Source organism: Sorex fumeus, unplaced genomic scaffold (genome assembly GCF_029834395.1).
Source record: "Sorex fumeus unplaced genomic scaffold, SorFum_2.1 ptg000128l, whole genome shotgun sequence".
Lineage (NCBI taxonomy): Eukaryota > Metazoa > Chordata > Mammalia > Eulipotyphla > Soricidae > Sorex > Sorex fumeus.
Window position 1 is genome coordinate 23,793,062 of NW_026606185.1, and position 121,896 is coordinate 23,914,957.

Below are 121,896 nucleotides of genomic sequence, written 5' to 3' on the forward strand. Positions count from 1 at the left end.
GATTCGTGCCTTCTTGTCTCGGTCAGACCAATGATGTTGTACTTGGTCATTCACGCTTGTACCATCAGGTCCTCGATGGATGCATCTGATGCTAGCATACATGCATTGAAAGTACAGACGATCATTTTTGTCTTCCTTCATTGTGGCAGCCTAGTTCGGCCCTGAGATTTTGTCGGCCTCTCCTTTCTCATCCTTCTCAGTGCTGCCATGTCGGTGAAGCCTTCAGGGTCAGGTGAATGAGACCAGTTGTAGTTACTGGTTTTGGCATATCGAATACACAACGGATAGCTTGCCAGGCTCTTCCGTGCGGGCGGAATACTCTCGGTAGCTTGCCAGTCTTTCCGAGAGGGATAGAGGCTTTTGGGGCGACCTCTAATCACCCTTGTAGGTGTTACCATATTTGAACCCTATCAAATATGGTACGACAATTCTGGAAGATGGGTATTTAGTGTCTTATGATGTGTCACGAGGCCGCGAAGTGGTCACGCGGGTCCGGAAAGCGTCCTGGAGTGTGGCGACGGCTGGGTATTGGAGGTAGTGTCCATTACAATTAATTGATCACAGCCCCATGGTATATTCAATATGCCAAAAACCAGTAACAATGATCGGTCTCATTCTCCTGACCCTGAAAGAGCCTCGAATGTGGCACTTTCTAAAATCCCAGGGCAAGGATAAAGGAGACTTTACTGGTGCCCGCTCAAGGCAATCAATGAACAACAGGATGACAGTGATATAGTGATATCACTGTCACTGTCCTCCCGTTGTTCATCAATTTGCTTGAGCGGGCCCAGTAACGTCACCATTGGAGACTTTGTTGTTTCTGTGTTTGGCATATTGATTGAATACATCACGGGTAGCTTGCCAGGCTCTCCGAGAGGGGTGGAGGAATCGAACTCAGGTCGGCCATGTTGGCTGCGTGCAAGGCAAATGCCCTACTGCTGTGCTATCACTCCAGCCCAAAGTGGGATTGATTAATTGATTGATTTGGAAGCCATATCTAGTGGCCATACTTAGGGAATACTCCCAGCTCAGTACTAAGTGGACCTGAGAAATTAAACCCAGGGACTTCTCAAATGCAGACAAGTGCTCTACCACTAAGCCACATCCCCAGACCCAAAATCAGCATTTAAAAACGTCCTTGATCCATCACCCTCCAGAACTAATGGCTGCTTCTCCCGGAAGGTAGCGTAAAATGAGGCCCCCATAGCCATGCCACCAGACTTTGCACCAAACTGTTTTCACTTGGGGAGCCCCCACAGGGGAGTAGGTGAGAGCTCTCCCCACCCCAAGGGACCCAGCCCGGCAGCCGACCTCCACTACCCAACTGCAGCCATGCTCCAGACCACTTTCCACATGCTTGAGCCGAGCCTCACATATGAGTGAACATATTCCTGGACACATCATAAGACACTCCCTACTCATTCTCCATAATTACTACAACATATATGGATGGGATTCAGACAGTAGGCAACAAATCATAGAGGAAAAAATATATATGCATACACACTTATTTTCAGATATATATACCAAAGCTCACATCACCCAAACTTTAACAACATGTTAGTGATATCCTATATAATGTTTTAATGGCTCCTGCCAAAATAGCACAATCTTCACACTGTTTCCTATATGAACACTTTTTTGTAAGCATGTTCAGCAGATCTTCATAGCAGACAATACGAAGTGTATTCTTTTGGTTGTGTTTTGGGACAGAAATTGGGGTTTGGGATGGAAACAACCCGAATTTGGTGGTGGGAAGGTGTAATGGTGGTGGGATTGGTGTTTGAATATTAAATATAACCAAATATTGTTAACTAACTTATAAAATAAAATAATTAAAAATCCTCATTTTAGGACCTGTGCTTGCTGCTCTCCACCCCAGGAAAGGCTCACCTCTGACTGACATCACTGGGCCTACTCTGGAATGGGAGGCAGAGACCTTCCCTACTGGGTGGCCTTGGCAGCCTCCACAGCCCACCTGAACCATGCTGAGGGCCCATGCCACAGCTCCTGAAACACAAGGCTGCATAAGCGCAAGCAGCCCACAACTGTTCTACTCAACAAATCCCATGCTGCTCACAGTTGTTCTTCCTGTCATTCTGTGAGGATGGGCAGAGAGGACAGAGAGAGATCTCCAGTTAATCCCTTAGTATATTTCAGGGGGGTAACTATTAAGACTCATTCCTAGCACAAGAACATTAGAAAACCAATGGGAAACATGTAGAAGCCCACCAACATCAGTGAGCAGAAACACTATCACCGAAGACCTAACCAATGTCTTAGGGACACCATGATGAGAATGTTCAAAGAAACAACATCACAGGTAGTCAGCAAAGCACAAGAAAGTTTGATAGTTGGTGGGGCCAGTGAGATAGCACAGTGGGTAGGGCACTTGCTTCACAAGCAGCTAACCAGGTTCTATCCCTGGTAACCCATATGCTCCCACGAGTACTTCCAGGAATAATTCCTGAGTGCAGAGCCAAGAGTGAGCATTGACATGTGTGACATGTCCCCCCAAGATAAACAAACAAACAAAAACAGAGAATTGACATGAAAAAAACTACTACAGTCATAAATGACAGAAATGAAGAACAGGTAGGTGATATTTTAAAAAAAAAATCAAAAGTCTGAATAGCAGAATAGCAGAAGCTGAGCAAGGAGCTCCTAGTTGAGAAGGAGGAAACCACTAGCAGACAGCAGAAGGTATGAAATAGCCTGAAAACAAATGAACAGCATACCAGAGAACTATGAAATGAGTTCACAACTCCTCAAATAACCATGAGAGGAGCAACGTAAGAATCATAAGAGTCCATGAAGAACATGTAGGCAAAAGTGATGAAGAAGCATTAGTTAAAGAAGTTATCAATAATAACTTCCCAGAGTTGAGTATTACAGGCACTGAAATCCAAGAGGTCCCAAGGGTTCCAGTGAAAACAGATCCAACTAGGGAAACTCCAAGAAAACTCCTACTCAAAATGACAAAATCTAGGACATAATATTGAATGTAGCAAAATCAAAAAATGAACTTATATAGAAAGGAAAATCCATTTAAATATACAGCAGATCTATCAAATGAAACTACAAGTCAGAAGAATATGAAAGGATATGGTATAAAAACACAAGGAACTTAAGACCTCACTAAGAATACTCTGGTCAGCTAGATTATCATTCAGATTTGAAGGAACTATACAGAGCTTCAAGGAAAGGCAAGAGCTTAGGGTATTCATAGCCTTGATACAAGTCTTGCAAGAAGCATTAAAAAGAGCTCCTTCAAAGGACAGGAGAAACTTTGCAACATGTGGCATTGAGTATGGCACTCACTAATGGTGCATATGATTGTCCTCTGCTAGATTAAGAAAGATTAAAAACATATTGCAATTCATCATAACAAATTGACTTTTATTGATTTATTTTCTGAAAATTCTATTTGACATTTCTTTTTTTATTGGACCAGATGAAATACATGTATTATATACCTGCCAAGGGTGTAGGCTTGGGAGTGAGAGGAAATCTGGGGACATTAATGGTAGGATTGGTGCTGGAATGTTTTATGCCTGAAACGACTCTATTAAGAATAATTCTGTAAATTACAATGTCTCAGTAAACATTTTTGGGAAAAAAAATTCTCATTTCACTGCCAAACTCAGAGGAACAGAACAAGGAAATGGCAGAAGTAGAATTCAAGCCTAGACAATAGTACGCCAAACCTGTACTCTGACTCCCAAGTACTGTGGCCTCTGGTAGGTGTGCCCACACTTTACTTCGAACATTGAACATGGGTCCCTGTATTCCCATCCCTTCTTCCTTAGGAATGTATCGCATCCATCCCTTTTTATCCACAATTTGGTTGCTGTTTCTCATCTTTCCTGAGAACTTGCTCCACTAGTTATTCTTCCTTTATCCTTTATCCTCTTTATTGAAATGGTTCTATAGATACTGCTGGTGAATCTTCTTTGTGGGCTGGGCCTGTGGTTCTGCAGTACTAGAGTCCTTGTCTTTCATGTTTGGGACCCTGGATTCCATCCCCTCACTGCAAACAAAAACAAAAACAACAATGACTTATTCGCCAAACCCAGTGACTGCTTCTTGCTCTGATCTCCTTCCACTGCACAGGTTCTCATTTGAGATTTTTCACTTCAGACATTTGGAGATATGAGGAGGAATTGGGGGCTCCTGGAGGAACCTGGTCTCAGAGCCTGCTTATAAGGAAGGCCAGGAGCATATGTAACATCCTAACCCAGTACAGAAACTTCAAAGGGGAAAATCTGTAAATATGCATGCCTGAATATTCTTGAAAAATGCATGTATCTGTGTGTGGAGTGAAGGACAAGATGCTTCAGCCTTTACCAAGATACTCCTTGGTGCTGACCTCAGTAACTCTTTCCCGCATTTTTTTTAATGTAGGAGTACTGCTCTCTATTCAGCCACTGATTAGCTGATTGAATTGGGCATGAACCCCACCTTACTTTTTTTTTTTCATTTTTTTTATAATTTTATTTATTGAATCACCGTGAGAGCAGTTACAAAGCTTTCGGGTTTAAGTCTCGGTCACACAATGAAACATCCATACCTTCACCAGTGCCCATTCTCCACCCCCCAAAACCCCAGTATACCCCCATCCCACACCCTCTGCCTACCTGTGGGGCAGATGATCTCCATATTACAATCTCTACTTTGAATACATTCAATATTTTGACACCAGACCCACCATTATTATTTGGGATTTTACCCCAACACTCAGATCTGCTGAAAAGGCAACAGTAGACAATTTGTTTTCTATTGATGGTTATGAATAACATATGATGTCGCGTGGCTGCAGTAGCAGCCACGCAATTTGAAAATTCCAAAATTTTAACACTTAAATCTGGAGGGATTTCTGCCAAAACCTGCTGGGTTCTGAGACTTGTTCCTGAGTCTCTGGGATCATGGCCGTTAAGCAGCTTGATCAGGAGCCAGAAAGGCCATTCATGGGCGGCAACTCGGGATCTCGTTGGGACGGGGAGGAAAGGGCTGGCTCCACCCCCATCCCATGAGGCCCCGCATGTCTCATCACTGAGGGCCCAAACCTGACTGTCCAATGGCCTCTGGAGGATGGGGGCCACCGAGCCACCTAGAGGGAACAGGCAGAAGGACAGCACCCTTTCCCCCCTGTAATGCCCCAGCAACAGTAATCTACTTTGGGGTCCAGATATATTTCTGCCAAAAGCCACTGGGTTCCGAGATTTGTTTCTGAGTCTCTGGAATCATGGCTATTAAGCAGCTTGATCAGGAGCTAAAGAGGCCGCTCATGGGTGGCAACTCGGAGATTCGTTGGGATGGGGAGGAAAGGGGTGGCTCCACTTCCATCCCATGAGGCCCAGCTTGCGTCATCACTGCTGGCACCAAACCTAACTGTCCAATGGCCTCTGTAGGATGGCAGCCCCTGAGCCACCAAAGGAGAGCAGGTTGAGGGACAGCACCCTTTCCCCCCTGGGGTGGCCTGGTGACAGTAGCCTATTGCAGGGTCCGAACGCATTTCTGCCAAAAGCCACTGGGTTTCAAGATTTGTTTGAGTCTCTGGGATCATGGCCATTAAAGCTTGACCAGGAGTCAAAGAGGCCTTTCATTGGCAGCGACTCGGGGTCTTGTTGGGGTCGGGCGGGTGGGGGGGAAGGGGTGGCTCCACACCCATCCCGTGAGGTCCCGTGTGTCTCATCACTGTGGGCCCAAATCTGACTGTCCAATGGCCTCTGGTGGATGGCGGCCACTGAGCTGTCTAGGGGGAGCAGGCCAAGGCATGAAACCTGTTCCCACCTGGGGTAGCCCAGCTCCGGTAACCTACTGCAGGGACTGGACGCATTTCTGCCAAAAGCTATTGGGTTTCAAGATTTGTTTCTAAGTCTCTGGAATCAAGGATGTTAAGCAGTTCGATCAGGAACCTGAGAGGCCATGCCGCCAATTATATAGCTGAACCGGAGGTGTTTTGTGGGTGTGTCTCCCACATACCTAACTTTTGGCCGTTTACTTTCTTGGTAAACTTTGCCCCAAGTTTTTGGGGTCTGGTCAAAGGTACAGCAGCAATTTGGGGGTATCTGAAAGTCTGATGGTGCCATCAGATTGCTGATTCACTTGCCTCACAGGTACAGATTGACCTGCTGGTGCCATCATACCCCCTGTTTCCCGCATTTTAATTCTAAAATTCACACCCAGCTGGAGACTTAACCTGCTAGTGAAACATGTAGCCCACATGAGGGCATTCCACACTGGGCACGCACACAGTTTACAAGTGCCAGGATGGATTTGCTGGTGGAGGCAAGGCATGGGGTACTGACTGCTTGCTGAAATTCAAAGCACGTTCACCACAAGATAAGAACCACAGCTTTCCACCTTTATGCTCAGCATGAAGAATAAAGTCTTGTTGGGGACAATATTTACCCATGTCCATTTTCTTCCCAGTTGTCATGTCAAAAGGCTAGTGAACAGGCCAACCACATGTTGGTTCTCTGTCCAGCCTTTCTGGGTCTTTCAAAGCTCCTTGGGTTAGTTGACTGCACTGCCCAAGGTAGGAATCATTGCTCCTAATCAGCCAGACACAAAAGATAAACATGCACAATTCAAACTTTATATGATCCACTTAAAGTTCAAGTTCTTGGAGATGTGGAATAGAGCAGGTGGGGGTGGGGGTTGCATATCTAACCAGGGACCACACAGGCTCCATGCCATTGCTTTTCCTCCACCCCAACATCTCTTCCAGCCATTTTGCTTAGTAAGAACTAACTAAGTTCTTACTACAGTAAGAACCTCCACTACCCAGCCACCACCACACTCCAGGATGCTTTCTGGATAATCCAGCTGAGACTCACACATGAGTCACATGAGTCACATATGAGTCACCCACAAAATCAGGTAAGAGAAACTCTGTGACCTTGGGCTCCAGGCTCAACAGATCCGGGAACAGAGATCCTCTTCCTGCTCCCACCAATCTCCGGAGACAAAGGGATTAAAACCAGAAGCCCCAATCTGCCCTGCCCAAACTCCACCAACCTCTGGCAACCCAGGGATTACACACAGAAGACCCACCATATCAGTACCAGATAAATACCTAATCGGCAACCTCCACTATCTGCACTACTTCCACTAGGCAGCCGCTGCCAGCCCCAGGACGCTTTCCACTCTACAGCCACACGAAACATCACAAGACACTTAATACCCATCTTCCAAGATTACCGCACCATATTTGATAGGGCTCAAATATGGTTTGAACCATGGGAACACCTGCAAGGGCGGTTAGAGGCTGCACTAAAAGCCTCTATCCCTCTCGGAGAGCCTGGCAAGCTACTGAGAATATCCTGCCCACACGGCAGAGCCTGGCAAGCCATCTGTGGCATATTTGATATGCCAAAACCAGTAAATACAATGGGTCTCATTTCCCTGACCCTGAAAGAACCACAAATATGGCACCATTAAGAAGGATGAGGAAGGAGAGGTTGATAAAAATCTCAAGGCCGAGCTAGGCTGCCAAAATGAAGAAGGACAAAAATGACTGCCTGTACTTTCTGTACTTTCAATGCACAATGCTGGCATCCACCGAAGACCTCATGGTACAAGCACAAAAGATCAAGTACAATATCATTTGTCTGACTGAGATGAGAAGGCATCAATCACATCACGCCGTTTTCGACACTGGAGAAGAACTGTTCTTCGGAACATTCAACAAAAGAGGAGTCGGTGGTGTTGGTGTCCTTGTTAACACGAAGTTGGCCATAAGCTTTGATTCATTCAAATGCCTAACAACCCAAATTGGACAATTATACTTGAATAGATGTGGCGCACTGCCGGCAGTTTCTATCTTCATTGTCTACGCACTAACATCCAATTTTGGTCGGGAAAGAAAGATGGCGGCCGCACGGGAGCCTTGTGGACAGCAGGTTTGAGCCACGGGGGTGAGGGGGGGGGCGGCAGGGACCTCATGGGAAGGGGGACGTAATGGTCCGTCCTTCACGCCCGACCGAGGTCGCCAGCTGCCCCCCACGAGCGGTTCTCCGGCACGGCCACGGCCCCGGAGGCACAAGGACTTAGCACAGAGAGCCACCCGCTTGGAGCAGAAAAGCAAATGGACTATGTGTTAAACTGCGCCAGCATGCCTGCCCGGAGGGGAAAGGGTGTTGACCCACTCGCCTGCTCCTCTCTGGAAAGAAAGATGGCGGCCGCACGGGAGCCTTGTGGACAGCAGGTTTGAGCCGCGGGGGGGGGGGGGGGGGGGTGGCGGCAGGGACCTCATGGGAAGGGGGCGTAATGGGCTGTCCTTCACGCCCGACCGAGGTCGCCAGCTGCCCCCCACGAGCGGCTCTCTGGCATGGCCACGACTCCAGAGCACAGAAACCAATCTCTTAACTATCTAACTTTTAATAGAAATTCTTCCAGGGTTAATAAGTAAAATAGCAGAAATCCAAAACCACGCGGCCGCAATTGCGGCCGCGCGACATCATTTTATTCTTAAACAAAGTTGTAGAAAGCAAATCATTTCACAACGCTGTTCCAGCATGTCTGATTGGGGGGGGGGGTCGTAAACCCTAAACAATAATTGTGCATCTTCTATCGAAACAATGTATCTTGTCAAAGTAGATAGAGTATTAACTAGAACTCAACTGCCTCACAGGAATTGGGAGGGGTGGGAGGTGGGGTTCTATTGGGGTTCACGGTTAAAAATAAGTATTGGTAAAGGGAAATGTGTTTGATATTTACATGACTGAGACCTAAACCCGAAAGCTCTGTAACTTTTCCCACAGTGATTCAATAAAGAAATAAATTATATAAAAAACAACATCCAATTATGATGAAGGAGAAACTGAGAAGTTCTACATGGAGCTGGTGAAGTTCTATAAAGAAGACCACACCTTCTACAAGATCATTGTTGGTGATTTTAATGCCAAGATAGGACCGAGAAGATCAGCCGAAGAACTCCACATTGGGACCTATGGCCTAGAATGGAACGAACAGGGTGAGAGACTGAGTGCATCATGTCGACCAAGACCATCCATGGTAACAACTCACAGTTCCAGAAGGTCTAATCTAAACGTTGGACATGGAAGTCTCCTAGTGGAGAGTTCCACAATGAAATTGATGACATCATATTCAATCAATGGTTTTGCCTGACCAATGTCACTGTTGTCCCAAAACTACAAACGGGATTGGACCACCATCTCCTTCATGCAAAATTCTACATCATGGAGCAGGGAGAAAGGGCTGCAAAGTTTAAGAAGAGAACTTCCAGAATGACCACCAACTGGGAGCTCTTTGGTACTATTACGCCAACATGGGAGGATACTGTCGTTGACAACATTGATGAGGAATACGATCAACTGGTTTAGCACCTCCATGATTGTGCAAGGAACACCAAGAGACAGATAGCCATAAAAAGACGCCTGTCTTCGAAAACTCTTGAGCTCATTCACCAATGTGACTTGGCGCAAGGCTCAGGCAACCAAAGGAAACGTCCAAGCTAGCAAAGCAGTGCAGAGAAGCGATAAAGGAAGACCTCAAAGAGAGAAGAGCAGCAGTTCTCGCAGATGCTGCAGAAGCTGGGAAAAGCATTCGCAACACCCGCCTGTCCTTCGCCAACTACAAGACCAAGATGACTGCCCTCTGACGCCCTCATGGATCTCTCACATCTTCCAGAAGGGCAATGGAGAAGATTATCCATAACTACTACTTGGATCTCTTCGATAGCCACGTCCACCCGCCCATATACCAAATTCCACAGAATGGATATGTCGTTTCCAAAGTTCTCCTTTCCAAAATCCGACATGCCATTTTGTCGGTAAAGAAGCGAACAGTACCCGTCCCAGACAAGGTCAGACCAGAACACCTGAAGAACCTGTCATCAGTACTCATCAATACGCTGGCTCAGTTCTTCACACGCTACCTGTCAGAATGCAAGGTTCCATCCCAATGGAAAACCAGCAAGATTGTACTACTGTACAAGGAGACATCCACAACATTGGCAACTATCGCCCCATCTGCCTGTTGTCTATTGTCTACAAGCTGTTCACTCGAGTCATCCTGAGTAGGATTGGCAGAACACTAGATGAAGGACAACCAACAACACTAGATGAAGGAAAGCCGGGTTCCAAAAACGATTCAGCACCATCGACCATATCCACATGACAACCAAGCTCATTGAGGTTTCTTGGGAGTTCAAGATGCCGCTCTGTGTAACATTCATTGATTTTAAGAAGGCCTTTGATTCTGCTGAGATTGAAGCAGTCATCAAAACCCTAACCAAACAGGGCATTCAAACTCAATACATCAGGATCCTCCGTGAACTGTATTACGAATTCACTACCAGGATCTCACCATTCTACAAGGAAGTGATCATCCATGTCAAGTGAGGGGTTCTGCAGGGTGATACCATTTCACCAAAACTCTTCAATGTCACCCTTGAGAATGTCATGCAATGACTGGAATGAGAAGGAATGGGAGTGAAGATAGATGGTTGGCAACTACACTACCTCTGCTTCAATGATGACATCGTTCTAATAACACCAAACATTAGCCAAGCAGCACAAATGCTGCCTGACTTCAACCATGAGTGTGGAAAGGTCAGAGTACAGCTGAATCTCACGAAGACAATGTTTATGAGAAAAGGTCTCGTTCCTGATGCTCCATTCACTCGCAATGCAACGAACATCGCTGAATGCAACAGTTATGTGTACCTAGGTTGAGAAGTCAACATGACGAATGACCTAGCACCTGAGTTGTGCAGGAGGAAGAGAGAGGCTTGGAACACCTTCAAGAGCATCGAAGAAATAGCTAAGAGGACAAAGAACCTCCAGTTCTGGGCACATCTCTTTTAATCCACTGTTCTTCCTACATTAACATATGCCTCAGAGACCTGGGCCCTACGAAAAGAGAATGAGAACTCTATTCAGGTCTCCCAAAGAGGAATTGAAAGAGCTATGCTTGGAGTATCACACTTCACTCAAATGAGAAAAAGAACCCGGTGTTCCAACCTCTGTCGATGATCAAGAATCAGGATCAAATTGATAAGTAACAGGATGTCAAGTGATCAAGTGATCAAGCCCTTACTAGCCCTCAGGCTCATTTTAGGGCTGACTCTGACCTGTTCTCTCTCTTAGAATCTCCTTCATTCCCCAGCCACAGCTCGTACCCTCTCATTCATTCATTCCAGCCTGACTCCACTGCTGCTTCTCCTGATTTCAGACTTGAATTCACTTTTCTTACCATCTTTAGCAAGACTCCTGTTTCTGTCAGTCTCTCAAAGCCAACATTTCCAGACTCAAAAATGTCATGTTACCGTTTTTTTCTGTCAACTCTTTTTTTTGTTACTATATTTTACATTTCAGAAACTAATACCATCATTTATTACATGCATCAAATACTTAGGATGATGCCTAGTAGCTCTTTCTTTTTTAAATTTTATTTTTATAAAGTTGTTTGCAATGATTTATTACATTCAATATTCCAACAACAATTCCACCACCATTACACTTCCCATCATCATTATTTCCAGTTTTCCCAACCATCACTCAAGCCTGCTCAAATACAGACCCTAAGTAATTTATTTTGTATTGCTTGTTATGATTTATTTCCTAAAAATGATCAAAAAGATTTTTAGAAGGTGTGTGAAGATTGTTGAATATTACCCTAGAACTATTAAGTTCTTATAAAAGAAATTACTAACATTTTGTTACAGGTTTAAGCCTCATGTGTTAATATTTTCTTAATTGAGATTGATCACCTTCTACTTTTCATCCCATCCAATGGGGTGTGCTACACCTGGTATATCAGTAATGTAGCATATGAGATGTTAAGCTGCCACAAATGTAGCCATGCACCCCAGGAATTCTAAAATTTTGATGGAGTGATATAGCTGTATGGTGACTTTGGGGACTGGAAACCTCTCTGCAGCTTGCTGATCTCATTTGAGATTTATTTATGAGTCTCTGGATCATGGCTGTTAATGAGCTTATATGGTGCCAGAGACAGTTCATGGGCATGACTGACAGGCTCCCAGAAGAAAAGGGAAATGGGGGGAGGTCACCTGTCTCCGACTCCATGAGATCCTGAGATTTTAGTCACAAAACCTGCATATCTGAGTTTTTCAACAGATTCATTCCTGGATGAGGCTCATCTGAGCCTGAGTCTGGCCATGAGCATGGTGGCGACTGGGTTCTGAAGGTTTTCAGCTGCCAAAGCTCTATTTTGGTGAGAAGAGGTCTCCCCCGCTCCTCCTCTGAGGTGCCCTGATATGAGACTCAGCTTGGCATGGGGTCTGGAGGTACCTCTGCAAACAGGTGCCTAGTAGCTCTTATTATGAAGGTCAATAATACTCTTAGCAATAAAATTAATAGAGGGCCATAGAAATAGTACAGAAGGTAGAGCCCTTGACTTGCATGCAGTTGACCTGGGTTCGGTCCCCCCAATTTATAAGGAATGATCTCTGAGGGCCAGAGCAATAGTACAGAGGGTAGGGAGTTTGCCTTACATGAGGCCAGCCTGGGTTTGATCCACAACATCCCATATGGTTCCCGTGAGCAACACCAAGAGTGATTCCTGAGTGCAGGGCCAGAAATAACCCCTGAGCACTGCTGGATGTGACCCAAAATGTTCCCCCCAAAAAAGAATGTTCTCTGAGCAGAGTCAGGAATAAGCCTGAGCATAGCTAGCTATTCGTGGGTTTTTGTTGTTCCATATGAATTTCATCTGGAAATTCCATATGAATTTCATCTTCCATCCAGATCCTCCAATTTCCAGCAGGCGGGGGTCACACCCACCACCTGGCCCCCTGGCGCCGTGTAATCCCATCAGCGGCCAAGACTCAGAGACTATAAAATCCAGATCCCGGAACTGCGCGGCCGCATACGCGGCTGCGCTACATCTTGTCAGAACTTTTTTTTATGATATCTTATTATCTCATTCGTACTTCGGACAAACTTGCAGGCTATCGAATGTAGCCTGCCCACAGGGCAGAGTCTGACAAGCTCCCCGTGCGTACCAAATATGCCAAATACCAGTAACATTGATGGGTCTCATTCTCCTAAAGAGCCGTGAATATAATCTCAGGGCTAGGATGAAAGAGACGTTACTGGGGCCTGCTCGAGGCAATCGACGATTAACAGGATGATGAAATGAAAATGAAATGAAATGAATTTCAGGAGTGCTTGATCTATTTCTTTGAAGAATTTCATGGGTATCCTTATAGGGATCGCATTGAATCTGTATAATGCTTTCGGGAGTATTGCCATTTTTACGATGTTAATTCTTCCTATTCATGATCAGGGGATATGTTTCTATTTCCTAGTGTCCTCTTTTATTTCATGGAGTAGCATTTTGTAGTTTTCATTGTAGAGGTCCTTTACCTCTTTAGTTAGGCTGATTCCAGTGTATTTGATTTTGTGGGGTACAATTGTGAACAGGATAGCATAACTAGGTGGGGCCCAAAAAATAAAAAAAAATTTTTAAAAACTATTTCAATATAAAATAATGGTGCAACAGACACTGGCACACATCCAAAAGAACAAGATCAACTAGTGGATGCAGGGAGAAAGGGACTCTCATTCATTGTTGTGGGAATGTCAACTATCCAGCCTTTTTGGAGAACAATATGGTAAAGGTAAAGGTAAAGGCCCTCCCATTGATCGTCGATTTGCTCGAGTGGGCCCAGTAACGTCTCCATTGGAGACTTTGTTGTTACTGTGTTTGGCATATCGAATACTCTCGGTAGCTTGCCGGGCTCTCCGAGAGGGCCGGAGGAATCGAACTCAGGTTGGCCATGTTGGCCGCTTGTAAGGCGAACGCCCTACCGCTGTGCTATCGCTCCAGCGATATGAGCATTCCTCAAAAAAACTAGAAATTGAGCTTTCATCCTGGGGATGGAAGGATGGTTTAACATTCAGAAATCAATCAACTTAATCCATCATATCAACAAAATTAAAGATAAAAACCATATGATCATATCAATAGATGCAGAGAAAGCTTTTGACAAGATCCAGCACCGTTTATAATGAAAACTCTCACCAAAATGGGTTTTGAAGGAACTTTCCTCAAGATAGTCAAAGCCATCTACAAGAAACCCATGACAAGCATTATCCTCAATGGGGAAAAACTAAGGGCCTTTCCTCTAAGATCAGGGACAAGACTAGGATGCCCACTATCACCACTTCTGTTTAACATATTACTGGAAGTACTTGCAATAGCAATTAGGCAAGAAAAAGACATTAAAGGAAACCAGATAGGAAATGAAGAAACCAAGTTCTCACTATTCGCAGATGATATGATACTATATCTCAAGAATCCTAAATCCTTTACCAAAAAACTCCTAGAAACAATAGACTTGTACAGTAAAGTCGCAGGCTATAAAATCAATGCCCAAAAATCCATGGCCTTCTTATACGCAAATAATGAGAGAGAGGAAAGTGACATGAAAAAAATAATCCCAAGAGAAGTCTGTTTTCTCTTTTGAAAACACACTTCTCCCTTTCTCTCCACTCACAACTTTCTAAATAAGTTTTAATAAAAACTATGTTACTTCACCTAAATTAATTAATTAATTAATGGTAAACCTTTAGAAACATGAAAAATCTGTTAATGAGGTGTCTAATATTCTATATTATTTCCATAGTTTAGATAACTTTAAAAATATCAGTCTGGGAGAGGGGGAAATCCAATAGAAAAGGGGTCAAATTTTTGGCAAAGGATGGAAACTAGGTTACTGGTGGTGAGCCTATTATATACAGGTGTTGATTTATAATGTTGTATTGCCAGAAACCTATGTGATGTTATAAAACAATGCTACTTCCACTCAAAATAAATAAAGTAAGTTAATGTCTTTCTTACAATATCAAAGCAGAAAAAATGATTTATGACTATTAGCATGCTCCTATAGGCAAAAATTGTAATTGATGACCACAGAACACCATTGGATGCAATCAAGACAACTTGATTCAGAGGAAAAGTAACACTTACCCAGGAGGCCAAATAAATGATAGAAATAGCAAGGTATATCATATTTCTAGATGAGTAGGACACAGGAGATCATATGTTGAACAACTGTATGCCTTATTAGATATGCTATAGATTACAGAAGACTCTAGAAATATCTCACAAGCAAAAACAAATATTTTATTCTCAAAGATCAGCCCTTGAATAAGTAAAATGTGCCATAAACTATTACAATGTAGTATTACTTGACCTTTAAAAAGGAAAAACATTCTTTTTGTTTGTTTTGTGGTCATAACTGGCAAGGCTCAGTGATTACACCTGACTCTGCACTCAGGAATTTCTCCTAGAAGTGCTAAGGGACCACATGGGACGCCAGAGATTGAAACCAGGTTGGCTGTGTGCAAGTCTGCTGTACTATTGTTCTGGCCCCAGGAAACAAATTCTGATACATACTAAACATAGGTGAATGTTGAAGACATTATATTAAGTGAATTACACTGTTTGATTCTACTTATCTCTGGTAACTAATTTAGTCAGATTTATAATAAGATGATGGTTTCAGGAGGTTGGAGAAGGGAAAATTGAAAGTTATTATCTAATGAGTATGGAGTTTTATTTATTTATTTAGTTTTGCTTTTGGGGTCACACCTGGCTCTGCACTCAGGAATTACCCCTGGCGGGGCTCAGTGGACCATATGGGATTCTGGGAATAAAACCCAGGTCAGCCTCATGCAAGGCGAACGCCCTACCTACTGTGCTATAGCTCCAGCCCGAGTAGCACTGTAGCACTGTCCTCCCATTGTTCATTGATTTGCTCGATCAGGCACCAGTAACGTCTCACAACAAATTGTGAGACTTGTTACTATTTTTGGCATATCGAATACATCACGGGTAGCTTGCCAGGCTTTGCCGGGCAGGCGAGAGGGGTAGGAATCAAAGGCAGAGTAATCAAAACCGGGTCAACCAGGCTGGCCGCGTGCAAGGCAAACACCCTACCTGCTGTGCTATCACTCTAGCCCCTCAGCCTGATTTTGGAGTTTTAATTCAGGATAATAATTTTTAAAAGCTTTGGAAACCAAGCAGTGATAATTGTACAGCAATGTGAAGGTCCTTAATGCCACTGAACCATTCTCTTTAAAATACTTAAAAAGAGGGCTGGGACAATAACACAGTGGATAGGGAATTTGCCTTACATGTGGCCAACCCAGATTTGATCCCAAGCACCATATATGGCTTCCTGAACCTCACCAAGAATGATCCCTGAGCGCAGAGCCAGGAGCAAGTCCTGAGCACCTTTATATGTGCCCCCAAAATAAAAATAATAATAAAATAAAATGCTGAAAATGAGGCTGAAGTGATAGAACAGCAAGTAGAGTGCTTGTCTTGAAAGTGTCTGACCCGGGTTTGATCCCAGCATCACATATGATTCCCTAAATCCCCTACAGGAGTGATCCAGAAGTGCAGAGCCAAGTCTTGAGCACCAAGAGATGTGGCCCCAAAATTAAAACAATAAATAAAATAAAACATTTCAAATAGGGCCAAAGAGATAGTTAAGGCATTTTCCTTGTACACAATCAACCCTTGTTTGATCCTGGCACTGTAGATGGTCCCCAGCACAAAGCCAGGAATAGTCCCTAAATGTCACAGGGTGTGGCCCAACCCCTCATCCCTCTCCCCAAAAAAGTAAATAACAATTAAGTCATCATTTATTCCAAAGAATAGATACAGGAGGAGGAGAATAGCATCTCAAAGAAGAGGGAAATAAAGCACACTTCATTGTATACAAAAGCCAATCAGAACAGAAATCCCAATATACAACCTCTCCTACACTGCTGCTATTAGACAAATGGGATATTTAAGTTTGAGTTTAATATTGAAAATGAAAGATCATTCATATAAATTGCTCGCTGTTTCCTTTTCATTGAAAGTCCTATTGGAAATTTCAAATCGAATTATTTCCCAAGAGACTGGGGATGCAGCTCAGTGGTACATGGTAAAACACATACTTTGCATGCATGCAACTTGGTTGTATCCCCAGCACTACACCAAAAAATTCACACACACACACACACACACACACACACACACAGAGTAAGACTAGAATAGTCAATATGTTTGTCCCTCTTCTGTGGAGACTTCACCGCCCAGAGCATCCAGATGTTTCATGTCTCCCAGTATGTCTTGCCTCAGTGCCCAGAGGTGCCCAGTTCTGGCCACTAGAAAATAGCAGGGGGATGGATCACTTCCAGGCTGATGCATTAAAGGCCAGAGGACCACCGTCTCTCTAGTTTCCTGTCCTGAAGACTTTGCAAGCGAGAAGGTGATTGAGAACACAAGATGCAGGAAACCTGGATCTCCCAAGATATTGTAGACAATATCTTTTGTAGACAGTTCAGGGTTGCACTGAACCTTTTGTGAGAAATGAACTTTTTTGTGTGACTTTTGTTTGTTTTGTTTGTTTGGCAACACCCTGCAGTGCTCAGTATTTACTCCTGGCTCTGCACTCAGAAATTACTCCTAGCAGTGCTCTGAGACCATGTGGGATGCCAGGGATTAAGCCTGGGTAGGCCACTTGCAAGGCAAATGCCCTACCAATTGTACTGTCTCTCTGACCAAAATTAACATGTTTTTTTTAAGATGCTAAACTCTGGGCTTTTATGTATACCATAACAAAATTGTTCTTATATTGTCTAATATAGCAGATAGCCTAGAGATAGTAAAGAGAATCACTTCAGCTTTGGTGCCCATAAAAAAAGAGTTCTAACTTCTCTTTTGTTTTGATTTTGTGACCAAACCTAGGCTATCCTCAGGGCTCACGCCTGTTCTATACGCAGGGACTTTTCCTGGTTCTGTACTCAGTGATTATTCGTGGTAGTACTGGGGATCAAATCCTGGTTGGCCACATGTAAAACAAGGAACTTAGCACTGTGCTATCTCTCCAGCCCCATGTAAGCACTTTTGAAAACTCCAAAGTAGGACCTGAGAAATAAATCAATGGACTGAAGTGTATGCTTCGAATACAGGATGCCTGGGTTTAATCACATGAGGGAAAAAGGGACCCCTGAGCACAGAGCCAGGAGTAGCCACTGAGTACCATTATTGTGACATCCCCACCCCCTCAACAAAACAAAACAAAACAAAACAAAACAAAACAAAACAAAACTCCATAACCTCCATTAAATGCTGAGAAACACTAGAGGGCACAATTGTGTAGTGGAAAACTTGGACCTATTTTGTAAGTGAAACAAGATAAAGGAATCTTAACAAAATTTAAACAATGCAACAGGAAACACAATAGATAGTAAAATTATTAGATTTAGAAAAATTGCTTTCTTTGAAATGCACTTAGCTCCCTTTCACCATTTGACATCACTGAATTTAAAGAATTGACACATCTTTCTTGTTTTTTTTAATGAAAAACAATTTCTAAAACACTACATCATATGCATATGCAAATCTAAGTACCTCCATCAGAAGACTGCTGAGCATGTTCTCAGGGAAAGAGAAGACTTTATTTTCAGCCTATGTATTCTTTTGTTTCTTCAGATAACTCTATCTACCAGCAAAGAATCTTAAACCATGGAACCCATATATAGTCTAACCTGGTCACTTGAGAAAGCTGAAGTTTGTAAGAGCTCGTTATTATAAAAGGTGACCAGATGTTTCAGACATCAAGCTGTGACAGGAAGCTCCCCACCGGCAGCAAATGTCAGGCTGAGTTTGGAGCAGACTTCCCTTTCCTATTTCCTTTTTCCCCTCTGTCTAATTTTTTTTCTTCAAAGTCTATTCAAAAGCTGCTGCCAAACGGTCTTCCTCTGTTGCTGCTCTGATGACATCATTCCCTTCCCGCGCTCCCCCTTGTCTTCAGCCTTATTGTCAGCATCTGCCTTCATTTCCCCGCACTGCCTGTGTGTGCTTCCACGCCGCTCTCCCGTCATATCCTGCATCGCACCCACTGCTTTCAGGAGGATCGCTTTTGATGACAATGTGGAGGTGTTTTCATGTTCACTTCTCACACAGACAGTAATCTCCTTCCTCTATCCCAGACTTGCCCAGATCTCTTCCAAAACAACTACTCTTAGAGTTCCAGGGCTCAAGAACGTTTTAAACATCTTTTGCCTGCCTGACACTGTTCTGGGTATTGTAAGAGAGGAAAGAAAGAAGTGAAAGATCCCTTTTGTTCGTTTTTTGGGCCACACCTGGCAGTGCTCATGGCTTACTACTCATAGCTGGTACTAGAGATCAAACGCGGCTTAGCCACATGTGCTGCAAATGCCCTACTGTAAGTACCATAGCTTCAGCCTCCAAGTAGGGAACTTTTAGAAACCAACTACGACATACTCACCTTTAGAGGGGATGAAATAGGAGGGTAAGACAATGATATAAAAAACAATTACGACATCAAAGTGGCAGAGAGGGTAATTCTAATTATTTTATCATCTTAAAAAGTCATATCAGGGTTATGACTTCAATTTTAAAAAGTTAATTTGGTTAAGGAAATGAGTGTCACACCAAGTACAAAAACTGTTCTCTTTTACAACAATCTTGTTTTAGTCCTGTTTTAAAATATTTTTAAATGTGCTGAAGGGAAATATGCTACAGTTAGATAGAAAGGCACTTATGTTAAGTCCAAGACTGATTTTAGTATGAGAAAATGCTATTATATGACAGATTCAATAAGTTTGCAGAGAAAGTTACCCTAAATCATGCTCAAGAATAGTTCCAAGAGACTGACGAGAGAGAAAGCACAGCAGGTAAGGAACTAGCTGTGCATGTGACTGACCTAGCTTTGATCCCAGCACCCCATGTGATCCCCTAACTAGTGACAATAGTGATTCCTTAGCACAGTATTCCCTGAGTACTACCAGGTGAAGCCCCAAACAAACAAACAGAAAAATAAACCAAGGAAATAGCTCATGTATGTGATAGAGCACAAAGCTAGCATACTTAGGGCCCTGGGTTTGATCACCATCATCATAAGTCCCTGTCCTGAGCACTAGGCCAAACATTGAAATGTCAGGCCCATGCAACCAGGCAGTGACTGCTGCCCCTGCCATCACTGCTGGGGGTGACCCCTATAAAGTAAATGAGTAAATAGAAATAAAAACAGAACAATGAGGGGCTGGAGAGACAGTACAGAGGGTAGGGTATTTGCCTTGCATGTGGCTGGCTTGGGTTTGATCCCCAGTATCCCATATGGTTTCCCTGAGCACCACCACCAGGAGTGATTCCTCGATGCAGAGTAATGAGTAACCCCTGAGCACCCTGGGTATAGCCCCAGAACAAAACAAAAATGAATATGAAACATTTTGTGATTATATTCTTCTGGAATTGATATGCTATAAACAAGCTCCACTTTATTTTTGTCTGCTTGTTTTGTTTGGGGGCACACCCAGTTCTGTGTTCAGGGACCACACCTGGGAGTGCTTAGGGACCATATATGGTACCAGGATTGGACTCAAGCCAGATGCCTGCAACACAAGTGTCTTTCCTTCTATACTATCTCTATAGCTCCAAGGAAGTCCACTTTAGATTCCTATAATATAAAACTCTGGAAAAACATGTGTTAAATACTGCCTAATAATCACACTAAGTCACTGTCACTGTCCTCCGGTTCTTCATCGATTTGCTCAAGCGGGCCCAATAACATCTCCATTGTGAGACTCGTTGTTACTGTGTTTGGCATCATACTAAAAAAAAAATCCTTGTTAACTTATAGCCTTAATGAAAACTCTCCACATTGACTTGGAGAGTTTAATCAAGTAAGATTTGTTGTATTTGAAAGTATTTAAGGGCTGAAGATATCATTTGGTGGGTACGGAACTTGTCTTGCACATAGTTAACCCAAATTTCATTCCCAGTAGCACATATAGTTCCCTGGAGTATTGCCTAAGTACAGTCAGGAGTAAGCCCTGAACACTTCCCAGTGTCACCACACCTCCCCTCCAAAAAGGAAAGTATAATAAGTTAAAATGTGTAGCTCAGTTATTAATTTGATGCATAGTAGCTGTCATATTAGTCTGAACCTTTTATTCCTGTTTCTTCAACTGGAAAAATGGGGATGGTGACATCTACTTACCTACTCTTTAAGACAGTTGTAAAAATAAAACCTGATAATAAAGTACAGGCTTATTCCTCCCTCTTGGATGACAGTTGCTTTTTCTTGTCAGTGCCAGCCACATTCTGAAATGTCTTGGTGAATGTTGGAGTAAAGGGGTTTAGCTATGTGGAGCACCTGGTCAACAGAATGGCTTTTAACTCTGGCAAAGCAGATATCTTCAAGTATATTTGGGACTTTGAAACTTTACCTCTGCCATCTTTCCTTTCATCGGTTTGCTCAAGCAGGCACCAGTAACGTCTCCATTGTAAGACTTATTGTTACTGTTTTTGGCATATCAAATACACCATGAGGAGCTTGCCAGGCTCTGCCATGTGGGCGGGATACTATCAGTAGCTTGCTGGGCTCTCTGAGAGGGGCGGAGGAATCAAACCCAGGTCAGCCGTGTACAAGGCAAACACCCTACCCGCTGTGCTATAGATGATTCAATAAATTAAAAAAAATTTATTCCCAAATATTTTGTTTTCCATATTATTCAATGATAGGTATTACATATGAACTATTCTTCACTTTTGAAATATTGTAGTTTTAAGTTTCTAAAAGAATGATTTATTTTTTAATTAATTTATTGAGTCACTGTGAAAAATGTTACAAAGCTTTCAGGTTTAAGTCTCGGTCGAACAATGATCAAACACCCATCCCTTCACCAGTGCATATTTTCCACCACCAAGAACCCCAATATATTCCCCATCCCACCTTTCCCGATGCCTGTGAGGCAGATGATTTCCACTTAACTCTCTCTCTATTTTGATTACATTCATTATTTAGACAAAAGATACACCATTATTATTTGGAAATTCCCCCCAACAATCAGATCTGCTAAGAAGGCATTGTGAAATAATTTGTTTTCTATTCCTGGTTATGAATACTATATGATGTCTTCATATGATTTTGGATTTCTGATATTTTACTAATTAAGTCTGGAGGGATTTCTGCCAAAAGCCGCATAATTACAAGATTGGTTTGTGTGCCTCTGGGGCCATGGCCATGCCAGAGAGCCGCTCATAGGGGGCAACTCTCGGCCTTGGTGGGGTGGGAAGGACGTACTGGTTCCAACCCCCATCCCATGAGGCCACAGTTGCCCTGTCACCACCGGCTCATACTTGGCTGTCCAATAAGCTCTAAGGTGGCGGCCATCGTGCTGCGGGGGGGGGGGGGGGGGGGGGGGAGGCGGAAGAGACAGACACCCTTTCCCTCCCGGGGGGTGGGGGCGGCGGTCACGGCACCATAGTTCAGTGCATAGTCCATTCACATTTCTGCCGAAAACTGCTGGGCTCTGAATTAGGTCTGTGTGCCTCTTGGGCCATGGCTGTACCAGAGAGCCTGATTTATTTTTATGTATGTCTTTGTTTCATCCAGGACAGTAAGAATTTTTTGAGTAACAATAATGATTTGGGAGCCAACAATGTGATTCAGTGGTAGAGTACATACCTCTATGTATGAGGCCCTGTGTTTGATCTCTGGCACTGCAATAAAGCAAAACAAAACAAAATAAACTCAGGATTTCTACTGCTGAGTCACCAAGAGAAGTGGAAAAATCATTTGATTTCATTATTTTAATTTTTGTAAATTATACAATTGAGAAAACACTGTTAGTGAAAATTTTACTTTTGTTATGGCTTTTGTGCTGAGGATTAAACCTAGGGCCTTACACATGTGAAGCATGTGCTCTACCACTGACTTATGTCCTTGGACATGATAGAAATTTTACATAAAATAGTTTTGCTTTCTCAATTGGAAAAAAAGACTAAAAAAGTTACAAATAAAATAATTTTATAGTCATTATAAAATAAGGAATTAGCATCTCTTACTGAGATTAAATACTTTTAGCTCATAACAAATATCCAAAAGCACTCCCTTATGTAATGATTCTAATCTATAATGTTTCAAGTCTAATGTATGCAAGTCTAATGTTTGAAAAATGCTTGTCACATACAATTTTACTTAATTAACAATTATTTTTATTATTATAATTGTTATTTTTTGCCTAAACTCAGTAGTTCTCAGAGGTTACTCCTGGCTCTGTGATCTGAAATCACTTCTGGTTGGCTTGGGCGACCATATGAGATGCAAATGCCATACCCACTATGCTATCTCTCTGGCCCCCATATCCAATTTGAAGTTAAAATTTACTGATCACAAAGAACTGAGTCCTCTGAAGTGTTTTGAAAATTAAGGGGCTTTACTTGCAACCTGCAGTTCAAAGCTCTGGTACCACATATGATCTGTCAAGTACCACTGGGGGTCACCTCTAAGCATAGAACCAGGAATAGCCACTCAATGTCATGGTTGCAGCTCAAAACCCCAAATAAATGAAATAAATTAAATTTTAAAATGAGGCCCTTAAAAATAGTGCAGAACTGAGAAGACTTTCTAATTCATGGAGGTCATTGGTTATGAATAAGACTCAGGTTAAAACAGTAATGCTATTCATGTAATTGCACAAACAAATTATCATTGCTAATTTCATCTTGAAATTTTATGTTAGAATTGTATTCTATATATTTGGTTTAAAGTACATTACAAATATGATATTTCTTATACACAGAAGATTTCAATTTTGCAAAGATGTATATAAGATTGTTGTGAGATATTAAATAAGTTATGATAGTGTATGCATTAGTAATTTGTCTGATATTTAGTAATTGTGAAATACTTAAAAAGTAGCACTGCACTGTAGCACTGTCCTCCTGTTGTTCATTGATTTGCTCGAGCGGGCCCAGTAACGTCTCACAACAAATTGTGAGACTTGTCGTTACTGTTTTTGGCATATTGAATATAGGTAGCTTGCCAGGCTTTGCCGTTCAGGTGATACTCTTGCTTGCCGGGCTCTCTGAGAGGGGTGGAGAAATTAAACCTGGCTCGGCCGCATGCAAGGCAAATGCCCTACCCGCTGTGCTATCACTCCAGCCCACTTAAAAAGTAAGGTACCAGAAATCTTATATGTGGCTAATCACACTGTTTTTCACAGTAGTTCTACATTTTGGGGGGTCTAATTTAGGTATAATTTTATTTTATTTTTAATTAATTTATTTTTATTGAATCACCATGTAAGAGTTACAAAGTTGTTTATAAGTCATACAATATTTCAACACCTATCCTGTTACCTGTGTACATTTTCCATCACCAATGTCCACAGTTTCCCTCCCACTAGCGCCGCCCATCCACAACCTGCCTATGTGGCAAGCAATTTTCTTCTGTCTGTCTGTTTGTCTCTCTTTCCCTGGGCATTATGGTTTGCAATTCAAGTACTGAAAGGTTATCATCTAATCTACATTATTATTATCACTTAAAAAACCCACCTCAGTCAGAGGTTGTCATTCCTTTTTAAGTGCCATAATGAATTTACTAAATTTTATCTAAATCACCATGTGGCAGTAGTAGCAGGATTTAAACTTAACAATTCACAGTGGAACTTTATAAAGAAAATGTGAAAAATGTACATGTGCCTGTGAAAATGTAGGGAAAATTTTCAAGATTCAGGTTGAACCAAAGATGATACAGAAATAAAAATCCCTATGTATGGTTAGATAAAATTTAAATGTTGTTTAACAGTGAAATGTAGATCATATGGCCTTGAAAATATATCTTTTTCCAATAGTCACAGCAATGGAAATATATATATTTATATATTTATAAAAAATACATATATATGTTTTGCTTTTTTGGGTCACACCCAGTGATGCTCAGGGGTTACGTCTGGCTCTGCACTCAGTAATTTCTACTGGCAGTGCTTGGGGGACCATATGGGATGCTGGGATTAGAATTCAGGTTGGCTGTGTGCAAGGCAGATGCTCTACTCACTGTACTATTGCTCCAGCCCAAGGAAAATATAAAATATTTATTTACAATTGAGGGAGTGGAGTATTTTGGAGGAAGCAGTACTTTGAAGCTGTAGAAAGAGGAACACAACCAAAATAGACTCAAAGAATCTAATTCTTAATATCAGCCGAATTTAAACATCCTTAAAATTTTGACATTCTTAAATCCAATTGAAAACTAGATCTTTCAACATACACTGAGCTTTGGTTAAAAATCAAGGAGGGATAGGCATAACTTTGCAAGGTGTATTGAAGACTAATTTTAGTTAGTTAGTATATCTATCAAACCAAGTGCTGTTAGTGAACAAACACTCAATACATAATTCAGCATTTTATTGCCAAAAGATTAGAAGCTTCTTGAGAAACAAGAACCATATAAAAATAATTTTTTAATCAGGCCTTTGAAGAAAATCTTTAATGGGAAAGATAGAGACAACATGTAAAACATGTAATACAAATAAAAATCATTTTTATCAACTACAAAGTCTAAAGAAAGATGAGATATAAATATATCAAAGGCCAAGATGTCATTAAAAATTAACTTAGCCAGATATCAAATGTCTATGAAGAATAGTTGATAATTAAAGAATATAAGAATAGTGGCACTGTAGCACTGTCCTCTCATTCATCAATTTGCTCGAGCAGGCACCAATAACGTCTCCATAGTACTATTTTGTATTAATATTAGAAGCCTTATAGGAAATTTGTGGCATTTACCTTAAAATTAGAAAGAAAAAAAGAAAGGAGGAAACTCAAAACATGTAAATGCATGTTTTTTGTTTCTTTCTTTTTTTAAGTGTCTGAGCTCACAAGATAAATTTCTTATCACATAGCTAAAGGAAAAGTGTTTGTGAAAAGCCATCTCAAGTTTTATTTATTTTAGTCTCTGGATCTTGCTGGGATTACATGGCACCAGGGGCAGTTTGTGGGTGTGACTGCCAAGCTACTGGAAAATGGAGGATCTGGGTGGAGAAGGCCCAGTCCCAAACCAAGCAGGCTTGGAGATCTCAGTCCCAGGTCTTGCATACCTGAGTTCCTCTGCGGTGGTGGTGGTGATACAGCCGCATTCATGGCTGCACAACCTCATATAGTCTAGCCCACTGATGTACCTAAAGCAGCACACATGTGTTTGGTTTTAACATACTTGCTTGTGTTCTCTTATGTACATTTTCCGTCCCTTTTGGAAAGCTACCGAGAGTATCCTGCCTGCACCACAGAGCCTGGCAAGCTCCCCGTGGCATATTCGATATGTCAAAAACAGTAACAATAACAGGTCTCATTTCCTTGACACTGAAAGAGCTTCCAATACAGAACCATTGGAAAAGATGAGTAAGGTTAGGCTGCTAAAATCTCAGGGCTGGAATGAATGGAGATGTTACTCTGGTGCCTGCTTGAGCAAATGGATGAACAACAGGATGACAGTGATACAGTGATTGATTGATTTATTTATTTTTTAATGAATCACTGTGAGGTTGAGGTACAGTTACAGACTTACAAACTTTCGTGCTTACGTTTCAGTCATACATCGATCGAGTACCCATCCCTCCACCAATGCCCATTCTCCACCGCCAATGTTCCCAGTATCCCTCTCACCCACCCCCAACCGTCCAAGATAATTTTTGAATTTGTTGAATTAGTAGAAGACTGAGTGTATATATAGGCCAAACATACCATTATCATTAAAAGGAAAAGAGAAAGACAAAATTCAACATTTATTATTTTGATTGCACTGACTTCAGTCATTCATCTGAATTTTATTCCACATTTCTCATAAAGGTAAAGGTAAAGGCCCTCCCGTTGTTCGTCGATTTGCTCGAGCGGGCCCAGTAACGTCTCCATTGGAGACTTTGTTGTTACTGTGTCTGGCATATCGAATACTCTCGGTAGCTTGCCGGGCTCTCCGAGAGGGGCGGAGGAATCGAACTCGGGTCGGCCATGTTGGCTGCCTGCAAGGCCAACACCCTGCTGCTGTGCTCCTGGAGCGATAGCACAGCAGCAGGGTGTTGGCCTTGCAGGCAGCCAACATGGCCGACCCGAGTTCGATTCCTCCGCCCCTCTCGGAGAGCCCGGCAAGTTACCGAGAGGATCTCGCCCGCACAGCAGAGCCTGGCAAGCTCCCCGTGACGTATTCGATATGCCAGACACAGTAACAACAAAGTCTCCAATGGAGACGTTACTGGGCCCGCTCGAGCAAATCGATGATCAATGGGAGGGCCTTTACCACATTTCTCATGATCTTATTAATATTTGGTTTTCTTGAAAATTAATTGGTATAATTTTTTATTTTATTTTTGGCCATACCTGGAGGTGCTTAAGAGTTATTGCTGGCTCTGTGCTCAGTGATCACTCCTGGCAAGCTCAGGGACCATATGGGATACTGGGGATTAAACCTCGATCAGTTGCATGCAAACTGAGTGCCTTAACCACTGTACTATCACCCTGGCCTCTTATATACAGAATCTCAACAAGTCGAATTTATAGTAAGAGAATAGGATGGTGATTACCAGGAGTTGGAAAGTAGGGAAAAGAGTAAAGATTGATCAAAGAGTACAAACTTCTATCATGAGTAAATTCTAAGGGTATAGTATGCAGCATGGTGAGTAAAGTGAATAATATGTGAATTATATACTCAACAGTTGCTAAGCACATAGATAAAAACTGTTCTCATCACACACAGAATAATTGCAATTAGGTGAAGGATGTATTAATTAACCTTATTGTGACAAGCATTTCATTATATAAATAATCACCCAATTTGTATACCTTAAATGTATATGTTATTATATATAAACTATACTTCAATAAAAGTAGGGAGATAAAGATTATATAACTACGTAAGAGCATAGAGTTCTGGAGTCAGAGTTTTCTTTTTACCAAGATGTAATTTCTATGCCATAAAAGCTTTGAAAGCGTATAGTTTAGTAGTTTTTAGCATATAAACAAAGCAGCGCAAACATCATAGCCCCATAAGCCCCAAACCCACTAATGGTGGGACCATAATTAAATAATTTATTCAAGGTTAAAGTTCTTTCTACTTTCTGGGGTTGGAGTGATAGTACAGCGGGTAGGGCGTTTGCCTTGCATGCGGCCCGACCTGGGTTCGATTCCCAGCATCCCATAAGGACCCCGAGCATGGCAAGGAGTAATTCCTGAATGCATGAACCAGAAGTAACCCCTGTGCATCACTGGGAGTGACCCAAAAAGCAAAAACAAAAAACTAAAACAAAAACAAATAAAGTTCTTTCTATTTTCAAGTTGGCTGCGTGCAAGGCAAACACCCTACCCGCTGTGCTAGCTCCTCACATGGATTTTCAAACTGATTCTCTTAAAGAAAAGCTTAAAAGTAACAAAATTTACCAAAAACTGGCTAAGTCTTTGCATTATCCTGTGTTGCTAACCATCTCAGAATTTTATATATATTTTTAAAATTTTTGAAATGTTTATCAGACTCTTGATAATGCCAAGCTCTTAGAAACACTCTAAACAGGGACTGGACAAGAATAGACGACTGGTTAAAGAAACTTTGGTACGTCTACACAATGGAATACAATGCAGCTGTTAGCAAAGATGAAGTCATGGAATTTGCTTATAAGTGGATGGTCACGAAGAGTATCATGCTAAGTGAAATGAGTCAGAAAGAGAGGAACAGACATAGAAGGACTGCACTCATTTGTGGAATATAAAATAATAAGAGATTGACATCCGGACAACAACAGACACTGTATTGTTTCATAATTGGAAACCTGTCATGTGAGCTGGGGAAGAAGGCAGCTGGACTAGAAAAGGGATCACTAAGTCAATGATGGTTGGAGGAATTGTTCAGGATGCTAAATGTGTGCTGAAAGTAGATAAAGAACCAAAAGTGATAGCCTCTCGGTATCTATATTGAAAACCATAATGCCCAAAAGTAGAGAGAGAGAGAATGGGGGAAATTGTCTGTCATAGAGGTAGGGAGAGAGTCGGAAAGGGGGGATACTGGGGACATTGGTGATGAAAAATGTGCACTGGTGGAGGGACAGGTGTTTGATCATTGTATGACTGAAACTCAAACATGAAAGCTTTGTAACTGTATCTCATGGTGATTCAATCACTTAATAATCACTTAACTTCCCGTTAGTCCCGTTAGTCCTCGATTTGCTCAAGCAGGCACCAGTAACATCTCCATTTGTCCCTGTTGCGTGCTAGTGTAGCCCAATGGCATCTGTTCGCTCTGGGAACATGAAGAGCCTCAAACCGATCGTTCATGATCTTGATGAAGAAGTCTGACCATCTGGTAGGTGGGCGGCCATGTGGTCTTTTGACATCCCGTGGAATCCAGTCAGTAATAGCTCTAGTCCAGCGGTCGTCTTTAAATCTCATTACGTGACCAGCCCATCTGATTTTTGACACCTTGGCAAACGAGACAGCGTCCCTGATTCTTGATCGTGATGGATGTTGGAACTCCGGAATCTTTCTCTCATTTGAGTGAAACGTGATATTCCAAGCATAGCTCTTTTAATTCCTCTTTGGGAGACCCAAATAGCATTCTCATCCTGTTTACGTAGGGCTCAGGTCTCTGAGGCGTATGTTAATGCCGGAAGAACAGTGGAATCAAAGAGATGTGCCCGGAGCCAAGGTTCTTCGTCCTCTTAGCTATTTCTTCGATGTTCTTGAAGGCGTTCCAAGCCGCTCTCTTCCTCTTGCGCAGCTCAGGTGCCAGGTCATTTGTCATGTTGACTTCTCGATCTAGGTACACATAGCTGTTGCATTCGGAGATGGTCGTTCCATTGAAAGTGAATGGGACATCAGGAACGAGGCTGTTTCTCATGAACATTGTCTTCGTAAGATTCAGCTGTAGTTCTGCCTTTCCACACTCACAGTCAAAGTCGGCCAGCATTTGTGCCGCTTGGCTGATGTTTGGTGTTATTAAAACAATGTCATCAGCAAAACGGAGGTGGTGTAGTTGCTGACCATCTATCTTCACTCCCATTCCTTCCCATTCCAGTCATCGCATGATGTTCTTGAGGGTGGCACTGAAGAGTTTCGGTGAAATGGTATCACCCTGCCGAACCCCTCTCTTGACATCAATGATTACTTCTTTGTAGAATGGCGAGATCCTGGTAGTGAATCTGTAATACAGCTCACGGAGGATCTTGATGTATTGGGCTTGAATGCCCTGATTGGCTAGGGCTTCAATGACTGCTTCCATCTCAACAGAATCAAAGGCCTTCTTTAAATCAATGAACATTAAACAGAGCGGCATCTTGAACTCCCGAGAAACCTCAATGAGCTTGGTTATCGTGTGGATATGGTCCATTGTGCTGAATCCTTTGCGGAACCCGGCTTGCTCGCATGGTTGTCCTTCATCTAGTGTTCTGCCAATCCTATTTAGGATGACTCGAGTGAACAACTTGTAGATGACAGACAATAGGCAGATCGGGCGATAGTTGCCAATGTCATGGATGTCTCCCTTCTTGTACAGTAGTACAGTCCTGCTGGTTTTCCATTGGGACGGAACCTTGCATTCAGATAGGTGATTCAATAAAAAAATAAAATAATAAACAGGGGCTAGAGAGATAGTACCATGAAGTCTCTTGTTTGCACGTGGCAGACACAGGGTTTGATCCCCAGCACCCCATATGGTTACCCAAGCCCACCTGTAGTGATACCTGTGTAGAGCCAGAAGTAAGGCCTGAGCACCACCAGGTGTAGTTCCCTAAACCAAAAATAACAGAAAAACCCACTCTAACCAGATAAGAAAATGCTGTTGTTTGGCTATATAGCTTATTATTCCAAAGGAAATTATACTGACAATTTTTATTGCAAAGATATGAGATTTTAGAGTAAAGCTTTAACACATTATTGATTACAGAGACTTTTACAAAAAAAGAAATTTTTTTCAAGTTTTTTCAAATAAGATCCACAGCTAGACATTAGGTCTTTTTTTTTTTTAAAGTTTTATTTTGTTTTGTTTATTTTGCTTTTGGGGTCACACCCAGTGATGCACAGGGGTTACTCCTGGCTCATGCACTTGGGAATTATTCCTGGCGGTGCTCGGGGGACCATATGGGATGGTGGGAATAGACCCAGGTGGGCCACGTGCAAGACAAACACCCTACCCACTGTGCTAGCGCTCCAGCCCTGACATTAGATTTTTAAGAGTGTGTGCTGAATCTAAATATTTCCTAGAACAAGAAACTCAAATAATTTTTTTAAAGTACTACACCATAATTCAAATGTTCTAGTCTGTAGTTCTCAACAAATCTATTATTTGGTTTGTTTCTATTTTAACTTGTTGGGCTTAATTTTACATAAAATGAGCATGAATGCCAATTTTCTATTTTCTATGCCAAAATTATAAGGTCTCTTAACAACTTTAAGGTTACTCCTATTTGTACTATTTAAATAGCAACCTCCGTGTGAGTCACTGTATACACTTTCATTCTTTAGTCATTGTTGTTGATTCTTTTGTGAACATGATTTCAAGTATTCATGAGGACACAGACCCATACAAATTAATGACCACAGCATTGAGCTCAAATAATTGGATACATTTATAGATTGGTGCACTAATAGCAACTAAAGATGACAGTAAACTAAGTAGTCGTTAATTGTTTTAGCAAAACAACGTGTGTTAGGATTGGAGAGATAGTACAGCGGCAGGGCACTTGTACCCATTTGATCCCTGGCATCCCATATGGTCCCCCAAGCACCACCAGGAGTGATTTCTGAGTGCAAAGCCAGGAGTAAACCCTGAGCACCACTGGGTGTGGCCCCCAAAAGTAAAAGTGTGTTTAAACATTGTTCAATTGGTAACTTTTTTTATAATATTAAAATATAATCTAATATAATTAAAATTAAAATTTTAATACAATATATTTTATTCTGATAAAATTACAAAAGTAGAATGAAAGAAAAAAATTTAAATGGGGGGCATCAGGGCTATCCCTTTTAGTGCTTGGTGGGAAGCCAGATGATCAAATTCAAGGACTGATATATGCAAAGCAACATTCTTAGTGAAGCCACGTCTCTGAGGCAAAAAAATCAAAAATCCTTTAAGAAAAGAACATTTAAAAATATATGATAACTGTGACTAACTTATGCAAACTATTTTCAATGTAGACCAAACAGAGAATGTGTTCTATAATAATTTTTTAAGCATACTGGTATTCAATTGGACTTAAAGGATACCTGTTTAGAATAGAATTTGATAATAAGAGAAAATTCAAATGAATTTCAAAGCAGTTGCTTCAATAAAATTATTACTATCACATATAATGTCATCCCCCAAAGGTTTTTCAATATGAAAGATCGAAATCTAATACAGAACACAAGAAGATATGCCTTGCACACAGCTGACCCAGGTTCAGACCCTGGCATCCTAAATGGAATCTTTAGCTCTCTAAGAGTAACTCCTCTGAGTGCCCTGGAATAAGCCTGGAGCACTGTTGGGTGTGGTCCTAACACCAGAACAAACAAACAAAACAACATAAGACTGAGGAACTATTATTATTCCTCCTTGTCAGAATTTTACAAAAGTAATACCCCAAATCATCTTACTGAACTAATACAAGAGGAAAAAAGTCCCCATTTAAGATGCTCATTGTTTGGTGTCCTAGGCTACATCTTTCAAACTGGACCATCTCCTAATAACCAGATGCAGCCACTACACTGCTTGAAACAAATATCACTGATAGGCTTTCAATCCCCTTTTTATTGAAAAAGATCCCTACAAAATTTTTGAAAATATGGGGCTAGAGCAATAGTAAAGTGGGTAGGACATTTGCCTTGCACATGTTCTACCTGAGTTCAATCCCCGGCATCCCATATGGTCCCCTTGACCATCACCAGTAGTAATTTCTGAGCTCAGAGCCAGGAGTAACTCTAAGCACTGCTGAGTGTGGCAAAAACAAACAAACAAACAAACAAACAAAAAACAACAGAAAACACCAAATCAAACCCAAAACCCCAACAAAACAAAACTGAAATCAATTAGTGTTCACATTCCTTAAATTTCTACCTCCACTACCCAGCCATAGCGACACTCCAGGATGCTTTCCAGATGCTCAGACTGAGACTCACGCACAACTGAAGCCCCACAGAACAAGATAAGCAGAACTCTGAGACCTTGGACTCCAGGCTCAAAGGACCTGGGGACAGAGATCCTCTGCTTGCTCCCACCAACCACAGGTGGCGAGGGGATTAAAACCAGGAGCCCCACCCTACCGTGCCCTGTCTGATTCCACCAACCACCAGAGACCCAGGGATTGGATTGTGCACAGAAGACCCACCCTACCTCTACCTGTACCAGATAAATACCTCTCTGGCAGACCTCCACGACCTCCACTACCCAGCCATCACCAAGCTCCAGGATGCTTTCCGGACCGAGCGGCAAGACACTTAATACCCATCTTCCAGAATTGCTGTACCATATTTGATAGGGTTCAAATATGGTTTGAACCATGGGAACACATACAAGAGCAATTAGAAGCTGCCCCAAAAGCTTCTATCCCTCTCGGAGAGCCTGGCAAGCTACCGAGAGTATTCCACCCACACGGCAGAGCCTGGCAAACTATCCGTTGTGTATTCGATGCGCTAAAACCATTAATTCCAATGGATCTTATTCCCCTGACCCTGAAGGCGTCACCAATATGGCAGCATTGAGAAGGATGAGAAAGGAGATGTTGATTAAAAACTCAAGGCCAAACTAGACTGCCAAAACAAAGAAAGACAAAAATGATTGTCTGTACTTTCAATGCATGTATACTAGCATCAGATGCATCCATCGAGGACCTGATGAAACAAGCGTGAAAGATCAAGTACAACATCATTGGTCTGACCGAGACAAGAAAGCATCAATCACATCACGCCGTTTTCGACACAGGAGAACTGTTTCTTGGAACATGTGATAAAAGAGGTGTCGAAGGTGTCGGTGTCTTTGTCAACAGGAATTTGGCCATGAGCATTGATTCATTTGAATGCCTAACAACCTGAATTGGATGATTACACTTGAATAGATGATGCTCACTGCCAGCAGTTTATATCTTCGTTGTCTGTGCACCAACATCCAATAATGATGAAGGAGAAATTGAGAAGTTCTACATGGAGCTGGAGAAGTTCTATAAAGAAGGCCACACCTTCTACAAGACCATTGTCAAAGATTTTAATGCCAAGATAGGACCGAGAAGATTAGCCAAAGAACTCTACATCGGGACCATGGCCTAGAATGGAAAAACAGGGTGACAGATTGTCTCAGTTCATCATGTCAACCAAGACCATCCATGGTAACTCACAGTTCCAGAAGGCAGAATCTAAACATTGGACATGGAAGTCTCCCGGTGGAAGGTTCCACAACAAAATTGACCACATCATATTCAATCGACGGTTTTGTCTGACTGATGTTGCTGTTGTCCCAAAATTCCAAATGGGATTGGACCACTGTCTCCTTCATGCAAAATTCTACTTCACAGAGCAGGGAGAAAGGGCTGCAAAGTTTAAGAAGAGAACTCCCAGAAAGACCACCAACTGGGAGTTCTTTGGCACTAATACTACAACATGGGAAGATGCCATTGTTGACAACATTGACGAGGAATACAATCGACTAGTTCAGCACCTCCATAATTGTGCAAGGAATGCCAAGACAGAGATAACCACAAAAAAAAAAATCGCCTGTCTTCGAAAACTCTTGAGCTTATTCGCCAGTGTGGTTTGGGACATGCCTCAGGCAATCGCAAGCGAACATCCAAGCTCGCAAAGCAGTGCAGAGATGCGATCAAGGAAGACCTCAAAGAGAAAAGAGCAGAAGTGCTGGTAGATGCGGCAGAATCTGGGAAAAGCATTCGTAACACCTGCCTGTCCTTTGCCAACCACAAGACCAAGATGACTGCCCTCCAACGTCCTGATGGATCTATCACAGCTTCCAGAAGGGCAAAGGAAAAGATTATCCATGACTTCTACTCAGATCTCTTCAACAGCCACATCCACCTGCCCACATACCAAATTCCGCAGGATGGATATGTCGTTCCCCAATGTTCTCCCATCTGATATTTCATATGCCTTTTCATCAGTAAAGAAATGAACAGCACCCGGCCCAGACAAGGTCAGACTTGAACACCTGGAGAACCTGCTGTCAGTACTCATCAATACGCTGGCTCGGCTCTTCACACGCTACCTGTCTGAATGCAAGGTTTCATCCCAATGGAAAACCAGCAGGACTGTACTACTGTACAAGAAGGAAGACATCCACAACATTGGCAACTATCGCCCAATCTGCCTATTGTCTGTCATCTACAAGCTGTTCACTCCAGTCATCCTGAATAGGATTGGCAGAACACTAGATGAAGGACAACCATGTGAGCAAGCTGGGTTCCAAAAAGGATTCAGCATGATTGGCCATATCCACACGATAACCAAGCTCATTGAGGTTTCTCGGGAGTTCAAGATGATGCTCTGTCTAACGTTCATTGATTTAAAGAAGGCCTTTGATTCTGTTGAGATGGAAGCAGTCATTGAAGCCCTAGCCAGTCAGGGCATTCAAACTCAATACATCAGGATCCTCCATGAGCTGTATTACGGATTCACTACCAGGATCTCACCATTCTACAAAGAAGTGATCATCCATGTCAAGAAAGGGGTTCGGCAGGGTGATACCACTTCACCAAAACTCTTCAGTGCCACCCTTGAGAACATCATGAGATGACTGGAACGGGAAGGAATGGGAGTGAAATAGATGGTCGGCAACTACACTACCTCTGCTTTGCTGATGACATTGTTCTAATAATACCAAACATTAGCCAAGTGGCACAAATGCTGGCCGACTTCGACCATGAGTGTGGAAAGGTTGGACTACAGCTGAATCTCACAAAGGCAGTGTTGATAAGAAATAGCCTCATTCCTGACACTCCATTCGCTCTCAATGGAACGGCTATCTCTGAATGCAACAGTTATGTGTACCTAGGTCGAGAAGTCAACATGACAAATGGCCTGGCACCTGAGTTGTGCAGGAGGAAGAGAGTGGCTTGAAACGCCTTCAAGAGCGTCGAAGACATAGGTAAGAGGACCAAGAACCTCTGGCTCTGGGCACATCTCTTCGATTCCACTGTTCTTCCTGCATTAACATACGCCTCAGAGATCTGGGCCCTACGAAGACAGGATGAGAACACTATTAAGGTCTCCTAAAGAGGAATTGAAAGAGCTATGCTTGGAATATCAAGTTTCACTCAAATGAGAGAAAGAATCCAGAGTTCCAACCTCCGACAACAGTCAAGAATCAGCGACTCGGGACACTGTCTCATTTGCCAAGGCGATGAAAATCAGATGGGTTGGACATGTAAGGAGATTTGGAGACAACTGCTGGACTAGAGACATTATTGAGGATTCCACGGGACGTCAAAAGACCGCATGGCCGCCCACCTACCAGATGGTCAGACTTCTTCATCAAGACCCTGAATGATTGGTTGGCGGCTCTTTGTGTTCCTAGAGCGAACAGATGCCATTGGGCTACACTAGCACGCGATAGGGACAAATGGAGACACTACTGGTGCCTGCTCAAGCAAATCAATGATTAACGGGAAGTCAAATGATCAAGTGATCAAATTTCTATACAAAGAATATTTCATACCACTGACTTCTAATCTCCAAGTTAATAAAGTTAATACCGGATAAAACTACATAGGAATTGTCAGTAGATATCTACAAATGTTTTACAAATTAATGAATAATCTGACTTTCAAAAAACCAAGGGACCAACAAAAATTCAAAAATCTACCTAATATCAAGTTATTCTTTGTTTGTTTTTTTGTTTAGGGGTCACTCCCGGTGGTGCTCAGGGGCCACTCCTGGCAAGTTCATGGGACCAATAGGTACTGAGATAGAACTCAGGTTGGCCTCATGAAAGGCAAACACCTTATCCACTATACTATCTCTCCTGATCCAATCCTTAACAATTTATTTAGTTCAATTACTGAGTTATGGTTCTTATTGAAAGACTTCGATTACCAAGGCTTGATGGATTACAATGTAAACTCAATGAAACTAAACCCTAAAATTCCATTATACTGTAAACCAATAAATAGTCAATAAAATTTTTTAATTAAAAAAATAAAATATAATCATTGAGTTAACCTAGATAATATGCATTTGGCAAGATAATTATTTATGTAGTACATGTTTAATCCTTTATTAGACAGTTTTGTTTGAAGACCATGGTTTTAGGGGAAACAACCATGTCACTGGAAGACTGATTTGGTAAATGTCAATTACTATTCACTTGAAACTTAAATTTAATACATGATGGCTGTGTGTGTGTGTGTGGGGGGGGGGGGTGGTGGGGGTGGTGATTACTTGGCTGTGCTTGGGACCCTAGAGGCCACTCCTGGTAGTTCTCAACCTAGCTGTTTTGGGCCTTGACAGGCACTGGGCTAAGTGATGAAATGTTGCTTCATCTGGCAGTGCTGGGGGCCAATAGGGTCACCTCATAGGTACTCAGGAAACCTAAATTTAATTTATATTATAATTCCAGAGATCAAACTTGGGACCTTTCATGTGAAAGATATATTCATCACTGTTTATGCTGTCTTCCCAAACATATATGGTCTTCAGGACTAGGCAATCTCTTCTTAAATTTTGCAGGGCTAGGCAATCTCTTCTTAAATTTTATTACTTTCCAAAAGTACATTACCCCCATACCTATATGCCTGCAATAATACCAACCTCCAGAATAACCATAAGTCAATAAATCAGATAAAGCATCACACAAAGTGAGAACTGAAGACAAGATAGTTATAGTTACTGATCTTAAGCATCTGCATTATCAATATAATTATTTCATTTGCGTGACTTAAACATTTAGCGAAAGTATATATCTTAAATGATATTTGCTATCTGTTATCCTCTGAGAAAGAAGAAAAACTAAGCAGTCATTTCAAGTGATCATATATTCTCATGCGAGTCAAAGAGGTTTAAATGCACAAAATAATATTTGGTGAGATTTTAATGTGTTTAAACACAAATTAAAAAATATGTCACTAAAAATATAAAAAGTTGTGTCTCAAAATATTAAAACAGGTTTTCAAAGACATATATATTCTGAAAAAGTTTAAAAAGCCTCATTGACAATACTAACTACAGCACAACTAATAATAAAAAGCTCCTTCATATCAACCCTAAATTATCAATTTTTTCTTTTTGGGTCACACCCAGCAATGCACACGGGTCACTTCTGGCTCTGCTCTCAAGAATTACCCCTGTCGGTGCTCAGGGGACCATATGGGAAGCTGGGAATCAACCCGGGTTGGCCACATGCAAGGCAAATGCCTTACCCACTGTGCTTTCGCTCCAGCCCCTAAATTATTAATTATCTAAAGTCAGTAACTTAAAAGAATGTGCCTTTTTTATACCTTTCTTTTCTAAAACTTTGGTGTAGGTAAACATTCTAATATTAACTTTTTGCCTTAAAGCAAAGTTACGTTCTACTTTTTATAACCCATTTGTAAAGATTTCCAGGAAGTAGCATTCTGGTAGCAATTTTAATGTGTTTAAACTCAAAGCCAAGGACACTGACATATTATGACCACATATCAGCTTAATATATCAGAAAAGTAAAGACCAAGAATCTGGTAATAGCTACAGGAATTGCAAGTATAGATTTTTCTACAGAGGAAATTACAAGCTTATGGGGCAAAGATGAGGTATGTGTTCCAACATCTAAAACTAATTTCAGGTGGTAAAGGCTTGAATCATCACTGTACTGGGAAAAATATCCAAGAATACAGTTAGTGCTCTGGAAAAGAATGTGCTTTGCTGCTATCTAAAGCAATGCCTGTCCTGGGCAGGCAGAAGGCAGGGATAGTTCTGTTCTAGTTTTGGGGTCTTACATCTGTGTAAGGACAAATGCTTAATGTTGGGAGGCTGTATTCTCCATCCCTACTTCTCCCTGTCCATCTGCTTCATGTTCCTTCAGAAAACTTGCTCTCCCTCCATTTCCATTTGATCCCTTATCTACGCTGCACTTCTACTCTGCTGAGACAGCCCTCATATCTGAGTTTACCACCAGCAGTCCAGGTCAGTAGTATAGACTAGTAGTTCTTATAAGTAAAGAACAGGGAAACTCTCTACTTAGGCAGACAGATAATTTAATGGAAGAATTTCAGAAAATGGACAGTAAGAGAATTCTTCAGGGTCAGGCAGAAACCAAGAAATGTGGGACCAGACTGATAGTACAGCGTGAAGGGCATTTGCCTTGCACATGGCCAACCAGAGTTTGATTCCTGGTGTCCCATATGGTTCTCCAAACACCTCCAGGAGTAATTGCTCCGTGCAGAGCTAGGAGGAACCACTTAGCATCACTGGGTGGACACAAAAAAGCTAAAATAAATAAATAAATAAATAATAAACAAAAAGAAACCAAGAAATGTGAGGAGAAATGTGATGGACTACTTACGTTGTAGGCACACTCAGCCCTGGACATATTGACTGCTACCAGATTCCCTTACTCTTGGGCACTCAACTCATACAGTCACCAGGAATAATCTCTGAATCCCCTTCGTGTCATTCCCCCATATTAAATATTCCAAACTTGTGTCAGGGAGTGGAGATACATCACAGGGCTACACTACAGCTATTGGTAGAGTATGGGTCCTCAGAGGACCTTGGGATAGAGGAACTTGGTTTAACAGCCTCAAAGGTGTCCCCTACTCAATGGGCATGGAGCCCTCCAGCTTAGAAAATGTTGTCACAGAACAGAATGAGGAACTAAGTGGAGAGGATGAAATTTTGAAGGAATGGGCAAGACTTCCTACAAATATGTAGAGTGGGTACCAGGAGGAGCGGGAGCAGAACCTAGAGAATTTTAAAATATGACAGGACTGGAACTAAACTTTGAGAAAACCAAAAAGACCTGAAGTTAGACATGATTCCAACAGCAAAGACCAGAAATGAAAGAAAAGAAAAAGAAAAACAAGTCTGGAATTGAGGAGGCAGTACCAAGCACAGAGTAGAATTCTAAGATTATGTGAAAAACTGGGGAGAACAACAGTATAGCAGAAAGTTGGGCTAAATTTGCTGAAGTTCACAGAAGATTGCCATTAGTTACATTTATCTGTTGTACATGTGTCCTTAAATAGCCAGTTGAATTGGTTTTCTTAGACTTCTTAATGTAGGGTTTTGGAAAATTTGGCAAGAGTAAAAGAATTCTGAAGCCACAACCAAAAATTAATTCAAAATCAAACACCTAAGGAATCTAAGGTGTTCCTGGCAGTGTTTGCCCGTGTTGCGTTTCTTGGGTGGTAAGGGGCTATGAATGAAGAAAGTGGCTTCTGTTTTTCCACTCAAAACTCCTTAAGTCTGAGAAATGTTTACATGACTCTGGGCATGTGAAAGAGGTATACAAATCAAACTTTTCTATAAAATCCTAAGTTTATGTTAAATGTTTTGTGACCCTCACACTTATAGACCCCACTGGGTCACAACCGTATTAGAAGCTAGATCTTAGACCACTCGTGCACAGTTGAGGGGATGTAAACTGTAATACAGGATTCCAGTCCCAAAGGCAGGGAAAGATTCAAGGACATTCAGAAATTGAGCTATTTTACTGTATCTCTCCAGTCATTATGCTCAGCACAGTGGGCTTAATATTCCAGAACAAATAATATATTCTGATCTTTTATATCTTTGGTTGGAGGAGTTTGGATATTTTCTTCTAATAGAGCTGAGGAGTTGCGACCCAGTAGAAAAGGATAAGGCTAAAACGATGTACATAGGGGATGGAGCGATAGCACAGCAGGTAGGGCGTTTGTCTTGCATGTGGCCGACCCGGGTTTGATTCCCAGCATCCCATATGGTTCCCTGAGCACCGCCGGGAGTAACTCCTGAGTGCAGAGCCAGGAGTGACCCCTGTGCATTGCCGAGTGTGACCCCCAAAAAAGCAAAAACAAACAAACAAAAAAAAAAACGATGCACACAACTATAGGCTCTGAGCTGATCTGAAGAGATCCAGGCCTGCGGTAGTTAGCACCATTGGATGGGCAGCATTTTAAGGGAATTGGTGGTTAGCAGATGGTTGCGAAAAGGCAGAAACCAATGCCTGTAGTCCATGCAGGATTTCTAAATAACAGGAAGGCAAAATCATAAGTGTAACCTCAAAGACGGAAGCTGCAGCAGATTATGAACAGCAGGTAGGAGAGGTTATCCTAAACACATTAACATTTCCTGGCAAACCCATATGTTCCAGGGGGATAGTAAGTGCTCCATTGCAAAATTCCTAATCTCTCAAATATGTAATATTTGTAATCTCAAATACTTGTAAGCATTAATCAACTTAAATACACTTGACTTTTACAAAGGATCTAACATTTCATTCATTTTGCTTTTGCAGACTCTCCCAGAGTCTCCAAGATTTAAGTTCCTTATCACTCTTAGCACACATAATCAAGCCAGACTATCCAGTCTGGGTGCGACAAAGAAAATTAGCTACTTCCTTTGTCCATTTTTCAAATGAACAGATTTTCACTTAAAAGCAAATTCTATTGTACCAAGTTCAGTAAGAGATTAAGTAGATTCATTCTGTCTCTCTGTGTTTGTGTGTGTGTGTGTGTGTGGTGTAAACTTTAGATATTCCTGGAAGTGGATTGATAAATATCCCCCCAAAAGATAACAGGTAATTAGGGAACAAAAAGATTCAAATGAAGACCAAGAGAAGAAAGCTCAATAAATTAATTTAACCTAAACATGTAAGAGTTTTAACATCATCACCACCATTAAAACCCAAAAGAACCTCTCTGAAACCACTTCACCACTAAAGCTGGGGGTCTGGGCATTTATTATTAATTTTGAGGGTTTGTTTTCGGGCCACCCTCAACAGTACTCAGGGCTTACTCCAAGCAGGATTTAGGAGACCCTATCAGGTGCCCAAAATCAAACTGGGACAGTCCTGGGAAAGGGAAGCGTCTTATCTACTATACTATCTCTCGGGCCCCAGTTATTATTTTGTTGATTTTTTTAGGGCAGAGATTCAGCTCAGGGCCTCATACATGAAAGGTATGTGTTCTACCACTGAGCCATATATCTATCATCTTACTGTTTGAAGTTGAAAGCTTCAGACAACAAGATCTGTTTCATTTAGAAAACTGCTCAAGAAATCTATTTTCTAGTTTAAACAAAACCATTAAGTACAAGTTTACATGAAAACTGCCGCCCAAGGCTCTTCGTGGCAAACAAACTTTTAGTAGCTAAAACAAATCAAGAAAGCACTAAGTGAAAGTTTTGTGTGCCTTGTGTGCCTTTCTGTGAACTTGACCTCAGCCGCTACACCTTTCGTTCTTTCATCGAGCTGGGGGAGGGGGGGTAGAGGGGCTGGGGTCTGGGGTGGGGAGAAAGGGTCAAATGCTTACACGCATTTCCCAAGTTCCTAGAATACCAGGACACACTGACCCGTGTGACGGTGCTCTTTCGTGTTCGTCGAAAACGACTCAAAATTTCACAAACACACACACACACAAAAAAAAAACCCACAAAGGAAACCAACAATCCCTCAATCGCAGTTCTGATATCTACCGAAGAGGAAACCCTAAGAGGAAGCTACGCTTCAGCGGGCGCTTTCCAGTCTTCAGGAGTCTCAGTTACTCAGCCCGTTCCCACTGGGAAGCGTCCGCCCCTTCGCCTTGCGCCCCCCAATTCCTTGCGCTTCGCTCCCCTCTTCCTCCAGGCCCCCCAGGCAGAGCAGGGGGAGGTGTGCAGGTTGTGAAGAGCCGGCTTCGCAGCGCTCGCGGCCCCGCGGTCGGGACGTGTGCCTCAGTTTCCACAGCTGTCGAGCGGGAGCGGAGCCGCCGCGCCAGTTCCCGGGCGGGCCGTGGCCGGGCTGGCGTCCTCGGCGCCGTCCCGGGGAGCCGAACGAAACTCCCGCTGCCGGGAGACGGGCCAAGCGCACTCCCCTCGGCCGCTCGGGCCCGACCTGCAGTCAACAGGAAGCTCCGGGGGCTGGGACGGGAGCCCGGCCTCGGAAGGCGGCCAGACGGGAGCGCCGGGGCCGGCGGTGGCCGGGGCGCGAGGGAGCGGGCAGAGTCTCCACTCGCCACCACAAAGGGCGCGGGACGTGGAAGGGAGACGCCAAGGACCCCTCGGAAAACTCACCCCACGCCCCGGCCCGCCCTCCACACAGCCCCGAGCGCCCCCGACGCCCTCTCCCCCGCGCAGCCAACCCGGGGCGGCGGCTGAGGAGGGGGCGCCGCAGAGGCGCCTCCCCCGCCTCCACACGCCCCCTCGGCCCGCGCGGCCCCGCCGCCGCCATGTTGGTCGGAAGGAGTGACTCGGACTAGACGAGGCCCCTCGGCCAGGCCGGCCCCGAGCCCGCGGGCGCGCGCGCCGCTCCCGGAGGCGGGGGCGCGCGGGGGGCGGCGAGGCGGGGCGCGGGGGCGCGCGCGCAGGTAGCCGCAGCCCCCGGCGCGAGCAGAGGGGCGGAGCCGCGCGCGAGGGCGGCCGCGGGGTGGGGGAGCCCGGGAATTCCCTCCTCCCGGAGTGCGGCGTCCGGGCCCGGCCGTGCCGTCGTCGCTGCCGCCGGGCGCCCGGGCCGTGGAGGTGGAGGACGGAGAGGGCCCCGTGGGCCTCGCCTCCGGCCCGCTCCGCCACCCCCAGGGCCCGCGGCGGCGACTCCTGCGAGCGCGGCTGCGGGGCAGGTAAGGACCCCGCGGGGCAGCGGCCGGCTCTAGGCCCGGGCGCCTCGGAGCGCCGCCGGCCGGAGTCGGGAAGTTGGCTGCAAACTTCTCCCCTCCCCCGGCGCGGCGCGGCGCGGGCGTGTCTCCTTCCCGCTGCTACCTGCTGGCGCCCCGCGCCGCGCCCGCCCCGCCGCCGCGCCCCGGTCTCCGCCCCGGTCCGCTCCAGGTCCTCGGAACCCTGGGGGGGTCTCTCCCACCGCGTCTTTGAGGTCGCGGGGCCGGATCTGCTTAGGCGCCCCCGGCCGACGGAAGGGGCGACGGACGCGGCCCCGCGCCCTGTGTGTGCCCAGGTTGGTGCAGCGGGTCGCCCCCGGCTCGGGGTCGCCGATGAGGCTTCGCGGGGCGAGTTCTCGCTGGTCGGGTTTGATTGAAAACCGCAACCTGCGAAAGTTTTCCTTTGTTTTGGGTTGGGGGTTGGGAAATCTGCGGTTTGGATCCACTTGGACTGTCTGCTGCCACTCGACTCGCCTCCCAGTTGGTTTGAGTGTGTCTCTCCACATGTGTTACTGAACAATTTCAAGTGTGTGTTTCGTCTTGATGATTGCTTCCAGCCCCCCCCCCCCCCTTCTTAATTGGGCATAGGGCAGCAAGTCTGATGAAGGAACAGCTTTAATTTTTGGTTTGTATTGTTAGTTGCATTATCTTCCGCGTAATTAATTGTAACAGGCTTGGCATAAATAACACATGGTCTAAAGATCGAGAGATGAAATAACGAAAAGTTGATTCTAGATGATTCACGTATGCGTACGTGTGTGAGTTTTTTCTTGTGTCCTCACTGGAGGATCACAGTGCCCAAATCTTGACAGTTCTAAGTGTATTTAACCGGTCTGTTAAGTTTCTAAAGTAAATTACACACTAAGGAAAATAATAACCAAATGTTTACCTAATGTAGGCTCTCAAGGCAATAGTGTGTGATAAGTCTAAGATTTAAGGAGCGCGGTGCTAGGCACACAGTGGACAGGGCATTTTGAATGAACAGTCTTGGACACCAAGGATTTTATATCCATGATATATAATCTTCATACATTGCTCCGAAGAAAGTGTTATTTCATTGAGTCCCACATAATGTTTAGTCAAACTATGCATATATAAAATATATATATTAAGTGAATATATGACCCTTGCATAGTTGATGTTTAAGGAAAGCAAGCTGAAGTATTTTAAGTTTGGGACATTCAGAAGCCTTCAGTAGAGATTTTAAATGCTGGCTGACAGCTCATAAGGTCCTAATTTTGAAAAAAAAAATTGCCTTTAAAACTGCATGCAAGATAGTTCATATCCATGTTTCCAGAATAAAAGATAAAAGGTCTCTTAAAATAGCGTGCTTTGCTGTAACCACCATGATGTTATAATAGCTTTAATTTTGCACTATGTTTTTGCTGACTTCATAAACCACAAAATTGACTCCTTTCTGTTCAACTGAAAGTGAAATTACAGCTTTGACCTATCTTCCTGGGATAGGTGGAATTTGTCTTATGGCTTGAAGTATAATGTTAATACTTGGTTTAAGTTTTTATTTTTACTTAAAGGAAATTCTTAAGCTGAATATCAATATCTGTGCAAATAAATTTTCTTAATGCTATGTATCGTTAAAAGAATATTGAGTGTTAGTGACCCAGTGTACCAATGCTGATGTAAAATTCTTTTATCAATTTTGCATCTTTTTAGGCAATAATTTGTTAATGTAATTTTTCTTTACATGTGTACTTAATCTAGTGTGTCTTCAGTGAAAGCCTCATTAATTATTATTAGCATTTTTTATAAAATGAATTTGTATCAAAATTTTCATTTTATTTTTTAATCCAAAACTTAAAAAAAGCAACGCTAAGCTCTCATGTTTAGAAATACAAATGAATTTAAAAAACTGTTAAAAAACTTGCCAGGAAGCAATTGCTATAAAAATAAGGTTCTAGACTTTATTCTACTCTGTAGCTCATGTTTTCTATCTCTCTCTCTCTGCCGTATAAGAATCCTTCCCCCTTCCCTCGCCCCATATCTAAATTTCTTTCAAAACTATTTTGCTTCAAAAAAATAAGGATCTGGAAGGAGGCAGGAAGTTGTGATTGGGTTGGGCCTCTAAAGTGGTGACAAAGTTCTTTTAGCCTGGTGGTGGTGGTTGTAAAGGTATTGGCTTGAGTGTAATTCATTAATCATACATTTGTTTTGCGTGCCTTTCAGTGTTTCTGTTTTAGTTTATATAAAACCTTTGTGTTTTTTAAAGAAAACTGTGCCTAATACTTTGTTAGATACTTAGATAAAGAACTCAGTATTTGGTGACTACTTGGGCTGTCCGTTGCAAATAAGATTAGACTTATTAAATATAATTCTCATAAATCTTTGCCATAAGCTGCAGTTTTATTTTGCTAATTTCTTGAGAGAATAGATGAGGTTTTAATTGTCAGCTTCTACTTGTGACAAATAGTTGAAATTAAAACATTTATTAAACTAATGGGTACTGTTCTGTCATCAAGTATAAAATACACTATTTTTCAGAAAATTATGTAACATCAGTTCAGAAGTTAAGTATGGCATAAAGGCAATAAGGATTTCACCTGTTTTGAATTTTCTGTAACAGTAATTTTTTTATAATTGTAATTTCCGTTCTGTTTTGTAGTTCTTAAAGATGTAATGAAATTCTCAGCATAAAATGTTTTTATTTATTTATGCTTTATGAAGATGGATCAATAGAACCTAAAGAAAGTAAGAGTTATGTTTTGTTTCTAAAGGTAATCAAATAATGGTATGGTGTGGAGCCAAAAATGATGAGACTCGTTGCATTATGCTATTTTAATTGTTTTATGTGCTGTTTTAGTAGTTTTGCATTGTTGTGATGTCAAGTTGAAGAAGAGATCCTCATTTATTCCCAATTCTTATACTGCAGGAACGATCAGTCATGTTTTATGAAGCTGATGTTTGTGGTAGTGGCTTGTTGTGTGAATATTTACAGGAAGTTTTAGTTAAGCTCTTCCATTGTTCTGAATCCTACATTGCTTAGGTCACCTTCAGTTCACATGTAAAGTCTATAATACAAATACAAGCTCCCTTCTGAGGTTCAACTGCTTTTTTTCAGAGGAAATAAAATATCCTATTAAAATACCTTGGTATCTTATTGGCTGTATGTGTAGCAATTTGTGTAAGGCTATGGTAGGGTTTGTATTATCTTCTTTCTTCCTCTCAGCTGCTCCAGTGCCACAATTAGGCTGAGTATTGCTCAGCTGCAGCTGCTGGGTGATTATGAACCATCCAGCTCCTGTCTAAACTCTGAGGCAGATTTAGCAAAAGGAGCTATAGTAACAGCAGAGGGTGAAAGAGAAGAGCCGGTGCTGCTGCCAATATCATTTTAACATGTCTGTATGCCAAGGAATCACTGGCTGCAGCAGCACTACTGTTGTCTTGGAACTAGCAGACTTGATGGCAACATGTCCTGGTTTGGATTGGGTCTACCTCATGTTACAGTTTGAAGATGTTGAAGCTCATTCTAGGAAAGAGAATCTTCTCATTTCAAGTACAGCATAGTGTACCAAGGAGATACTTGCACACGGGGAGTTACTCTTCATTTTTTTCTCCACCCAGATGCTTTTTTATTTCCTCTTGTTTGAGTGTACACATGTGATTGTAGGCTCTCTAAATCTGTGTTCTTAGAAGTGCTTAAGCTTTGTATGTGTATGTGGGGGGCGGGGGGTTGGCAGGACTGTTATGTGGTGCTGTGGAGTCTCTACTTTATCTCAGGGAAGCATTATTTCTAGAACTAGCTGCACAGAGTATTCTGTGGCAGCCTTAGCTTTGCAAGTAGGTATGTTGATTCGTTCTCCCCTCCTCCCCCTGTTTTTTTCTTTATTCCTGGAGTATGAGAAGATGGACAACAGCAGAGAAAAATAGTACCAACTGTTCGTGATAATTCCCCGACTGGATGGTACTACCAGGCATATTTTATTACCTTTGAAATGTTCAGTTTATAAATGTGAGGCAAGGTGTTGGTTGCATTTTGTTCCCTCTTATTTTTTCACTATTGTTGAAAACTTTACAGGGAATTCCCTATACTAATCCTGGTTTTTTAATGTGATGGTTCTGGATTTGAGTGATGGGGGTAGGGGATAGAGTACTGGGAGAGGGAGTCCTCAGATTTGTGTAACCTAGACGAAAGAGGAGGTTCAGAAGACTTTACACTTGACCAGTAACACTACACACTGTTATTGTAGCACATATTTAGAGCAAAACCTTGCTGTGTTGACCCCTTTGTGCGTCTACAAAACCCTGGTGTCAAAGGATATTTCTCCCTGCATTGTAACTTTTTTTTTTTTTTTTTTTTTTTTTTTTGCTTTTTGGGTCACACCCGGCGATGCTCAGGGGTTACTCCTGGCTCATGCACTCAGGAATTGCTCCTGGCGGTGCTCGGGGGACCATATGGGATGCTGGGAATCGAACCTGTGTCGGCCATGTTGGCTGCGTGCAAGGCAAATGCCCTACCCGCTGTGCTATTGCTCCAGCCCCAGCATTGTAACTTTTTTTCCATAACCATGGTGTACTTGATATGTTGCTAATTATGGCAAAGAACTATTTTATATGAAACTTTAAGAACAGTCTCTAGTAGGAAAAATACTTAAAAATTTTGAATTGTGTACAAGGACATGATTCTATGTATGTTTATATGATTATATACATAGACTTTCTCCATATGCAGTACATTTTTATGATACATATCTATTAAAGTTTTTTTTTCTTTTTGTGTCACACCTGGCAATGCACAGGGGTTACTCCTGGCTCTGCACTCAGGAGTTACTCCTGGCGGTGCTCAGGGGACCATATGGGATGCTGGGAATCGAACTCGGGTCGGCCGCGTGCAAGGCAAACGACCTACCCGCTGTGCTATCTCTCCAGCCCCTATTAAAGTTTTTTTTTTTTTTAAAAATTAGCTCCTTTCTCATAGGCTAAAGTTAAAATCTTTTTAAAAAATTTTTATTGATTGAGATACTGTGATCTATAATACTGTTAATTATGGTTTTATGCCATACATCTTTTTTTTTTTTTGGTTTTTGGGTCACACCCGGTGATGCTCAGATGCTCAGGGGTTACTCCTGGCTCTGCACTCAGGAATTAGTCCTGGTGGTGCTCAGGGGACCATATGGGATTCTGGGAATCGAACCCAGGTTGGCCACATGCGACCGCTTGCAAGGCAAATGCCCTACCCGCTGTGCTATCGCTCCAGCCCCATATGCCATACATCATTTAACTCCACACCCACCATCCAAATCCCTGCCTCCCTACCCCTAATTTTTTCAATCTCTCCCTTTCAACCCACCCTGCCACTTTCTGCAGACTCGGTCCTGTGGACCAACTCTCCCATTCTGTTGCCTTTAGGCTCTTTATTGCTCCCTCACTGTGGAGCTTAACTTTCACATATGAGAGAGATCATTCTATATTGCTTTCTTTCTGACTTCACTCTGATACCCTTTAGTTCCATCTATGTTGTAGGAAATTGTGTGATTTTGTCCTTTCTTAGACCTGTGTTATATTCCATTGTGTATATATACCACAGCTTCTTGATCCATTCATCTGTAATTAGGCATTTGGGTTGTTTCTGTATCTTGGCCATTGAAGTGATGCGATGAATATATGTCATAGGTGTGCATATGAACATAGGTGTGCATATGTCCTTTCAAATGAACATTTTTGTATTTTTGTTCTGTATCTTTCTTTTTTTTTTTTTTTAAAGAGTTTTCTAACTGCTTTCCAGCCTCACTGATATATGCCATTCTTACTGGTGTGTGATGGTACCTCACTGTTACAAAACACTTCCTCAGAGTTTTGTTCTCAAAGTTTTGTTCTAGAAAATGATTTTATAAAAGGCCCTCCCGTTGATCGTCGCTTTGCTCGAGCGGGCCCAGTAACGTCTCCATTGGAGACTTTGTTGTTACTGTGTCTGGCATATCGAATACTCTCGGTAGCTTGCCGGGCTCTCCGAGAGGGGCGGAGGAATCGAACTCGGGTCGGCCATGTTGGCCGCTTGTAAGGCGAACGCCCTACCCGCTGTGCCACATATGAATTTAAAGCTTAACACTTACAGATGTGATTTTAAAGCTATTTTGCTACTTCTTTGTTTTTTAAGGTTTACTTTCTACCTGTGTTGTTGTGATGACCAATAGTTGGTTCCTTGATGGGTACTTACTGGAGATGACAGTTTGTGCTTGCATACTTATAGCTGGTGCTTTTCAGGGGTCACTTGCACACATGCAATCCCAGTGCATCAGCATCAAATATTTGTGGTGGCACTAAGGATCACAAGCAACTAAATAGCATCTGGATTGGGCTGATGCCAGGGATCACACTCAGGGCTTCAGGTATTTGGAAGTATGTGTTGTACTATACTAACTTCATATCTTGGGTTTCCATTTTGATATTTATAACATAAACTGGAAAGACTTTGTTGTTGAACTAAAACCAGACATTAATAAGGGTTTTTGTTTGTTTGTTTTTTAAGAATTGTGTTGGGTTGTTAATAACATTTGGTAACATGTTAGTAGCACTGTAGCACTGTCCTCCCGTTGTTAATCAATTTCCTCCAGCGGGCACCAGTAATGTCTTAAAACAAATTGTGAGACTTCTTGTCTTATTATTTTTGGCATATTGAATACATCAACGGGTAGCTTGTCAGACTTTGCCCTGTGGGTGAGATACTTTCGGTAGCTTGCCGGGCTCTCCGAGAGGGGCGGAGTAATCGAACCCGGGTCTGCCCTGTGCAAGGCAAACACCCTACCCGCTGTGCTATCGCTCCAGCCCAACATGTTAGTCACAGTCACGGTCCTCCAGTTGTTCATCGATTTGCTTGAGCGGGCGCAGTAACGCCTTCATTGTGACACTTGTTACTGTGTTTGGCATATCGAATACATCACTGGGGATCTTGCCAGGCTTTGCCCTGCGGGCGAGATACTCTCGGTAGCTTGCTGGGCTCTCTGAGAGGGGCGGAGGAATCAAACTCAGGTCGACCATATTGGCTGCGTGCAAGGCAAACGCCCTACCCGCTGTGCTATTGCTTCAGCCCAACATGTTAGTAGTGTCAGTTAATATAAGGACGTAGTAATGATCATACCCTCATCAGATCAGGAAGATAAAGGTCTTGACATTCTTGTGATGTGTGTGAAAGAATGCATGGGCCATTGGATATGTTTGCTGGCTTATTGAGGGTGAGGGTCAGAGACAGGAAGTACTAGAGGAAAGGATAACAAAGATTTTAGCCTCTGTTCTAGCATTGTGGATACTAAAATAATTATGAAGGTTAGTTACTTCTAATTTTTTTTAAGATTTCTGAATTTTATTTAATTTATTTAAAAATTTTTATTAAAGAGCCATGATTTACAGAGTTACTGGTAATTAATTTTAGGCATACAATAGTTGAACACCAATCCCTCCACCAGTGTCAACTTCCTTTCACCAGTGTTCCCAGATTCCCTTCCCCATCCCAATCCCGACTTTACCCCCACCTGTCAACAAGCGCATTACAGAGATTCAATGGTTGCCGCTTAGATCTCGTATTTTCAGTTCTGTTGAATCTGTATTTGGCTATACCCTCACTCATAGCACTCCTATCACTGCTTGTTAACCCATACTTCTTGTTCTCTTCTCCCCCTCCTTAATTTCTTTCCTTCTCTGTCTTTTCTCTAAACACTGGGGTCGAGGATGATCTAAACAGCCCTCTTTTACTACCATACGTTTCCTCATTCAGTATTCTGTATTCCACAGATAAGTGAGATCATCCTGTGTTTGTCTTTCTTCTGGCTTATTTCACTCAACATGGTATCTTCCAGTCATTTCTAAGACTTTTTAAATGTAGCTTTTGATTTATTAGCATTAAATAGAGATAGGAACAGGTGGAGAAAGTTCATGACTTTTGCTACAGAAATTACTTTCAAGTTGATTGATTTCTAATTTTTGTTATGATCAATTAGGATCTCTGAGATAGGCACTATATTATTTTTTTTCTTTCTTCTTTTGGTTTTTGTGGCACATCCAGTGGTACTTAGGGCAGACTTTTGGCTCTGTGCTCAGGAATCAGTCTTGGCAGTACTTGGGGGACCATGTGGGGTGTTAGGGATTGAACCCAAGTCAGTTGCAGCAAATGCCCACAGTATTATAGCTCCTTCCTGTGTATTATTTATGTATCCTTTATAAAATTGTAATATGGATTACAATAGTGTTAGGCATGTGGTGTTACCACATCCACTGCGAAAGTGCCAGTAGTATCTCCTTGCTGAGAAAGGGGAGTGGGAGAACTTTAGAATGAAGGAGAATATCCTCACCCTGTAAGTGAAGATGCAGGTAATTCTGGAATAGACTGAGCCAAATTTAATAGAGAAAAGTATTCTCAGGTCCTCACACACGCAAGGTAAGTGTTCTGTCCCTGAGTTACATCCCTGTTCCTTTGCTGTTTGGTGCCATAAACATGATTTGCAGCATGACTACTGCTGCCTCTGGGAATTCAACAGTTGGGTGGAACTTACTATGATTATGATAAATTTTGTAGAGTGGTAGATCTTTTTGGTTTTATAATCAATTGCAATACCCCTGATTTTTTTTTATGAAATTAATGTTTGATATCTCTGAGACTTTAATAAATCCCTTTACACCAAATAGATTTAGACCCAAGTAAACTTACGTAATTCTCTAGGCAGGATACCTGATGATGGGTTTTTTCTTGTCATTAGTTCACTGCATGTGTTTGTGACTCACAATTTTCACAACATTTGTAGAAATTTTATTAGAAGATACATTTGAAACAAGGTTTTAAAGAAACATTTCAGATTAATTTTGTAGTAAAATTAGGAAAGTCATGACATTGATTCATTGAAGAAATCTGGTTGTGTTAGCTAACAGGTAGTGGATTATTTGGAGAGACCTTTTCTACATTGGAACATGAAAATAACTAACATTGAAATATTTATTTTTAGTTGATGAAAGCTCAGAATTATTGTTTTAGATATTTTTATTTAACATGTATGTAATTATCAAAGATAAAATAAGCATGTGCAATGAAAAATGGTTAGTTTTTTAAAAACCACTACAATTTTCAGTTGTGTATCTTTTCAAAGCTTGTCATTTGGTTCTTTACAAGTCAGAATCACTGTGCCAAAGAGATGGTACAGTGTAAGGTGCTTGCCTTGCATGTGGCCAATCCCTGGCATCTGTATGGTCTTCTGAGAATGCCAGGAATGACCTCTGAGTGCAGTGCCAGGAGTATGCCCTGAGCACAGCCATTGTGACTCCAAAACTGAAATAAAAGAAAAAAAATCTGAATCTTTTCTCAGAAAAATTATTTTCCATATAGGTAGCCTTTTGGCTTAGATTTCTAGACAGTTTACCTGTCTAGACAGTTTGCCTTTCTGGTCTAGACAGTTTACCTGTAAAAACCTAACAAGCAAGCACAACAGTGTTTTAGAGGTTTAATGTGTTGAATTGATTTTCAGGTTTGTTTTGTTTTGTTTTGTTTTGAATCTGTTGGACTCTGAGTTAAAAATATTTTTTGCCTTACTAAGTGCCTTACTAAATGCTGTGTTTATATAGTGGATGAACCCATAGCTTTGTCAGTCACTGCCCTTTCTGTTTCTTCTCTTTGAAAATCACTGAATTCCCTGTACCGCATATGATCTGAGAAACACCATGTGTGATTCTTTTGTTTTATTTTGTTTTGTTTTTGGGTCATACCCAGAGATGCTCAGGGGTCACTCCTGGCTCTGCACTCAGGAATTACTCCTGGCGGTACTTGGGGGACCATATGGGATGCCGGGGATTGAACCCGGGTCGGCCACGTGCAAGGCAAATGCTCTACCCGCTGTGCTGTTGCTCCGGCCCCTAGGAGTGCTTCTTGAACACTTATCAGCTCCCTACCACCATGCATGCGCATGCGCCCGCGCACATGATCACTCTTAGGAGTTTCATATTAGAATGCTAGAATTCACACTCCCCCCTTGCTTTAAGTACAGAAGTTTCCCTTATTTCTCCTACCTGTGAGCTAGATAGCCTGAAACCTGCCTCCTATTATAGTACTGTGGGATAGTATAAAGAATGGAAAAGCATCAAAAGATTGTGGATGAGAAGTAAAAATAAGACAAAGACTTAAGATAATGGATGTAATATGTAATTTATAATTTTCCAGTGGGTAGAGTGTTTGCCTTGTATGCAGCCAACCCAGGTTCGATTCCACCGCCCCTCTTGGAGAGCCTGGCAAGCTACCGAGAGTATCTGGCCCACATGGCAAAGCCTGGCAAGCTCCCCGTGAGGTATTTGATATCCCAGAAACAGCAACAACAATTTGTTGTGAGACGTTACTAGTGCCCGCTCAAGCAAATCGATGAACAACAGGAGGACAGTGCTACAGTGCTGCAGTCTTTAAAAATAATTTCCCATTCACTCTCTCCTTTCTATTGGGTAAAAAAGAAAACTTGTTTTGGGCTGGAGCAATAGTACAACAGGTAGGGCATTTGCCTTGCATGCAGGTGACCTAGGTTTGATCCCCAGCAGTCCATATGGTCCCCCAAGCACTGCCCAGAATAATTCCTAAGTGCAGAGGCAGGATTAACCCCTGAGAATCTCTGGGTGTGACACCACACCCCCCTCCCCCCAAAAAAACTTGTTTTGTGACTTGTAATATGTGCTATACTTTCATACGCTTTATCATTTTGCTGTTACTATTTGGGAGCTAACCCTGGCAGTACTCAGGGCTCACTCATGGCTCTATACTCAGGACTGTATGTGGTGTCATGGATAGAACCCATGTTGACTGTGGTGGAGAAAGAGCCTTACCCCCTATATTACACAGCATAACTGAATGTGAGTTTAGGGCTGACAACAAGCCTGTGCTCTCAAGGAATGAGGAATAATACTGAAATGATGGAAAGGGGGAATTTCTTACCTTTTCTTTACACTTAAACTATAAATTAAGTTGGGCCTCAGAATTATCATCTACTTAATACTTGTTATGGAAGGAGCTTTTAGGGTACATATTTCATAATAGGTTTCATTAATTATGAAAGGTGGAAAAATTGAGTTATTACACTAAACTGTAGAGAATGTCTTTTATTGGTTTGGATTTATAATCAAAAAGTGGTATGAATTTCAAAACATTGTTTATCTTTTTATAAAATAAAGGTTCAGCTCAAATTAATAGTGTTTAAATTTCTAATCCACTGTTATTTTAATCTTATATAATAAAAAAGTGACAGATGAATTATTACACTAAACTGTAACAACTGCTGTCCATTTGTAACTTTGGTTTGTAAACTATGCAATCTGTACATATAGTTAAAGTTCTCTGTGAACATCTCTGCAGATACATATCTCTATATCCTGAGTCTTCTGAGTTATCTGTAAAAAGAAAATGTGCTTTTGCTTTGTAATTTGGCCTTTGGTGGGATGCTTGCTCCCTATATTGATACTTACCCATAACCAGTCAAAAATTCACTTCCTTCTGGAGGAAATGGCAGGATTCTTCCACACTAGCTGTGCCTTATAAATCTTATTGTTACATGAGTTCCTCACACTGAGTGGACTCCCATATGAAACTCCAAATGGAAATTTAATAGCCATTCTTTTGCCATTGTGTCAAGTTCTTCCATTGACAGTGATTTCCTTCACCTTTGAGGTCTTTTGTTTTGCTTCCTTTAATTTCTTCAGTTATATTGAAGAATTACACTTTTTCCTCTCTAGTAAGATGGAGCATTGTTTGCTAATGGGAATACTGCTTGATATAGCAGCATTATTATCCTTCATAGAATATCTGCAGTACAACTCCATCACATATCACTACACAGTTCCATCATTGCCCATGTTTAAGTCTACATAATGTTGGCAGATGTTAAACTGTTGTACCAGTTCTAAATGTTACTATAATGTAAACTTCTAAAAATAGGGATCTTTGTTTTGTTTTTTTAATTAAAATTTTTATAATAAAGTAGTTCACAGTGTTTGATTACATATAATATTCAAACACCAATCCCACCACCATTACACATTCCCACCACTGTATTTCGGGTGTTTCCATACCGAACCCGAATCCCTGCCCCAAAGCAGAACCGAAATAATGTATTTTGTATTGTTTGTTATGAAAAACTGTGAAAATGCTACAGAAAAGTATCCTTAGAGGAAAGAGCGTGAAGATTGTTGTATTTCACCTAGGGACCATTAAGTCCTTGTATAAGAGATTGCCAACATGTTAAAGGTTAGCCTTGTGTGTGTGTGTGTGTGTGTGTGTGTGTATATATATATCTTGGGGTTATGGGTAGGGTGTGTGATTTGAAGTATCCGCGGCTCCGTGGTCCAGGGATAGATTCACTTGTGGGTGATGCTCTGCCCAAGCATGTGGAGAGCGGCTGTGAGCATGGCAGCAGCTGGATTCTGGAGGTTGTCGGCTGCTGGGGCTGGGTCCCTTGGGGTGGGGAAAGGGGGTGTCTCATCCTTCCCCTTCTGGGGTGCCTGTGTGAGACAGCCTGCACGGGGTCTGGCGGCACGGTTATGGCAAGTGTCATAAGGGGATCTTTGTTTTATTTACTGAAGTTATTTCAGGCATAGAATAGCACATAGTAGGACTTTGAAAATATTTGACATGTAGGAAAGTGCAACATCACCTGGCATTTTTGCCTAACTTGGGCATGGGAGTCCAAAAGCCAACAAAATAAACTCATCAAAAACTCATCAAACCATTTTGTGTGTGTGTGTGTGTGTGTGTGTGTGTGTGTGTGTGTGTGTGTAATTTGTCTTGAATCTGATGGAAAAATTGAGGTCTAATTTGGTAGTGACTTGATTTTGGCTTTTTTCCCCCTGACTTTTGGGGTTATACCTGGTGGTGTTCCAGGTTACTCCTGGCTCTGCACTCAGGAATTATTCCTAGCGGTGCTTTGGGGACCATATGGCTGCCAAGGATCAAATCTGGGTTGACCACGTGTAATACCAATGCCATACCCACTGTACCATTGCTCTGCCCCTCATGACTTGTTTTTTAGGGGCTGGGGAGGGTTGGACTACACCTAGTGATATTCAGGGGTTACTCCTGGCTCTGCATTCAGGAATAACTCCTGGTGGTTCTCATGGAACCATATGAGATGCCAGGGATTGGACCTGGGTTGGTTGCAAATGCTTTACCCACTGTACTCTCTTTCCAGCCCCATGACTTGTAGATGTTAACGAGCAGTAAGAAACATACTATCCCCAAGGATAGTTATACATTTATTTTGGAGAGGTTTCTTTCTTTATATGGTGTGTCTTTTATTTTGGTGGGGAGGCATACCTGTCTATGCTCAGGGCTTACTCCTGGCTCTGTGCTCAGGGATTATTCCTGGCAGCCTAGGGAGTATATATGGGTGCTGGGGATCAAATCCAGCTTGACTGTGTGCAAGGCAAGTATCCTATTCACTATACGATCTCTCCAGCTGGTGCGTTATTTCTTTTTTAGATACTAGTTTTTGGGCCACACCTGGCTATGCTCAGGGCTTCCTCCTGACTCTGCACTTAGGAATCACTGCTAACAGGAACTCTGGTCCACAGGAATACCAGAGATCAAATCTGGGTTTACTGAATGCAAGAATAGCTGCCTACTAGCTGTACTATCTCTCCAGCCTGTTTCTAAATCTATCTTTAGAGCCTGATTCTTCTTAAAATCTCTGGCACATCGGTGGAGAATAGTGGGCACTGATGAAGAGATTGGTGTTGGAACAATATATGCTCAAAACTCAATCAAAATATCTTTGTAACTTTTAATTCATGATGATTGAACTAAAAAAAAATCCTGGCATGTATCAAAGGATTGGAGAGATAGTATATCAGATATGATTGACCCCAGCTCAATCCCCAACACTGCATTTAGTCCCCTGAACACACGTCTGGAGTCACCCATGAGCACCGTTGGGTTGTACTCTTGCTCTGGTTCCAGATGCCATCCTCTTAGCTAACCATACTGAAGCCAGCTAGTTATAATGGAAACTCAAATATTCTAACCCTTCAGGAAATTTGTTTTTGATGCAAAGCACTTGGAAATTTTGTTTTATGGTGCTCAGGTTTTTTCCTGGCTCTGCATTCAGGAATCCTGGCAGATACAGGTGGACAGTATATGGTGCTGGGGATCAAACCTGGGTTGACCATATGCAAGGCAAGTGCCCTACTTGCTGTACTGTTACTCTGGCTCTGCACTCAGAAAAGTTGATGTTGTGCTTTAGATGTTAAAGGAAGCTGTAAAGATACTTGCTATTTTGTGAGTTTTCTCTCCCACTTTGGTGGTGGTGGGGAGAGTGTGTTGGGAATTGAACCCAGGGCCTCACACATGGAAAGGTTGTACTTACTGTGCCATAGAACAAGTACATGTTTGTTATTTGGTATTTAATAGGACCAAAATAAGAAAATAGTAGAGATGTGAATTCTAGAAAGAGCCTTTAGAGGGAAGGGATTTTTTTGTCTTGTGCTTATATTGACAGTAACAAGAAAAGTAATCTTAAACTTAAGCTGTATATATACTTAGTACATATTTTGGTAAACCAGTAAGAGTTTATGGCTTGATTTTTTTTTTTAATTTTATTAAGACAATGGGGTGGAGTGATAGCACAGCAGATAGGGCATTTGCCTTGCACGTGGCCAACCTGGGTTGATCCCCGGCATCCCATATGGTCCCCCCAAGCACTGGCAGGAGTAATTCCTGAGTACAGAGCCAGGAATAACCCCAATCATAACTGGGTGTGACCCAAAAAGCAAAAAAAAGAATTTATTAAGACACTATGATTTACAATGTTCTTCATAATAGAGTTATTGCAGGCATACAGTGTTTCCATGCCAATCCCACTGCGAGTGTTCCCCTTCCTCCACCAATGTTCCCAGGTTCCCTTCCTCCTCCTAGCCTGCCCCCTTAGAAGGCATATAACAAATTTATTTCATATTAACTTGCTTCAACAAAACTTAAAGCAGTGGCAAAGGGAATTATCAGAAAAGAAATCAGTAAATTAATTTATATTGATTGATTGCTAATCCCTTAGCAAGCTAAAAGTAAATATACCTTTCTTAATCTATAGAGGGCAGCTATATGCACCATTAATGAGTACCATACTAAATGCCACATGTTGGGAAGTTTGCCCTGCCATTTCTAGAGAAGTTCTTTTAACACCTTGCAAAACTGGTTTCAAGGCACTGGATTTCCTAAATTGTAACCTGTTCATGAAGCTCTCTCTGTATTGTTCCTTCAAATCTGAATGATAATCTAACTGGATGGAGTATTTTGTAGAATTTTTGTACTATATTCTTTCAGACTATTTTCCATACTCTTCTGGCTTGTAGTGTTTCATTTGATAAGATATGCTGCACATCTGTGGGCTTTCCTTTGTATGTAAGTTCCTTTTTTATCCATCAGCTGCTTTCAGTATTCTGCCTCTATCTTTGGATTTTGTCATTTCAGGTACAGTGTGTCTTGTTATTTTCCTGGTTGAGTTTATTTTTGCTGGAGTTTTTGGGGCCTCTTGTGTCATGGTTTCTGTAATCCTCAACTCTAAGAAATTCTTATTGATGATTTCCTTAACTATTTTTTTAATGGAGTATTGCTATTTATTCAGCCATTGATTAGGCTGATTGAATTGGTCATGAACTCCGCCTTACTTTTTTTTCCTCCTTTTTATAAATTTATTTATTGAATCAACGTGAGACCAGTTACAAAGCTTTCAGGTCTAAGTCTTGGTCATACAACGGTGAAACACCTGTCCCTTCACCTGTGCCCATTTTCCACCACCAAAAACCCCATCCCAAGCCCTCCCCCTACCTATGGGACAGATGATTTCCACATTACTATCTCTCTACTTTGATTACATTCAGTATTTCAACACCAGACCCACCATTATTATTTGGGATTTTACCCCAACACTCAGATCTGCTGAAAAGGCAACCGTAGACAATTTGTTTTCCATTGCTGATTATGAATAACCTATGGTGCCGCGTGGCCTCAGTAGTGGCTACACGATTTTGGAATTCCAAAATTTTAACAATTAAATTTGGAGGGATTTCTGCCAAAACCTGCTGGGTTCCGAGATTTGTTCCTGAGTCTCTGGGATTATGACCATTAAGCAGCGTGATCAGGAGCCAGAGAGGCCATTTGTGGGTGGTGACCCAGGATCTTGTTGGGTCGGGAGGAAAGGGTCAGCTCCACCCCCATCCCGTGTGGCCCCACATGTCTCATCACTGTGGGCCCAAATCTGACTGTCCAATTGTCTCTGGAGGAGGGCAGCCACTGAGCCACCAGGGGGAACAAGCCAAGGCATGAAACCTATTTCCACTTGGGGTGGCCTAGCGCTAGTAACCTACTACAGGGACCAGATGCATTTATGCCAAAAGCTACTGGGTTCCGAGATTTGTTTTTGAGTCTCTTGGATCATGGCCATTAAGCAGCTTGATCAGGAGCCAGAGAGGCTGTTCATGGCCAGTGACTGGGGGTCTAATTGGGGCAGGGAGCAAAGGGCCTGTTCCACTCCTATCCCATGAGGCCCCACGTGTCTCGTCACTGTGGGCCCAAATCTGACTGTCCAGTGGCCTCTGGAGGATGGCAGCCACCGAGCCACCAAGATGGAGCAGGTAGAGGAACATACCCTTTTCCCCCTGGGGTGGCCTGGCACCAGTGATCTACTGCGGGGACTGGACGCATTTCTTCCAAAAGCTGCTGGGTTCCGAGACCTGCCTCTGAGTCTCTGGGATCATGGCTGTTAAGCAGCTTGATCAGGAACCAGAGAGGCCTTGCCTCCAATTATATAGCTGAGCCGGAGGTGGTTTTGGCTGTGTCTCCCACATACCTAACTTTTTGGCCATTTACTTCCTTGGTAAACTTGACCCCAAGTTGTTGGGGTCTGGCCGAAGGCACAGCAGCAATATTGGGGTATCTAGAAGTCTTAAGGCACCATCAGGCTGCTGATGCACTTGCCTCACAGGTGCAGATTGACCTGCTGGTGGCCCTATACCCCCTAACTTTTTTTTTTAAAATCACATTTGAACTTACTATTCTTTGGGGACTCCAGTGATTCTTAAACTGCTCTTGTACTCAAACCATAGTTCTCTGGTATGCTATTCATTTCAGACTGTCTCCACCTTCTGCTGCTTCTTAGCGGTTTCCTTCTCATCTTGGAGCTCCTTGATCTTTTGCTCAGCTTCTGTTATTCTGCTGTTCTGAGCTCCTGTCTACTTTTGCATGTCACCTTTTAAATTCTTCATTTTGTCATTTTTGATTATAGTAGTTTTGTTTTCAGTCCAGTTCATATACTTTCTTGTGCTTTGCTGACTACCTGTATGTACTATTATTTCTTAGAACTGTTGAACATCATAATCAGAGTGTCACTAAAGACATTGTCTGAGGATTTACTGGTGGTGTTTATGTCTTCAGTGATAATGTTTTCACTCTTTAAACTTGGTGGGCTTTTACATGTTTTCTCCATTGGTTTTCTAGTGTTTCTGCTGGGAATGAGGGGGACTCTGTTCCCCATTTGGAATTAGTTCCACTTATGTCAGCTAGAGGCGGGCCTCATCTGGAATGGCAGAGCAGCCGGCAGAAGGTCTGTGGCCTGATGCTAATGAACAGTATGCCACCTAAAGTAGTCTACAGATATTGCAGCTTCTCAGTTTAGAAAGCATTCTGATAGGAAAGGGGGTCTGATGTGGTCTGTAGGTATTTGTTATGAATAATGAAAGGTGTTCTTTTCCCCTTTGTTTCTAAGTTCTAAGACTTTTGGCTCTAGGGCCAAGACCCAAAATATGTTTTTTGTTTTTGGTTTTGAGGCCCATACCTACCTGTGCTCAGGGATCACTCCTTGTGGGACTTGGGGAACCATATATGGTGCTGAGGATCAAAACATGGTCAGCTACATGCAACCCAGGTAAATAAAAATAGTTACTATCACACCTGTACTACCAATAAATGCTAAATAAATTTATTTAAAAATATCCCCACTTTCAGTTATGTGACCCATAGGGGTCAAAACCCAGTTTAAGAAGGTAGGACCTAGACAGTGGTTTGTAAGGACTGGAGTGATAGTATAGTGAGTAGGGTGCTTGCCTTGCACATGGCTAACCAGAGTTGATCTCCAGCACCCCATATGGGTCCGCTGAACCCACCAGGTGTTATCCCTAAGGACAGAGCCAGGAGTAACCCCTAAGGATCTCTGGGTGTGGCCCTCCTGCCACCTAACCCTCAAAAAAAAAAATCCCCCACACAACGAGAAAATTGCATTTCCTAAGAGAGTGACAAATGACCTAGACTTATTTATTAAAATCTTTTTTTCCAACTCAGATATGAGGGTTTTGAGACAGAAATGTCCAGGTCCGCACAGAGTCTGGAATGGGAGACCTCCCCACATCTCCTTGTTCTTCCAGGAGCCTGGCAGTCATGTCTACGAACTGCCTCTGGCGCCATGTAAGTTCATTAATGGCCATGTTCCAGAGATTCACAAATCTCTGCAAACTTCAGAGATGCCTCTGGACCCAATAGTCACCATCCAGCTAAAAATTTAATTCTAGCTGTATCACTCTATTTAAAGTTTTAGAATTCGTGGGGCAACATCTCATATTCTATGCCACTGATGTACCAAGAGTAGCATATCACACTTGATTGGGTGTAAAGTAGATGGCAAATATATATACATATATATATAAATATATATAAAGGTAAAGGTAAAGACCCTCCCGTTGATCGTCGATTTGCTTGAGTGGGCCCAGTAACGTCTCCATTGGAGACTTTGTTGTTACTGTGTCTGGCATATCGAATACTCTCGGTAGCTTGCCGGGCTAAATTTATATATATTTCCATACAGGATCAACCTGTAACAACATGTTAGTATTCTCTTGTACAAGGGCCTAATGGCTCCAGGGTGAGATACAACAGTCTTCACACACTTTCCCCTAAGGAAAGATTTTTGGATCATTTTTAGTGGATTATTCGTAACAAGCAATACAAAATAAATTACTTAGGAACAGGCTTTGAGGATGGTGGGAATATTCAAAATAATGGTGGTGAGTAGGTATAATAGTGGTGGGATTGGTATTGTAATATTGAATGTAATAAATTGTGAACAACTTTATAAAAATAAAATTAAAAATGTTAAAAATTGAGGTCAGAGTGTTAGTAGAGTGGGTAGGGCTTTTACTTGATGCAGCCAACCTGGGCTCAATCCCCAACAACCTGTATGTTTCCCCAAGTACTGCCAGAAATAATTTCTGAGTGCAGAGCCAGGAGTAACCCCTGATCATTGCTGGGTGTGACCCTCCGAAAAGTTAAAATTTAAAAAAACAATAAAATAAAATTCTTTCCTGCCAAAAATGGTAGAGAAATCAAAATAAATATTATTTTGAGATTTTATTTTAAAGTGGGATCATAGGCATTTTTCATTTGCATTACATTTGTAGATGTCTTTAGACTCAACAAAAATTCTCTAATTCTTAAACAAATGACCTAATAGTTCTTCAGTTGGTAATATTTTTTGGTGAGTAAGGATAGTATAGAACTGCTTATACATTGAGAATTTTCAGTATAGAGTTTGCTACTCTAGGGAAACTAAAAAAAATTATTTAAAAAATTTTTCCCTATTTTATTTAAACACCATAGTTTTACAGTGTTGTTGATGATGGTTTGTTACAGGCATTCATTATTCTAACACCAGTCCCACTACCATTGTCACCTTTCTTTCACCATTGTCTCCATTTCCCAACCACCCCTCAAGCTGGTCCCTGTAGCAGGCCTACAATAATTTATTTTATATTGCTTGTTACCACTTAATGGCTAATGGAATGATCAGAAAATATTTCAATAAAAGAAAATTTGTGAAAATTGTTGTATCTCACTTTGGGGACATTAAGTCCTTGTCTGAGTTTACTAAGCTTTTATTGCAAATTAAGCATTCTGTGCTACTGCCCTTGTTAGTTGATATTAGTTGGCTTTGACTTCTACATTACATTCCCATCCAGTCTGGTGAGTCCCTACTGAGATGCCTGCACTGTAGAGTTTGCAGATGTTTTGTGGCTGCAGATGTAGCTGCTTGCTCCAGAAAATCCGGAATATTTAATTGGCAGCCCAGCCGGAGGCATGATGGCAGCTGTTGGGGTGTGAGCGTGGCAGCTGGAATTGGGTGGGAAACTGTCATGCTCCACGTCCCCTGTGGAAACACTTAACTAACTAGTGACTGAATAGAATTTATTTGCTAGCATCCAAAAAACAATTCTTGAAGGTAGGAAGAAAGATTACCTGACTCAGTAATACTTCACTACATCCTCTGTTTGCTCCCGCAACTTCTTGGCTTAGAGATAATGAACAAGCTCTTTCAGAATTTAGCTCTCAGCAGAAAATGAGTAAGCCTTTCCCCGTATGTCTTGGAAGAGATTAAAGAGCATATTGACTAACTCTTATGTCATGTGATTTACTTGTGCTTTTTGCTGTTTTTTGAATACTTCTCTTTCCTCTTTGTTGTTGTTGCTCTGAACAGGGGTCTCACTTGACTTTGGTGCTTGCCAAGCGTTGCACTTGATGGAGTTGCTTTCTTTCTTGGCTAGTTTTCTGCACTCACTCACTGACCTTCCTCTTTAATTGTGGTGCCTCTGCTTGGGTTTGGTTGCGGTGCTCACTGGGGGTTGCACACTTGGTTGCAGATGCTTATCTACTTTCTGTGTGGTGCTTGCATACACTTGATTGCAGTGTGTCAGAAATCATCTCTGTCACTGTTGGGGTTCAAGGGTGCATAAATGGCAGTGCCTCTGGGAACATGGTTGGAGCATGGAGGGTCAAACTCAGAGCCTCAGACTCTCAAGGCAGCTACTTTTGCCACTGAAATTGCCCCAAGCCTCCATGAAGAATCTTTAAAGTTAATTTCATACTTATTTTAGGTCTATTAAATAATACAGAAAACTGATATCAATTGTTGCCACCTTGAGTTGGTAAAACAGGTTTAGAAAAACCTGGAAATGGTCAGCATGCACATAGTTTTTCTCAGGCATGAGTATACCCTTGCTGTTTTAATGTCACCCACCTTGTGCTGACATTTGATAAAACCTGGACCAGTCACATGTAAAGCAAGTGCCCTGTCTGCTGTACTATCTCACCAGCCCAAGTAAGTATTTTTAAGCAAAGGAATAATGTGTTAGTGGTGTGCTTAATAGACTGGGCCTTGGCTAGAAGAGCTGTAGTGTGTGCTTTGCATGTAGAAGCCTTGCATTCAGATTGAATCCCCAGTACTGCTTGGTACCCAGCATCACTGAAAGTAACTCCTGAGCACTGAACCAGAAAAAAATTCCTGAGTGCTGCTAAGTATGGCCTCAAACTAAAACAAACATAATAATGTGGTGACTCAAACATCACAGTACATACTTATTTTTGTTTGTTTATTTATTTATTTATTTTTGCCTTTTGGGTCACACCCAGCAATGCTCAGGGGTTACTCCTGGCTCTGCACTCAGGAATTGTTCCTGGTGGTGCTTGGGGAACCATATGGGATACCAGGGATCGAACCCAGGTCAGCCATGTGCAAGGCAAACACACCTTACCCACTGTACTATCGCTCCAGCCCCATACCTACTTATTTTAAATGTTAGGCTCCTACATTCTGCCTCCAGATGTTCACTTTTTGTTTGGGGGCTTAGCAGGGGCTTAGGGGCTTCTCCTGGTGCAGTGATTGAGACTCAAGTTTTTTCTAGTGGTGCTACTGTGGGATCATGTGCCAGGAATCTAACCTGCGGGCACCGTATGGGGAGCATGTATCCCAGCCCTGTGCACTGTGTCCTTAGCCCGAGAAATCTTCACTTTAAGATAAACGTATAAGAATCATATATGGCAGGTAGTATGGTAAAATTGAGGGTAGAGACACATTTATACATCTGGAAAGTGTGACACAGTGGTAAATAAACACTCATTTGGAATCTTGCCTCATATGGGACAACTATCAAGTGGGCATTTATAAGTGAGAAAAGTAACAGTTGTCTAGGGTATTTTGAGAATTAAATGAAGTAATTTTTTATTACTTCATTGAGTGCTAAACACAGTAGCTTAAGATTCATTATTGCATGTTAGTTGGTATGGAGTTACCATTGTCATCTGATCAAGAAAAATGCATTTTCTACTCATTTATAATTAAATTTATTATTTAATAGTATAAGATAATGCTTGGTGAATTATCTTGTGTTTTGTACTCCCTTTACTCATTAATTTATTGCACACACATATTATGTGTAATATTGCATTCTGGTTCTTAGTTTGCTCACATAATTGCCCTTTTTTTCACATATTGCTTTTTTTTGTGGGGTGTGCACCCCAGTAGTGCTTGGGGTTTATTCCTGCCTCTGCGTTCAGGGATCCTGACAGGGCTTAGGGAACCATATGGAGTACCAGGATCAAACCCAGATTGGCTGTGTGCAAAGTTATTGTTCTACCCTCTCTGCTATCACTTCATCTCCAGCAAATAATTGCTTTTTGTGTTAATAATTGATAACCAAGTACATGGTTAGCAAATTTGATACCTTTCTTTTTTGGGAAAAACAGTATATATTATCAGATATGTAAAGGAGAACAAATAGATCTACATTCAAATGCAGTGTAGCACTGTCCTCCCATTATTCATCTATTTGCTCTAGCGGGCCCAGTAATGTCTCCATTGTGAGACTTGTTGTTACTGTGTTTGGCATATCAAATATGTCATGGGTTTGAATAAACTTTAACAATTGTAAAAGTTGCATAGCAGCTGTTGAGGATGGGGGACTTACATCAGTTAAAGAGTTAGTTAACTTAAAAATAAAAGAAAAGGATACATCTAAAAGTATCTCAGGCCAGAGAGATAGTATAGGGGTTAAGGCAGTTCCCTTGCCTTTCCTCCCCTGTAATACATACTTCCCTTGAGCACCATTTGGGAGAGAACCCCAGCATAGCCTCAAAGTGTCTCTTTCACTCCCCCACCTTCCCCTGTATTTATATTTTTCAGAAGTATGGCTTCTCAGTTTTTTTCTTTTAAATAATAAATCCATTATTGGAAGAAAATTTGACAATATGTACCACAGATTTCAAAAGCCATAACTGATTCATAGAGATCTTTTTTAACTGAAATATCTATAGACAGTTAATTATTATTATTTGCTATAGTTAGTTCTGGGAAGTCGCCAAGAACACAGAATCAGTAGTTACTAAATCATTCCTTCTAGAGGAAGCAGGTTAGATCCCTGTGAGTCTCTGTCAGCTAATTAATACATATTCTTGGTTTATGTATACTTCCATGTAGATACCCTCTTTGGTATTTATTATTGACTTGTCAACAGGGAATTCACAAGCAGCACCATTACCTATACCTGAATAGGGTTTGTTTATTTAGTGGTTCCTGGGATTCAACCTATGGCTTCAGACGTATGCAAGGCCAGCGCTTCTCTGCTGAGCTGTAGCCCACCCCTGAAGGGTACTTCTTACATATAGTTTCTCTGTATGTATCATAGCTGTATCATAGCTGCCTTGTTCTCAGTTGCACTAAACAGCACCTCAACACTAGCAAATACTTGGGGACAATTTTTTTGTATTTGGTTTTTAAAAGAAAATTTTATTGAGTTACTTTGAGGTACAAAGTGACAAAGTTTTTCATGATTACATGTCATAGTATTTGTGTGTGTCCATTTTCCTCCACCAATATCCACAGTTTTCCTTCTGCCTCCCCGATTCCCCCCCACCCCCCAACCCCAAGCCTGCTTCTCTGGCAGGCACTTTTTTTCCTTTTAAGCACTCTGGTTTGCAGTACTGTTATTGAAAAAATCATGTACATCACTTTAGCTCCTCTCCACACTGTTCTTGTCCAGAGTGGTCACTTCCCACAATCTTTGTCATAGTGGTCCCCTCTCTGTCGTAACTGCCCTGCCTTCATTGTGGCAAGTTTCCTACGAAGGACCAAGCCTCTTGGACTTATTTTTTGTTGTCTTAGGGTATTGTTATCTTACTGTGTTTCTTTATATCCCTCAAATGACTGTGATCATTCTAAGTATGTCCCTCTTCCTCTGACCTATTTCACTCAGCATGTTACTCCCCATGTCCATCCATATATCATCAAATTTCATGACTTTATTTTTTCTAACTGCTGTGTAGTATTTCATTATATCAATGTACCATAGCTTTTTTGTTTGGAGGCCCCTTGGGTATTTGAACTGTTGTAAATAATGCTACAATGAGCAAAGGAGTGCAGATGTCTTTTCTGCATTGTGTTTTGGGGCCTTAGGTTGTATTCCTAGGAACAAAATTGCTGGGTTTTATAGAAGCTCAGTTCCTAGTTTTTTTGAGGAATGTTCGTACTGCTTTCCAAAAAGACAGGAGGACCAGTTGGCAGTCCTACCAGCAGTGAATTAGAGTCTCTTTTTCCCTGTATCCATGCCAATACTGATTGTTGTTGTTCTTTGTGATGAGTGCCAGTCTCTGTGGTAAGAGGTGGTACTTTGTTGTTTTAATTTGGATTTCTCTGATGATTAGTAATATCAAACATTTTTTAATGTGGCCTTTGACCATTTGGATTTCTTCTTTTTTTTTTTCCTTTTTCGGTCACACCTGGCGATGTACAGGGGTTACTCCTTGCTCTGCATTCAGGAATTACTCCCGGCAGTGCTCAGGGGACCATATGGGATGCTGGGACTCTAACCCTGATTGGTCGTGTGCAAGGCAAACGCCTTACCCACTGTGCTGTCATTCCAGCCCCTGGGTTTCTTTGAGGAAGTTTCTGTTTATCTCCTCCTCTCCCCATTTTTTGATGGTGTTGCATTTTTTTTCTTGTAAAGTTCTACCGGTGCTTTATGTATCTTGGATAATAATACATTATTGTATGATTGGTAGGCAAATAGTTTCTCCAAACCAGTGGGCTGTCATTATTTCTTTGAGGTGCTGAAGCTTTTTAATGTAATGTAATCCCATTTGTTCATGTTTGCTTCCACTTGCTTGGTAAGTGGCATTTTATTCTTAAAAACGATTCTTGTTTCAATTTCATGGAGAGTTTTGCTTAAGTTTTCATCTGTGTGCCTTATGGGTTCAGATCTGATATCGAGGCCATTAATTCATTTTTATTTGACTTTGTGCAGGGCGTCAGGAAGAGGTCTAAGGTTTGTGTTTGTTTTGTTTCTTTTTTTTTTAATTTGTGCATGTGGGAAAGCCATGGTCTTTCACATGTTAATTTTGTACCCTACCACTCTACTATCCAAATCTATTGTTTCTAGGAGCCTTTTTTTTGGTAGAGTTTTTAGCTTTTTCTAAATATAATACCATGTAATCAGCACATAATGAGAGCTTGACGTCTTTCTTTCCTGTTTAGATAGCCTTAATATCTTTTTCTTGCCTAATTGCCATAGCAAATACTTCCAGTACTATATTAAATAGAAATGGTTGAAGTGGGCAACCTTGTCTTGTGCCTTATCTTAGAGGGAAGGCTTTCAGTTTTTCCCCATTGAGTACAATGTTTGCATTGGACTTTTGGCAAATGATTTTGACTATGTTAAGGAAAGTCCCTTCAATTCCCTTTCTGCTGAGAGTTTTTTCCCTTTCTCATTAATGGGTTCTGGATCTTGTCAAATACTTTTTCTGACATGACCAGTAACGTCTCTATCATGAGACTTGTTGTTACTGTGTTTGGCATATCGAAATACATCACGGGTAGCTTGCCAGGCTCTACCGTGTGGTCGAGGTACTCTCGGTAGCTTGCAGGGCTCTCCGAGAGGGGCAGAGGAATCGAACTCGGGTTGGCCATGTTGGCCACTTGTAAGGCAAATGCCCTACCTCTGTGCTATCGCTCCAACCCGATATGATCACATGATTTTTTATTTTTTTCATTTTGATAGTGTTACATTGATTGACATATATGTTAAACCATCCTTGCATTCCCAGGATGAATCCCTGTTGATCATGGTATATGATTTTTTTTACAAGTCAATTAAATCAGTAATTTTATTGTGAATCTAAGATATGGTTTATCATTTTTTTGTTATTATGTTTATTTTTTATTTTTTTTAATTTTTATTAGTGAAACACCATGAGGTACAGTTGTAGACTTACAAATTTTAGTGCTTGGGTTTCAGTTATACAATGATCCAGTACCTATCCCTCCACCAGTGCCCATTCTCTATCATTTACATTTTTTTAAAATTTTTTGTTAGTGAAACACCATGAGGTACAGTTGTAGATTTACAGATTTTTGTGCTTGGGTTTCAATTGTACAATGATCAAACACCCATCCCTCCACCAGTGCCCATTTTCCACCACCATGGGTCCCAGTATCCCTTCTACCCCCTATCCCACCATCCCACCCTGCCTCTGTGGCAGGGTATTCCTTTATGTTCTCTCTCTCCTTTTGGGTGTTGCGGTTTGCAAAAGAGGCATTGAGTGGCAATCATGTTTGGTCTATAGTCTACTTTCAGCATGCTTCTTCCATCCTGGGAGGATCCTCCCAACACCCTTTATTTGGTGCTCCTTTCTCTATCTGAGCTCTCTTTTCCCCTAGAATGTGTGGCTGGCCCCCAAGCCATGGAGCAAAACTCCTGGTACTAATCTCGGCCACTCTTGGGTGTTAGTCTCCTATTTTGTTACTTTATGTTCCCCAGATGAATGCAATCTTTCTATGTTTGTCCCTCTCTCTCTGACTCATTTCCCTTAACATGATACTTTCCATGTAGTATCACTTGTATGTAAATTTCATGACTTCATCTTTTCTAACAGCTACATAGTACTCCATTGTATAGATGTACCAAAGTTTCTTTAACCAGTCATCTGTTCTCGGGCACTCGGGTTTTTTCCAGATTCTGGCTATTGTAAAGAGTGCTACAATGAACAAACAAGTGCAGATGTGACTTCGACTATACCTTTTTGCCTCTCTGGGATATATTCCCAGGAGTGGTACTGCTGGGTCAAATGGGAGCTCAATTTCTAATTTTTTGAGAATCGTCCATACTGTTTTCCAGAAGGGCTGAACCAGTCGACTTTCCCACCAGCAGTGAAGGAGGGCCCCTTTCCCGCCACATCCGCACCAGCACCGAATCTTTTGGATAGGGGCCAGTCTCTGTGGTATGAGATGATATCTCATTGTTGTTTTGATCTGCATCTCCCTGATGATTAATGATGTAGAGCATTTTCTCATGTGCCTTTTAGCCATTCGAATTTCTTCTTTGAGAAAGTTTCTGTTCATTTCGTCGCCCCATTTTTTTATGGGGTTGGATGTTTTCTTCTTGTGGAGTTCAACCAGTACTTTGCATATCCTTGATATCAACCCCTTGTCAGATGTGTATTTGTCAAATATCCTTTCCCATTTTGTAGACTGTCTTTGGATTTTGGTCACTGTTTCTTTTGAGGTGCGTGCGACATCTTATCATCTCATTCCTACTTTGGACAAACTGGCAGGCTACTGAATGTAACCTGCCCATATGGCAGAGTCTGGCAAACTCCCCGTGGCGTACCCAATATGCCAAATACCAGTAACAGCGAAGGGTCTCATTCTCCTAACTCTGAAAGAGCGTTGAATATGGCACTTTTTAAAAAAATCTCAGGGCTAGGACAAAGGAGATGTTACTGGGGCCTGCTCGAGGCAATCAACGAATAACAGGATGGTTGTGATTGTGATTGTTTCTTTTGAGGTGCAGAAGCTTCTTAGTTTTAGATAGTCCCATTTATCTATCTCTGTTTTCACTTGCTTGGCCAGTGGCATGACATCTTTGAAGATACCATTAACTTTAATATCATGGAGGGTTTTGCCAACTTTGTCTTCAATGTACCTTATGGATTCCGGTCTGATGTTGAGGTCTTTAATCCATTTTGATCTTACTTCTGTACATGGTGTTAGGCAGAGATCTGAGCCCACATTTTTGCATGTAGCCATGGTATATGATCTTTCTGATGAATTGTTTGATTCTAGTTGCTAGAATTTTGTAGGGAATATTTGCATCTGTGTTCAATAGAGATATTGTCTGTAATTTTTTTTTTGTGGTGTGTCTGTTTTTGATATCAAGGTAATGCTTGCTTCATAGAAGGTGGGAGTGTTTATGTTTCTTTGATTTTCTGAGAGAACCTTAAAGGGATTGTAAGTAGGTCTTCTGGAAAGATTTGAAAGAATTGCTAGTGAATACCTTTGGAACTGGGCTTTTGTTTGGGGAAGACTTTTGCTTGCCATTTTGTTTTGATCGTGGTAGGTCTGTTTGGTGTTTTATGTCTTTTTGGTTCAGCCTTGGAAAATGATAGGAATTCAAGAACTTAGGTTCTTTTGTTTCCATTGATTTTCAAAGTTCTCTCTGATGTTCCTTTGGATTTCTGTGGTTTCTGTTGTGACATTGTTCCTCCTTTCGTTTGATTTGGTTTATTAGGGTTCTCTCTCTTTCACTCTTGCTAGTGATTTATTGATTGTAATTTTGTCCCATAGAGCCAACTCTTGGTTTCATTAGTTTTTCTTTTTTTTGATTCCAAGTCATAAGATTTTTGCCCCAAGTTTTATTATTTCCTTCCTTCTACCTGCTTCAGGATCCTTTTTGTTGGTCATTTTCCAGTTTCTTAAACTGTGCAGTGAAGTTACTTATTCGTGGGTCCTTTATTCTTTCCTATGAATGACTTGTAAAGCTATAAACTTTCCTTTTAACACTGCTTTTGCTGTGTTCTACAAGTTCTAGTAGGTAGCATCCTCGTTCTCGTTTGTTTCCAGAAATTTTTTTTATTTCCTCTTTGATTTTTCTCTCTGACCCACAACTGTTTAGTAGTGAGCTGTTTAATTTTCAGACCCACAAACTGTTTAGTAGTGAGCTGTTTTTTAATATTTCCAGACATATTAGTTATTTATTTCTCTGTTTCTGTTTGTGGTTAACTTCTATTTTCAGTGCATCATGATTTGAGACAATACTTGGTATAATTTCTGTCTTGACTTTATGGAGGTATGTTTTTTGGGCCCACATGTGGTCTGTTGTGGAGATTGTGCTCTGTGCATTCAGCTTTTGGAGGGTGAAAAGCCGTGTGTGTGTGTGTGTGTGTGTGTGTGTGTGTGTGTGTGTATTTGTTCCCATCTTCTATTTCTTCTTTCAAAGCTAGCGTTTCCTTGCTGACCTTTAGTCTGGTTGATCCATTGAGAAGTGACAGGGCAGTATTGAAGTTTCCATCTGCTATTGTGCTACTATCAGTGTACTCCTTGAATTCTATTAATAGTTGTTTTGACTATTTTGCTCAGCGGTCCCTCATTAGGTTCATATATGTTTAGGAGTGTGAGTACTTCCTGATATACATACCCCTTGATTCTAAAGAAGTGACTCTCTGTCTTAAATTTTTTTTGAGCCTAAAGTCTATGTGATCTGATACTAGCATGGCCACCCCAGCCTTTTTGAGGGAGTAGTTTGCTTGAAAATTGTCTTCCAGCCTTTAACTTTTAGTCTGTGTATGCCCTGAATATTCAAGTATGTTTCCTTATTTAAATATATTTTTTGTTTTTATCGTTTTGTTTCACTTTTTAATTTAAAAGTGATTTTAATTTAAATTTAAAATTTTTATTGTTTTGTGTTTTAAATTGCCTTGCACGTGGCTGACTCGGGTTCGATTCCTCTGCACCTCTCGGAGAGCCTGGCAAGCTGCCGAGAGTATCTCGCCCTCACGGCAAAGCCTGGCAAGCTACCTGTGATGTATTCAATATGCCAGAAGCAGTAACAATAAGTCTAACAATTTGTTGTGAGATGTTACTGGTGCCTGCTCAAGCAAATCGATGAACAATGGGAGGACAGTGCCTATTTTAAAAATTTATTATCTTAAAAATTAATTATTTTTTATTGAATCACCATGATAAACACAGTTACAAAGTAGTTGTTCATGATTGGTTTCAGTCATAAAATTTCCAACACTTGTTCCTTCACCAGTGTATATTTCCCCCCATCACCACTTTCCCTCCTGCCATCTCTCTCCTCACAGCCTACCTCTATGCAAGCACTTTTCTTTTTTCTCTCTCTCCAGGTATGTTACTTGCAGGCAGCAGAGTGTTGGATTCGATTTTCTAATCCATCTTACCAGTCTATTTCTTGACCAATGCATTTAGACTGTTGACATTGAGAGAATTTATTATCACGGAGTGTCGTGCCATGGTTCTGTAGAAGTTTAGTGTGTTTGTGAGGCTTGTCTTGTTTTAAAGACTTTACAAGAATTCTTTCAGTCCTTCTTGTAAAATTTGTTTCAAGTATATGAAGTTTCTGAGCTGTTGTTTATCTGTGAAGTTATATATTGTTTCTTCAAATCTGAATGAGAATCTGGCTAGGTGAAATATTCCTGGTAAGGTATTTCATTGTTTTTGTTTTTTAAACTGTATCTCCCCCAATGTCATCAGGCTGGAAGGTCTAGTTTGATAAGTCAGCTGTAAGTCTTATGGACACTCCTTTGTGTGTAATTTCTTTCTTTGATCTTGCTGCTTTCAGCATTCTATCTCTGTCCTTTGATTTTGCTGATTACACTATTCTATATCTGTGGCTCTCATCATTTTGATTAGGATGTGTCTTAGGAGTGTTTTTATTTGGCTCTCTTAGCTCGTGGCCTTTGGGCCTCTTAGATCTGGATGCCTGCTCTCATCAGCTCTGGGTCTTCTCAGCAATGTCTTTGACTGTTGCTTTTTTATTGGGGTATCTTCCTGGCCTTTTGGGACTCATATGATTTTACATTCCTCTTAAACTCATCCCAGAGTTCTCTTGACTGCTGCTCAGTTATTTTGAAGCTGTTTTTTCCATCTTCTGCTCTTGTCTGGAGGTTTTTTGCATCTTATCTTGGAGCCCACTGATTTTGTCCTTAGCTGTAGTTACTCTGCTGCTCAGGCCTTCCAGTGAGTTTTTCATTTTACCTACTTTTCTTTTTTTTTTTTTAAGTTCTGACATTTCTGCTTATAGTTTTCTCATTTCTGCCCTCATAGCCTCTTGTGTTTTATTGGTTGGCTGTTCCATTGTTCCTTTGAGCTCATTTAACATCCTCAACATTTTCTTTCTGAAATCTTTTATATAGGTGATTATTCCTGTTTGAATCTTCAGGACTACTACGTTTGTCCATTACACATGGTGTGGTTCACCTAGGGACAATTTTAAGCAGTGAGAACACCAGCTAAAAGCACAAAAATTCAAGGTTTGAAACATAACACTAAATATGGAAAAGAGACTTGTTTATAGCGTAAAAGTCTTGTTTGACCTGAACTGGGGTCACACTAATCTGGCAACTTGTTTAGTTTTTTGTAGCTTTTTGTCTCTACAAATGTCTGCAAAAGTGCCACGAATAGTGATTGAAGGATTACTAATTTAGAAATTAGAAATTTAGATTACTAATTTACATATGGAATTTGTGATAATTGGAAAAACGATAACAGCTATATGGTATTCTTTATGAAACCACATACCCACCCTCCTCACCCTCTCCTGCAAGCCCTAGCATTGCTAGGCGTGGCCCTGGTAGTTCTGAACAACTGCTCTGGACAGAGCTCTGCTGGATGTAGCCCCTATTCAGATATTTTAAGTTGGGACTAGAGGAAGAGATGGGAAAGAGAGGAAGAAGAAAATATAACAAAAAGAACCAAATTGCTATGATTTATGGTTTTTTTTTTTCTTATGACCTTAACTTTCGTGAGACATTGTAAACTTTTGTTTAAAAAAAATTCTCTTTTGTTTAAGCTGTCTTATTCAGAAGAGTCTTAAAGCAGAGTTCCCTTGTTAGGGTATGTTAGTTTTTTTATTATATCATCACAATTCTCACAGCCTTGCAAGATAGGTTATTATTCCTTCTCCCAAATATGAAAGCTTAAGGGAGACTTGTAATTAGATCGATCAAAGATCACAGTAACTAATAAATTATAGAACTAGTATTGAAAGGCTGGTCTAACTCCAAAGTCAGTTCTATTTCACCCACTTTTAAAATACTAGATAACTGCTATCTGCTAGACCAGAGGTTCTCAAGTGTGTGTGTGTGTGTGTGTGTGTGTGTGTGTGTGTGTGTGTGTGTTGGGGGGGGACTCATACCTGGTAGTGATCAAAGGTTACTCCTGGCTCTTTGCTCAGGAATTACTACTGGCGGTGCTCAGTGAACCCTGTAGGATGCTACTGGGCCATATGCAAGGCAGACTCCCTATCTGCTGTACTAGCTATACTATCATTCCAAGGCTCTTAAACTTACCACTCCATTTTCAGAAAGAAAGTGACTTAGTGTCGAGTTCCCCCTTCCTTCCCCCAGCCTGGGAATCTACCTTCTTCCAGTAAACAAAGTTCCCAGTTGTAACTATGGCTAATACTGCTCTCTGAACTGTTCAGAGTACCTAGGTGCCATATCTCCCCTTTGGGAAAGTACTATGTAGCTAGACACTAAACCAAACTATAGCATAGACCAAAAAAAAAAAATTGTTTTCCTGAAGTTTGTTCTTCACAAAGTTTACAGAGAAAGAAACAGATAGATAGTGACAATTATGTTTAGTAAATGCCTTGGGGAGGGAACAAAGTGTACTGTAGGAAAGCACAAGAAGTCAGGATCCTTTGACCATGTAAACTAAGTCCGAAAAGGTTCAGTAGTCATATGACTAAATGATGCATAAGAAAAAGGTTGGTGGTCCCGCATACATAAATGAACATGGTGCATTTGAGGATCTAAAAGAAATTTATTATGGGGATGAGATGGAAAGGGATACAAAATGAAATTCACTTTGGGTAGTATAGAATGCAAGGATAAATGAGAGATGAGTCAGGAAAAGTATATAAGGCAAATCACAGAAGCCTTTTATTTCATATTAAGAAATTTAAAAAAAAATTTTATTGAGGCACTGTAATTTACAAAGACATTCATAGCACCCAACTTTACAGTCAGCCATGATCAAATTCCATGTATACAGTTTTCCCGACCTCAGATCTCAACCCCATCACGCCAGTATCAGAGATCACTCCCGCCTGGGCTCTGGGGCCATATGAGGTGCCAAGGGACTGAACCCGGATCAGCAGTATTGCAAGGCAAAAGCTACAACTGCTGTCCTATCACTCTGGCTCCTAGACCTTATTTTTGGGAGCAAGAGGGATCTTGAGCCATTAATCAGATTTTCTGTTTAGGAACATTCTCCACAGTAAATCCTGGAGAAATTGTCACAAAGCATGGAAGTCACTTAAGTAAATTTTTACAATAATCTAGGCAGTAAGCACAGCGGTAGGGCGTTCGCCTTACAAGCGGCCAACATGGCCGACCCGAGTTCGATTCCTCTGCCCCTCTCGGAGAGCCCGGCAAGCTACCGAGAGTATTCGATATGCCAGACACAGTAACAACAAAGTCTCCAATGGAGATGTTATTGGGCCCACTCGAGCAAAATCGACGATCAACGGGAGGGCCTTTACCTTTACCTTTACCTAGGCAGTAAAATGATTAGTAGCCTGCTTGGGTAGTAATTAGTTGAGGGAGAAGTGGGTGAATTTTGGCGATAATAGGGTAGTCAGAGCTTGGGGACTGGCCTACACCTGGGACGGATATGAGGAGTTGAATGAATGGCTTGTAGGTTTCTAAAGCAGTGCAGCAGTGTTCTTACTGTTCACTAAGACAGGGGACAATATTTTTTTTTTCCTGCTTGGAGCCACACCTTGAGGTGTTTGGGGGCTACTCCTAAACTGGTTCTGTACTCAGGAGGAGCTCCCAGCTGTGTGGAGTTCAGCATGCAAAGCATGTGATATGACCATTTGAATTATCTCCCTGGGTCAAGAGTGAGTTAGTAAGATCTCTCTTATATACACGGTATAAAGTAACAGAGTAGGTGACTAACATGCCTCAAGGCAGTAGAAAGGAAGAGCTGAGAACTTACTGGCAACAGAAAGCTTGTCACTGGTTGGAAGGCCTATGTGTGTGTGTGTATTGGCGGGTGGGGGGGCACGGAAATAGCTAGGGAAGGAAATATTATGACAGTGATGGAAGGATCTGGTCTCTCCAGAGGAGAATGGGGTGCTGAATGGAGGTAAAGTGATACGCTTCATACCCTATCAGTAATAGTGTTGTAAATCACAATGCCAAGAGGAAGAGGAGAAGAAGGGAAGGAGGGAGGGAAGAAGAAAGTGTGGACCCTAGAGGCAGGCGAGGGGGAGGGGGCAGGAGGGAAACTGGGGACATTGGTGGAGGGAAGTGGACACGGAGAAGGGATTGGTGTTGGAATATTGTATGTCTGAAACTCAGTCACAAATAACTTTGTAACTTTGTGATCAGAGTGATTCAGTAAAAATAAATAAGATTTGCTTAAGTAATGAAGTAAAAGAATAACATTTTGGGAGCTTAGCTGAATAGTTCTGTGGTTTAGAATGCCTGCCTTTTAAGTATAAGGTCATGAGTTTAACCGCTGGCGTTCCCACACATGACAAGGAAGATCTCTGCTTTCTGTGATGCCGTTTCCAGCTGCAACTTAGGTGTGTGGAGCACTACAGCATAGGAGGTCTCTATTGCTGAGCTCAGTGACTAGAGAGGTGTGTGGCCGGAATGTGACCCCCCGGTTAGCACCCCAGCCATCCCCAGTGAACACAACTGGAGTGTGTGTAACCCCCAAGTATCATAATAGCTTTAACATCAACAATGGAGGGAAGGAATGGGGGAGGACTTTCTTCAGGAGTGAATTTGGTGGGGGGGTGGAGGGGGTGGAGGGAGGAGCACACTTCATGGTCCTCAGGACTTAATTCTGGCTCCGTGTTCAGGAATCACTCCTGACAAGCTTGGGGAACCATATGGAGTGCCAGGGATCAAACCCAGGTGTCCAGGTTCAAGTCAAACAACCTATCTTCTGTATTGTCACTCTGTCCCCAGAAGGAGTGACTATTGATGGGGAAAATGAACATTTTTGATGTGGTAAATAGAGATTTCCAGTAGATGTCCAGTTCATTGATCCAGTAGATAGTGGATCAATAGCATAGATAGCTATTCCAATGAAAAGAATGGGTTCCAGTGGTCAAAGAGAGAGTGTTATGACCAAAAGTTTGCTTAATTTGGCAGGAAAACAGGGACGTCTTTTTTTTACAACAGCTGGTGGGCTGGTGACCATAGGTAGGCAAAGCACTAAAGCTATTTTCTGGGGATCAGAGTTCCAGGAGTACTTATATAAAGCATCTGCAGGGCATGTGGATTTTTAATCCAGCGTGAGACAGTATAATCATTGGCATCGGGTACAGAAATGACGTTGGGGTTACAGTACAAAAAGGATACCATAAGATAAGGAATTACAGTCATGGTTACATCCAAGTTGGACAGAGTTGTTTCCTGGAAACCAGGGGGTCTTCTGGTTTTGCAGTTAATATAGTGTAAAAGTAAATTCTGAATTGCACGTTACAGTAGTTCAGTGGGAGGGTACTTGCTTTGCATGAAGTCAACCCAGGTTCAACTCCCAACATCCAGTATAGCTCTCCCTTGCCCCCACCCCCTACCCCACAGGAGTGATTCCTTAGTTTTCAGGTTCTCAGCCAGGACTAAGCCCTGAGCATTGCTGGGTGTGGCCCCAAAACAAAAATAAAACAAAATAAAAGTGAGTTCCTATACTAGATACTTTGACAAAATAAGTACTAGCTTTTTCATCTTTATCCTATATGCTTCTGTAATAGAACACCTGTAGGTAGCTGTAAATAAATTTTGATATTTTATAAGATTTTTTTTCCAGTAAAACATGTTTTCTTCCAGTAGAAAAATCTAATACTAGTATACAATTAACTAATTTTAGGGGCTGGAGCAATAGTTATGTAGGTAAGATGCTTGCAGTGCATGCAGTCAACAGGGGTTCGGTGCTTGGCACCCCATACGGTCCTCCAAGCCCACCATGTTTGAGTCCTGAGCATCACTGGGTATGTCCCCAAAACCAAAATAAAATAAACTTATTTTAAAATACTTTGCTGACTTTGTAGAGGTATTAATAATCTAATAAATATTTTGCATGTGTCTTTCAACCATAGATGTTTTAGTTGACTAAAATGGTCTAAGGTGATTATCTGAAATTTTCTTAATTCCTGTCTGTTCTGTGTTGAATTTAATATGTATTTGGTGACTTTCATTTGTAAGTATTACTATAAAAGCTTAATACATTTTAGATTTCTTAACTATCTAAAATGGTACTCCTTCTGTCTGCTCTTGTGCATGGTTTTCCTCCCAAAAAACATAGTGAGCCAGCCACCTAAACTCATTTACAGGTTAGTTATAGATCTAAGTTGTTGAAAAGAAAGAAGATGGTGAAAAATTGGTACCTGTGAGCATTGCCACCATTATTCATGTTTTCTCTTCTTTCTCACTCTTGGAAAATTCACTTCTTTGTTTGCATTTATGAGACAAAGTGTTGGCCCTTCAGTAGGCTGCTGGTTTCTCCTCTCTGTGTTTTCTCTCTTTTCATGGCCCTCCCTGTCCTTTGTGTTTCATGGTAAGGGACAGGGTTTAAAAACAAAAGGGAAAATTTATGAACTCTTTTATGGCCGGTTGAGCACCATGACCTGTGGATACTGATTATTTCATATCTAAAAGAGTTAAGTCTGGAACATTTAAAATAGTTAGTGGTGAACTGGAGCTATCTGGGCAAATTGCCCAATTGTGTTTCCCCCGCTACACCCTCTTGCTGGATATAGCATGCAATGTCATAGTTGTTTAATATCTAGAGTTTATTTATAGAAATAATGTGCATTTAAATGTATTTTTGAAGAGTTCAAAATTGTGCTAAGTCATCTGAGATTTTTAAATCGCTGTTACTAATAATCAGGGCAGCAGTTTCACGGAGAGGGATGGGATATTGTTTTCAGAGCTGGTTTATTTGGTGGAGTGTTGTAGGTGGAACTGTGAAGCTGACTGTGTTAGCGTGTTCGTAACATTTTTAAAGGAATAATCTTTGGTAATTTATCAAAGAAAAGAAAACATTAAGCACAAAGCTTTCCTGGAGACTAGACCCATGGGTTATAGAAAAAATGCAGCACAGGGCTCAGCTCAGATCACCCAGCCTGTAGCTGTGCTCACTTGCAGCCTCATCTCAGTGAGCGAGTCACAACCTTGTTGCCTTTGGATTCTTTAGGTAGAATATTTGTGATATTGGCTCTTTTCTTGGCAAGATGTTAGGATTGTTATGGGATCAGATTAAATAGTAAAAAAAAAAAGGGAATGTAAAACACGGTCAAAAAAGTAAAATAACGAGGTCCAACTGAAGTGTTAGCTGCTAATGACTAAGGTAGATGCATAAAAAATTATTTCACATTTATTTTACTAAACATTCTGTTACAAGGCTATTTTGAAACAATATAGGTCTTGATACTTGAGCACTTGAAATATAGTTGAAAGCTTTTATCTGATTTATAGAATTGATAACTTAGAAAATAGTTATCAATTTTCAGTTTTCAAACCTTCAAGTATTTTTGGGAAAAAATGTGTGTGTGGTGGAGTGAGGTGGGGGGGCGGTGTTTGGGCCATGCCTAACTGCTCAGGGATCACTCCTGGAGTTGCTCAGGGGACCATATGTGTTACTTACGGAAAATTTAGAGAATACCTTTTAGATTAATAAGAAAAAGGTGGGCAACCTTCTCGAAAAGTGAACAAGGGCCTTGAACAGTTCACAGAGGAGATTGATCCCAGACCAGCTGCGTGCAAGGCAAATGTCCTACCTGCTATAGTATTTCTCTGGCCCTGATTGCTGTTTTTTGCCCAGTGGGAGAAACATATATTAGGTATATTGTTGGATAGAATTAACCAGAATCAAGTTACAACACAGTGATTTCTTTCAGTAAATATTAAATGGGTGCAAATACAGCTAAAGCTACTATAGTTATTTACCAAAGATAGCAAAGTAGAGGGAATATAAGATCTTTGTGGAATGGACACTATTCTTTTGCTGTCTGTTCCCCCCCCTACCCCCCTTGCTAGGGATCAAATCCAGAACCCCACACATGTCAGGCAGGTGTTCTGCTACTGATTTCTTTCTCTTTATTCTCATTCTTCCTTTTCTTACTCTTTTATGTTGTGCTTCAACACAAAAAGACTACAGTAGTCTGTGACCTTTTTCATATTCTGCTAGTTCTGCTTAATAGACATTTTCTAGTCAGTGTCTAACTGACTTTTTATCTTCCTCAGCTTCAAGCATGAGTTTTGGAAGATTAGCAGGTGATTAAGAGAATGAGATGAGAAAGTAAGTTTGGGAAGTTAACCTGATATACTAGATTAAGTAGATGGGATTTTATTTTGTAGGAGGTAGGGAAGGCGTTGAAAAGGGTTTCCTGGAGAGTGCTGCAAGTAGAGTTCTACTTTATAGAGATCACTGTCATTCAGCATACTAGGGTCTCATTTGGTTGGATCAGAGGTTGATTAACAGAATAAATTGTTAAAAGGTACATGTAGAAACGATTATTAGAATTGGAACAGGCTTTCATTTTTAAATTATGCTTATGTTATACATGGTTCTAGGTTCTGGAGGTATGGACTGAAGTGGGTAAAAGTCCTGCTTCTTAAACCAGAGAGAGTTTATTGGGCTGAGTTGCAGGCATTGTATGCAGGAGGCCTGGGTTCAGTCCCTGCACCACATGATCCCCCAAGCACCACCAGGAGTAGCCCATTGAATGCTGCCAGATGTGTACCCCCAACAAAAAATGTCATACTTCTGATATTTGGAAAATTTAGAGAATTATCTTAGAGATTAGTAAGAAAAAGATGGACAACCCTCTTGAAAGGTGAACAAGAGTCTTGAACAGTTCACAAAAGAGATTCACCCATATACATGTGTAAAAGTATTTGGGTAGTAATTATGAAAAGAAAGTCATAATGAAAGACTGCTGCACATCCACTAGAATAGATGAATTTAAAAGATGAAAATGCCACATATTGAAAATATGAGGGTATGGTAATTCTCATTTTGTGCTCATGGGAGTTGACATCCTCCGTAGAAAACTATTTAGTTGTGCATATTAACTGATTCAGAAACCTGCCTCTAGGTTTATTGCTGGCAGATTGGTAGCTGGCAGCAAAGGTTGGTGCTTGGGGGCCCTCCATACTATACTGGTCAGTGCTTGAAGGACCATATGCCAGGAATCATGTGCATACAAGACCTGACCACAAAGCTACGTCCCTTACTCTTCAGTGACTTTAAAATTTTCCTTTCTCGGTATTCTATAGATGAAGGCCATCATTATTGTCAAAATCATCATCATTGCAATAATAGTGATAAATATGTCAACCACTATTTTTTTGGTACATCATACTCAGTGTTCACAACAACTCTGAAGCTTTTTTTTAATCTCCATTTTCACAGGTACAGAAAGGTTGAGTGACTTGCTGAAGCCCACATAGCCACTTAGTGGTGGACTTTGAACTGAGATGTACTCACTTTAAGGAAATTATGAGCCGATATGCTCTATATTCGATAAACGTGCAAACTTGAGAGTGTCTATTCCCAGCCTGGTTTTATATAGTGATAAAAGGTATCAAGAAAAGTAAAGTGGCTAAAGGAGAATTGCTGCTTTAAGTAGGGTGATTAAGGATGGTCTCATCAAGAAGGTGGCAAGAGAGATTTTGAGGGTTAAGGCACACATTTTGCATGCCACAGACCTTGGCTCCACATGAGCATTGCTGGGGAGCCCTGAGGCTTTCAAGAACTTCCAGGGTGGTTTAGGTAATTCCCTTGTGCTTCAGGCTCTGAGCAAAAGCATTCTCAAGCCCTTGAACTGAACCGCCAGTCTGCTGGCCAAGAATCACTGGGAGGGGCCCTCCTCCAGGTCCCCTACCTATCACTTGGGAGACCTCCCCTGAAAAAGAGAAGGTAGTAATAGTGCAAAGCATTTTAAAGGAGCTGAGGTGGGTGAACCATGTAAGTATCCAGTAGAAGAGCTTTACAAGCAGAGAGGAAAAAGTGCATTGCCCCAAGACTGGAAGTGTGCCTGGCCTGACAGACAGCATGAGGGTAATGAGGAGAGGTAGGGTAAATGGAAGCACAGTAATAGGAGCTGAGTTAGAGAAGTAGAGAGAGCTATAGAGTAAGATGAATGTGTCTACGCAAAAATTTTGGTTTTAGTTTAAGTGTAGTGGGAAGTTTTTGAAGATTCTAGCAAATATGTTGTAAGAAGGTAGCTCTAAGACCTCAGAAAAGCCTATGAGGAATGAAAAGGTAGGAATAAATAGATCATTTGGGCAAATATTTCCCAAAGTGTGTTGCTGCTGCCCACTCTGAGAGGTGCTGAGACTCTGTAGCCAAGCCTCAGTGTGGTTGAGGTCTGGGGAGGCACTTTCTGGGGAATGGCAGGTTAAATCAGTTTGGGAACATCTGATTTGGGCTATTGCAGTAATTCAATACTATTTGTGAATTTGTGAAAGACTGTGATTTATTTTTTTTCCCTCCATGCAGATATATTTATTTTCCACAGGAAATTCCCACAGAATATATTAAAACTACAGTTAGTCAGCTAATCAATCAGAGTTACAGTAAATAAGATAAAATTTTTAAATCAATTTAATTTTTTTATACTAATAAACATTTTAAACCGAAAATAAAGACACACACAGTTTCATTTACAATTGCTACAAAGAAGTTAAAATGTTCATCCAGGACTTCCATGCCCCCTGGAGCGTGATCATCATGTTTCCCTTTTCTGACCCACTGCCCCGGTTTGGTGGTGGACAAACCCCTTCCGGGCACCAGGCACTGGTGTCCTTCATCCTTGCCCCAGTACCTGGACTCAGTCCCCGGCCTCGACTCCTAGGCTGTGCTAGGTTGTGTTTCTCCTTCCCGGGGTCCAGACAGGCCAAGTTCCTTGCCTAGCCAAAAATAAATTAAAAATGAAATAAATTGTTTGTCAACCTTAGAAAAATTGCATAGAATCTGTATTAAAAACATCACAAAATTATCGTGAAATATAGCAATGAAGGCTTAAAGGTGTTCATGAACAGATGAATAGACAGTATTTGTATACCAATATACATGGATATATATATGTACATATATAAATGTATATATATACAACAGTGAAATATTATTCAGCAAAAAAAGACAGAAGTGATGAATTTACAAAAACATAGATTGACATTGAGGTAATTACTTTTTTTTAAAAATTTTTATTAGGTAAATAAACCATGAGGTACAGTTGTAGACTTACATATTGTGCTTGGGTTTCAGTTATACAATGATCAAATGCCCATCCCACCACCAGTGCCCATTTCCCACCACCACGGATCCCAGTATCCCTCCCATCCCCCACCCCACCCCCATTCCATCCTGCCTCTGTGACAGGGCATTCCCCTCTGTTCTCTCTCTCCTTTTGGGTGTTGTGGTTTGCAAAAGAGGCATTGAGTGGCAATCATGTTTGGTCTATAGTCTACTTTCAACATGCTTCTCCCATCCTGGGAGGATCCTCACAACACCCTTTATTTGGTGCTCCCTTCTCTATCTGAGCTCCCTTTTCCCTTAGCATGTGTGACTGACCTCCAAGCCCTGGAGTAAAATTTCTGGTACTAATCTCGGCCATTCTTGGGTGTTAGAAAGACTGATTTAGACTAGGATAGTAAGGAAGATGGAGAGAAGTGTTTAGAAGCTGGATACATTTTGAAAATAGAACCAAGGGGTTTGCTGAGAATTGGATATAGTGTGTGTGTGAAATTAGGATGGTGTCACAGTTTTTGGCTTGAACTGGTATAACATGTAACATGAGATGAGGAAAACTAAAGAGCTGATTTGGAGGAATTCTGTGAATGTTATATTTTACGTACCTTTAGATTTGTTAGTAGGAATGTTGAGTAAATATTTAAAAGATGAAGCTAGGGAAGATGAGAAAAGTAATTCAGACATGATGTGGGGCAAGGTAAACATTTTCTACCTGAACTGTTCTAAGTGCAGGTGACTCTGAGGCCAAGCATTCCATTAATCTTGTGAATCTCTGACTTTATCTGTAGTAGGCAGAAAAATTTTTTTTTTTTCATTTCATCATCCTGTTAATCGTCGATTGCCTCGAGCAGGCCCCAGTAACGTCTCTTTCATCCTAGCCCTGAGATTATATTCACGGCTCTTTAGGAGAATGAGACCCATCATTGTTACTGGTATTTGGCATATTTGGTAGGCCACGGGGAGTTTGCCAGACTCTGCCCTGTGGGCAGGCTACATTCGATAGCCTGCAAGTTTGTCCAAAGTAGGAATGAGATAATAAGATGTCATAAAATGATGTCCTGATAAGATGTCGTGCGGCCGCACGGTTCCGGGATCTGGATTTTATAGTCTCTGAGTCTTGGCCGCTGATGGGATTACACGGCGCCAGGGGGCCAGGTGGTGGGTGTGACCCCCGCCTACTGGAATTTGGAGGATCTGGGTGGAAGATGCTCGACTCCAAATCGAGTAGGCTTGGAGGTCTCGGCCCCGGAACCCGCGTGGCTTTGTCCCTCTGCCAGTACCTTCAGGTGTGCGGAGAGTGGTCTCAGCATGGTGGTGGCTGGTCCTGGAGGTCTTCGGCTGCCGTAGCCCTGGTCGGGGCGGGGAGGAAAGCTCAACCCGCTCCCCTCCAAGGGACTCCGGGAAGGAACACCCAGGCGCGGGGGCAGAGACTGCACTTTTCTCGTCCGGGAAAAATAAAGCCTAATATAGAAATTTGTTTCAATTTGGAAGGTTTGCCCTTTTAGTACATTTTGCTAAAATATGTAGCTATTACTAGCTATTAAAATAACAACTATTAAGGGGCTGGAGAGAGAGTAACAGCCAATACTCCACTTGTCTTGCACCCTGCCTATGTGGATTCCATCCCCAGAACCCTGAGTACTTCCTTGGGTAAGTACCTGAAGGAGTGGTCCCCGAGCTCAGAGCCAGGAGTAAGCCTTGGGCACCGCAAGGTGTGGTCTAACCCCTGCCCCCATATAAATAGTAAATAGACCTGTCATAGGCCAAAAGTCTTTTAAGGAGTGTGTGGGTGGAGCACTGCCTGATAAACTAACTGGCAGATTAGGGCAATTAGTATTTTACATTCCTTGACTTGTATTGTCAGGTCAGCTCAATCTCAAAAATAGGTGAACAAGGCAGTGGCTGTGGAAGATCGGATTGTTGTATAATTACTGATATTTAGGAGATTCTTGCCTCTTAATTAACATTTTAATCTTTATAATAAACTCTTTTTTTAAATCAATAACGTTTTTTTATTTTTTTTTTGTAGGAGTACTGCTATTTATTCAGTCACTGATTAGCTGATTGAATTGTGCATGAACTCCACCTTACTTTTTTTTCCCAATTTTTATAATTTTATTTATTGAATCACCGTGGGGCTGGAGCAGTAGCACAGAGGGTAGGGCGTTCGCCTTACACGCGGCCAACATGGCCGACCCGAGTTCGATTCCGAGAGCAGTTACAAAGCTTTTGGGTCTAAGTCTCAGTCATACAATGAAACACTCGTACCTTCACCAGTGCCCATTCTCCACCACCAAAAATCCCAGTATACCCCCATCCCACACCCTTCCCCTGCCTGTGGGGCAGATGATTTCCACATTACTCTCTCTCTACTTTGATCACATTCACTATTTCGACACCAGACCCACCATTATTTGAGATTTTACCCCAACACTCAGATCTGTTGAAAAGGCAACAATAGATAATTTGTGTTCTATTGCTGGTTATGAATAACATATGATGTCGTGTGGCTGCAGTAGGGCCATGTGGTTTTGAAATTCTGAAATTTTAACACTTAAATCTGGAGGGATTTCTGCCAAAAAGCCACTGGGTTTAGAGATCTGCTCCTGAGTCTCTGGGATCATGGCCGTTGAGCAGCTTGATGAGGAGCCAGAGAGGCCGTTCGTGGGAGATGACTTGGGGTCTCGTTGGGGTGGGGAGGACAGGCCCGGCTCCACACCCCCCCCCCCCCCATCCCATAAGGCCCAACAAGTTTCGTCACTGCGGGCCCAAGCCTGACTGTCCAATGGCCTCTGGAGGATGACAGCCACCAAGTCGCCAAGAGGGAGCAGGCGGAGGGACAGCACCCATTCCCCCCTGGGGTGGCCCGGCGACAGTAACTTACTGTGGGGTCCGGACACATTTCTGCCAAAAGCTGCTGGGTTTCAAGATTTGTTTCTGAGTCTCTGGGATCAAGGCCGTTGAGCAGCTTGATGAGGAGCCAGAGAGGCCGTTCATGGGCGATGACTTGGGGTCTCGTTGGGGTGGGGAGGACAAGCCTGGCTCCACCCCCATCCCGTGAGGCCCTGTGTGTCTCGTCACTGGGGGCCCAAACGTGATTATTCAGTGGCCTCAGAAGAATGGCGGCCACTGGGCCGCCAGGGGAAACAGACCAAGGCATGAAACCTATTCCCACCTGGGTTGGCCCAGCACCGGTAGCCTACTGCAGAGACCAGAAGCATTTCTACCTAAGGCCACTGGGTTCTGAGATTCGTTTCTGAGTCTCTGGGATCATGGCCATTAAGCAGTTCAATCAGGAACCAAAGAGGCCTTGCCTCCAATTATATAGCTGAGCCAGAGGTGGTTTGTAGATGTTTTTCCCACATACCTAACTTTTGGCCGTTTACTTTCTTGGTAAACTCTGCCCCAAGTTTTTGGGGTCTGGCCAAAGGCACAGCAGCAATTTTGGGGTATCTGGAAGTCTGAAGGCGCCATGAGGCTGCTGATGCACTCGCCTCACAGGTACAGATTGACCTGCTGGCGGCACCATACCCCCATATAATAACCTACCATATCAATTAAAGAAAAGAGAAAGTTCTTATGATCTTTCACTTTTTTGGACGTGGGGTTTGGGGGCTATACTTATTGGTGCTCAGGGTTTAACCTGGCTCTCTGATTCTCAGGGATCACTCCTGGCAGTGCATGGGGGGCCATATGGGATTTCAGAAATCAAACAAGGGTCTGCCACATGCAAGGCAGGTACCTTAACACCTGTATTAGCCTCTCAGACGCTCAGTTACCATTTTGTAGTTGTTTTGAGGCCATACCTGGCTATGCTCAAGGCTTTCTCCTAACTGTGCTCAAGAAACTCCCATTGCAGACTCGGGTGACTATGGTGTGCCAGAGTTTGAACCCCTGATGGCTGCATGCAAGGCAAGCTCCCTGCCAGCTGTATTATCTGAACTTTCCATTTTTATCTAAAGAATAAATACCTTCAGTCTGAAAAAAATCTGCCATTAAGCTGAGTATAAGTTTTAGACTTTCCTAGGGAAGGTAAAGAAATGTAAAAAGTTTTCTTTTTGAAACTAAAAGAAAAATGGCACAGAATAGTTACAATAAAAAGTAAATAACTTAATGTTGCACTTTTTACAAATTAACATTATGATCAGATGGGTTTTATTCAAACAGTGCCTAGGTTGACATTAACACTCAACATCGAAGGGCTGGAGAGGGTAGGGCATGGCACTTGCCCTGCATGGGCCATCCTGGGTTTGATCCCCTACATCTCTCATGGTCCCTTGAGCACTGCCACAAGTGATTCCTGAGTGCAGAGCCAGGAGTAAGCCCTGAGCCCCACCTGGTGTGGCCCTAAAACAAAAACAAGCATACAGTATCAACCACAAACCCACTTAACAAAGTGTAACCTACCATATCAATTAAAGAAAAGAGAAAGTTCTTATGATCTTTCACTGTCACTGTCCTCCCGTTCATCGATTTGCTCGAGCGGGCCCACTAACATCTCCATTGGAGACTTTCATCTAAGTAAATATGAAAGTATTTTACAAAAATCTAATATGCATTCATGATTTAAAAAAATGCTTCAATAAACAATTAGAAGACTTCTTCAGCGTGACAAAAAATCTCACAGCTAATGTATTTAATGATAGTAACTTAAATTCTTTCACTGTTAAGATCAGAACAAAGCCAGGGTATGGAATTCAGTGGTAAAGTATGTGCTTTGTATGTATAAAACTGTGGGTTTGATCTTCAACAGCACAAGCACATTCCAGTCATATAAAAAAAGATCAGGATCTGCAGAGATAGCACAGGGGTTAAGGCACTTGCCTTCTGTGCTGATGACCCCAGATTAATCCTTGGCACTACATGGAAGGCCAGAAGTATGGCCAGGTGTGGCCCAGAAACCAAGAGTAAAACTATTGTGCATATGACCTTGAATATAAAAAATCTGGAATCTACAAAAAAGTCACTATGGCATGTGTTTAGCAGGTTCACTAGATATCTTTAGTCTGATTAATGTGTAGGTTTCAAGTATGGCTCTGTATGTATATTTTATATGTAAGTGGGGCTGGGGACATAGCTCAGCAGTAGAGCACTTACTTGCAAATATGACAGCAGAGTTCAGTCTTGACTACGGCAATAAAAAACTTTAATTTTTATGTGTATTTGTATGTACTTAACTGATACATTCAACTTATTGCTCTTAATATTTAGTAAAATAATGAATAGTTAGAAATAGGAATAAAGTAATGCCATTTATAATAGTAAAGTGATATGATCTGGACTTAAGGAACATTGGAAAAGACAAATATACTAAAAATTATTAAACATTACTGAGAAAAATATCTGATCTAAATAAATGGAATACTACATTAGTGGATTGGGGGGAGCACACACACACACACACACATAAACACACACGTACACACCCAATGATGCTCAGAACCTACTCTTGGCTCTATGCTCACGGATTATTCCTGACATTGCTCTGGGAACCATAGTCAAAAGTCCTGGTTTGATGTTGGAGTTCAAACCAGGTGTGTTGCATTATAAGCAAGACCTTGCCTATGTTTATTACTCTCTGCCTCTTTGCAGATATTTGTTGACTTCCATCCTGAGTATTGCAAAGCAACTTTGAAAAAGATGAAAAACCTGAAGGAGTTATATGATCTTATTTACAGACTTGCTATAAAGCGATAGTAATGAAAATAGTGTGATAATTGACGTAAACATAGACAAATATGCCGCATTCGCAGCCGCGCAACATCTTATTATCTAGTTCTTACTCTGGAGAACCCGGCAGGCTTGCAAGAGTATCCTGCCCACACAGCAGAGTCTGGCAAACTCCCCATGGCGTATTCAACATGCCAAAAACCAGTAACAGTGATGGGTCTCAACGCTCCTGATGCTGAAAGAGCCTTGAATGTGACACTTTTTAAAATCTCAGGGCTAGGACGAAGGAGACGTTACTGGGGCCTGCTCGAGGCAATTGATGAACAACAGGATGACAGTGATACAGTGATAGACAAAGAACAGTAGAACTAGGAAGTATAAAAATAGGGCCCCACATTTGTGATTAGTTGAGATGCTTATTCATTGGGAAACTATGTATTACAACTGCAGTAACACTATACATTTAAAGATCTGACAGCCTGTGTTCAGTTGGATATGAGAACAACCAAAAAATTTGTTCTTTTTTTTTTAATTAATTTGTTTATTTATTGAATCACTGTGGGAAAAGTTACAAAGCTTTCAGGTTTAGGTCTCGGTTGTGCAAATATCAATCACATTTCCCTTTACCAATACTTATTTTTCATCACGAAGAACCCCAATAAACCCCCACCTCCTTCCCCCCCAATGCCTGTGGGGCAGATGAATTCTAGTTAACACTCTATCTACTTTGACTAGCTTCATTGTTTCGATAAAAGTTGCACCATTATTATTTAGACTTTACTCCCCCCCCCCCCCCAAATCAGCCATGCTGAAAAAGCATTGTGGAATGATTTGCTTTCTACAGCTGGGTTCAAGAATTAAATGATGTCGCGCGGCCGTGAAGTTTTGGATTTCTGCTATTTTATTTATTAACCCTGGAAGTATTTCTACTGAGAGTCAGATAATTAAGAGATTGGTTTCTGTGCTTCTGGGGCTGTGGCCGTGCCAGAGAGTTGTTCGTGGGGGGCAACTGGTGACCTCGGTAGGGCGTGAAGGACGGGCCGGAACGACCCCCCTTCCCATGAGGTTTTAGTCGCCCCCACACTCCCGGCTCACACCTGCTCTCCACAAGGCTCCCATGCGGCCGCCATCTTTCTTTCCAGAGAGGAGAGGGCAAATGGGGCAACACCCTTTCCCCTCCGGGCAGACATGGTGGAGTGGATTAACGCATAGTCTGTTCGCTTTTCTGCTCCAAGCTGCTGGTTGTCTGCATTAAGTCCTTGTGCTTCTGGGGCCGTGGCTGTGCCGGAGAGCCGCTCGTGGGGGGCAACTGGTGACCTCGGTAGGGCGTGAAGGACGGGCCGGAACGCCCCCCCCCATCCCATGAGGTTTCAGTTGCGCCCCCACCCCTGGCTCAGACCTGCTCTCCACAAGGCTCCCATGCGGCTGCCATCTTTCTTTCCAGAGAGGAGAGGGCGAAATTTGTTCTTTATTTCCCCAGATTTATATTTTTTATTTAATTCTTTGTCTTATATATAAATTTTTTAAAACTTTTAGAGTCACACCCTGTTATGCTCCGTGGTTGCTCCTGGCTGTGCACTCAGGAATTACTTGTGGCGGTGCTTGGGGGACTATATGGGATTCGGGGATTGAAGTTGGGTCGGCAAACAAGGCAAACACCTGACCCGCTGTACCGCTCTGGCCCCTGTCTGTAGTTGTTGCTTCCCTTGACTACAGCTTTTGTCTTTTAATCTTCATGCTTGCTCTTTGTAGTTGATTTATTGCCTTTACAAATGTTTTTCAGTATGTCTTTCTTGTTAATGCCATTTCCTTTTTAGTTTAGAAAAGTTTCTTTAAAATTTCTTTCAAGGACGCTTCATTCTTCATTCACCTCTCTTTGTACAACTAATTGCTCTTTGAATGATAAGCTCATCAGGTATAGAATTTCCCCCTTATAGCACTTTTGATTATGGCATGCTTCTCTCTTCTAAATCTGCAGTTTCTGTTGTAATTCTGCTGAATTTTTTTAAGGGATTCTCCTGCTGTATAACAAGTTTTCTCTAAAGATCCTCTTTTATCCCTAGAGTCATCATCACTTGTTTCAGTTAGCAGCAGACTGCATACACAGTGGTGATCTCAGTATGCTATGCTATATAATCTAGTTGTGTAGGTGACTGTACCCTCAGGTTGGTATGAATATATTTTGATTTGTTCACACACTAATAAAACTGCAAGAACTAAACACAAAGTAAGGAGTAGCCCTTAAGTACTGCCACATGTGACCCAAACTCCCAATGTCCCAAAACATTTCCTTTTTCAATTTGCTATTCTTTCTGGGTGAATTGTATTGCTTTATTTTATATGGTAGAATTTTAGGAGATTAGGAAACTGGCCCATTGAAGTATTACAGATATGAGAACAATTATTAAGGCATTTTTAATATGAGATAATTATTGCTATCTCTGCAGTTTTACTTAAACTGGCATTGAAAATAACAATTGCTATAGAAATAATATTGGACCTAAGAAGATGTGGTTGAAATTTTTTTGTAGCTTTTGGCAAATTGAATGGTGGTAATGGTCAGAAACATAGGTTCTCAACATTATTTCTATCAACGAATAAAAAATTAGTAATTAATTGCAAGTTCTAATGTTGAAGTAAGGACAACAAATTCACTTTGTATTTGTTTTATATTGTCAATTACTTTTTAAGTTGTCAAACTTTATAGATAGAATGAAATGTAAAAAAATATCTGTATAGGTGACTGCATTGTATCTATACCCAGTATGAAGAATTTGTGGAGGCTTTTGATTTTATCCTAGCCCAAGTGCTTTAGTTTAAAGGATAGTTTTATGTTTAAAGAAAACTTTCAGGGAAAGTTTGGATATATTATTTTTTAAGCTGTTGAAAAGGAATTTTTCATGACTGGCGTAGTTTTTATGATCCTTACAATTGCAAGTAACACTGAAGTAAAATAAACTGACTTATGCAATAGATATATTGTTCTCTCAGATAATAAAATTTCTACAACTAAAGTGTATTGCAGTTTTAATGCTATATCACATGATTCAGTTATGTTGTGTGACTTAATCCCTATGCAGGAGCAGTAGGACCCGTTTCTTTTTTCTTTCTGCCCTACCATTCTCAGTCTGTCAACTCCTCCTAAGTGCTGTTTAGTCTGATCTAGTCTCTGGAAGTTTGCTTCATTTAGGCACTAGTGAAGTTTTTCATAAGTGTGAAAAACTGCTCATGTTCATAGAATGCACAATGAATTAACTATGAGTATAAGCCCACCCATCTTCTTCTTACCCAGGGTTAGACTGATGAAAGGCTTGGCAAATCTGAGGCAGGTGAACAAAATCTGGGTTCTTTATCTGAACAGGAGAATGACAGTTGAGTAACCAACGGTATTAGTTTGCACTAAGGACTGTGATGGAGTTCAGCAAATTAGATAAATAAGAAGTGTCCTGATAAAAGTACATTCTGAGCTTTTATTGGACTGTGGAAATTCTTACTTTTGTGTTCAAGTCATTAAGTTATTGTTCGGCTTTCTGCCTTTTAACTTTTATCTACATGATGCTGTCACCATTGTCCCGTTGTTCATCGATTTGCTTGAGCGGGCCCAGTAACATCTCCTTTGTGACACTTGTTATTGTGTTTTGGCATATCGAATATGTCACGGGTAGCTTGCCAGGCTGTGCTGTGCGGGCAAAGTACTCTCGGTATCTTGCCAGGCTCTCCAAGAGGGGAGGAGGAATTGAACCTGGGTCAGCCGCATGCAAGGCAAATGGCCTACTCACTATGCTATTGCTCCAGCCCAATGATGCTAAAAAAAAAAAATGCTCTTGCTCAGTTACCAATGAGTTCCTATTTACTGATGAGCTTGCCTTTTAAAATAAATTTAAATGCCACCTGTCTTCTCTGTGCTCACTATATGAATCTATTCTACTCTACCCAAACTATATCAAAGTATAAAATATTTAAACAGAAAGGCATAGTTTAAATTCTTCCCCATCCTGAAGTTGAGGATTCTTTTCCAACCATGTTTTTGTATATTTATGGGGATACACCAAAATCATATAGCTACACTGTATTACTTCTTCATACCTCTTTATATCTCTTCCTTGGGTAAATTTTATTATCTATAATAAGTGTGGTTAAACAGAGAAGAGTTCAGTAAATACCAGGAAGAGGACTTTATCATGTCACTTTTACCAATATTTTACTGATCATCCAAACCTGATTATTTTCTTTAATATCTCTTTGCCCCTCATCTGTGATTCCACAGTGTTTATGCTTTTGTACTTTCTCATGTTAATGATCTTATAACTTGATAAACTGACATGATTCTTTTTATTCTATAATAAATACTTTGACCCCAATCTAAAACACCTCCACTTATTCACCTTTTAAAATATTTTAAATAATGTATTGATGCTTTTTTTCTCTCACCACCTTTGATATTTCTTTGGGGATAAGAAGTACAGTGGAGGTGTTTGGGCCACACTTTGTGGTGCTCGGGGTCTGTTTCTAGTTGTGTGTTCAGGAACGGGCCCCTGCAGTTTTCAGGGAACCATAGATGGTGACAGGAATCAAACTGGAGTTTACCGCATGCCGCATGCAGGACAACACCTTATCTTCTGTTCTGTTGCTCTGGCCCCTTCAGTATTTTGTGTATGGTGGGTGGGTAGGTAAGTGGGTGGGGGAATTGTTCCCAAGTGGTGCCCAAAAAAGTTCTACCAGCAGTTCTCAGGCTGCAGGGCCAATGGACTCGGTGCATGAGCCTGAGAATGCCATTTGGCTGTGACCTTGGGCCCTGCAGTGTCAGGGCGATCAGGGCCATGCCAGCAGGAGCCACCGGGCTCACATCTGTTGGTTCTTGAGAGGCTCGGAGACATGGTCCTGGGAATTGAACCTGTCCCAAGCACACCATTTTCTTGTCCTGCCGTTCAATATTTACTGATTTTTCTTTGTTTTGTCTTTGTTGGGGGGTGAGAGTCTCCCAAGCAGAATCCTGGGCTGAGGCCTCCCAAACAGAGCTTGAGCCCATGCCCAGCAGAACTCAATCTCGAAGGGATTATTGGTTCAGTGCAGGGAGCAGCAGTGCCCCAGAGCTCTACTTAGCAGTGTTCAGAGGAAAAGGCAGTGCTGCAGATCCAAGCCAGTGCCTGTAGAGGCACGGCATGCTTTCAAAACTCCCAGCTCGCTTCCTCACTGCTTCATCAATGACTTCTGGGAATTTAACAGTGATGTGACTTGACCAATGCTTTGTTTTGGACATAGAAATTTGGGTGTTTTCTTAGTTTCCTAGATAACTTTGGTGAGTTCTTTTGTAAGTTTGGGAAGTTGGCAGCTATTCTTTCTTTGACTACGGTCTTTACTCGTTCACCTTCTGAAGTTATTACCATTATTTTGATACTTAACTTTTCTTGTGAAGTCTGGTTGTTTCTTTAGAATTTCTTCATTTTTCTTAGGGCTTCTTTCTCCTTCTTATTGTTTGAGACCTTACTGACAGTTTATGCCTTGTTTAAAATTAACTTTTGAATTGCATCTTTTGGAAGTGTTTTTTTATATTAACTGGTTCTCAAAATTGCTTTATCACCTCTGCAGATTTGATAATGGGCTGCATAAAAAGCAAAGAGAACAAAAGTCCTTCTATTAAATTTAGAACTGAAAACACTCCAGAACCTGTCAGTCCAAGCATCAACCAGTATGGAGCAGAACACACAGCAGTGACACCTTCGTCTTCAGCAAAGGGAGCATCTGTAAACTTCACCAGTATTTCCATGTCGCCATTTGGAGGATCCTCAGGGATGACACCTTTCGGAGGAGCATCTTCCTCATTCTCAGTGGTGCCGACTTCATATCCTACTGGCTTAACAGGTGAGATTGAAATGGTCAATTCTGTTGTCCTTTTGTAAATATCACTTAGGGCATCTCATACATAAGATTTACCTGCCGTATGAAAAGTGTCAGGCTAAGTACAAAGGTAAGATCAAAATGGATTAAAGACCTCAACATCAGACCGGAATCCAGAAGGTACATTGAAGACAAAGTTGACAAAACCCTCCTTCATGACATTGAAGCTAATGGTATCTTCAAAGATGTCACGCCACTGGCCAAGCAAGTGAAAACAGAGATAGACAAATGGGACTGTCTAAAACTAAGAAGCTTCTGCACGTCAAAAGAAACAGTGACCAAAATACAAAGACAGTCTACAGAATGGGAAAGGATATTTGACAAATACACATCCGACAAGGGGTTGATATCAAGGATATACAAAGTACTGGTTGAACTCCACAAGAAGAAAACATCCAACCCCATCAAAAAATGGGGCGACGAAATGAACAGAAACTTTCTCAAAGAAGAAATCCGAATGGCTAAAAGGCACATGAGAAAATGCTCTACATCATTAATCATCACGGAGATGCAGATCAAAACAACAATGAAATATCATTTCATACCACAGAGACTGGCCCACATCCAAAAGACCAAAAGCAACCGGTGTTGGCACAGATGTGGCGAGAAAGGGACTCTCCTTCACTGCTGGTGGGAATGCCCACTGGTTCAGGCCTTTTGGAAAACAGTATGGACGATCCTCAAAAAATTAGAAATTGAGCTCCCATTTGACCCAGCAATACCACTCTTGGGAATATATCCCAGAGAGGCAAAAAAGTGTAGTCGAAGTGACATCTGCACTTGTTTGTTCATTGCAGCACTCTTTACAATAGCTAGAATCTGGAAAAAACCTGAGTGCCCGAGAACAGATGACTGGTTAAAGAAACTTTGGTACTATGGAGTACTATGTAGCTATTAGAAAAGATGAAGTCATGAAATTCATATACAAATGGTACTACAAGGAAAGTATCATGCTAAGTGAAATGAGTCAGAAAGAAAGGGACAGACATAGAAAGGTTGCATTCATCTGGGGAACATAAAGTAACAAAATAGGAGACTACACCCAAGAATAGCCAAGATAAGTACCAGGAGGATTACTCCATGGCTTTAAGGACAGCGGACACACTAGGGTAAAAGGCAGCTCAGATAGAGAAGGGAGCACCAAATAAAGGGTGTTGGGAGGTTCCTCTCAGGATGGGAAATGTGTGATGAGAGTAGACTATAAACCGAACAAGATTGCCACTCAATGTCTCTTTTGCAAACCACAGCACTCAAAAGGAGAGAGATAACAAAAGGGAATGCCCTGCCACAGAGGTAAGGTGGGATGGGGGAACGGGGGGTGGGAGGGATACTGGGACTGGTGGTGGTAGAGAATGGGCACTGGTGGAGGGATGGGATCATTGTATAACTGAAACCCAAGCACAAAAATTTGTAAGTCTACAACTGTACCTCATGGCATTTCACTAATAAAAATTTAAGGAAAAAAAAAAGAAAAGTGTCAGGGACTTGTAAGAATTATAAGAACTATAAGAAAGTCTATAATATAAAAATTAAGTGATTGTATATACATATTCTAGGAAATTTGGCAGTAATCTGATGGTGAGCATGTTTTGGGGTAACATCCTTAATTTTTTGTTAATTCATTTTTTACATATCGAATGTCTGGCAGATATGGGGGATATAAAGATATACCAAATACTATCAGATACTTCTGATTTTTTTTAAAAAATTATAAGACTTAGAGTTCAAGTGATTATATTTTCATTGTTGAAGATCAAACCAACATATGTGAAGCACATTTGCTCAACCACTGAGCTACATCCCTAGTCCTAAATTTTGTTTTGTTTTTTTCAGTCACAGACAATAAGCCTGAGAGTCCTTATTTAGTCACCTATCCAAGAAATCCCTTTATTATATTATTTAAGAGAACAGTAAGAAGTGATAGCCAACAATCTTTCGTGGAGCCAGAAGTGCTTTAAAATAATCAGGTAGGAAGGGGCTGGAAAGATAGCGGGTAGGGCATTTACCTTGCACACACCCAACCAACCCAGGTTCAATCAGTGGTACCGTATATGGTCTCCTTAGAGTCCTGCCAGGAGGGATCTGTGAGAATAGGGCAGGAGTAAGCCCTAAATGTACCGGGTGTGACCCAAAAACAAAATAAGTAATCAGGAATGAGAGATAGTAAAACTGGTAGGGCACTCACCTGCTTGTGGCTGACCCAGCTTTGATCTTTGGCACTACATATGGTTTCCCGAGCCCTGCCAGAAGTGATCCCTGAACACGCTGCCAGGAGTAAGCCTTGAACACAGCTGGGTGGGGCCAGAAACACAAAAGTAAGTAATGTGAAATAATCAGGAAGAGGCCAGAGAAATAGTACAGCAGGTAGGGCACTTTATACATGGCCAACCCAGGTTTGAATCCCTGGTATCACACGTGGTCTCCTGAGCACTATCATGTATGGCCCAAAATACAAAAATGAAAAAATAAATAAAAATCTTGGAAGAGTTTTTTTTAGGATTCATTGATATAACAGTTTCTTTTTGTTTGGGGGCCACATTTCATGGTGCTCAGGGTTTACTCCTGGCCCTCTACTTCAGGATCACTCCTGACAGGGCTGAGGACCATATGGAGATCCAGGGGTTGCCCTATCTGCTGTACTATCTCTCCTGCCCCAATATAGTAGTTTATTGAAGTCATTGGTTTTGTGTTTCTTTCATTTCTTTTCTGCAGTCCACTTCATCTTTGGGCTTGTATCAAATTAGGCAACATGATGTGTCCTTAAAATGAGAGGGGGCAAAGAGGAATCTGTTCTACAGGCATGAGCTATAAATTTGTTTCATTTAAAATGTTCATCTCCTTCCCAATAATTATGACCTGACCAAAGAAATGATATAACCTCATCCTATGAGATTGTTTATTTGGGGAGGTATGGACCTCAAAGAGTCAATTACAATTCTAATTCCACCCCGTAACTTTAAATACTTAAGAAATTAGATGGCCATTGTAGTCATCAGCAAAATTTTCACTGTATCACTGTCATCCTGTTGTTCATTGATTGCCTTGAGCAGGCACCAGTAATGTCTCCTAGGTCCTAGCCCTGAGATTTTAAAAGTGCCATATTTGAGGCTCTTTCAGGGTCAGGAGAATGAGACCCATCATTGTTACTGGTTTTGGGCATATTGAAAACGCCACGGGGAGTTTGCCAGACTCTGCTGTGTGGGCAGGATACTTTTGGTAGCCTTCCAGGTTCTCCAGAATAAGAACTAGATAATAAGATGTCATGCAATGGCGAATGCGGCCACGTGCTTCCGGGAGCAAGGTTTTATAGTCTCTGGGTCTTGACCAGGGCTCTGCTCAGGGTGCGGAGGGAAACTCAAGGCACCCTCCTCCACGGGGCCCTGGTGAGGACAGCCAAGCATAGAGACAGGAGATTCTGCAGGGTTTTATAGTCTCTGGGTCTTGGCCGTTGATGGGATTACATGGCACTGGGGGCAGTTGGTGGGCGTAACACCTACATACTGGAAGATGGGGGGATCTGGGTGGAGGAGGCCTCAGTCCCAATCCAAGCAGGCTTGGAGATCTATGCCCTGGGTCCCGCACACCTGGGTTCCTCTGCCGGAAGGAACCGGCAACAAAATTTTATTTTCAGGATTATGTGGTTGGTTGGGCAAGATAGTAACCCAAAATCAAGGAAAACTTCATACTTAAAGATATATTTTCAATTACTAACAGATTGCTTATATGAAATAACTTGTTATGGGTGTTCAGTAACAAATATGCAGTGTCTGTATGTCAGGTATAGAACTGTGAACAGTAAAAAGTTTATTTCTGTCCCAGTGGAGATTACATAATAATGAAGGTTGGACAACAGTAGTGAGTAAAAAACCAAACAGGATAATGTAGTGCTTCTTGAAATATTATAAAGAACCTAGTCAGAATGATTGAAGAAGGTCCTCGAGGTCACTTTTTTCTTACTATGGCCCTTTTGACCCGGTTTTCCTTCTGTGACTCCCCCGTCCTACCAATTGGCCAGCCAGTCTTGTTCTGTGCACCCTTCCCTTGGACCCCTGTTTATTTGATTTCCATCTATAGCCCCCTTGGAATATCCTGGGGCTCACATGCCGTGTGGCTTTGAGGTGAGAAATGCTGCTTTGGATGATCAAGGAAGGGACCAGAGTGATGACACAGAAAGTAGGGTATTTGTCTTGCATGTGGCCGAACCGAATTCAATCCTCGGCATCCCATATGGTCCCTTGAGCATCGCCAGGAATAATTCCTGAGTGCAGAGCCAGGAATGACCCCTGAATATCACCAGGTGGTACCCAAAACGCCAAAGAAAATAAATGATCAAGGAAAATTATCTTGAGAAGAAATGATTTGGGCTACAGTCTGATAAGAATTACTTAAAAATGAACAGAGTTAAAAAAGAGATTTCTGAGGAAAGAAAATAACACATGTTAAGGTTTGGAGGTATTGGTGCACTGATGACTACACAAGAGTCTAGATAGGTAGAGATGATATGTATGATAAGGAATTGAAGTCAGAATACTCAGAACCTTGGAGACTTGTACTAAGAAGTCTCAATTTATTATTTTTTTAAATTTTTATTAGTGAAACACCATGAGGTACAGCCGTAGACTTACAAATTTCTGTGCTTGGGTTTCAGCTATACAATGATCGAGCACCCATCCCTCCACCAGTGCCCATTCCCTACCTCCTATGCTCCCAGCATCCCTCCCACCCCCATTGCAGGGCATTCCCTTTTGTTCTCTCTCTCTTATTGGGTGTTGTGGTTTGCAAAAGAGGCATTGAGTGGCCTTCATGTTCGGTCTATAGTCTACTTTCAGCATGCATCTCTCATCCTGGTAGGATCCTCCCAACACCCTTTACTTGGTGCTCCCCTCTCTATCTGAGCTCTCTGTCTGAAGTCTCAATTTATTAAAACCAGAAAGAAACTATTTTTTTTCTTATGAAAGTTGTTTGGTGGTGGTGGGGGGGGGGGGGGGCGGGTGATAAGGGCTCCCTCAGCATTGTGACTCCTGGAATCAGACTCAGGACTTTCCACATGACAGGCATGGAGGCATGGATTCTATCACTTGCCCTTTCGGTCCCAAGAGCAGTAAATTATTGAAGAGCTAATATAGAATTTGTGTGGTTGAATTTTCTTTTTGAAAAACCCCAGGGAGCAGAAAGGTAGCTTAACAGACCAACCGCCTGTTCTGCATGCAGAAAATACACATTCGATACTTGGCACCACATGATCTCCTGAGCGCTCCTGGAGTGATCCTCAAGCATTGAGCTGGGGCTAACCTCTGAGCACCCCTGGATGTGACCCAAAACAAACAAAAACTGTACTCTAGCAGTTTTGTGAGAAATCAATCTTGCTGTAGGGAGGCAGATAAAAATGATAATTAGGAGGCTCCTACTCCTAAGAAATAACAAGGACTTATTAGGCTGACTGATGTAGAAAAATAACATATTTTGGTGACAGCCCTCAGCACTGTTAATAGAATACTTGATTGACTAATAGTGTCATGTGCAAAGGAAAGACCTGGGTGCCATACAGGTTATCAGAATAAAATAAATCTATTCTTTTTTTATTTTTGCTTTTGTTTTGTACCTAAGGTTTAAATTGGACAATTAGAAAGTGTCAAATTAGACATTCAAATAAAGATGTCAAGTAGATCATAAATAAATGACTAGAACTCAGGGGGGAAACCTTGATAAATGAGATGTTTTATTCTTTTGTTTGCAGGTAAGTTTATTTAGTGTTCTAATCACCTAAGCTTTCATATGTAATACCATGTATGGGTTAATTTTGGAATTTAAAATTCATATCAACCATACCACTTTCTTTTTTTCTTTTCTTTTTTTTTTCTTTTTGGGTCACACCCGGCGACACTCAGGGGTTACTCCAGGCTCTGCACTCAGGAATTACTCCTGGTGGTGGTTGGGGGACCATATGGGATGCTGGGAATCAAACCCAGGTCGGTTGCATGTGAGGCAAATGCCCTACCTGCTGTGCTATTGCTCCAGCCCCACAATGCCAGTTAATTTCTAAGAAAAATATGTTACTTTTTAAAATAAAGTAAAATCTTAAGTTGAAGTCCATTATTAAAATGTTCACCAACTATTTGTGAAAAATTGACGATCAATGCTAGTAGTTTATGCTTTTTCTGGCAAGGAATTGGTTTGAATTAACTTTTCAAGCCTGAGATGTTGCTACTATGAATCAAAATTAAGTGTGTTTCACTGGATCTGTAGAATTTAGAATTTATAGAGTATAATACAAGGTATTTTTTGGTTTGGTTTTGGGGACACACCTAGCAGAGCTCATTACTCCTGGCTCTGAGCTCAGGGATCACTCCTGGTGGGAACCATATGGGATATCGGGATTGCAACCAGGTACTTACCTTACCCACCAATCTCTTTGGCCCCTCGTGTTAGGTCTTAATGCATCTGAATAGTTTAAAAATGCCAACTGTCCAAACTAATATTTAAAAATAGATTCTGGAGACTAGGAAGAAAGTTATGCCTGAACTTTGCTGGCAGTATTTATTTCTCTTTTCATAATTTATAATTTATCTTATTCTTCTTTTCCCTTACAATAGGTGGTGTTACTATATTTGTGGCCTTATATGATTATGAAGCTAGAACTACAGAGGACCTTTCATTCAAGAAGGGTGAAAGATTTCAAATAATCAATAATACGTAAGTATTGTGGATATTTTATGAAGGGGAAATAGTGGAAGAAACCAAGTCTTTGTACTGAAACCAATGAACTAGTTGATGATGCATTCAGAGTTGAGATTGGTGGGTATGTGTTTCTGCACACTAAGTTCAGTTATGCATTTGGTTTCTTTAAACATGTGGTATAATTCTTCTACAGGTATAAGTATTACACAAACTGTGCTGCTATGGTCCTGCAATAATTGTAAAAATCAAAGAATTAATATTAAGTGAATATATACGAGTAAATACATCATTAAAAACAAAATCTTTATAATGTGATTTCTGACTTCCTACTTATTTAAGTACCAGATTATTTAAGGACCTTTTGTCTTTCTCTTGAAAAAGAGAAGAGGAACCCCTGCAATCTCAAACTGGCCAAGTGAAGTTGATTTTTTTTCTTATGAGACTTTTTAGCTTTTTTCCTCATTTTTTTAAATTTATTTCGAATACCCATCCTTCCACCAGTGCCCATTTCCCACCACCACGGATCCCAGTATCCCTCGCACCCCCCATCTTTCCTCATTTTTTGAGGGGTTAAATGAGCCTTTATTCAAATGGGAAGCTGTGGGGGACGTGGGGGAATCCTCTGCCAGATGAGGATTTTGAATTAGTCTCTAACTGCACATGCAGGAAAACGAGGGCTGGAGTGTAAGCAAGGGCCCAGAAATGGGTGCATGCCACACACCTCACCGGCCCACATGCGCCCTCTTGCTCGAAGCTTCTGGAGGCAATTTTTAGGGAGTTGGAAGAAAGCAAAAGCAATGCGCAGAAATCTGATCCTTGGGGAAGCCTTTCTGCAGACTCTAAAGAAGGTTTAAGGAAAGGAACGAGACTGAAGGCGAAGCCTGGCTCAGCACAAAGGAAAGGTTCTAAACTAGACCCCAACTGAACCCCTGAAGTTCAGCTGCCTTTCTGCCTGGAAACCCGCAGGTCACAGGTCAGGGAGGCCAAGGATGCTTCTAACCAATGAGACTCTAACTCTTGATCATTTATTGGCCAACCATAAAAAATTCAATGCTTGTCTTGGATATATATAATTTTGTTAGCAGGTGTAATACCCACTTGTAACTTCTCATCATGTGTTTAATGAATGGTCTCTTAGCGGCCAGTGATGTTTCCTAATTTCATTTTGCTATAATTTTTCCAGAACTTAAGGGATGAGTATGTTTCTTGGCTTTAAAATCCTCTAACAACTTCTAGTTGCCACCAAGATGAAAGCAGAACATAATAGGAAAGCATACGAATTGTTCATTGAGTTTCTTCCAACTTCTCATTCACTTTCCACCTACCTGTACTGGATACACTCTTAAAGAGAAAAAAGCATTTGGCAGTTAAAAAAAAAACAAAAAAAAACTTGGGTGACCTCCTGATTTATGCTGCAGCATAGATAAACTTTGAAAATTTTATGCTTAGGAAAGGAAGCCAGAAATGCACCTGGCAGTGCTCAGGATTGAACTCGGGTCAGCTTCGTGCAAGGCAAAGCATTTTACAGACCCCTAATATATCTTAAAAGGGAGGAGTTTTGGGTATGCAAATTGTCTCAGTAAACCTTTAGAAAAAAAATACTCAGCTGAGTTTGAATAATTTGGAAGACTTGCCTCTGGTTGCTTTATTCATTGTCATTTATTGCCTTAGGTTGAAATAATTATATATTTTAGAAACCTTATAACTAGAATTTAAATTAATTTTTTTGTTTGGAGCAGAAATAATGCAATATTACTTTTGCTTAGTCTTATCACTTTAATTGATGTAACCTATTTTTAAAAATCATCTTTGATTTATGAGCACATGAATGCATAAATAAAAAATTGAAGTAAAACTTATTATCTACCTAAGATACAAAACAACACTGTAATAGATCATATTTTGAGCTGTAGTCTACCTGTGGTAATTGTTGTTTTATGTGTTGCAGGGAAGGAGACTGGTGGGAAGCAAGATCAATCGCTACAGGAAAGAATGGCTATATCCCTAGCAATTATGTAGCCCCTGCAGATTCCATTCAGGCTGAAGAGTATGGCATGACTTAATATTTTATTAATGATCTTGATTTTAAAAGCATTTTGATGCACATCCTACATAACCACAACTTTATGTACACACTATTACATACCAGTCTTAATATAGCTAATGTATCATATTAATAGTTGTTACTTGAAAATTAATAATAGATGCTATTGTATTCACTTATAGTAGGATTAGAAACAAATCTGCATTAATAACACTGAATTATACCTAATCTATTTTAATACTTTTATTAACATTTTATATTATGCAGCTTCTCTCCAGAAATTCACCCTTAGTTAATAGTAATAAGAGTGTATATATAATATGCGGGGGTTCCAGTCCCAGTAGTGCTGGGGTCCCCTGAGACCACTCTTGATGATGCTTGACTATGGGCAGTTTAGACCTCAGTTCAGCGCACGGGCCCATTAGTCCTGGAGGCCAGCAAGGCCACATCTGTTTGTTCTCAGGGCCCGCCAAGTCAACCTGGTGGTGCTGGGGCGGCCATGCCATTCCGGGACTTGAACTCAGGGCCATGAATGTGGAGGCGCATGTTCTGCCATTTAGCCTAGCTCCCGACCCCAATATTAATTTCTTGACTTAGGTGCTTGATCTGTACTTTTGTTGAGGAATGTTCTCTTTTAAGAAGTGTATCATTCTTGTGACTTTTACATAGATAAGGTTCACCTTCAGTCACATTACTTTAGTTCTAAGTTTCTGTAGATATAGATCTATACGTACTACATTTTACGGTCACAACACTAACATAGTGCCTAGCACATAGTAGCTGTGCTCAATCAGTGCTTGCTTTATTCATAGTACGTAATTTGTTCTGCTTTGGCGCTTACTGCTGTTTGTTATTTTGCCTTTCTTGCGTATTCAGTCAGCTCCTCCATAGCAAAGACTGTCAGTTTTATTCAGATAATTCTGTTGAGTCAAACTCACCCTAATTTAGAGTTCCCAGCAATGTGTTAGAGTTTATTTGCGTCTGACTGAACATAGATGATCACACTATTGCCACAGAACTTCTGCCCCTTCTGTTCTTCCTACTCGGGTTTCAGGGTTGCTGTGTGCTGCTGGGAGAATCCTTTCGTCCGTTGCCTTTCTCTCTCCATTTATTGTTCTTGTGTCTGCCAGGTGGACTTAAAAAGACATGTTGAGTAGCCAGTGTGTGGAACTACTGTGACAAAGTATATTTTGATAGTAATACTTATAGCATTCCTGTTTATTTAGTAAGTCAAATTCATTATTTTATGGCATTTTTAATCTATAGCTATTTTTGTCATCTTCCACTCACTGTCCGTATTAATATTAATGTGTGACTTTTATGACATGGATTCTAATTCAGAATGCTCTTCAATTTTTTCCCAGATGGTATTTTGGCAAAATGGGGAGAAAAGATGCTGAAAGATTACTTTTAAATCCTGGGAATCAACGAGGCATTTTCTTAGTGAGAGAGAGTGAAACTACTAAAGGTATTGATATTGTTAAATTGATAGTTTAAAATTTCCCTTGGGTACTGTTTTGGGACATAGACAGTAAAAGTCTTAATACCCACTGCCTTTCCTCAGGTGCTTTTTCCCTCTCTATTCGTGACTGGGATGAAGTAAAGGGCGACAATGTGAAACACTACAAAATTAGGAAACTTGACAATGGTGGATACTATATCACAACCAGAGCACAATTTGAAACCCTGCAGAAACTGGTAAAACACTACACAGGTACGTGAATATTTCAAAGATGAAGGTAATTTACTCAAATTTCAATTTCTTTAGTGACAGCAAACTGAGTCATCTGTCAAAGTCAGCCACCAGTCTTGATCAGATGTGTTACCAGACATTAGCATCAGTTGTAATTTCAGTTGTAATTGCACTTGTTAGAATGTTAAGTGTGGTCATTTGTTAAAAATGGGAAGGAATTTATCCTGTTTTCAGTAAGAAAGATTATGTAAGCAGGATTCACAAATGGGATTTCATTTGTTGTTGTTGTTTTCTTATACACTTTTTGTAGTAGTGTGTATTTGAAGTAGCAGTCAGTGGTAACATTTTCTTTGGGAAGAAATACAGCACAGTGCTCAAAAGTAAAATATTTTTTAAAAATAGTTTTATTGAGGGTGTGGCAAGAAGGTACAGTTGGCAGTACTCAGGGGCTACGTACTAGCTTTGTGCTTGGGATCACTCCTACTGTGCTTAGGGCTCATACGTGGTGTTCGTGATGTTCGAACCAGGGTCAGCCATATGCAAGGCCAGTGCCTTAACCCTGTACTTATCACCAGCCCCCAAATCAGGACTCTAGAGACAGTCACTTCAGGTCTTGAGTTTCATCTCCATAATTTACTGTGTAGACTTGAGAAAGTTGACTTAGTTTTCTAGCACTCATTTATGTATGATACTAGATAATGTGCTGAGTTATCAAAAAAGCTCGGACATTTTAAAAAGCTTTTAAAATGTATTAATGCAGTGTTTCATTTACTGTGTGTTTGGTTTCTTATACGAAGTTCCTTCCCCCCTATTCTGGTTTCTTCTTTTAAGTAGAAGTGGTAACAATTTTCTTGCTTTTTATAATGTTTTGTTTTTGTGTCCTTTATATGTTTTTAAAACATTAATAGATCATTTGCTTATCCTTAAGTTTTAAGTAATCTTAAAATTTTATTTATTTTTAATTAAATCACAGTGAGATACACATGTACAAAGTACTTCATGGTTAGATTTCAGTCATATCATGTTCCAGTACCCATCCCTTCAACACTGTACATTTCCCATCATCAGTGTCCACAGTTGCTCTTTCACCTTCCCCTTTTCCTCCATGGTAGGCACTTTTGGGGCATTATCGTTTGCAATACAGGTACTGAAAGGTTACCTATTAGTCTCATACTGATGTTTTTTTTTCTTTTAATCCTTCGAATGAATGCCCTCATCTAAATGAGTCCCTTTCCTTCTCTCTCATTTTACTCAGTATGATATTCTCCATATCTATCCATTTATAAGCAGATTTCATGACTTCATTTTTCCTAACTGCTGCATAGTATTCCGTTGTGTAGATGTACCATAGTTTTATAAGTAATTTTACAGTGTACTTTTTCCTTTATCTAGAACATGCTGATGGCTTATGTCATAAGTTAACAACTGTGTGTCCAACTGTGAAACCTCAGACTCAGGGTCTAGCAAAAGATGCTTGGGAAATTCCGCGAGAATCTTTGCGACTAGAGGTTAAACTAGGACAAGGATGTTTCGGTGAAGTATGGATGGGTAAGAACACTGAATTTTGTTTCTGCTGCTGTTAATTTAATTATAGGTTATGTACCATTGTTTATGATAAAATATGTTGAAATTCTTAAGGTAATTTCTGCTCATTGAGTCTCTCAAAATAAAAACTTGAAAAACTAATAAATGTGGCATTTCTCCAGGAACATGGAATGGAACCACAAAAGTAGCAATCAAAACACTAAAGCCAGGTACAATGATGCCAGAAGCTTTTCTTCAGGAGGCTCAGATAATGAAAAAGCTAAGACATGATAAACTTGTTCCACTGTATGCTGTTGTTTCTGAAGAGCCAATTTATATAGTCACTGAATTTATGTCAAAAGGTATGTGTATTTATAAATCTTAGGGTATTCTTGATAAATTTGGGGAGAAGCAAGTTATCATTTCTACTTTATACATGCAGATTTTTATTGCTTTCTAATTCATGATTTTTCTTGTACACATATGAAAATCTGACATTTTGTTTAATGGAATAGTGATTCATTGTATTATTCCAGTTATTCTAAAGAATTACTCAAAATTTAAAATGGGACGTGGGCTGAGCAAGTCTAAGTAATCTTGAAAGTAAATAATCCTTTATTCCATTTGACCAAGAGAAATAAAATACCAGGGCTGGAGAGATAACATCAGCAGTTAGGTACTTTATTGCTTGTGGCTTCTTTAGTCACCCCTGGTTTGATCCCCAGCAGCACATACAGTCAGAGCGAGAGATAACCCGTGAGCATTGCCAGGGTTTACCCAAGTTATCCATACCCCATTAATAAAGTATTTATACAGATGTCGTTAAGATGATACAATTAGTAAGCAAAGAGATTGTGTAAATTTAAGGAAATTAACTTTAATCTCATTTTAATATAAGTAGTTAATACTCGGGACTTCTAGAAACTTTATTCCACTACTATCAATTGGAATTTTTCAATTCTTCAAACCTCAGATCTCAGGGTATGGAGTTTGTGGTAACAGGGTTGGTTAGAGCCAAGATAAAGAGGAGAAAAGGCAGTGCTTTAGAAGAGGAACCAGTGAGCCATCAACTGTTTTGACAGGGATACTTTTTACCCGCTTACAGTTCATCTGTTTGCACACTGTAGTTGTGAATAAGTTTAGTTGAAGTACTTGGGGATCTCATATAGCAAAGCTGGGGTTTGTGAGGCAGTAGCAGCAATCTGACTCGCTGAGCTCACCCCAAGGAGCAGGCAGTCTGCAGCTGAACTATTCTGGGTGGTCCCCCTTATCTGCCCTTCTTAAATCTCACTGAGTCACTCCTCTGGAGATAAAGTGATAATTATGTCTCTCTTTAGTAGTCCTTCACAGCCAACAGTGTAGTTCCATCTAGTGGTTAATAGAACCAACTACAATACAACATTTACTTAAAGGAAGTCCACCCCCCTTCCCCCAAGTTGACAATAGCTTATTTATTGATGCTCAAAATGTAGTAATGCCCTAAAGCACACTGCCACTATCCCTTTCAGAATGTTTTAGATGAAATATAAAGAGAAGAGAGAAAAGGCACAACTAGAAGGAAGCTTAAATCAAAATATTGATAGCACACGAATATAATGGAAGTAAAGTTAATGGTTTGTTTTGTATATTGATTTCAATAATTATTTTATTGGGGGAACATGGCAGAAGTCTGTAGTCAAATTACTGGATTAGAATTTTTTTTTTCTTTTTGGGTCACACCCAGAGATGCACAGGGGTTACTCCTGGCTCATGCACTCAGGAATTACCCCTGGCGGTGCTCAGGGGACCATATGGGATGCTGGGAATAAAAACCGGGTTAACCATGTGCAAGGCAACCGCCTTACCCACTGTGCTATTGCTCCAGCCCCTGGATTAGGATTATTTTTAGGTGGGAAATTAAGAATACAAGATCACAGATGACTGTTCTGCTTTTAAAACTTTTTTTTTTGTGGGAAAATAAAGAAAAACCTGTAATTCTCATCACATATGGGGTGATGCTGGGGATAACATTCCTAGCTTTGGGGGACTGGATAAATAGCACAGTAAGGTGCTTGTCTTGTTGTGATCAACTTGGATTTAATCCGAAGCTCCACATGTGGTCTTCCAGCACTGACCCCTGAGTAAGTCCTAAGCCCAGCCAGGTGTGACCCAACCTCCCCAACCCCCCAAAAGAAAACCAACCAGACAAACAAAAATAACTTCATGCTTGGAAGGAAGCTTTCTCTACTAGGCTATCTTAGAACTCCAGCTTTTGCACTTTACCAGTTATCTATTCTCCTTAATGTACTAACCATGGTATGTCATCTAAGATTATTCTGTATCCCCAGAGGATGGAATCTTTCACTATTTCTATATATTCTGCATTGTTATGTAGGCATTTATTGATATCAGTATGTACTGCAAGCTTAAAAAACAAAGTATAATTCTTTTTAAAGACAATTCTTTTATCTGCATTTTTGGCCCTTGTATTTAAAATAAACCATCCCTTCATCTCAGCATCTGTTTTTCCCTCAGTTGTACGTTTTTGCTTTCACAATCTGGAAAATTTAAAGACTAGCCAGTATTTCTGTTTCCACTTCCTTCAACCATTCGCTCATTTTTTCTGTCATTCAAGTTTATTTAATTGCAGTGATTTTCATGTAATACTATGTTAAGTTGTGGATTTTTCCGACCTACAAGAAATAGTGTACACACGTCCCTACCATCTATCTAAGTGTTAACTGGTATTTACCATATTTGCTTCAGATCTTTTTACTGAGGAAGCAAAACCTTAAAGATTTAAATTGGATTCTTCTTTTGCACCTTTTGAGACCATGCTCCTTTTTTCTCTTCCTTCTGCTTCAGTGGGCCTATGCCCTTCAGAGGTGACCTCAGTTTTGAAGTAGGTGTTCTTGATACTTTTTTCACATTATACACTTTATTAGTATATAGGTAAGGTAAGGTAAGAGGTAAAGGCCCTCCCGTTGATCGTCGATTTGCTCGAGCGGGCCCAGTAACGTCTCCATTGGAGACTTTGTTGTTACTGTGTCTGGCATATCGAATACTCTCGGTAGCTTGCCGGGCTCTCCGAGAGGGGCGGAGGAATCGAACTCGGGTCGGCCATGTTGGCCCCGGTATTAATAAGTGTAACAAACTTTATTTTTATTCAGCATTAGGCTCTTGAGATTTATCATGTAGGTAAGGAATAATTAATTTCTATACTTATAACTGTTAGATAAGAATCTGTTTGGGTATTGCTTATTCATTCCATTCCCAGTGAACATTTAATTGTTTAGTTTGTCGCTCACTGATACAGAAAATGCTGCAGTGAATACTCCTTTGATAAATGAAAGTCTCTGGTACATTGGATGACAGCTGTATTAGCATCACCTGAAAATTTGTTAGGGACACAGACTTTGGGGATGAAGTCTAGTAGTAGTCATTTTCCTACTCCCTTCGAAAGTCATTTAAGTGTGACTGACACTTGTATTGCCTCTCACAGAAATTTCCCCCCTTCCTACCTGTCCTCCAGCATGACTGGACTTAATAGCCTCTTATTTCTAGACTACTGTAGGAAGTTTTTTTTAGAAAACTTATTTTGTACATTTTGGGGGCTTGGGGCCATACTTGGTGGTGTTCAGGGCTTGCTCCTGGTTTTATGCTCAGTGTACCATATGCAATGCCAGGGATCAAACCAGAGTCATTCACATGCAATTTAAGAGTTTTACCTCCTGAACTGGGCTGGAGCGATAGCACAGCAGTAGGGCGTTTGCCTTGCACGCAGCCAATATGGCCGACCTGAGTTCGATTCCTTTGCCCCCTCTCGGAGAGCCAGCAAGCTACCAAGAGTATCTCGCCTGCATGGCAGAGCCTAGCAAGCTACCCGTGACGTATTCGATACGCCAAATACAGTAACAAGTCTCACGATGGAGACGTTACTGGGCCCGCTCGAGCAAATCTATGAACAAGGGGAGGACCGTGACCTCCAGAACTATCTTTTCAGCCCATTATATGCAGTTTTGGCCCAGTTTTATTTTTCACACTCCTACTACTACTATTGGAGTAATTGCTCTTTCTTTCTTTCGTTTTTCTTTTTGGGTCACACCCAGTGATGCACAGGGGATACTCCTGACTTTGCACTCAGGAATTACTCCTGGTGGTGTTTGGGGGACCATATGGGGTGCTGGGAATCGAATCTGGGTTGGTCGCGTGCAAGGCAAACGCTCTACCCACTGTACTATTTCTCCAGCCCCAGTAGTTGCTTTTTCAACACAAAGCTGATTATATTCCTTTAAGCATGAGGCTCTGTGTGAAAAGGATTGTGTGTGTCTCCTTATGCAGCGCCTTCTATGTCCTGGCTCTTCTTGTTGTACCTCTCTCATCATTTTCAGCTGTGTTATTGTATGCAGAGGATTATTCATGAAGTTAGAGTGCTGTTCAAGCATTACTACCTTTGTACTTCCTGTAATTCCCCACGTGCTCTCTTCTTTCTTTTTTTCCCTTCACTTTTCCTTTTGGTTTTTGGGCCACACCCATCAGTGTTCAGGGCTTGTTCTTGGTTCTGTGCTTAGGGATCACTCCTGGCAGTAGCTTGGGGACCATTTGTGGTGCCAGGGATTGAACTTAGATCAGCCATTTGAAGGGAAGTGCCCTACCCACTGTACTGTGTCCCCAGAGCCCCAGTTGTGGACGTCTGCATTATTTCTGGCTCTGTGCTTAGGAGCCATTCCTGCTGGTTTTCAAGGAAGCATGTATGGATTTGTAATACCGGGGATTGAAACGGGGTCATCTGAGTGTAACACAAGTACCTTAATACCTATACTTATCTCTCTAGCTCCCATTCTTTCTTTAGATACTTTTCCTCTGTGAAACCTTGACTGATTTCTCCATAGAAATACCCCTACCATTATGTCTTCACAGTGGTTTTTACAGTAACTTTCCTGACACACTGTATAATACTTGGCTGCATATAATCTGAGTTTCTAGATCTGTATAGACTTTAATACTAGAACAAAATCTTTGAGGGGTCTCAGAGGGGCCTGAGAGTCACTCCCAGTGGTTCATGGCCAGCTGAGCCTATTTCACTGTAGGTAACTGTGGTACTGGAGACTATATAGTCCACCCCTCCCAGGGGACCATCTGATGTGTGGCATCAAACTGGAATCAGCCACATGGAAGGTATATACTCTAGCCCTCTGTGTTATATCTCCAGCCCTGAAGCTCAAGATTTTTTTAAGTAATGTATCATGATTTACGTTCCTATCCTTTATACCTTTTCATTGTTTCTTCTTTGGGGAGACCCCATTCCTAACAGTGTTCAGAGCTCATCTTTTTTTTAATTTACATTTTTTATGGGTCACACCTGGCTATGTACAGTGGTTCCTCCTGGCTCTGCACTCAGGAATTACCCCTGGGGGTGCTCAGAGGACCATATGGGATGCTGGGAATTGAACCTGGGTTGGCCATGTGCAAGGCAAATGCCATACCCACTGTGCTATTGCTCCAGCTCCCCAGAGCTTATCTTGACTCTGGACTCATGGATCACTTATGGCATGGCTTAAGGGAACGTAGGGGGTTAGAACCTGGGTTGGAGTCCTCCGAGGCAAGCATCTTACCCCCATCCTGTCTTATCTCTCTAGCCCCAGTGATGTTCTTAATCATAGTAGTTTATTTGGTTTCAGCAGCCACTCCATGGTCATGCATTTCTTTTTGTTGTCATTTCTCTTTAGGTTCCTTTATGAGAAGTAGTCTGTCCCTCCTCTAGTATTTAATGGTATTATTTTAAAGTGAAGAGTGCAGTTTTATAAAAATGTGTCAATCTGGTTTGATTGTTTTACCTTGATTAAATCAGGGACCTAAGTTTTAAATAATAGAGAATAATAGTCTAGTTTAACAACTAACCTTTTGCTTTCTAGCTTTTCTGCCTTTATGCTAGTACTTTATGTTATAAAATACTGTTAAAATTGTGACAGTTAACAAAATTTCTTTTAAAATTGTGAAAAGTTGGTTCAACTCACACTTCCAGGTCCACTTGATTAGCTATGTGGGTTTATTTTAAGTACCTCACGGTACTCCCAGTTATCTGAGCTTTTGATTTAGGTTGATTTAAATTAGAAATTAGGGACTGGAGAGAATATAGCCAGTAGGGTACTTGCATTGCATGTGGCCAGCCTGGGTTCCGTCTTCAGGAGTAACACCAGAGCATTGCTGATGTGGCGAAAAAATCCCCAGAAATTAAAAGTCATGATGTTTTTTCTGAGGGGCCACACCCTGTGTTACTCAGAAGCTAGGTCACTATACTTGGTAACTGACCATACTGGGTCGCTTCTAGTGTTGTGCGGGAATGGACATTTGGTACTAGTGATCAAAATCTGGGGCTCCCTTGCGTAGAACATGTGTTCCAACCCCTGTTGGTTAATCTTCCCAGATTTCAAATACTATTTTGTTTTTAATCAAAATTTATTTTTATGTACGTGGACCACCCAGTTTGATGCATGGTATCACATTTGCTCCCTCAAGCATTGCCAGAGATGACTCTCTGGCCAGGAGCATAGCCAGGAGCATGCCAGATGTACCTCTAAAATCCAAAAATAAATGTTAAAAGATGGATCTTTTCTAAAAACTGATTTTGACCAAACAAGGAAGATATACTATATTCTGGTGAGATTATTATTTCATTTCCCCCTTTTTCAAACAGTACTAAAAGTTTTTTAGATTTCAGATTAGAGTCTTTTCTAAGAATCTTCCAAGCTACAAAAATATTAAAGCTGTTTTGAATTGTGGTGCAATGATATGTTTGGAGATGGGTGAATGTTTTAATACAATTTTAAGGTTATTCTGATTTTTCATGAATGTCATCTTCTATTTTTTAGGGAGTTTGTTAGATTTCCTGAAGGAAGGCGATGGAAAATATTTGAAGCTCCCACAGTTGGTTGATATGGCTGCTCAGGTACTTGTGTGACTATAGATTAATATGAATTGAAAGCTGATGTTAAAATTATAAAATAGGAATGGAGAGAGCTCCATGGCTGAGCTCTTGCTTTGCATTCAGGAGACCCATGTTCGATCCCTGGCACCACATGGTACCCCAAACACAGCCAGAAGTATAAGTATCACCATTTGTGGCCAAAAAACCAATTATCATCATCTTAATAGAAAACTTATATATTCTAACATAGAATTTTAGGGCTGAAAGGGAAATTAGGGATAATATAATCTCCTGTTACAGATAATTTAGTATTTGAAGACCAGAGGTATCTAAAATTCATATAGCTTATTAATATTAAAATTAAGTAGGTAGCACACTTTAGTACTCTATTTTTAATATATGACATTTCAGTAACACTCATCTACAAGTATTAAATATATATATATATATTTAGATTTGTTTATTAATTTAGTTTTAGTTTTTGCTCAGGGGTTACTCCTGGCTCTGCACTCAGGAATTACTCCTGACGGTACTTGGGGAACCAGGTGAGATGCCAAGGATCAAACCTGGATCAGCTGCATGCTAGGCAAGTGTCCCACCCACTGATCTAATAGATAAGAAGACAACGAATGATTGCTTTCCAGAGAAAATATTATAAATACATATGTGCTGTATTTTTTAAAATATTCTTAAATAAGATTTAAGATGCAGTATTTAGTTTAAGATCAGATGTTTTTAAATTTTGAATTTTCATCAAGAGAAACTATTAAAAGCTTCTATTTAGATATGTATTCTAAGTACTGTTTCTATTTAGATACATATTCAAAGGACTTTTTTTTTTTTGGCTTTTGTTAACATGTTGGTCCTAAGATTGCATTTTTGGTAAACAACCAGATGTCTGTGGAATTTTGCAGTTCAGAACTGTATACCAAGTAACTGTACTTTTAAGGAGCTGTGCTATCCTAGCACATGCTCCTGACTTCAAGACTCTTAAATGCTCCATGGTAATAGTTCACAAACTGCTTTTTTGAGTAAAGAGCAGATCCACGTTGTGGCTTTGTGGACCATAAACATCTCTTTCTTCTTTCCTATTACCTCACTTCTCCATTTCAGTTCTTAATTTTTCTGTATCACCAGAAAGTGTCTTGTTACCATTATCATTTCTCAAATACATGATTTTATATATCTTGTTCCCTTTTTTTTTTTTATTGTTCTGGGCCTTTCCTGGTGGTAGGTACTTAGAAGCCGACAGGGCCATGTGCAATATTGCTGGGAAGGAAAGTTGGTCAGGCAGTGTTAAGCAGACAAGCCCAGGGTGGCAGGCCTCGTCCTTTGCCCTAGATGCATGATTTTTCATTGATCTGACTGAGTACTATTCTAAATTCTCTTCTTCCTTATTTTTTTTTCCAAGATTGCTGATGGGATGGCATATATTGAAAGAATGAATTATATTCATCGAGATCTTCGAGCTGCTAATATTCTTGTAGGAGAAAATCTTGTGTGCAAAATAGCAGATTTTGGTTTGGCAAGGTTAATTGAAGACAATGAATATACAGCAAGACAAGGTAAAATTAGTTTTTAATAATGTAATCTTAAAAAAAATGTAATCTATGGTCCCCAAGGCCCTCCAGGAGTGATCCCTGAGCTCAAAGACAGGAGTAAGCTCTGATGTGGCCCCCAATCCCACTCCTCAAAAAATAATTTGTAAGTATTTGGAACCATCAAGATTTTATTCCAATAAGGACCAGAAAAAAGTGTATATGTAATGCTAATATATTTCATATATTTCATATAATATAAAATACATTTTATGTTCTAATATAGTTTATACATTATATAGCTGTAAATACTTATATGTTAAAAAAGGACCAAATAATAATTCCATATTATATTTCTGTGATATTCCTTAAATGTTCTACGATATTTAAAATCATAGTAAGTAAAAAACACTTGGAAAATTGAGGTGGTAAAAAATTGGGGAAAAGAGTCTATACAAATTAATAAAGATTGACTTTGTTTGGCATTTGTCTCTAAACTCTTTCACTACATGTTTGTTTTTTTGACCACACTTAGCAGTATTCAGGACTTATTCTTGGCTCTGCACTCAGGTAACCCTCCTAGCAAAACTTGGGGGACCATATGGGCTACTGAGGATTGAACTTGGGATGGCTACATGCAAGTTGTCATATTCAAAGCACTGTCCTTTCAGCCTTTCTTTACTGCACACTTCATAGATAACACATACATACTGTATGCATATGGGAAAAATAGATTTTTTTAAAATGTATTTTTGAGGAGGTGCACAATCTAGTGGTGCTCAGGGTTTACACCTGGCTCTGAGCTCAGGGATCACTTCTGGTAGAGTTTAAGGGATCATATGAGATCATATGAGGTGCTAGAGATTGAACCTAGGTCAACAGCATGCTAGGCAAGCTACACAAATGCCCGACCCAATGTATGATCACTTTAGTCCTGAGGCTGTAAACTTCCCCCAACACATCCTTTTTTTGGGGGGGGGGCACATCCAGTGATGTGCAGGAGTTATTTGTGGCTCTGGACTCAGGAATTATTAATAAATGTCACTGCCACTGTCCTCCCATTGTTCATCGATTTGCTCGAGTGGGCCCTGTAACGTCTCCATTGTGAGACTTGTTACTGTGTTTGGCATATTGTTTACATCATGGATAGCTTGCCATGCTTTGCCATGCGGGTGAGATACTCCCAGTAGCTTGCCGGGCTCTCCGAAGGGGTGGAGGAATCGAACCTAGATCAGCTGGGTTGGCTGTCTGCAAGGCAAATGCTCTACCCACTGGGCTGTCGCTCCAGCCTATTTACTATATAATAATATAATAGTAATATATCTCTCAAAGTCGTATGGGCAGCCAGAGGTTTAATCCCTACCTTCTCTACTACATTCCCAGCCCCCAAAGTATAGATTTTTAAATACTGATTCCTTATTGAACCATTATCAACTAAATGCTGTCTTTTAGATTGCACTTCAATGTCCTTACTAAATATCTAATAAGTAGTTAATTCTACTTTTCAAGACTGTTGTGAAACTTGTATTAATATGGATTACCTGGCAGTATCTAGAAGTTGCCTAGTAAATAGTAGAACTTACATTTTAATGGGAAGGGTGGTAACTGTATAAATAATTGTAAACAGCAGCCTATTATGTATTGACCAAAGAGTATCTGGAAAGTATCACAGGAATGTTACAGCAAGGCAGTGGCTCAAGAATAGAACTTTGAAGGAAGTATAACTTCTACTGCTTGAGTAGTAGTTAATCCAGATCACCTCATAGATTGTCCATCCCGAATGTCACCTACAGTGAGCTAACACATCTGCCAAAACAGTTAAGTTGGAGTCAGGAATGGCTCGAGTGTCACAGCAGTTTTGAGACCATCAGTTCATTCCCTGATATTGCATGATCCCCTGAGTCCCATTGGCCACAGCCCTAGTGGCTTGAAGCCTGCAGTGCTGGACCCAAGCATTTCTGGGAGTGTCCCCTGTTATAGCTGCCTTGGCATTCAGCATCTGCACTCTCGCTGCCTTTTGTGCACTGCTTCATCTCTGAGAAGCATTGCGGTTCCTCGAGTGCTAAGTCTGAACCCCCCACTGTAAGAGGCTGTGCTGTTTGGCTGAACATATGCTTGCATGCAGGAGGTCTGGGTTCAGTACCCTATATTGAGCACATCCGAGGGACCCCTGGACAAATTGCTGGGAGTAACTCCTTAGACCCAGCAGGTGTGACTTTTTCCCACACAAGCACAAAATAAAAACAAAACAAAATATTTTCTGCATTAAAAGCATACATATACTTAATACTTGAATAAAATAATGTGGAGCTTTTAAAAGTACAGTGATTATGATAAAATTCTCCAGAGAGATCCCATTAAATAAGAAAAATAGTATGGCCAACCAGTAGATAGAACACAACAGAACATGCTATCATCAACAGATGCAGCCACTAAACTCTGGTGGGAGACTCACTTCATAAGTATAGATTATGTAAAAAGACCACATTTTGATTGCTAATCGGAATTGCAGACTGTATTTTCTTTTTTCTTTGGTTTTGGGGCCACACCCAATAGTGCTCAGAGTTGACTCCTGGCTCTGCACTCAGGGATCACTCTAGGCAGCTCAGGGGGGTCATATGGTTGGAAGGAATTGAACCTGACATCTGTGCAAGGCAAAAGTCCTATCCATTGTACTATCACTCCAGCACCCCCTCTTGTATTTTCTTGAGCATCTTTTGTTCTCACCAATTATTTTTTAAGTTGTTAAATATCGTCTTAGGAAAAATAAATTTATTGTAACGATTTTAAATATTAAAGAATTTTCTGCATGTATCTTACACTTTTGAAAAATTTTACATCATACATACAAGAGCAACATTAACAAAAAGTTAACACTTTTTTTCATAAGATTTTTTTAAAAGCAGTTTTCTTAGCACAAAATTGTCGATGCTATTTTAGGTGCAAAATTTCCAATTAAATGGACAGCTCCTGAGGCTGCACTGTATGGTCGATTTACAATCAAGTCTGATGTGTGGTCATTTGGAATTCTACAGACAGAACTGGTAACCAAGGGCAGAGTGCCATATCCAGGTAAGCGTGCATTGGATAACTTCTGGCTGACCCCTCAGTGACTTTTTCACTGAAATTTAATAGGAGAAAAAAATGTGAGAGGAGGGAGGAATTTTCTTCCATCTCTCCATCTTTCCCTTTTTCCCTTCCTCTTTTTAATTTGGCATTGGGTCGACAGCAGCCAATGAGAATCACAGTCCTTAAGTTGTGGGGAAGATAATTGTGGTGGCCACACAGCCCCCTCCACTTTCTGCCGTAGGCTTTTTCCCAAAGAAAAATCTGTATCTTCTATCAGATAATAAGAATATCTTAGATATCCTGGATCACCCTCTCATCCCCAGCCTTCCCTACCCTGAGTAGAGTAACTGAAAGGGAGCAATAGGTGGGGAGCAGGCATCACAGAAGACTACAAAAAGGAACTGTATAACAGCCTGAAGGCTAAACAGGTAGTATCAGATAAGGAAACTCAGGGAATTGAAGTGATCCGTTATTGTTGTGATACATTATTGTTGTATTGGGCAGAACTGATTAGGGCCTTTTCTTCATTTTAGAATTTCATTAAGAACTCATTTTAGAAAGTTCTTTTAGATACTCTCTTGCCATTGTTGTTCTATAGCACCTTAAAATCTCACAAAATCTCATAAATTAAATGAGATTGGCTTATGAAAGCATTTGTCTTAAAAGTAGGATTTTAAATGGGACTAGAAAGTTATATAGTTGAACCTTGATAGAATTTTCCAATGTTCTTGTGAAGATACTTTAGCATTTAAATTAATTTGAAAAAAATTACTTTGATTCATTTCACTAGCTACTTATTTCAGTTCAGTTAGTATGTAGGCAGTTTGTTTTGCTTTGGTTATGTACTTGGCATGATTTAAAAAAACAAATTGAATCTTGTGTGTTAGGTATGGTCAACCGTGAAGTGCTGGAACAGGTAGAACGAGGATATAGGATGCCTTGCCCTCAAGGTTGTCCAGAATCCCTACACGAATTGATGAATCTTTGCTGGAAGAAGGACCCTGATGAAAGACCAACATTTGAATATATCCAGTCCTTCTTGGAAGACTACTTCACAGCCACAGAGCCACAGTACCAGCCAGGAGAAAATTTATAGACCAACTAGCCTGTTTTCTATGCACAGATCTGCCAATCTGTAAAATCCTTGTGTAGACTTCTTCATTTACATCCAGGAATCAAAAGAAGAAAATCTTCGTTCTGCATGTTTTTAATGGTAAACTGGAATTCCAGATTGGTTGCACAAAACTATTGTCCTCCCTCTCCCCTCCCCCCCCAAATAGTTAAACTAAAGCACCGTGATTAATTTTATTATTTCAGGGTCCAAAGAAAGTATAGCTATGAAGTGGATGATAGTGGAAGTGAAAGCAAAACAGTGAAGAAAGACAAGGCAACTGTTTATAAATCACTTTTACCCCCCAAATCCAGACTTGTTATGAATAAAGTATTATTATAAATAAAACCTGGAATATAAAATGTAATATAATAAGAATATATCTAAAATTAAGGAGCTTCATGGGACCAAACAATTCCATTCCAGTTTTTAAAACTTTTTACATTCATTCTCAAGTTTTTTCTAAGTTGAAATATGCAATCTTAATAAATACCTCCTTTTGCATGGAAGTGGGCTCTGTTTTTAGAATCAAAAAAAAAGAAAACATCTAAAATGTGACTTAATGTTAGATTACTGCAATGGAATTGAAACTCCTGGAACATAAAAGTATCAGAAATTTTCATTTTAGTCTTCTAAAAGATTAAATGTTGATAAGGTAACTAAATGTTAGACCACTGTAGTGGAATTAAAACTCATGGGACAGAAAAGTATAAAAAAATTTTCATTTTGATCTTTTCTAAATAGCTCAGTTTAAAATAAGGTAAGTAGAAAGTAAGTTGATCTTCATTAGGTTGCATTAATTTTTTTAAAGGTGATGTGTAATTAAAGTTGTACCGTCCAATCCAAGGGGAAATCTTTTAACCTTTAGGTAGCATGAAACCACAAGGCCCATCGTATAAGCAGTCCTTAAAAAAGACTGGTACTGTGATATATTTCTGATATGTACTTATGGTGATGGGTGCCACAAATACAAAATACCACTAGATCAGGGACTTGAATGCACTTTTGCTCATATTGAATATAAAATAACAAAAATATTTAAAATATGAGAAAAGAAAATGTGAAAGTTTAACAGAAGGATGAAATGTTATGTTTAATATTGAAGTGACAAAAATGGCTTTGCTGGCACTCAAAGC

General features: G+C 41.1%; 1 protein-coding gene across 2 annotated transcripts; it reads left to right on the forward strand.

The window, feature by feature from the left end:
* Positions 1 to 43,038: 43,038 nt before the first annotated feature.
* On the forward strand, positions 43,039 to 121,097 carry YES1 (YES proto-oncogene 1, Src family tyrosine kinase). Of its 2 annotated transcripts, none has more exons than XM_056138127.1 (12): positions 43,039 to 43,280; positions 95,888 to 96,160; positions 102,790 to 102,889; positions 104,823 to 104,921; positions 106,283 to 106,386; positions 106,483 to 106,632; positions 108,004 to 108,159; positions 108,318 to 108,497; positions 114,987 to 115,063; positions 116,454 to 116,607; positions 119,521 to 119,652; positions 120,537 to 121,097. In XM_056138127.1, the coding sequence occupies exons 2-12, from the start codon at positions 95,896 to 95,898 to the stop codon at positions 120,743 to 120,745; spliced, it is 1,626 nt and encodes a 541-aa protein (XP_055994102.1). In that variant the 5' UTR covers positions 43,039 to 43,280; positions 95,888 to 95,895; the 3' UTR covers positions 120,746 to 121,097. The 2 variants fall into 2 exon arrangements, with proteins under 2 accessions (XP_055994102.1, XP_055994103.1); XM_056138128.1 differs by lacking the exon at positions 43,039 to 43,280 and adding an exon at positions 43,319 to 43,529.
* The last annotated feature ends 799 nt before the right edge of the window (positions 121,098 to 121,896 follow it).

Excerpts from the sequence above, each read along its gene's own strand:
- YES1 (XM_056138127.1), top strand. The coding sequence starts at position 95,896 with ATGGGCTGCATAAAAAGCAAAGAGAACAAAAGTCCTTCTATTAAATTT. Across the intron at positions 96,161-102,789 it reads ATATCCTACTGGCTTAACAG|GTGGTGTTACTATATTTGTG; the intron begins GTGAGATTGAAA and ends CCCTTACAATAG. Across the intron at positions 108,498-114,986 it reads CACTGAATTTATGTCAAAAG|GGAGTTTGTTAGATTTCCTG; the intron begins GTATGTGTATTT and ends TCTATTTTTTAG.